At 46.4% G+C, this 132445-nt stretch overlaps 3 protein-coding genes across 5 annotated transcripts in view; 2 read left to right on the forward strand and 1 right to left on the reverse strand.

Annotated features, from left to right (window-relative positions):
- The window catches only part of LOC119446077 (E3 ubiquitin-protein ligase mind-bomb), an 89285-nt gene extending 87002 nt beyond the window's left edge, over positions 1–2283 (forward strand). For all 3 annotated transcript variants that reach the window (XM_037710415.2, XM_037710417.2, XM_049663879.1), the window contains one exon: positions 487–2283. In XM_037710415.2, coding sequence (XP_037566343.1) covers positions 487–695 — 209 coding nt within the window. In that variant the 3' untranslated portion in view covers positions 696–2283. The remainder of the gene's footprint in view (positions 1–486) is intronic.
- Positions 2284–16353: 14070 nt separating this feature from the next.
- On the forward strand, positions 16354–63978 carry LOC119446078 (uncharacterized). The gene is made up of 22 exons (XM_049664845.1): positions 16354–16541; positions 17316–17376; positions 17737–17867; positions 21490–21596; positions 22119–22276; positions 23929–24027; positions 24738–24852; positions 26242–26314; positions 27441–27503; positions 29105–29180; positions 34051–34190; positions 37422–37601; positions 38424–38487; positions 39362–39495; positions 43429–43529; positions 48370–48524; positions 50296–50435; positions 51345–51499; positions 52567–52639; positions 57333–57395; positions 58058–58133; positions 63713–63978. The coding sequence occupies exons 1-22, from the start codon at positions 16354–16356 to the stop codon at positions 63863–63865; spliced, it is 2505 nt and encodes an 834-aa protein (XP_049520802.1). The 3' UTR covers positions 63866–63978.
- A 4349-nt stretch (positions 63979–68327) lies between these two features.
- On the reverse strand, positions 68328–119614 carry LOC119446079 (erythroferrone-like). Its single transcript, XM_049663890.1, has 9 exons — positions 119462–119614; positions 117107–117221; positions 84264–84410; positions 82140–82242; positions 81424–81464; positions 78595–78795; positions 72712–72920; positions 71102–71180; positions 68328–69527 (listed from the first exon to the last, which is right to left on the reverse strand). The coding sequence occupies exons 3-9, from the start codon at positions 84348–84350 to the stop codon at positions 69429–69431; spliced, it is 819 nt and encodes a 272-aa protein (XP_049519847.1). The 5' UTR covers positions 84351–84410; positions 117107–117221; positions 119462–119614; the 3' UTR covers positions 68328–69428.
- Between the last annotated feature and the right edge of the window lie 12831 nt (positions 119615–132445).

Consider the following 132445-nt stretch of genomic DNA (forward strand, 5'->3'; position numbering starts at 1 on the left):
ATGCTAGCTATATGCTGAGGCGACGTGCAGCGGTGCAGAGTGCGAGATAATTGCTGGTAATACATGTGGCGAACCCGGATTCGTATTACGAGATCAGGCCGACGGACAACCGTTGCCTTGGCTTCGAAAGAGCATATATTGCAAATCGTGACTATGCGTTTCACTTGGCTTCATCGTTTGTGCAGCGAAACGCACTGCTCATCTTCGGAGGCCATCTAATCCTATAGTCATGATCCGCGCATGCGCCGTGGATAGCAGGATCTTACTTTAGAGTGGCACTCTTTCAAAATCGTGTTTTCATTAATTTGTCTCAAGATCATTCAATGTTATTTCTGAAGAAAACTACATTACGATGTCACGCTAAACCTAATCACTCACTTTTCAGCTCACTCATCCATTGTTAGCAGCTCTTTTCACTTACCTCGTCATTAACATTTTGGCTTCCTGTAATCAGCACTTATTCGCCCATTCACTCTTTTCCTGCAGCTGAAAGGCCTGCACTCAGTGACGACCAGCGGGAGCTAGAGTCCCGGCTGAAACAACTGGAAGAAGCCCGTAGCTGCGGAATCTGCATGGAACGGCCGCGCAACGTGGCTTTTCTGTGCGGTCACACCGCTTGCGACAGATGCGCTGAGAATCTCAGCATCTGCCACCTCTGCCGCAAACCCATCGCCAAGAAGATTACCCTGTTTTAGAAAAAAAAAGATGAACGCTGCTAAAACAGGAGCGTGAGCTCTTGTTGACTCCAGTCCAACAATGCCAGCTTTTGTAGATACAATTAAGTAACGAAAACTAGCCAGCTCTACTAGAATTATAACGTCGCCTTCTAGGGCGACTGATATCTAAGAGAAACAGGGCTTCCTGTTTTGCTGAAGCTCCCTCCGGTTGATTAGCGGCGACTCTCTAATTGTTTATTAATTGCAGCATTATAGGAAGCTTGCCTACTAAGGAGCCCACTATCCCAAAATTGTAGCCAGAAATATAAAATAAATAACTCGAGATGAAAGAACAACATACATAGAAAAAATAAAAAATCAGAATATTTCAGAATCGCTTAGAGTGCAACAAACACACACTACGTACAGCGTTCAGCGTCCTTTGCGGTGGCGGTGCAAAGGCTAGCAGTTGCTGCGCTGAAAAACGTATGCAGAAAAAAGTCTACAGCAAAGAATTTCTGAATTTAATTGGTTGAAAAAAAAAGTTTTCAATAATAGCTTTCCAGCAATAAATGCTAATACGGTCAGATGGGAACAAGAAAGAACTCTGTTGTTCGTGCCGTTGCTTCCTGCTTAAAGCCTCTTTTTGCAATGTGCATCCAACGAGCTCAGGCAAACACTATTCCAAGGAAAGTTTTTTTCTGGCACTTGTTATGGTCGAAGGAGGAGCGGTGCATAGCTTTGAAACGCAGTTAATGTGGTCGAATTTATGTATATTTTACTGAAGCTTCGGGAGGAATGGAAAAAAAAAGGAATTGTGCCATGTGACAAAAATTATTGGAATGCAGTAATACTATACAGGAACACACTGCTGCTAGTGAGCCACGGTCAGTTTTAATTAAGATAGAACTATGCGGTCGTACATTAGGTGCGAGCTTTCTTTTTTCTTTAAGTATGTGCAAGTCCAGGTGGTTATGACATGTGCCAACCTGTCGAAAACGTTTTGGGCTTCTGTGATGTCGTGATAACCGGGATAAAGCACTTTGCAAGGAGATTTTCAATACGGAGCTGACTGCCACCATCTTTTTTTTCCGGCTATGTAGGCCCGAAGTGTTCCGCTATTGCAGCAAATGATTTTCATCGCTTTCATGTGAACATTCACATCACGTCAGTGTATACGATGGCAGTTATCCCTTGATGCTGTTTGATCTCACGTGATATTGCATTGTTTACATAATATTTTGAGCGCAGACCTTAAGTCAACTGATAACTTCTTGCACAAGATGTGTCCAGCCACAAAAAATGTTACGTTAAGCAAGAAATTATTTTTGTATGTCTCTCTCTCAAACATTCGTTTTGTTGGATATTTAATTACCGCTTTGTTGTTGACACATGTCTCGCTCGTCTATGTTGGCTTAACTGCAGCCTCCTTTCGTGTTCTATATTGCTGTCGCTATTTCTCTGTTTGTTGTTTATTAACGGCAGTGAAATAGGTAGGCTGTGCCTTTGTAAACCTTTTTTTTTTTGTTGTTGTACTTGTTTCACCACATTCCCACTCGGAGAAGCAAATGCATATGTACATGTTCTTGTGGGGCCAAATAAACATTTCTCTTTGTTGACTGCGAGACCCTCGGTCTGTGATCTGACTTTTCATATTACGTTCACTGTGTAGCCGGTTTCATTCTTAATTGGCCAGAAGCCTCCGCAAATAGTACCGTTGCGTCTGGAGAAACAAATGAAAGAGGCAGGCCCACCAGAGGCAAAGGTAAAAAGCCGCTCGAACTAATGGTTGGTTTGTTGGTAAGGTTGGGTTCGGTTTGTTTGGCTTGGGTGGGTCGGGTTTGGTTTTCCTCGATGTCTGGCTCAAATACGCACTATAGGTGGTTGGACAAGAATCGGATTAGTTAGAAAGATAATTAGTCATCTAAAAACACGAATGTGCGATTTTGATGAGACAGTTTATAAAGGAAATCGAATTGAATGAAAGGTTGGGTGGCACCTCGTCCTTCATCCCTGAGACGGCTGGTTCGTTTGGCGTCAGCTGTATCATTACAATGCACTGTCTTTGAATAACGTTCGCGAACAAATGTGAACACTTTGTGTACGTAAAGATGTATTATCAAACATAGCGGCTCTTGCTTCAGACTTCCCGTCACGCACACTGTAACATTAAGCAAAGTGCTTGCGTTTTATGTATGCAAGGCGTCGAACACTGCTTTGGATGTGTCTGCTGTGTTCTCTATTGCTATTGGCGGTCACTTGTTTTTCTGCAATACTTTAGTGCACGAAGTGCCTGGTGAATACGGGCTCCAATTTTTTGTTCTCACCCTAAATGAATTCCCGGTTTCGCTAATTTCGCGCTTTTCGCACCGTTGGTAGACGAGAGAGAACAAACAAGAAATGCTGCCCTGAATTCTTGGCCATGCATGCACTCCAATTTTTTTTTTCTCCTTCGTCGACTTGACGCTTCTAATGCATTTTTCACGCCAAGCTTTCTTATACACTCGTCACACTGTGCACTTTCGATTGCGATCGAGCTTGATCGGGATAGAATTTCACGATGGCGATTGACACCTTCCCGAAGATTGTCCAAATCAGCCAATCCCGAACGAGACATTTGATCCCGTTCGGGTTTGATCGCGATAGAAAGTTACCCGCCGGGGTGACTCAGTCAGCTAAGGCGTCGCGCTGCTGAGCACGAGGTCGCGGGATACAATCCCTACCGCGGCGGCTGCCTTTCGTTGGAGGCGAAATGCAAAAACGCCCGTGTACTTGCGTTGTAGTGCATGTTAAAGAACCCCAGGTGGTCAAAATTAATCCGGAGCCCTCCACAGCGGCGTACCTCATAATCAGAATTGGTTTTGGCACGTAAAACACCAGAAAGAAGCGGTAGAAAGTTCCCATATGACACTGGTATGAGTCGTTAAACTCAGGTACGCGGCTTCTGCAGCGTTTCATTACCTGCAGTGCGCGCAATGACCAGTATAAACAAGATGAATAGATGCGTGACATGAGCATCCTCTTTCAAACAGTGTGGTGGCAGTACACCATGAAACTCATTTTTTTTTGTCTTTCCCCTTCGTCGTCTCTTGATTCTTCTAAATATTCTATAGTCTAAGCTAACTTAATATAAAATGTAATGCTTCCTTCAATGCTTGTTTGCCTGTCCTTCGCACCGCTATATAGTTTTCAGACGCCTCTTATACACTAGTCTCGCCCGCCGACTTACATTTACGTTTCGTTTCCCCAGCGGTCCTTAATCCCTAAGGCCTAAGGCAGGCCAGCTACGTCCGCGTTTACCGGTGGGTGAGTTCTGCTAGCTTATGAAAAAAACATATATATTCGAGTCTGTACCCAATTTCCGTATGCCATGCACGATTCGTCGTGACCGAGAAAGTTCGTCCTTCAATTAACTCCTTTTTATATCAATCGAGAGGAAGGAGTTATAACAGTAGACAAAAAAATGAGTCGATAACAATAAGGTTACCGTAATTGAGGCACCTCATTTTTTATGTCATTGTCCGCTTTTGAAAAAAAAAAGTACTTTCAGCCAGCTTCGTCTTCATGGCGCCTCTCCATTATACGGCTTCTGTATTCCTGACTTCACGTTTAACACTCTTTTCCCTGCTGCTGCTGCTTTAAAGTTTTAGGTAATACTTCCTGTTTCTAGGCCTGCGGCTGCATAACCTGGAGTAACATGTGCGCCCTGGTGTTGCCCCAGGGACAAAAAAATTACTCCATCTCCTGCTAAAGGGAACCATGCTGTGGATGCGAAGCAGCGGGGAGATGGTTAGCTTGAGCGGGAGATCGTTTCGCGGCAGCGGCCCGAGCGCTCATCGCGGCGCTGCACAGAAAAGAGAATGAGGCGCGCGCGCTCCGTCATTTATGCGACCGTGGCGACCGTGGCACCCCCAGCGGTATGCAGCTGTCGCACCACCTGTCGTGCGCGCTGCTCCGGATTCCTAGAGGAGAGAAAGGGGGGAGTGTAGGAGAGGAGAGAGAGGCGGAGGGGACGCGCAGGCACTGTGGGGGTGTGGGACGGGGGCGCCGCTCCGTACAGTAGAGGATTGCTAGAGGAGAGAAAGGGGGGAACGTAGGAGAGGAGAGAGAGAGGGCGAGGGGACGCGCATGCCCTGTGGGGGTGTGGGATGCCGCGGCGCGCATGACGGACAAAGCCCCCGCCATAAGCTGCTTCACATCTAAAAACTGATATAAATCTCGCGACTGTTTCTTGCATTTGGGAAGGATGCGGACTTCCTGAAACTGTGGTAGAGCAGTATGCCACGTGCAGTTGGGGGCACCCAGTTAGAGTGCTAGCCGGCAGTTACTTGCAAGGGCTTACGCTGCCTACAGATTACATTACCATCACCTCCTCCACCTCCTTCTCCTCGTTTTCATAATTATCCTCATTACCATCAGGTCCGGACAATGGCCAATACTGCAGTACGATATATGCAGGAGTAAGTCAAGTGGAGTAACGGCCGGAAAAAGAAAAACTAAAAAATTACGTATTCTGTGTGGTAACACTCATCTGTCCTTGCACCAGTCCGTCCATTCATCCATCCGCCCACCAACCGACGACATTTCCGTGTCACCTAGGTGACAAAGAAGACCATTGTGTGTTTCATTACCAGTTTCGTGCTTCAGCCTGCTGCAATCAATCTTTTTGCTCACGCAGATTTTAGCACTTTCTCTGAAAGAAGAGCACAGTTGATTCAGACGAGCTGCAGATGCATTGCAATAAAGAAAAAAAGTAACCGTAATTCACTGATCAATACGCACCACTTAGCGCGCCAACCGAAAGTACGCGCTTCTCTCGCAACACTTCCAACACAACAACTAGAATGTCGTAGGCATTCTCGCTTCCCTTAACTGAAGCTCGAATGGACGTGAAAGAGAGTACGCGAGATATAAGCACACAGCGTAATGCTGTGTGTGCCGCTTTCTCGCAGAGTGCTATCCTCTGTGTGTTTACGGTCCGAACCGTGCAGCACTTTGAGTGTTTACGTTGCGCGAACCGCCTGGCCAAAGACAGGGAACCTCCATTAGAAGTTCGCGCACCTTCCTCGCCAACACTACGAATCGTGTATCTTTTGTGCGCTCACTGCGAAACGACGTCTACATAGATGCGTTTCCACACAGGCAGGCTAATTCACCAGCGTTCACACTCCCACTCACTCAGGCGTGCACAGACGGACAGGGTATTGATAAGATTCTGTTTACTTTGACTGCCTGAAAGCCTTTTTTCTTGCACCATGCGCTGCTATGTCAACGACATACGTTGCTGAGTCTTAGTTTAGTTCTTTCATTTTTCTTACTACTGCCAGTTGTCGTACTTGTTGCTGTTTATTTTTGGCATTTGCATTGGTTTTTGCGTATGCAAACCAAATAAGCATAATAATGAACTTGCTGGCGTACGTTTGCATGGAGCGAGCTCCATCTTAGTGCAATTTTTGTGCACGCCTCAGTGCAGTTCGCACTGTCTACTGGTGGGGAGGACTGGCTGCAAAAGGTACGGCGATCTTTTTGAACTTCAAAGGATTCCTTTACTTCTCTGCATGCGTATTGTAAAAGCCGACTTTTCTTACCGTGGTATTCTGTATTGTGCTCACGTAATGGCTTACTTGAGGAAATTAGACGGAGATTATTCGAATAAAACACATCAGGCCATCGTTTTATGGTTTTTGTTTTATTTAAATAAAAAAAAATAGTGATGTAGTCAACCTATAATGGTGACGGCTACTCCTTTTTATATAGCAGAAAAAAAGAATATAAAATATACAGTGTGTTCCGGTGAACACTTTCACCAATTTTTAAAGGTTGGCTGTGGCAGATAGCTCAATTCTACTTCATGAGCTGGTGTACTTGAAGAGGTGGACATTACTTGCAGAAGAAATTGAAATGCATAATCGACTAATTAACAAAGATGCACTAATTAAGTCTTAAACTAATTGCCTTATGGCTCGTATTGCAATTTACGAATTCTAGCCATGGAGTTTGCAAAGGCGGATCCATTTGGAACGATATTCGCAGATGACACCAGTTTTGAGATAATAATTCCCGAAATTTGCGGAGAAATGCATTGTCTTTCCAGCTACTTTTGTGCTTCAATGCATAAAACGACGTTTTGTTAAGAAAGCAGATCAGCTGTGCAGGTCACCTGTGCAGTCCGATGTGCAGACCCGATGCAGTCCCGTACGCCTCCGAGCGATTGTGTTCGCATGACTCTTCGTCGCCGAACGGGAAGACTTTTGCGGGTTTAGTGCTGTGTGGCGTTCCGACGAGTGTGTGTGCGGACGATAGAAGCCGACGGTAGAAAAGAGAGTTCCCTCTTGCACACGAACAATGCCTCCTTTTAAAGGAGGCATTGACACGAATTACCCACGCCGTCAGGTGGCGCTATCATGGAAGCACTCACCACCGTCTATCGTGGCAGCTCTACAACACCGACAACCTCTGCCGCGTGAGTGTATACATGGAAGCCGAATGTCAGCAGAGAGTCGAGCTTCCCAACATCTTTTCAAAGCTCTGAAACAGCTCCTGAATGCACCGTGAACGCTGTTGTGTGCGCCTCACTTCCTATGTTTCTTCCCATTCATTAAAAAAAAAAGCGATAGCTGTTATGGACTTGCTCTGATGTCTACCGGGGTCCGCCGGTGTCGCTGCCAGAATCCCAAAATACTTTAATCCTGAACTTACAAAGAAGCAAATTAAAAAAAATATTCTGCCGCGTGGATGCGGACTTACGTCCAACTGAATGCCAGTTCAGGATTCTGCCTCTCAGCCACTCTGCCGATGCTACAGAAGTGGAGAATACTAATCCCATGGAGCGTGATTGCACCAGCAGCTGTCATGATTGGCTAGCGCCTAAATAAAGTTGTTTTCTTCTACATGTAATGTCAATAATTGAGCGCATCTGCTTCGTTTTCATTTGTGCTTTTTTTCAAGCGAAGCTTGCATACGCTAGCCTACGCCGGTGATGTAACGCTAAAACTACTATGGCTCATACCCGCAATGGATATGCGGGTATGAGCCAGGGATATGTGAGTATGAGCCAGGATGGATGGATGGATGAGGAACTTTATGAGGGTCCTTAATTAGGGCGCGCGCTAGTGCGCAGCGGGCAGCTCCCACGTCGGGACAGATAGGCCGAGCCTCTCCGCCGCGTCGCGGGCCCGTTGGACAGCCCATAACTGTTCTTCGAGGTTGGGGCTGCGTAGAACCGCATCCCAGCGTGAATAAGTGTTGCTTTCATCGCCGCGTAACGCGGGACACCACCAGAGCATGTGATCTAAGTTCGCTAAGTCATTGCATAGTGCACATGCATTTGTCGTGTGAATTTCGTGGGTACATCTTGTGAAAAAGTAGGGGATTTGGGTGTGCCCTCCTCTAAGCCTAAGTGTTAAAGCCTGAGGTCTATTGAGTCTATAATGTGGGAGGGGGTAGATCCTCCGAGCCAAGTAAAAGTGCTTAGTAAGTTCGTTGTACGAGCAAGGAGAGTCCCGATTGTCTGTACCCCCAACGTCACGCTGCCCGGTATAGCTACGTGGTTGATGACTCATTGAGGTTGGGCGGGGCACCATCGATCTGTCCCACGTGGACTGAAAACCAGATGACTGTGTGTAGCTTGATCTCCTTGCTTCCTATTGTCCCTAGGGCCAGCTCGGATATGGTTCCTTTGGCAAATGCCCGAACGGCTGATCTCGAGTCACGGTTGATTGTTGTGCTCTTGTCGTCCAATAAGGCCACCCCTATTGCAGCCAGCTCTGCGATCTCAGAGGACGTCGTCCGAATCGAGATTGAGTTCGTGACTTCACTTTCATGGTCTAGGCTAACCGCAGTGAAGGGCCGTCCGTCGGCGTAGCGTGCTGCTTCTGAAGCCCGTTCACGAGCCTTTTCCAGGAGGGCCTTCGCGCACTCCCGACTTCTTCCCGCGTTGTGTTCTATGGACGTTTCGTGGAATCGGGGCGACAGCGATGCGGTCCCGCTGCTCTTGAGGGATGCTGCAGAGCTTTGTCCTGACTTCGGTGGGAGGAACGCCCAGCTCCTGTAGGATGTGTCTTACAGTTTGTGTCGTAGATATCCTGACGAACTGGGCCCTCTCCTGCGCTTCCGTTATTTCCTCTAGCGTGTTATGCATGCCGAGTTGAAGTATGCGTTCCATGTGTGTGTATTGGGGGAGAGGACTTATGGAGTCGCCATCTGTCGGAAGCACCTCGCTTGCCACTAGCATACCCAGGATCTCTGCCAGGGGGGGGGGGGGGGGGGGGTTGACAGTTTGCCAATACCATCTAAAGAGCCCTAATTTCAGTTTCTTCACGGGAAATTATCAAAAAATGCGCTTTTTGTGAGTGTGCAGACGATTGCGCGTCGTACATCTTAGTTGCAGTACTCAAATGCGCAAGGGAAGAAAAGGGGTTAAACAAAAGAGGGGGGTTAAGTCGGCCTCAGGGGGGGGGGGGTGTTACGATCCCCCCCCCGTCGGTGCGCCACTGTCGCTTGCGTAGTATGAGGGATAACGTGGCGCGCTCCTCGTAGGTTTGGCTGTTGGCGCTCAATAAAAACACCACGCGGGAGCCCTCCTGGCCATTTCTGCTAGTACTCTCCAAACGAGCGCAGTTTCTTACTGTCAAATTAATAATCTTCGGTAAACAGAAAGCGCAGAATAGTTTACAGGCGCCGTCTCTTTACCGAATACGTACAGTGAACGCCCATTGCACACGGTCGCCGCGATGGAGTCCCCAGAACTAGCTTCTTGCGTGAGAGGTGGGCAATCACTGAGAGCTGACTATGTGAAATATGTTCTTATGGTGTACTGTCTGTATAACCGAATGGAACATAACAGAATGAAGCCTCAATGCAGCAATCACACGGATTCGCAGCAACCGACTGCGCGTCTGCATGCATGGCCGCGCACGATGTTTCGCTTTTGCTGCGAGCGCGTTTTCGCGCCCTGCCGTGAGCTTTAGGCCTAGGGTTGGTAATATCGATGAACGATTCATCGATTAATCAATTAAAAGTATCCCACAAAACGATTAATCTTCATCGATGTCCACCTTTCATTTAACCGACTTAATCGATTAGGCCTGTTCGTTTAATCGTTCTCGAGAGTTCGACAGGAGTGGCACGAGAATTTTGAAATCTTACTGCAATGGCGGTCCACGAGCAGTGTCTGTGCCGCTGGGGTAAAGCGACTGTCGACTGTCTTTCCGATTCCAGAGTGATGCCGAGCCGAGCGCTTCCCCTCTCTTCCCGACCCCACCGCACACGCCACCACGCCGCGCGAAGCCGGAGGCTTGCAATGCCCTCACAATTCAAGGCGCACTTTAGCAACCCAGTCGTTGATCATAGTACCACTCCCAATCCACTAGGTAAATGTGTTTCACAGCATGCGCGCCGGCTTAGACCATGTATTTGGCATAGCGATAAAGTTCCATATTCTCGCATGCTGGTTGGGTGCCATTCAAAGGAGGTGTCGGTTTCACCCAAACATGCCAGCCAATTGATTTTCCTTCGCTCTGTAGAAAATATTATGTGGTTTAAAATCCTAAACCACTGACTTTCTTTTCCCCTGTGTACATGGCGATTTCTTGCATATCTGGAAGCGATCAAGCTCATCGCGCTCTCCTTACTTTTCTGGACTTAACCAACTTAAGTTCACGTTTTTAACTTATAGACTGGTTCTTCTATTTAACGTTTTTTAGTAGCGTGAGCTGCAGTGACCTGCTGTGACCGGCCCTACTGTGTGTGAACTGTAAAGTGGGTTCTACGTTATTCTTTGAGATTTGTTATCTGAATCTTTCTTTCCTCTTTCTTTCCCTTCTTCCTATCTTCCATTTCTATGTTTCTGTCTCCTACTTTCTGAAGAGTAGGCAGGCGTTGTGCCCCTTCCGGTGGCGGTTGCCAGCCTTGCTCCTCGCTTTCTCTTTCTTGTGTATGTGTTTTCAAATCAAATCAAATAATAATGATGACAATAATAATAATAATAATAATAATAATAATAATAATAATAATAATAATAATAATAATAATAATAATAATAATAATAATAATAATAATAATAATAATAATAATAATAATTCAGTTGGACTTCACCTTTCACTTTTGCCATTTTTCTTCATTCTTCTTTAACTGTGCTGTAATGAGATGCACTAGTGCAATGTCATTTATTAAAGCGAAGCTTTATATGTCTATATTCGGATACAAGTTAAGTCTGCAGTGAAGCCTTGTCCACCAGGTCATAACCGCCAGCCACTGTTCCTCCACGAGGCTGCAAATAGTTCGTACTTCAAAGTGTCCCTGTTACCCGAATAAGGCGGTAACCACAAAAATAAAATTATAAACACGTAATTTTATACGTTTTCACCCAACAATTATGGTGGAAAGTACAAGTGCGACAAGTACAGTCGTATCAAGTATGACACCATTTTGAAAACATCGCATGAGACGATTTTGTTTGCTTCTGATATTGGCTGGCGGAGTAACACAACCCCGCGCGGTCCACCTTCCATTTTTGCCAACTGCTGTTTTTAAAGTTGTATCCTACTATAGGCGAAATCGTATATGGCTAGGCGAAATCGCCTGTGTACACAAAACTATCATCACCAGCATTGGCTCGAGCGTCGTCGTCTTCTTCCGCAGCTGGCTTGTTGGCTCCCCTCGGGTTGTGCTCGTGCTCGTGCTCGACATGCGCTGTGGCCACTGCTCCCGCGTTCGTCGTCGTCGTCTTCTTCCATAGCTAGCTGCGTAGCCGCTAATCATTCCAGCGTAGAATTTCACTTCTCTTTTGTCGCCGTAATGGGGAGGCCGCGTTTACGGCGCTATGAGCCATTGCTTAAGGGGGTATGAGACATTCATTGTCTTACGTGACGGGCAGATTTAATTTTTGGAGCAATTTAATTTCGAAGAATCGCAAGCGGCAGTGGCGGGCGAATGCTGCTAACCACGTCGCCGAGCAAACTTGAGACATCGAACGCAAGCGACAACGGCGAACTGCGGGCATACGGTCAGTGACGTTCTCTCCGTCGCAGCCGAACGTGTGTGTAACCTCAGGGATTGGGAAATACCCTAATGAACCCTCGGGATTAACCCAGTGGTAAACACGGGGGCCGCACGTTCCCGGTTCGCTGGTTAACCATCTTCACGGAGTGGTAGGGCCGACTAATTTTTCATTCTGGACTAAGTGCCATTTTATAACTTATATTGTTTGTCTTGTCAAAAACCACTAGTGCCAAATATAGTTAGTCTTTAACAAGGTAAAGATTACCTTTATCAAAGGTTTATGCACTTGTGTTTCAAACTTGGTTCCACCTCTCAAACGTTAAAACAGGGCCCTACAATAGTAGATAACTGCGTTTCAGCCTTTTTGAAAGTGTGCGGCAAAAATTTCGATTAATCGATTAATCGATGAAAACCCTGCATCGAAAGCGATTAATCGATCGAAGGCTAAAACGACGAACGATTAATCGTTAATCGAATAAAATAATTAATCGACCATCCCTATTTAGGCCGCAGCATATGAACATTATTGGACAGTACACAAGCAACCATTGTTGCGTGGACGCTATCAGAGCTGTTTAAAAATAAATTTGTTATAGCTACTGAGTGTTATAGCCAGGGAGTGTCGGGAGCAGAGAGCAGCACAAGCCGCAGCTCGCCGTCGATGGCAGCAAGAAACCGGCTTGTATTCGGGAGGGGCACCCTAATTGATCGCATATTCTTTTTCACTGCTCGCCACACTATCCATCACCCCCCGCTCCCCTGTTCCTGTTCCCTTTCACTCCCTTGGCTGTGTAGCTGACCCTGGCTACTACCTTATAAGCACAGCAGAACTTGTTGGATTTCATTAGCCCAGCGCTAAAAAAATCACACCAGCAAGACTCTAAACCGAACGTTTCTTCACCTGCACAATTCTGCCGAATAAAGTGTTTATCTCCCTCTTACGGGAAAGCGATGACATCGTGTCGCTTTTTTCAAGGTTAAAGTGGGAGGCCTATGAATGGGAAAGTCCAAATATAATCTTTACAAAAGCTGAACGAATCCAGCAGTCAGAAACAGAAGTATTGTTTTAGTATAGACCAAACGCAAAGTCCAGATAGGAAGGAGGAGCAAGAAAAGCCGAGTCTTTCCAAATCACTACCGGGAGGCCACAAGCGAATACCGCTAACACTCCTTTTACCTACCAAAAGGAGATTGCTGGCTTGCACCTGCGAATACAAACACCGAATACTTACAAATATAAACACCGAAAACACGCTTACAAACACCGAACGAAACAGCGGAAGGCTTACTTAATAAACCGTTTCGCGTTATGGGCGGAAATATTTTTTTCCCGCTTCCCCTTCCCTCAGTGTGAAGGACAGCGAAGCTAGTGTAACATGCTTAACCTTCCTCTAGTTCTATTATTTGCTCTCGTAGTAATTCGCCCACGAGAAACAACACCGATCGCAAATTATCACCGCTTATGTTACGCCTGACCAGAAAAGAGTAAGTTATTTTACTGCACCTCCGACCTTGCGTCCCACTCACACCGCACCTCGTGGAACGTTGGCGACTGCGTCCCCAGTATATCTGACGAGCGAGAGGTAAGGCTACCCTGTCCAAAGTGCAACAGCACAGAAGAAGCAGTCGATTCGGCACATCTTTCGAAGTGAACTGCCACAAACGACATTAGAAGAAGGCACCTTCCTCGTGGACTAATATCGCCTACTGATTCGGGTGGCCTCCGGGCCTGGGTTCATGGCTCCCTATTTTAATTCACTCCTCCCTTACATTATGGATCCAGAGCTGAATTCCCTAATATAGGAGGTGCGGGACCGACCTAGGCATCGAGGCCTGTATTTGATGTTTAAAATAAAGACGCTTTCACCACAACCCCTTTTCTTATGTTTTTCCATGTTGCTTTCCTGGATAAGATCAAGGGTCCCCCCCCCCCTTTTTTTTCCCCCTTTCTCTCTCTCGTGGCCACCTGCTTCCATTAACAAATAGCAATTCTCTTTGATTTGTGCTGCTCTGATCAGTATCAAGAACCGCTCTTACACTTTTGCTTGTGCAGGTCGTGTCCAACTGTCGACTAGAAATGGCGCTGGGCTGGATTCTGGATTTAGGAGCCAAAGGGGATAAGAAAAAGTGAGACGCTTCAAGCCTTGTTCTGCGAACGAAATTAAAAAATAACCGCTATACTTGTGGAATGTTTTTCTTCTTCTTTTTTTTTTGCACGCAAATGCGTTCTATAAAATATAATTACTGGCGTCTGTGGAATCGCTTACCCGGCTGTCCATCCTCTAGAGTTCCACACGGACGACCTCTTGATGTGAATAACTAACAAAACAAGCGACGCAGTTTGTTCCGGCTTTTTGAGTTGAAAGCGTATTAATTCAGTAAACACTTTTTACTTTTGCGCTATCACGTCAAAGTAATATTCGTGGAGGCCTTGAAGGTCGGATAGCCAAGTGCGTCCACGTGCGAATGCGAGTTGCGCTTTGTTCTTCTTATACATTGTTTTACATTTGCGTAGCACATGACAATATGCACCGGTTTTAAGCGGTTACACAGACCATGACGTACAGAGTCGCCATTAAAGTAAAATAGGACAAATCGGTTCTTTAATGACGTGAATGCAGCGCAAAGCACAGAAGGGCGGGGATATATAGGTGTCTGGTTAGCGGAACGATGTACAAACGCAAGCGTTGACTACCAACTGAATTTTATTAGACAAAAACGCGTGCGATCCCAGCCACGGCAGCCGCATTTCGATGGGGGCGAAATGCGAAAACACTCGTGTACTTAGGGGCACATTAAAGAACCCTGGCAGGTCCAAATTTCTAGAGTCCCTCCCCACGGCGTGCCTCATAATCAGATCGTGGTTTTGGCGCGTAAAACATCAGAATTTAATTAATTATTTTCGGAGGGGGGCAAGGGGGGATAACAAGGTTAACGGGTTTGTTATAAAAGCATTAGGGTTGGCTTTTTCGGCAACTAACCTTGAAAAGACCCAACCTATGCAAGCTACTATCACAAACTCCAACCTCCGTTGTCCGCTATCTTTGTTTGCAAACCGCTGAATTCCTTTTGTCGTGTCAATAGCAATGTCGCTATGTGTATGTAACAATGCCAGTCCAGTCAAGCGCCCGTCGCTCATTTGACAACGCATCAAAGTCTTCAAACGGCGAGAGCAGCGAAACACCTTTCGGCACTGGCGACACTCACAGGAGGGTGGCCAGTAGCTGCACTACCTGCCCCGCCTATTAAAACGCCGTTCGTGACGCGCCCATAACGGCGGACGTTCCCAGCATATAGAAAGCTTCGAGCTCGCTCCTTCCCGCCGCCGCCCCTGCTGCGGGGGCCATCGGGGACCTTCTCCGGTCGGCGTCGGCGCCGCTGGGAGGCGGCTCTGAAAAGTTCGGATCTGAAAGACCAGCTCTGGGCCGTCCGGCAAGCCGACGACGCCGCCCGTGTCCAAGGACTTCGAGCCGCCACGCGAGGCCAACAAAACCAAAACTGCCGGCCCAACCTTTTCAATAGTTTATTCAACAGCGAAGCTGTATACGCTCTCGTTGGTCGGGAAATTTCGTGGCGTAAACACAAACCTCCAGCTTAACAATTGAAGGCGAACGGCATACCTAGCTTTGCAATCAGGCATACATCACACACACACACACACACACACACACACACACACACACACACACACACACACACACACACACACACACACACACACACACACACACACACACACACACACACACACACACACACACACACACACACACACACACACACACACACACACACACACACACACACACACACACACACATATATATATATATATATATATATATATATATATATATATATATATATATATACGACATCGTGTTATCGTCACAGTCATTCTCATGCCGTCCTCGTCATACCATTTTTGTCGATCAGTCAACGTCATTCATCGCTATTCCATTGTCGTCATGACGATCTAATAACGAATAATAAAGATAATGAAGATGGAATAACGAAGAATAACAATATTGTCATCGTCGTCACATAGTTGACGTCATGCCGCCATTATCGTGGTCGTTCTTGGCAAGCGAGTGTCATTGCACAGTGGGGCGATACTGGAGCATGTAACATATAGCCGAGGCAACAGAATTCTCAGAATGACCTCTTCAGATATGAAATGAACGTGACTTCAGAAATACGGTGTGGATCGATCAATTGTTCGAATGCTACTCGCATTACCATCGACAGTCATCGTGAGATGAGGTCTGCCGTAACTTTTTTTTTTTTTCAAATAGAAAGTGTTGGAGATTTCACGCGTATCCCAATCGTGATGTCGGCCTAGTATATCTGTTTCTTCAACACTTACAGCCGGCTGCTGATGCAGCGCAAGACAAGATTAGAAGTTCTTCATTTTGTTAACTCTTAAGGGTATCCACTCCCGTGCATAAATAATAAGTAGAAAGTACAATCTTAGCTATTAAATGTGTAAATAACCACGCGATGTCAATGCAAATTGACATCGCCCTGTATTGTGGCAGTAACGGTACTTAATGATTATTTATTCTTTATGTTTGTTCGTTATTGGACATATAGAAGGGAAAGACAGCTGCGTTTTCTTCTTTTTTTTTAGCTAAGTTGTCTCATCCGATATGTAGGCTGTGCTTATATGTAGAGATCGGGTGTCAACATTACGCGAATGCTCAGGTACCAGCAGCGCGTGCGGTTGCTGCGCATCGGCGTCTTCATGATGATGACCATGGGCTTCCTGTACCAGGCATCCAAAGTGGTTGAAGAGTACCTCAGCTTTCCCAGCGCCGTCGACGTTCGCATCGAGGGCACCGAGGTGCTCCTCTTTCCTGGCCTCTCGGTCTGCGTCACCAACTGGTTTGTGGCTCGTCAATACCCTTTTTGAACGCTGCATCCGAACTCATACGCGCTTTCACTGCAGTAATGTCAGATGCCTGTAAAACATTCCTCTCCTCCAACTTTCTTTCACGTGCTCCCACTTTTCAGTCATTCACCAGGGAGTAGCAAGATCGCGGTAGTACGCGAGATTTTCTCTGGTCTTCACCTTTCAGTAGCGCTCCAAAATACAGACGCTATGCAAAACGATAATGTTGTTCTTGTTCCTGACGAGATGACGTATGTCCCATTTAGAAAGAGTTCGGTGGTGCTTACATCTTGCCTGACAACCTGGTAGCTACGTCCAAGCCGCTTAGGTGCAAATTGAAGCGATCGAAAGAAAACGTGCATTCTTTCCAGTTCGCGAATGCACTGCTCGGACCAGGCCGCGTAGTTTCATCATTGCAGACCGCTAGCACGATTTTGTGTTCGATTAGCGCGCCTGCGATCCACAGGCCTGCAGAACACAGCGCTGCTTCAAGGCAGTAACTTTTGTAATGACTATCTCGCTAACTTGCTCTGCGCAAGCACCAGTCCATCTCTGAAAGAGTATAACTCGTATAGCGAAGGCTTGTGAATAGACATCTGAAGACAGTTCGATAGTATGAATTAATAAATAAACAATGGTACTACGTAGGTGAAGCAATTCATTAAAGAATAGCATTATTTTTCCGTGCCCAGTGAATAAACACATGTCTGAAAAATAACAGAGCAAGTTTTTTTTTTACTCGCCTCCACCTTTCTACATCTTTCCAGGGTCAGCAAGACCAAGCTCTGCGAGCACTATCCGGAGTTCTGCGATACTAACACCACTAACGTAGGTATCTCGAAAAGTGGTTGGCCAGTGGGTTTTTCAGTAGTTACTTGTCTATGCTAACTACTGCTGAGTTTACCTGTAGCTGAAGGCCGCGAAAAACACAACTACTACACAAATACAACGGTCTTAATTCTGAAGCTGGAAATCTGTGCTATATTCTGTCTATAAGCTTCTGTTTATGAAAATGGGATGAAAATACTGCTAAAGTCGGCAGGAAATGTGTTATCAATCCCGAGTAAAAGCTTGCGAAATTTTCTGAACTCCTCGAATGACTGGCTAATGTTCTAATGAGAAGGGCGTAAAATGTAAAGTTTTATGCTTATTCGGTTTTTTTCTTATTATTCATTTACGCTTCCACAGATAGCAGAGCTGAAAAGACTGCTGCTAACCGGTGGCAACCTTGGCGACATAGCTCACAGTTCTGAAGATGTTCTGCAAATTGGCTTTGTGAACCCAACGCAGTATTTCTTCGAGTTTTACCTGAGTCCAAAGTAAGTAACACCGTCGACTAGTTTGACCCCTAGCTTAGCATTCATGCATCCCATGACATATGCAAACACTTTCTGCACAACAGCAGAAGTTTGATTCAGGATAGAATCAGCATTCAATTGAGGAAGCTCAGAAAGGTTCCAGAGAAGAGGCATAACTTTAAGATTAGAAGAGAAAGTAGCGTAGAACTAGATGGTGATGTGGGATTAGGAAACCAAGGATAATTTTCTTAATGGAAGATAGGGGACGTTGGTGATCTGCGGGGGAGGCCGTGGGACTGGACGAATTCGCACAAACAAAGGGACAACCTCCTCAAAAGATGCCAAAATAGGCAGCCCAGCGTGTTCAAAAACAGCCTAGGGCAAACGGAATATTTCGTTCCACGAAACAATTAAAAAAAAATTGGGCTGCTTCAAGAAAAAAAAAACGCTTATTAAGTTTACATTGTTTCATACGCTTTTCGGAAACCTGCTGAAATTGATCGAAACATTGACGGACAGTGGCCAGAAACAGATCGTCAACAACTTGTTATGAGGCTACATTCAGCTAGCCAAATATGATATTGAGAAATGAGTGCTCCATTCCAGGGCCACTTGAAATTTTAGACATGCGATATGACCTACGGGGAGGCTATGCATCAGGCTGCCGTTCTGCGAAAGAAGGTATCTCTAACATCAACAAAGCCAAGAAAGGTTCTACGTGTGATTGCAGAAAATGACAAGCGGCTCATCGGAAACGATAAGACCAAATTCGCTAATTGTCAGCAAAAATGGTCACTCTGGGCAGACGCCTCTGTCGTTCAGCGGACATATTTAGGTTAATACTAATAACCCAGACAAAGAACTGACACCGCTTTGTTTCTTAAAGTACAGTTTGGAGAAGATAGCGCACGAATGTGTGCCTCTTTCACAACTGGCCGCAATAATTCAAGAAGCCGGTAGCGAAGTGCAAACTGTTGTATTGTTCTCCCAAAATCAATATTATCATATCATATAACTGAGTGAGCGACTAGACATTCCATTTGTTTCACCTGAGCCGCATAGTATATTCCCTTCCTTACCTGCACCTCTACCCGGCTGAAAGGAAGAAAATCGATTGCCTGACTAGACAATCATACAAATGAGCCCTTCACCTCCCTAGATACACGGCTAATGAGAAGCTCCTTGAATTGGGAATTCACAATACCCTAGAGGAGCTGGTCGAGGCACACAGGCTAGCCCAACTGGAGAGGCTATCCAAAACTCAAGTAGGAAGACACATACTGGAGGCCCTGGGGATCCGATACGGATCCACACACACCCCAATATGTAAACTTCCCCTAATATACCACAGAAATTTAAGGATAGACCCAATACCAAAAAACATGCATCCTGAACATCACAAGGACAGAAGGAGAGCAAGAGCTAAAGCTCTACATAAACACTACTCGGGTCTGCAGGATATAGTCCACGTCCACGTTGCGGAATACCCAAGTCGAGATGCCTTCTCTATAGGCATAGTCAACAATCAAGGTCAGGCCCACTCCGCAGCAACAATTTGTTGCATGCATGCAGAGGAAGCAGAAGAGGCAGCTATAGCTCTGGCTATAAATGGCACCACCGCGGAAATCATTTTTAGCGATTCCAAAACCGCAGTTAGAAACTTTGCAAGTGGCAAAATCCACAAGCCGGCCATGCAAATTCTAAACAAATATCCACCGCCTGATCGCCAGATTCAAATCATCTGGGTCCCGGCACATTCCTCGCACCCAGGAAATTAGGCTGCCCACAATTATGCCCGAGGTTTCGTCAGCCGGGCGGTCGAAGGCCTCGACCTCGGTTCAGTGAGGAATCGCATGGTGACATTCCATGAAATTACTATGCACTACCGCGAATGTAGACAAAAATACCCCCCTCCGCATAAATCACTGAATAAACTGCAACAGGTGACCTGGAGACAGTTGCAGACTGGCTCATTTGCCAACCCTTACAAGTATTAACTAAAATATCCGGGCTGCTTCTCACCTAAATGCAAGAACTGCCACGCCTATAAAGCGGACTTGACACATATAATGAGCGACTGCCCCGGGCTCAAACCTAGGGCGGAACTCGAGCTTAATAACACTTCAGACTGGGAGGTAGCGGTGTCCAGCTCGGATCCCGCGGTCCAGCTGCGGACCGTCAACTGGGCTTTGGAGGTCGCCGAAAGTAAAGGGCTTACGGCCACCTCACGCCGCCTAGCAGAAGAAACCCAGTAATTTAAATAACTCTGCATCTGACGAAAATAAAGTTTTCCCTCCTCCTCCTCACATGGTGCTTCATTTTGGGTAGAGCCCTCTACGCGCGAACTCCGACACAAACATGAGTATTTGCTGTAATCATTGATAAGACGTTCTTCTGATAGTTGAAGCGGTGCGCGGAAATCTGACACTGCACGCGTCCGCTGTATTTGTCGCAAACGCAACGTCTACGCAGGTGTTGCTCTCTGCCGTCGACGTATCGAGGTAGCCGACAAAATTCGTCAACCGTGATCCCCATTGTTCGCCACTTGCTTTCCGGTTAAGAGCTTTTACATCGACGTTTCGCTACAAATGAGGCCTACAGCAGAATGAAACACATGTCATTGCACGCTGACTTTGACGTGTTTATGTCACTACTTGTATAACTTATTGGATAAAATTTGCTTTAGAAATGAGAGATGTATGCGCGCAAAGGGAAAACCCTACCGCCATCGGCAAAACTTAAAGGGCACACTAAAGGTGAACATTACGTCAAGCTGAAATGTTAGTTTAGGCCTACAGAACGTCATTCAGGGTCATTCCACTCTGTGAAGGTGGATGGCCAGCGGAGCTGTATTTGAGGTCTATGCACGAATGATGACGCGTCGTGGGCACACTGATGTTTGTGCAACATTGAATACCGAACCGTTCCAAGAGAAACGCCTCGAACCATTTTCCGTCTGGCCAAGACGCGTCTATGTTGAAATCACCCACAATTAAGATGGGAGTGTAGTCGGTAGGGTTGATCCAAACAAAGGGGCATACGCTTGGCGTTTGCGGAACGATCTTCGTCCGTATTAGGTGCCGCCCACCGTCGACGTGCACATTCCCGCTTCCGTTCACGACAGTGTTCTTCATAGGCGCGTTGTTCTTCCGCATTCCTGACCGCACGCGGCCTACCCATTGAGTTCTTCATAGGCGCGTTGTTCTTCCGCATTCCTGACCGCACGCGGCCTACCCATTGAACGGGTGGAATGGAACTGAGATAAGGTCACGTGGTTTGCCTATAGAGCCCATGAAGTCAAACCGCAACCTATACTACACATTGTCTATTCCAGTTTTACTTTTTTTTATTACGATATTCTTTATCACAATACGTTTTGACACTTCTCTCTTTTTGACACAGCTGGAGCATACCCGAAGATACGCTTTTATCACCAGGATTGGCCGGTTTTGAGCTCTGGGGTGGTCGCCATCTTTTTTACCTACGCATACAAACCGCCAGAACCTAGCGTATAACTGCTCCGCTGTAATAATAGACGAAGCACCATGTCATTACATTACAGCTTGCAGTCGTACTGTGGCAACATGAATTTATGTCAGGCCTTCCCACGTATAACTGCTTCCATGTGTATTCTTTATTACAGCGTTACTCGACAGTCATACTCCCGCCTGCCAAGCCAGATGTGCTACACTATGAATTGGAGGCACGACTCCAAGATCGACACCGTCCACCAAAACGTCTTGGCCTTCGGTTCGTGCGCAGCGCTATTGCATTCGCGGAAGCTTCAAGTGCCATTACAATAGGGAATAAGCGTCGTTAATGCACCATTTCAGAAAGAAACAAAGCATAGAAGTTGAAGTGCAGGCATCTGCTGACCAGAATAAGGCCTTAACTGATACTCGAGCCTTGCACTAGAGAATTTTATTTGTTGGCCTTAAATGAAGGGTATAGGCATCCGTAAAATTATTTGATGCAGCTTTAGGTAGCACCCCTACATACATCTTTCGAATAAGACCGATGTAAAAACATTTCTCTGTACAATATTTGTAATGTATAGCAGTATTCTCGCGTACGAGCGCCTGAATCAGTTTGACATTTTCTTTCGTCTGCTTCTCACTTTGAAACTTGCACTGGTCGACTCAATCACGAGCCTTTAACTCAGCGCATTCCCGATAACTGTCGTGAAATGCTCATAGATAATAAGGTAATCGTTACGGATGAACTAGCGATGAAATTATGCGTGGGCTTCACTCGCCTTGACTGCATTTTCAGAGATGAACGTGCTGTTTGCCTGGCCAGAAGACGACCTCGTAGAACTGGATGAATTCGAAATGAACCTCGGCTTTCACCACGTCGACACAAACACAGCGGGAAAGAAGCACGCCATGGCTTTCAAGCCGTCAGGCGACTTCGTCTTCGGAATCGTGCAGGTCGGTGGGCATGGACGATTAAGAAGGGCGGCACGGAAAAACAGCACTGCGACACACCCTCCGTGTTACGCTCTGTCCAATCGTTGTTGACGTAGGTTCCTTTCGAGCTAACTTTCTGTTCTGGTTTGGAAAGAGTGGTGCTCACCTGCAATAGTGGATGGTCAGAGAAGCAAGAATCTCTAAAAGTGTTTTTAATGAGCATAACCAAATTAAAATTTTAAGAAAGAGAAGGACACGACACACTCTTCCCTGCAAACCACTAGTTTCTTTATATTCTTCATCGCCGTCACCCCATTTAAATTCGTCTGCACCACGCCGACGCCGTATTTTCTGCGACACGGGGCCCTTAACGCTTTCGCGTTAAAATTTTCCATAGATGTATGTAGATCCGATAACTTGTTGCTGTTGTTGTTGTCAATGAAGGCATTCTTTGCACTATTCAAATCGGCACAACTAATAAAATATACGACTGGGAAGAAGTCAACGATACGAGAAAGGTTAAATTAAGTGTTGGTGCCAAATCCATTCGCACGTAGTGCTCTTACTGTTGCACATGATGCCTGCTTCACCATATCAAAACGGGTTTAATATCAAGAAAGTGATTGTGCGATTGGAATCGGAGAACCATGTATTGTACAACAAAGCGACCATGATGACAATGCTCGTTCTATCACTTTAATGGGTTTGCTCCTCTGGTTTCCACCAACCATCGATAAATAAATACTTACAAACTGCTCGCAGTGTTAGTGTAAATTTGGTAACCTAGTTTTTCAGTTAGCGGCAAAAACTAGCAACATTATTTAAACATAACCATCTATAAGCTCTTTCCTTTTTTTATTCTTTCTTGCGTGTATTTGGACTTATGTTTGAAAGTGCCAGTACCGTTAGAAATAACAAAAATTAAGGACACTTACGTGAACTTAAGTAGTGAAGTGCTACCATGATCAAAATAACATTAATTAAGATGTAACTGTTCAGAGGTGCTCGCGCCACCGGGAAAGAAAATACAAACAATCAGTAAATCCAACAATTTCGGCTCTTGAAAGTGGTCCTTTAGTTTTCTTTTTCTGTCGCCGATTCACAATTATATGCAAGGAAACACATTTTAGAAACAGCATTTAGACAAACTGAATTGACTTACATTCTGTCTCTAGGAGCCTCCTCTTTTGGCCAATGTCACATGGATGCTTGCTCAGTCGTTAAGAGTCGATAATGGTCCTAAAGACGTTTTCTAGTCAAATTTAGAACTCTTTATGTTATTTTAAATTTCACTAATTCCACCCCAATTATCTCAGTTGTTATCTTGACATAACTAATTGTCTAATTCCATCCGAATCCAAGGCAATCCCGCATAGTGGTTACGAGCCAATAACAGAAGGCAAACAAGCGGTGGCGGTGGCGGCAGCGGCAGCAACAATAAACGCAACAACATATAAGAGGCATGATATAGTGTCTCCGCTGTTGAAGTTTGAAGTTAACAGGTCTCACATAGTTATTTTATTTTGGATATTTCTGTTTTTATGTAGTCATTATGGCTGTCTTTTACCGTATAGCTATCCGCTGCTAAAAAAATCTGATACCTCAATGGTATCATGTGGTCAAGTAGTTTAGTCAAGTCGTTTAGTCGTATTCTCGGGGCGGCGTTGTCCCAGGAAGGAGTCGTATCTCTGCCAGCTCCCTTCGCCACCAAGTGTGACAACTACACCCGGTACCTGCGCCTACCAAACTACAAGGTCCAGTACTCAAAAGAGGTGAGCGCCACCTTCTTTATGTCACTCTGGGCCCCTGTTGGTCGTAAAGGGCTATAGCAAAACTATAACTAAATAAATGTTGTTGCTCACACCTGCTTCCATAATGTTATTAGGCCTCTTTAGGTGATATTCCGGAATGCAAAACTGCTTTCTTCATGGAATGTCGAAACGTTACGTCAATTTGGTGGTGACCCTTAGCCTTATGGCCACGTTCCAGAGTCGTGGAAACGACATAAAATTGTGCGGATCGTTATGACTTCTGTGGTATAATTGAAAAAAAAATTTCCATTGATTAGTTGCGAAAATAAAATCGAAGTTGTTCACATAGTCGAAGGTTCGACAAAAACTCGTATGGTAAGGTAGCATACTAGAAAAAAAAACACAGTTAGTTGACGTTCCGGATACTATACGAGTTCACAATACAGTGATATCGGTGTGGTCAAATTATGTACGCAGCAGCTGGCGTAATGACTGGGTATGAACAAGGGGCAAGGTGCCATCCATACGTTTTATGACATATCGGGTGTCGACTCTGTCAATGAACAAGGAACTCGTATGGGTTCCGAAATTTCAAGTAATCTTTCAGTTGGTTCGTAACTTGAAGCCCTTGTGGATTCTTTTTATTTTTTCTCGAGTTTAAATGTTTGTACTCGTGGTCTCAGAACTCCAGGTTGCTTAAGTTCATGTCGTTCCTTTTTCTGTCTTTCTAGATATGTTACGAAGAATGCCGGAAGGAGATAACGCGTGAAGTGTGTGGATGTATCCCAAATGATTACGCCTGGCGAAATCACATAAGCGAATACGTCTGCGACTTGCTCGATACCAGTAAGTCGTGTTTTTCAGCGGCACGCAATAAAGGCTGAACAGTGCGCATTCTTATTTTTTTCTCTCTAGATCGTGGCTCATATATACGCAAACGAAATGGTGTTGTGCAATGTATGAGGTGCCTTAAAACACATGAGTGACACATTTGTAGAATTTTTGCAGTTTCAATCATGGTGTATAAATGTGGCTTTTACTAACATTTTTACAAGTACGAGCTTATTACGAAGCTCGCTAACAGCTGCAGCGCTGTAGTGTAACTCTCGTGCAGAGCTGAATCTGCAAAAAAAAAAAAAAAAAAAGAAGAAGAGTGAAAAAGAAGTGTCCCGACTGACCAATATCTTAATTGTTCTTTTTTCAAATATTACGATAGTATCTCTTTTTTCATTGCCAGAGCAATAATATGGAAGGACACTCCAGGCGAATTTCCGCCGCCGTCGCCGTGATGTTCTATATCAAGTCGAAGTGCGATAAAATCGGGGCCGCGCGCCGTATGCTGTGGCTGACGAGTGAAAACTTGTTAGGGTGACCCGAAAATGATGGTGGCTTGATGCTTGATGAGGCTGTGACTTCTCGCGCTCGGAGGAAGGCGGGGAAGGTGCGCGCCGTCTTCTCACTCACGCAGAGGGGGGAGCGGAGAGATGCGTGCGAGCTATAGGAGGGGGGGGGGGGGGGGGGGGGGCAGTTTAGGGCGCATCACCTCTTCTACTTCAGCTGCGGCGGCTCGGCACGTCTTATCTTGGCGGCAACCTTCGGTGGGTTCGAAAATTAGCCGACCTGAGATAGCTGATGGCTTCGTGTACGCCGTGTGCTCGCGCGCCCAGTTCGCGTCGAAACTAGAGGCAGTACGAAGGGGCATTCGCTCGCCACTGCTGCCGTACTTCATCACGCCATGGCTTTCTGACATCGTATGTCCGTGGTCATCGAGTGAGGTGTGTTCATGTTCGCCTGTGTGCGCGAGACAGTTTGCTTGTTTATTTCATTAGTAAGAGAATGTTTACAGTCATTTATGCAGCTGATAAAACGACTAGCCTTACTTCGTATGGCCGCCTAATAATTTGCTGTCACAATCAATGCTTCTCCCTATTGGGCGAAACTGTGACTCTTTTGCCCACGTTCCGTCGCTTTTCCTTTTTTCTTTTCTTTTTCACTGGGCTAAAATTAGAATATACGCAACAAAAATTAAGACGTCCATCTTGGTGGAAACCACAATACCACGTATTGTTCCATAGTGTCAAGAATGCTTATTTCTGCGTACTGAATTGCCAAGCGTTTCTTCACTTCAAGCTAATTCTAACACAATATGGGTAGGATTGAAATCTTCATTATCAATAGCTTGCGAAACCAATTCTGACCCGGCCATTTCCCGCCTTTCTTGTTCTTTGTCCTCAGTGCACTGCGTTCACACCGATGGCCGAGAAATGTACAGCGTTGTCTGCAATGAACGCTGTCACACGGCGTGCAGGTGGGCACAAGGTTCTCAGAGATTACTTCCTTAGAGACCTTGTCAGGAACAAAATGCAGCGTACCCACAAGTAGACCAGAAGCGAGTAGATTAATAGAGAATGTTGCTATTGTTTCGTATATATTGTGCTGCAGGGCCGCGTCCGTAAGCCGTCTTATTCATAACATAGTACCAGGACAGGGCTAAACTAAGCAGTAAAACATGGGATCTGCACTTGTTGACATATATGGAGGAAAAGTCTACTGACAGAAACAAACTTTTTTGTAAGGTTTAGGATACATTTTCGCTACAAGTATAACTTCTTCAGGCTTTATTGCACAACTAATGTGCATGAATAGAATATTACGTACGCCATAATTATGTGTAACTTTCATGGGATATGTGTAACTTTCATGGGATGTGTAACTTTCACGTTCAGTCTACCTTCAACGTCCTTGAGTGAAAACCGTGTCGTCGAAGTGAAATCGTACACGATGACGACTCGGTGTAGTAATTTACTTACTACACCGACCCGGCATCGTGTCTTACCTATATGCAAACGCTCACGCAACAAATTTTGATGACGCGTGGGTCACCGTCATCACCGTGTTGATTAAGATAGAGTTAATTCCGGCACCCTCGAGCTTATGTGGGAGTCGAACCCATCACCTTTTGGAGTTAAGGCGAAGCTAATTAAGGCACAGTTAATTAATGTAGAGTTAATTAGCCACTCGAACATATGACGTTTGGTAGGAGCAGTACCCTCGACCTTTGGTGGGAGTCGAACCCTTGGCCTTTGGTGTTAATTAGGGTGAGTTTAATTAAGGCACAGTTAATTAAGGTTGCGTCAAATAAGGCACTCGAACCCGCGACATTTAGTCGGGAAAACCAAATAATAAGATGTGACAACGTATTCGAATGAGAATGTCAAGTAATCTAATGAATCTCTCTTGAGCGCGTAGGCTTTCGCCTTCACCCTCTTTGGCGTATGCTAAAGTGACTGTTAATTTTAAACCTGAAACAGCCCAGCAAATATGCAAACAATGAAACAAGCAAAGATTATTTTATAATTTTCTACAAAGAAGTAGCGCGACTGCATTTAGACGGAGATCAAAATTTTCAAGTTCGCCTTTGTTCTCTTTCTCAGGGAGACCATCTATAAAGCAACCCAGTCGGCATGGAAACAAGTGACCAGCATGTCTATGGAGGGGTGAGTGCCGCACTAAGTGTGAAAAAAAAAAATCCTTGTCGCTGGTCTCTTCATGGTCTCTTCTGATCACGAAACAACGATGTTGCAAGCAGCAAATGTCACATAGCAGATATAATATGAGTCTTTATGAAATGTTACGTGATCGTACGGTTCTGCATAATGATATAGAATGCAATATGGTGCTCACAAGAGGCCACGTGAAGTACGACGTTGCAAGGTACCATTAGACTCCGGCTAATACGAACCCGATTTAGCCGGATATTTTGATGTGAGGAACAATGTGTGAACATTCGGTCGGTTTCCCATAGACCCAATGGAAATATTAATAACAATAGCAATAATAATAATAATAATAATAATAATAATAATAATAATAATAATAATAATAATAATAATAATAATAATAATAATAATAATAATAATAATAATTTCGGTGCAATCCATCTCACGATGACTGTCGGCGTGTTTAGCGTCGAATTATTATAGCCACACAGCCACCATCGAAACGAGTTATGCAGGAGGTGTGTACTGCAGTGGAATTCCTCTTTCGCGCTTCCCCAAGAACGCTCAGCGCGATCTAGCGCCGCCGCCGCAAAGCCTGCGCGTGGCCTCCGAAATGCATGGCTCGCCGGTGGGTGTTTAAGCACGCGTCATGGCACAGCCTGCTAACGTGTTGGATTGCCGTCCCAGAGGATCCCTTGCGAGGTAGGTTCGATCCGCTGAGCATCAGAGAAATTCGAGGGATCTTTTACATCATTGTTGAGTGTGACATTCCCTAATTCGGCACATACCTAGCTACCCAAGTTGGCATCAAAGAGTCTCATTGAAGACCAGCACAGAGCGCGTGGTACGTACCTATAGTACTTAAAGTCGGCGCCAAGGCTTTCTTTCGAGCAGCGGTATACCTATACCCAGTCCCGCATCTGCAGTGACCCTGGTCGGCGTTAAAGAGGTTCGTTGAAGAGCGGCACGTACTTACACATCACCACATTCTCAGTGACCTGAGTTTGACCGATGATTAGCTTCGAGCCCTGTTCCCTCGGCAGAGCAAACCGATGCATGCGATTACGGAATACCCCGTGACCACAACTTGACGCAGGTGGGGAACAATCCCACTTCTTACGCATTGCGCGTGCGATGCTCTTACCAACTGAGTGGTGGCGCTGGCTAATTAACACTCTCAGGGTTAGTTCTAGTAGAAGAAAAAAAAGACATAAATACCCCAGAAAGTGGATGGCAAAACGGCGCCACGGTAGCTCAATTGGTAAGAGCATCGCACGCGTAATCCGAAGACGTGGGATCGTTCCCCACCTGCGGCAAGCTGTCCTTTCATCCAGTTTCATTTCCATTAAAACTTCCTTTATTTAATTCATTTAGTATGTATAAGTAATCCCATCTATGTTTTTGTTGGTGTCTTGGTTCATTGGCTTCTTATAATCCCGTTATGCTTAGTGGCACGGGAGAGGCGTTTATTTCTTTATAACACTTTCTACCTTCTCCTTCTCTATTCTTTCTTTTGCCCAACTTTAACGTATGTCTGACTGTCTGTCTGTGCCATGCAATCGGCAGCGTCTTTTTTACCTTTATCCTTTTTTTTTCAGGCTCACATACGTCAAAGTACGAGCGCTAATGACATCGCGGAGTGTCGACGCACTGCACTTCATTCCTCTGTTAACGGTTAGTGTAACGACTCCGTCTCTCTTTCTTGCACTCAGTAGTAGTACTGCTGCTTGGCGTCTGTGTGCAGCCAGCAAATATTCTGTGTGTAACGGACAGTAGAAGCTCAGGTAAAGCTCCCTAATAAACTGGAAGCGTATATTGTATGTGCGTCAGTTAACGGCACGCATGCAACATTTGAACGCATTGTTACGGGTGAAGGTCTGAAGGCCAAGACACATTTATCATCATCATGAATAATTCCGCAGCAAGTGAAGCTCTGTGGATGCAAGGAGCCAAAAGGTGGAAGATGGTTACTAGTGCGGATGTAAAAGTGTATAGTGTTTAAGGCGCCGGTTACATTTGGTGGCAGCAGTGGGATCGGAAGCGATGGGGCAACTGAAGGACGTCGAGGTGAGCTCGTTGAGAAAGAGACTATGTGAGAGTACGATCGTAAGTGGCTGGCGTTACTTGAGCGGACGCTTCAACATGTGACGAATAGCATAGACCTTCTGCTGCCGCCGCGAGTTGCGTTCTTGGAGTGCCGAGTGATAAGGATGCAGTATGTAGGTAAGTTTGACCGAGTGCGACGAGCGCAAGACTATCCGCGGAGCAGAAAGGAACGTGTGAAATGCCTGGGCCTTTCCTAGAGCGCTTTGCAGCGGGCGTTTCCTACGCAAACCCAGATCCCCGACACCGGAACGATCAAAACAAACAGAACGGCGCATCAAAAGAAAAAAAAAAAAACAGCTAGCGGACTCACTGCCAGCGGTCACTATGAACACTTGCACCTTGTCACAGAATGCAACACCCCAGACAGTCACCGAGCGGGCGACAGCAGAAACTCACTGGCCTCGACATGGACGCCGGTTGAAAGCAGACCCAGCTCTTGTGTCACGACGTAACATATCTTTAGAAGTGATGTTGAGCGCGGCGACAATAAAGAGTTGCGCGATTACTAGCACCATCAACGTAGCGACATCCATGGTGGAGCTGGCGGACGAGAAGCCGGATCAAACGGCGGTATGGACGAAGCACGTTTTCGCAGAAGGAAAGGACAGTGAACTGCAACTCCTGCCTCAACACCTGCGGATTGCGAGAGCATTTCCGGCAAGTCATCGCCAGCCGCACGCCATAAGGACCAGATTGCCCTGGACCTGCAGACGCACATGCTCGGCCGAGACGTGCCAGATTTGGTGTCAGTCGCAGCGCGTAACATCTCACACGAGGAAGAGCTGAGTAATGACGTGGTATGCTGAGCATGCTGCAGCCACTGGGAGTCCAGAGGAGAGGAGGGGGGGGGGGGCTCAGGGACACCGACTCCCCCCCCCCCCCCTGAGAATGCCAGCATTTCAGCGCTCACATTATAATCATGCAGCGAGACCCTTCCCCCCCTTCTTTCCTGGATGTTTTGATGAGGGGGCCCAATGGAGTCTGCCCTAAGTCCGTCCCTGGCTGCAGCGCACCCAGGCACTGAAGAGTAATTTCTCGCGGGAAAGCACGTTCGAACAGGCGCTCATGCACAAGACGTTGACCGAGGGAAATAAATGTGGCTAAAAAGCAAAGCCAGCGGTAACAAAGTGTAAGCACCTGATGTAACAGCAGGGTGACCAAGAAGAACAATGTCGGAAAAGTCGCAAACGCTGTCCCAGAGAGTAGGCTTACGACTCACCCGGCGACCTACATTTTACGCCACGAGCCTATTTGACATCGGAAGGAACGACCACTGCGTGTTTCCTGAACGTACCTTCTACAATTTTGTGCATTGACCCACACTAATGGCACTGTCAGTCCACCTTCTGAGAGGGGGGCGCATATTTACGGGTGAAGGTGAGAAGACCAAGACATATTCAACATCACTTTCAATAACTCCGCTGCGAGTTAAGCTGTGTGGATGCAAGAGGAGAACAAGGAAGACAAGGAGTCAGAAGCGGGAAGATGGTGACTTGGGCTCATATTTAATTGTGTAGTGATTAAATCGGTGTGGTGTCCGTCGCAACGTACTCTGGGAGTTAGCTGAAAAAGAAAGAATGAAAGAAAGAAAGAAAGAAAGAAAGAAAGAAAGAAAGAAAGAAAGAAACACAAGGAAAGGCAGGGCATGCAACCTGGTTACACTAGGTTTGCTCTACACTGGAGGAGGAGAAAGGGGGCAGAAAGCAAAAAAAGATAGGAACCAGGAGAGGTAGATCAAGTGATGCACAGACTCACGCAACAGCGGTCTTCAGGTAATCAAAGGCGGGCGCAGAGCTCCAATGTCTTCAAAAAAATCACAGCATATCCACGAGGTGAATGATGATGATGGGTCGAAGCTCCGGAGGGATCATCGGTAAACCGTGAATACTCCGAGTAATTCGCCCAGTATATGATCAAGTAAACACGTGAGAAACAGTGTGTGTATTATACAATACGTTTATTTTCTTAGACGCTTCTTCTTAGATGCTTGGTTTGCGGAGTCCCTTCATTACCACGGCTTTGTGGTCCGTGAAATGAAGGGATAACGGTTGGATAACGCCACTGCTTCGCGTTCGCGAACGCCTGAGTCTTCGCGCCGCAGCCGTGCCGCTTCTGCCTCTCGTTCTCGCACTACGGGGTCTTCGCGCCGCCGCCGCGCTGCCTGTCGTGAAGCCGCGGCCCCGCGGGCTCTCACCGCGGGATTCTGCCTGCGAGCGCACGCCGCCGCCGCCTTCCGTGCTCTCCGCTCCGCAGCCTTGTCTTCCATCCGGCGACTCCGAGCGAAAGAAAAAGCGCGCCAAGAGCGAGCACCTTTTATTATAACACCCCTAGCGGTAACCCGTCGCACTACATTGCAGGGTTTCTCATCAACTATACGAAAAACTAGCGCCATCTAGTGAGATTATATACACATATATAGAAAGATCGACACTTACGCCATCTAGTGAACTCTTCATAAAACTAGAGGTGGCTACATACTACATCGGAGGAAGGACAGACCCACGCCCTAAGGAGCTTCGCCCCTAAAAGTTGTCGCAGTTTCACCCGAAAGGTGAAGCAGCAATTGTGATAGCAAAGTAGTAGAGAGCTTACGGAGCAAGGATAGTAGTTTTATCGGCTGCATAAGCTTGGACATATTCGCTTACCACGTGAATTAACAAGCATGGTGTCAGCGCGCACAAGCAAACATGAATAGATCACACTCGACGACCGCTGACAACCGCTGTCAAAACGCTGGCGTGAGCAAGCGCAGCAGCAGCGAACGAAGGTTCGTGCGGTCTATCGCTTCAACGGAAACTTAGCGGCGAAAGCACAGCGCATACAAAGGTAGGAGCCGTGTGCAGATCGCTTTCAAGACACGGCGCGTGCGACTGCCCGCAGCCGCGCAAAATACGCACTTCCTGGCAGAGTAGAAGCCGCACCCACTCCCTCCCACGCTGCCTTCCCGCTTTCCTCCTTTCGCGTGCGAGATTGAGTCGCCAGTTCCTCTTGCGCCCTAGTCGCAAGATATGCAGTTGGTGCCGCAGCTAGAGGGTCTGATTTTTCGCCCGAGCCCGGCTCGGGCCCGTTTTACGAGGCCCTAGGCCAGCCCGGACCCGTAATACAAAGCCCGGCCCGGGCCCGGGCTTTCATAGCTATGGCCCATGTCTGTATGACCAGGCCCGGCCTTTAATAAAAAAGTTCTTTTTTTTCCTTACAGATTGTACCGTATCTGTCAGCCGCACCTTCTCGAGGTTTAATCAGCTGCAGCACCTGAATATAAGCAATAAAAGGCCGAAATCTTATTTTCTCCCATGGAAACATCAGTGATCCGGCCCATTGCCTGTGCTGTTATTTTTCCGCTGGTGCGCATGCATTTACCTTGATTTGTACGATATGGGTCTATGACGTCATTCATTCAGCATGCGAATGACATGATGATGATATGATGTGTATCACATGGATTTGTCTGATCTTCATGCGTGGGGGTTCAGACGCGTTCTTGTGGCTTTGTTTATATATATAGCTGGCGGCGAATTCACGAGCATACAGCATAAAATAAACGCACAAGTACAGACACCCCTTGCCTTAGCGCTAAAATAATACACTCGTATCGAGACTGGTAATCGTGCAATCGCAAAAGCGGTGACATGGAAACGGTTTGAGGAGCGGTTTTCTGCATAATTTATTTTTCCTTATGCGGAAACAATGTTCGTCTTTGTGAAAAATAAAAATGACAACTTTATCTGTTTTCCCATTTTGTTTGATAAGATATACAAAGAGTCATCTTTCTTGCACGTGTCACTTCAGCTTGGCACAGAATGTATAGAAATATGCAATGCATGACATGACGTTCGCGTGTGCTCGAAGGCCTGACTTAGGCCGTTTAATGAACGGGCCCGAGTCCGGCCCGGACCCGTGGCTTCAAGCCCGAGTCAGGCGCGGGCCCGCGGCCTCAAGCCCGAGCGCGGCCGGGCCCGCGGCTTTAAGCCTGGGCCCGGCCCGAGCCCACCGACAAACGCTTCGGACGGCCCGGCTGTGCCCGGGCTTTCGGGTCGGCCCGGGCCCGTGCAGTGCTCTAGCCGCAGCACAACGTCGCCCCCCCCTCCCATCCCCCCCACGGACCTTCACGCGACGGAAGACGTCGCGTTTGCTCTCCGCCATGCGTTCGCTCTCCGTGAAAGCGCGCGTCCCTCACGCGCTTTCACTCGCACATACAGCATATGGCGCGGGGCGACGATTTTATCGCCCTTCGACTTAATACGAAACCTCACGGCGATGGTGACGGCGACGACGACGGCAGAAATCCGCTTGGAGTGTTCATATAATTGCTATCGCAACAAAAGTGCAGCAGTGCTCATGTGAAGGGCTGCACGGATGACCCTGCATGCCAGACCGTATAAGCAAATAATTATTTCAGGTGCAGACTAAACGTTCGAAATGTTTGATTACTTCCCAGGGCACACAAGTGTTGGGCCTTGTCGGAGGCTACTCTGGGTTCTGGATGGGCGTGGCGATAGTGGTGGGTGCCACGGAAAGCGTGCGGGTGGTCTTCGACTTCTGGCGACGACGTGTCCGAGCTCGGCTCCACAAGGCCGAGTGAGTACAAGACGTTGAAGTAATAATAAGCACATGTTTGTCGCCGCTATCATGCCAAAATAAAGACTGTGCAATAGCAATGTTCACGTTTCCTGCACTTCAGGCCTTTGTTACATTCAAAGTCCATACTATTTATTTCAACATAAATTGCTAACTTCATTGTATTAAGCTGAAGTATGCATTAGAAGGTCTAAAACTTCGTTCCCGCCCACGCACTTGAACATTCACCTCCTCCATCAGGCAGTTCACAATGTTTCTTACTTTTTTATTATTCATTACTATTTTTAACGCTTCCTCTTTCTTTCTGTCTTTCTTTCTTTCTTTTCTGTTCAACTCGCTGACATGTTTGCTGATTTTTCTTCACCTTTCTGGCCTGTTCCTTGCTGCCGGACTGCTGCGACGTATAATTTATTTTGGAACCTTATTTCCCACGTATAAGTTTTTGAACAGTGCGTATGTTGCGTGTTCCCCGTATTTCGAATACACTCTATATTTGCCTCGGAAAAGTACACTATTCTTGTCAGCTTCATATTTGCAGCCTTTGCTCCTATAGCCTTCGTCCTTGTTGATGAGAAACAAACAAAAGTTTCATTGGTTAATTGATTGAAGCCTAGATGCACTGTAGTACTGTTGTGTTTTACTAATAATGAACCTGCACATCAATGGCGAGCAAGCTTTTGACGGGAAAGCAAGGAATTATAACAGGCGCACCGTCAAGAGCGGCAGTATAAAGCACAGAAAGGCGGCACTTCGTTGGACTACCATAGCAGGCGCAACAAGTACTAAGGTTTGCGGCGCCCGCTCCCGTCATTATGTTTAGAACCACGTTCAACGAAAGTAGAACGCGGACGTAGGGGTAAATGAATTTTTGGTTTGATAACGAATTGTGATAAGCAACGCCTTTGAACGGATGGATAGTCATCCTACTAGCGTGACATCACCATTCCGTACGCCTCACGCTCGGTTTATGGAGAAGGCAGCAGTTTGCCCGTTGCGATCGGTTAAATACATAATCTCGAGTGAAGCCATAAGTTGTGACAGACAATCCGTCGCGTATATACCGCCGCAAGTAGCGATCAAAATTGGCGCGCAATTCGACACCTTGTGTGCTTTGTCCACACTCCACACGATGTCAGCAGCGTCGCCGTTCCTCCTCGAAAACAATTTTAGGCTTTAGGAAGCCCGGAGAGAGAGTACCTGTGCGCATTACTCGCATTACATGGTTGCGTTGACGGACTTCATTAGAGACACGCAGTGAGCGCACTGATGGAGCAGGTGCGCACATGACACTTGGCTTGTTCTTATATAGTCGCTGTTGAGAGTGACGCATCGAAGATTCTGGACAAACGTCGAACTGGCTTTAGCAAACGTAGAGAGACAGAGGGAGAGAGGGCAACTTTGATTGGAGAAAAGTGGAGAGGTTGGCCCCTGACTGATGTTACTATAGCCCGCTACGCCTCGCGGGGGAAGGGGTGCAGCAGAACGACAGACACAGGGCAGGAAGATGAAGGTTTTATGGCGAAGATGATGTTGATAGCTGCGGTTCCGGTCTACTGTTCCGGTGCAACCGGCATGTGAACGCTTGAGGTCACATCCACCTTGGTGTAGGGTGGTCGAGGGTACTCTAGCATAGTAGCAGGAGATCGTCTATAGCACGCATAATTAGCGCGCCTGCTCTCTTTTAAGCGTATTTGAGCGAGACAGCAGCTGCTGCCAGGCGTCAATTATTTGCCGCAGCGTCGCCTATAGATTACGGAGTCCGAACGGGATGTCTCGTAGCGCTCTCTCTTTAGTCGAGTCTCTTGGGAAACGGGGTGATGTTCTTTTCATTTCTTTTTGATTTTCTTTGCCTGATCCCAGCGGGGAGCATGTAAACACTTTGTCATTTGCTTTACGTCCTTGTTACGGGTATGATGCCTCCCCACGGAAGCTAGCTATGACTGCGGATTTTACCGAATGGATCAACCAAAGGCCCACCTCGCATCTGGCATACTGTGCCTCAGCACTTGGAGGCTTGGTGCCTTCCCATTTGTCCTCCTAAAATAATCCCTGCTCAGTTACTTTACTTCAGAGCAGCGGATGACGGCCGATTCTTCCTTTCCGTGTCTTTTCAGCCTCACTAGAAGTGCTTCCTGACGGTGGTCCTTTATTGTGGTTTAGCGATCACCTGTTTGACAAACGATTGAGCAACACTTTGTGAGCGCAGGCACATTTAGCTGCAGCACAATTTTTTATTAGTTAATACATCTAAGACGTTTGGTCTGGAATACAAAGATGTGAATTTAAAATTTTCGTTTTCACCGCACCTACAGGCGGTACGCGATTTTCCCTGCATGCAATTACACCTGGCAGTAACCACATAAGGCTTCATAGACATTGTAGTCTGTGAATGCTTATGCGATTTCTGTCAGGTGTAATGTGATTGTTCAACGTTCAATGCTATCATTGGAACTTTAATTTCAGGGTTAAAGCTTGTCTTGTGACCTACTCTGATTTCCCTCAATTACTGCGACACGCAAGGTACTTTCATCCCGCAACAGCTGAATCGATTGTGGTGAAACATATTGCTTTTAAACTAAGAGGAGTTCAAGTAAATGTTAAAACATAAATTTTATTTCAGTCTTCACATTTTAGATACCGTAAAAATTGATACAAATAAATAAATAAATAAATAAATAAATAAATAAATAAATAAATAATAATAAATAATCACCAAGTTTTTATGCTAACTGACTACGCACCAAAAGCAACAATCAGAAGGTTATAAATAGTTCTTATTGGAGCGTATCAAGTGAGTAAACCTGATGCTTTATTTCGAGTTTACCTGCAGTCGTTTTGCACCATACCACGCGAGGAATGTCACCGAATATTAAGAATGGGGTTCATTCAAGGACAAATCGATAATTTTTTGTTGACCAAGCTTCACAAAAGTGGCGGATGGGAGAACTTGCTTGATAATCGCCAATGCGACTGTTAATTCACCATACCTTACTATACCTTTTTATTTGACCTCTATAGAGGGGATGTTGTAATTCCAGAATTCAAGTCAGCCACACCTCGAAGCGCAGTTTTTTTTTTTATAGAAAGTTCGTGCCTGGGCCACCAGTACCGAGATAGGCGAGGATAGCTTGTTGATGTCTCCGGAATATCTACGATGATGGTGCGTGGAAACGTATTGCAACATTCAACGTTGACCGAACGCCTGCGCTTGTAATTCCCTCAACGCTGCAGGATCAGCTTCCTGTTCCGCGTGATCAAGATGCTGTTGGTGCAGGGCTGCTTCGTGGCGTGCGCATTCAGCATCTACAGGGACTACGTCAACTACCGGCACTACTACACGGCGGTCACCTACGAGCAGCAGAACATCCGCGGCGTCATCTTCCCCGCTGTGACCATCTGCTCATACGAAGCGTGAGCCCATTTGCCGTCTCTCCGGCAATGCATTTAGAGTGAAGTTTTTTTTTTCTTTGCCTCCGATCCCTTTCACCCTATACAGTGCATCGTTTGCTTTTCCGAGCCGCACAACTCTGAGTAGGAGAGAAAAATAAGGGGATAGGCAGGGACGCAAGCTGGACGCGTATCCAGTTTGCTGCCTTACACTGGGAACAGGGGGTGTAGGTGTAGGTGAGGGAGAGAGAAAGGGAAGCGCTCGCAGTGCCCACACGTTACACTGGTAACGTGACGCTGACATGCCGAGACGAGATCCCGCCTAGACATGAACCAACCAATCCACATTGCAACCCTGGCTAATTAATGCGCACAATAAGTCACTTAGGCCATTGTATGGTGGCAGTGCTACTGAGACGCAGGCAGAAGGGAACATAAAAGAAACATGCGCTGAAATCTTAACTAAACAATTAATGATTAAAAAAAAACAAGCAAAAGGGTTACCATATATAAAAATGGAAAATGGTGAGTGAAAACTATGAAGGTACTACGATCACGACTGCGCAAGAATGTAATATTCCAAGAAAGCACATTTTCTGCATTAAAAAAATTTAATCTCGCTATTTGAATCAAACGTGTACACACCGTTCAAAAGTTAGGCGGAGGCCTCGTGAGAATTTTTATCATAATTTACGTTAGCGTAGTTTCATAATCGCTCTTCAGTTTGTTTTGCTGACGTGCTGTTGTAACATTCGTGGAAACCTTGAAGAGAAGGGCTACACTGAATCCCTGCTTCAGTTGCAAAGGCTCGATTATGAAGTATTTATTCTTGTTTCCTTGTTTCAGGGTGAACTTCACTAGGATGTGTGCAGAGTACGGAAGGTACAACAAATGCGTCACTGCTTCTTTTGTAAGCATATTAGTTTTTTTATTGCAAAATATAAATCTGATAGGAAAGTGAACTTGAAGATGCACTTAACAGGGTCTAAGTAATATTTTGTTACGATTTAGTTAGCACACTAGGCTGTATCGCGGGAAAAGTGCTCGTTCCTGCTTTATTTAACTGCGTCTTCATATATATATATATATATATATATATATATAGGAAGAATTATTACAAAACTATAGAGTAATCGACGGGAACTCAACGTATAAAGACAAACGCTGGTATCCTGTGAGATATTCACTACAATATCCCCGTGCTGTGCGCGGCACAGAAAAGCACATCAACCGGGAGAGCTGCAGGCTTAATTGGGCTGTGTGGTGTTCTCGCTCTTGAAAATTGCATAACGAGCATTAGGCATATGACCACCGGTTTGTGACGTCACGCTTGGTGCTCGTCCTTGGGAGACAGTAATCGCTGATCAAAAGAAGCGGAAGCTTTCCTATTCAAATAGAAATTTTAAGCCGTAGAGGATAATTTCACTTGACACGCTTGATAACAGTAATGTATATTTGTAATTTTGACAAAAGGAGCACGATGGGATGTTCATAATATTAACCGGTAAAGTATAACGTGATCGTTTCAGTACCTATAAGTAGTAGACAAAAATGAGTTGTAAACAGTTGCCGAAGGTTGAACAAACATCGAAGTCATTCTGCGATTGACAAATTTGCTATACGCGTTTGGAAATTTTTAACGCATTAGTAAGCGTCTTAGGCTGCGCGGGCTCAAAGTTGGAAACTTTCTTTTTTTCATCCGCAGGTTATTGCGTAAGGGTCCTGTACAACCCATACGCCGCTAAAACACATGATGTTTTATTTGAATGTCACTTGTTTTCTAGGATACAACTGTAGGTAACGATATCATCGCCATGAAGTACGTCATCAACTACACCTATCCTCCGGCTGACGTCTTTTCGAATTGCTCCATGACCTTCTCCGGAGAGATCTGTGAAAGCTTCAACTGTGACAATCTGTAAGTATATAACTATAGCCTGCAGACTCACGTATACGAGTGCATTCATGTGCTGTTATAACAATTAGAAAATACGGAGTCCAAATTTCGCCTAGATTCCAAAAAAAAAAAGGAGGAAAGACAACCTTAGACGGTGTTTCTTGTCGCTTTGTTGACAGCAGCCTCATTCAAGACTCGTCGACCCCTATGAATCATAATGCGTGCACAAACCATCAACAAAGAAGACGTTGACGTGACGGAGAACGGGTCACGGCGGCCAGGGCAGACGATACCCGTTTAATTAATACTAACTGTACTAATTGCTTTCTATACGCAAAAAAATTATCTACTTTATACATCGATATTAAAATTGCAACTTGTGTCCCAGATTGCCAGCACGAACACACTGTGACACTGATGGCTTGCAAACTTTGCGAAATAACTACAACGGCTACCTTTTCTGCTTGTTGAAATGTGATGTAAGATGAGATTGAATACCCTCACAGCGATTGCGGTGGTTCATTTCCACTCACTGTGTATGAAGTTTTAATAAAAATAATAATGAAAAGTAAGATGAGCAGGTGAAGCACTGCTTTTGCGCCGGTTTTTGACAAAAACGTCAAGCGTCGATACGGCTTCTCGTGAGGTCGCTCGAAGTTGAAACTATACCACAACGGCGTGGACAAAAACCTATTCCTTTTAAAAGGCAGCAGGATGCCCACGCACAGCGCTCGTTGCACATATTGAGTTATAACACGATGCCATATGCCTTCAAGCGAGATTAACCCCACCATATCGTAATGCGTAAGCATTCTTTGCCGAGTAACCCAGCAAAATCTGTCGGTAACGCGAAAAGTGTCATACACTTTATCTGCAACATGAGTGCATAATTGACGAAGTTAAGACATTTAATCATTAATAGTGTAATTTTAAATGAGTGGTAGCTTTAGAATCGATAAGGAAGGAATAGGTGGAAAATGAAAAAAGAATCATGAGAGATTCCACTCTCTGAAGGTGGATGACCAGCAAAGGTGTTTAGCGCACGACACAATTTTGAACAAAGGCACAAACACATTTATTGTCTTGAAGAGCGCGTTACAGGCCCCGGAGCCCACTACCCGGAGTCCACAGATGGATGTGCAATTGCACTTGGACCCTTTCTGCCCTATTTCCGGGATCGGTTCATTTGCTCGCGCACGTGAAAATTTCATGGGACCCTAGCCATAAACGTAACAGTTCACCGAAACAGTTCACTGTAAACAGCTTCACTGTAAAAGAGATAACCGTTCTCGTCATGCCCTCTTGAAAGCTTCCTTTTTTTTATGAAAGCTTACTTTCCCGCATTACTGGAATGCGTGCAAAGAAGCCTGCTTTGGGATTGCCGACTATATAAAAAAATGATAGAATAACTGGATACATATGATAATAGTGTAATAGTAGATGATTGGTAGCATTTAAAAAATGGTGACGTCGCCGTCACCGCGTCTAGGTCGTAAAAAAAAGTAAAATAAAGAAAAGGAAGAAATGAAACCCGTGGTGTAGAAAAAAACAAAAAAAAAGACTGCTTGTGACGACGTTTCGTCTTAGTTGATACGATATCTCTGCAAAACAAATGTATAATTGGTCAAGTAATTCTCTTGAAGGCATATGGCATCGTGTTATAACTCAATATGTGCAACGAGCGCTGTGCGTGGGCATCCTGCTGCCTTTTAAAAGGAATAGGTTTTTGTCCACACAGTTGTGGCATAGTTTCAACTTCGAGTGACCTCACGAGAAACCGTATCGGCGCTTGACGTTTTTCTCAAAAACCGGCGCAAAAGCAGTGCTTCACCTGCTCATCTTACTTTTCATTATTATTTAGACTGGTAGCGATGGGTAGACATGCATAAGCTAGCTAAATAAGTATGCAAAAGCGTAGTAGTAGCCGAGCCAATGAATGCTTACACATTAGTACGCAATTCTCAGTATTTCTGTAGCACTTTTTTACTTCAAAAATATATTGGCCAGTACGCACGTGCGACGCATTCGGAAGGAATCTAATTACGAATGACAATTAACGTGGTCATATTGGCTGCCTCGTTTATCTGGAATAGGTGGTGTCCAAATCCACGCCACAGCGACAGCCCATCTGGGTAACGAATGCAGATCTCGAAGGCCATGCTTTTGCTGGCTGCATGCGGCGGAAGCGATTGCGGGAGCCGGAAACACGTCATGGACGTCACATTTTGGACACCATTTATAGAGAAACACAGAGATCCCATCCCTCATGTTTTACGTAGAATGCTTATCTGTACATTTATGATCTAACTGGTAGAGTTCCGCATCCCAAAATTTGACTTTTGTAGCGTTAGCTACACTGGTCTAGCCAAGGCCGTTTCGCGCGGCACATCAAGAGCCGTGCTGCGCATGCGCAAGGATCAGTGATGTCACACGGCTTGCACACCGGAGCCACCGGAGCCGGCACCTCTCGCGCACTCCGCGGCCGCCGCGCGCGACTCACCGCCGCCGGTCTGCGCATTCCAGAGGAGTGACGTCGTAGCCGTGGTAGACGCACTGGCGCCGGCGCGCGCTCGCTGTGCAGTCGCCGTCTGACACTGCGGTGGAGCCGCTGCGCTTCTGACTGGCGTTTGTGTGTGTCATTGGAGCAGCAGTAAGCATGACAATCAAGCTAATCCTTGACAATCTAGACAATCAGGAAAGCTAAGAATAATCAGCTGAACCTTTGCTAACGCTACGTATATCCTGGCATAGCCGAGCTAAGCCACTGCAACATTGACTTTTTCGTACTACATGAAAGCTGCCGTCATTAGGGGAGTAACAGTTACTCCCTAAATGCAATAAACTATCTAACAATTTTTGTGTAAGATCACGCAAAAATAATACTAAATAGGTTATTTTGGCGAAGTTACAGGAAAACAAGCTAACAGAAAATAGTAGAGATCAAAGAAGATGTTACAAAAATTAACGTAATTTTTCTTTTTTATTTCTTTTTTTTTTCATAAAACAAATGTGTAACAGTGTACGCTTTCGGACTTTAGCTTTCCGTGCACAGGGCGTTTGCCAAGGGGCGCAAACCATGTGTGCAAGTAGCATAAGCGCAGCTCATATAGAGCTTTTAGATAAAGTTAGTGTAGCCTTGACATGTAGCCGATGTATACATCTCTGACGCAGTTGCAACGTGTTAGTTTCACCAATAAAGACAATCAAACTTAGTTTTCTGGATTTATCGTTGTTCTTTTTTATCACATTAACAGCAACTAATGCATATTCTTTATTTATACAGAGCTATCTTAAATTTGCTACTCATTTTGTGGCTCTACAGATCCTTTGTCTCCGCCCCCCACCCTCTTTCTATGTAAAGATTCGTCTAGCACATCATGTATTGCGATAAATAAATGGAACACATATAGTCATATGCAAGACGTATGACACCATAATATTCGTCGGAGCGGTGAGGTTTTAGACGAAACTCAAGTGTCAAGCGTTCATTTTGGCTATGCGGTGCTTTAACTGGCGTTCAAGATATTTCGCCAAAGTCTGATCAACTAATATATGTTTCCTTTCGTCGATGGGAGATTGCCACTACGGTTCTTTCATTCCATACGTGTAGCACGAACTTCGATAGCAGAAGGCTTTCGCGCTCTTAGGTGTGGCATCAAGCCGGGAGGCCACCATCCATACATTTTAAATTCACACGCTATGTTGTCAAAACCATGCTATCGTTTCTCCAAATGATGACATTCATTCGGCTCTTGGCCTTCTCGTACGATGTGACGACTCAAAGTGTGCAGCCCTTCCATAATCGGAGATAAGTGAGTGTAGAGCTGAGGGTGGTAGCACGAAGCACTCAATAGAACAACATGCTTTTCCAGTTATCAGGCTACCTTAGGTGAGAACACTGAGCTCCATTTTTTCGCAGCCGTATTTAGATCCCCAATCTCTGAACGTACGCAGCTGGGACCCAACGTACACCTTTGTGAAGACCGGCGTCTGCTTCATCCTCAACATCGGAAGGTCACCGGAACTTCAGAGATGTCAAGAGCAGTACAAATACCGTAAGATATCAAAACCCTTATTTTTCTCACCGTTAAAGAGTAGCACATAAGATAAGTGTCAGCAGAGCAGGCATAATATGGGGTCAGCTGGCTGACGATAGGTATTTTTGGAGATCGCAGGGAGAAATCCTCGTCCTATACTGGACATAAACAGGATGGCAGAGTAGCCATGAAGGAAGGACGTGGGACAAGAAACTGAATAATTCAGCTTGTATATCTGTTTAATTTACCCGTATGATACCGACTATGTGACATCACCCATACAGACAGTTCTATGTTGTTCATTCTTCACTTCTTTTTCTGTCATCTTTATTACTTCTTCCGCGGGACAGGCTAGCCAACCGGAGATCTCCTTTAGTTAACCTCCCTGCCTTTCCTTTGCTTTTCTCTTTCTCTGTCTCAACCTGTGAAAATTATACCCGTGCGCCATAAGATCTGTGGTCTCCACCACGTCCTGGAGTTAACGCAAATAATTTGTTCGTTCTTCATTCTCTCCTTCGTCTTCTTTCGTGTAAGAGGAGAGGGTACCCATCACGCGCCTTGTTTTGCATGGGTATAATGGAAGCACAGAGCGAAATAAAAGCCACGGAAACACGCAACCATTTACCTGACACCCCGGCGACGTTTGTACTGTATAAAATAAACAGGGCAAATAACATGAGTCTGGGAACATAAATAGCTGTGACCATACACTCAGTTTCACTTAGACGCGATGGTTCCAACGAAGCAGTTCGAACTTCTACTGCAGGGCAAAATGATTAATTTTTTTCGCTGCATCAAAGTGGAAATTCCAAGGACCATGCGCGAACAACTATACGTGCCCCCATTGCCTCGCAACATGCATCCCCAACACCACACGGGGAGACGTAAAGCCAGGGCACAATATATGCACCAAAGTTACTCCAACGACAAGGAGGCAGTCTTCACCGACGCAGCCCGTTATCGAGACAGGAAGAGTTTCGTGGCGGCAGTTACTAGCCGCCGAGGAAACCACCTCACGAGCGTCACCGTGAACACGGCATATGCCGAAGCGGCAGAGGAAGCGGCCATAGCACTGGCTCTCGCACAAACCAAGGCTACATACCTGATCTGCGATTCGCAAACGGCAATTCGCAATTTTGCAAATGGGCGCATATCGCAAGACGCGTATCACATACTCAAGCGTACATCCATACACCAGGGAGAGGCCGACGTCGATAACCGAAGGCACTTGCTATGGATCCCAGCACACACTGGACTCAGCACCCCCAACTAAGCGGCTCACCGCGTTGCTCGAGGCCTCACTCACCGAGCAACATCGGAGGAAGAGCCCCCGCGGGGTACTGCAAACGTCTGGGCGTGAGAGGATCGTTTGACCAGGTTCCACGACATCACGACACACTACCAGTTACAGAGACGCGTATACCCATTCCCTCACGCTAGGTTAGACAGGACGCAAGCAGTACACTACAGACAACTGATTTTTACATAAACCCCAGACTCATGCACGCCATGTATCCAGACATGTACACTACAAACAGATGCACATCCTGTGGCGAGGTTGCCACACTTAATCACATGTTATGGGAATGTCAGGACATAACAAACAATTCTGGCAGTGCCCACACCTCCGGCTCTTCCACCGCAAGCCTCCGCTCGCGTTGGAAGACCGCACTGCTCAGCTCGAACGTGACAGTACAACTCTGGGCCGTCCAGCAAGCCGAGGAAGCCGCTTCGAGACAAGGTCTTGGAACCGCGTCCGCGGCGGGTGCCCAGATCGATTAAAATACGCCGGACTCAAATCTGATTGATTTGATAATAAAGTTTACGTTCTTCTTCTTCTTTCGCTGCATGATGGAGATGGCTGGTGTGTGAAGCACACGCCGCTTTCTTTTTCTTCGTCTTTTGCTACCACCTGATTAAAAACGGCTAAAGTAATTTGTCCTCGAATTAGGCGTGTGGTCATTGATGCAGTTGTTCAATATGTCCCTTCCCGTTACCGAACTTATCGAAAATATTCTTTTTCAAACATTATTTCCTTTAAGCTAGAAAATTAGTAAAGTTTTAGGTGTCTTGTGTTCTACATTTCGCTTTCAAACGCTTTCAAACTAGGCGATTATTTGAGAGAAATAAAGTACGAAGAAACCGAACGCAATATTGTCGCGCATACCCTGCGCACATATTCGCGCACATATTCTAATCTTATGAGTACTGGCGTTTGCCTCACTCGTGCTGCCAAATTAGCGACATGTAATAGTCTTTTCTTTCTTTCTTTTTCTCTCATGCCACGTCCAGAGCATTGCTTCGTTAGAAAATCCCTGAGCTAAAGTATCCAGCAACTACGGGGCTTAAAAACAGCAGTACGCGTCGACGAGTCACTCTCGAGAGAGAACTCGGCAGAGAAATGACTGCTGCTCTTTTGCATGCTCCACAAAAGCACGGGCATATGCTAGAGGGAGCACATCAGACTGATCTTCGCATGGACTTCTTTTCTCCTTTGAAAAGAGTGATAGAAGTGCGATAAAGTAGATAAGAAATCACTGTGTTACTTCTTCCTTTCATTGATTTTCAGCGTCTTCGCGAACCGTAGGCACGTAGCATACAATCAAAGAAAAAAAAAATGAGTAGGGACAAGAGCAACGTGTACCGCGCGGACAGTCTTCCTGGCGTGGTCCAGACCTTTGGACAGGCCATTTATCAACGTCAAGTTGACTTTGCAAAAAACTCTTTCAGAGTAAAGGCACATAATGTGTCAGGAAACTAAATCTCATTACGAGTGAAGGATATGGCTCAAATACGTCTCCGCGTTTTCTTTGTGCCACTACGGGCTTTTACTGAAGATCACCATGCTGCTGCCAAGGCGTCCCACATGGTCTACGCCTGAGCCAAAAAACGCTTCCCTTCCGGGTCATTACTTTTTTTTTTATTGCCACCTTATGTCTCTGAGGGCGTGGTTTCGCGAAATTCTACATCGTTGCAAAGCTAGTGAACCTCCGGGTGTACTTCTTGACTAAGCACGTATTGTCACCTATATATCTGTGTAGTTAAGTTAGATGCCCCACGTTTCTGCAGGGTTTCCATTCATTTTGCATATATATCATCGCCTGAAATTTTAAAGTCTCGCATTGACAGTGGAACGCATGTTTGCAACATTCAAGAGCAATGAACCTTTCCCTAACGTAAACTTTGATCTTATGAGCCATAAAATGCAACAAAAAGCATAAAATTATTTGTAGTTATCTCGAGGTGGTAACAGACCATGTATTTATGTTGCCGTCTCTGTAGTGATGGGGGTGAAGCCAAAGGTTGTGCGTTCAAATCTGAGCTGTCGCGATCAGCGTGCAGCGGGAACTTAGAAATTCCTGAATATACCAGCCATCTTTAAGACTCTTGAAACCACCATCATGGCCCGAAGTTCACGTGTTCCTCACCCTGCTAGCTCCATGAATTGCCTGCCTGCAGCTAAATCATCCACGGAAATTCTTTATGTGGGCCATGGTCTTATGCAGCAAAATTGCCATAGCGCAGTTTCAACAAAAGTCCCGTTAGAATAGTCACAGCAGCTAGTCGACCGGCCCTAACCGGTGCTAAGTCGTCTAGTACTCTGTGGATAATAGAAACACTGTGTAACCGCATTGTGTGGCTTCCCGCTGAGGTACCGCAGTAGCTATGGCGTTCTCCTGCCGGGCGCGGCAGCCGCATGCCGATGGTGGCGAAATTAAAAAAAAAAAAAAAGCTGGTCGATTTATCTGTGTACCAGGTGGACAAAGTTATTCCAGAGCCCCTCACTACGACGTCCTCCATAACCCACAATGCCATTTCTGGACGTTAAGTCCTACTTGTATTGCACGAAGACCCGCCAACTAAGGAAACAAATTTATTCTTTTAGAGACAGAACTAAACCGGGCGATTCACGCCAAGCTTTATCAGCTAAATTTATTACCGTTAAAAAAAAGCAGATTGTTTCATATGGAACGGAAAGACAAAGTGTAAGCATTGGCGAGCAGGTGGAGTGTTCGTTTTTCTGAAGCTTCTGGCCACACGATCCACTATAGTCGGTGACAACTTAAGAATTGCGAACAAACTCCACCCACAAAACCGCAGTGCACCTACCCTTCTTCTCTGAAAGAGAGCCGAGCAGTCTGGAGTTCCCTCTTAGTGTAAAGGCTAGACTGATTACAAAGGAAAAGCTCGTTGGTGCGAGCTAAAGTATTGCCTTTGGATGGGCGCTGAAATCAGGGTCACCCATAAAAAATGCCAAGGCGTTCAATTTTCATCTTAAAACCCGTGCCACAATTCAGACAGATCTCTGAAAAAAAAAAACGATCATTTTAAACGCGCCACACCGCTCGAAGTCACGGAAGTAAGCAAACCTAATTGGCTGGCGCATTCATGCAAATTGTGATTCAGTTGGACCGCGTACGTATGTATAACCTTTTATTCTTAGGTTGTCACCGACTATAGTTACGCACTAAATGCTTACTGTCATCGATATGCTCCGGCAGCCTGAACGGTACTTTTCAATCATCCTAAGTATCTTATCGCAATAAGAACTCTGATACTACCTCTGCCACAGATATTGCGACCTTCAGTTGAGGTTGAAATTAAATATAAATGTCAAGAAGGGGAAGCGGGGTTTTCATGTCCTTCAGACCACCGCGACGATACAGTGTTCTTGCTTCCAAACCTGGAAGACGTTGATTCCAATTATAACAGTATGTCACTCAGTATGTTATATCACTTATATGTCACTTATCACAGGTTTACGAAATGAAATTCCCCCGACATCCTTTGCGTGCGTCTATATATAGTTTAGTGCCATCTAGCTGTTGCTAACTTTGTTTCCCGGAAATTCTGGCAGGGCTCAACTTCCGCGTTCGCGCGGATACCAAAGATCCTAGGAACGAGAACATGGCCTTCTCGGCGTTGGTGCACGGTCCCAGCAGCTACACTTCGGGAATCATCCACACCTTCCGCTTTCAGGCGGGTCGCAAATACACTATCTCCGTCGCTCAGGTGAGAGACCTCACCCTGTCCGCTTATCTGCCAGTTAGTGTCGTGCGTACGTCCGAAAGCATCTCACTAAATATCATAATCACTTTAGCTACGAGCGTGGTGTAGCGACAAGACAGGGAAATTAACTACCACATAAACTGGATAAGTCGAGATATGTTCTTCAATTCAGAAAAAAGAAAAACAAAGGAGGCTGAGGTCACCCCTCCTCTTATATAGCGATCTTTAGCAGAATTTGACTCGCCGTCTAGCAACCAATGGTGTGCACGTTGGTCAACGCATATCCGAATTTGTATCCATATCGAAATGTGATTGTTGTCGTTCTTTTTTTTTATTTTTTTTATTCTTTACTTGTCGCTGTATATTATGTACGCTCTTCCGACGAACCTAGTGTGTGATTCGTTCTTTTTTTTTCTACTTTCTTGCTATTTTGCTTTTTTTCTGGTGAGCAATGAGTAGCGGCGCATGCTGACAGTTTTCATTCAACAGCGTTCCTGATAAAAGCTGCAGACTTCGCCGAAGCGAATAGCAGCGTGGCGGCGCAGCGCCAGTTTGGTGATCATGAAAAAAAAGTGCGCGATAATGGCGGGCACAGAAAAGAAAACTGTCGGCGTACAACCCACGTAAAGCATCAATTTGTGGGCGTCGCCCAGTGCATCCACAGCTTCAGGACGCACTTGCGGGCTTTGTGCGGGAGCTTCGTGTGCGCTCACTACCGGTGACAGAGCAGTGAATTTCCAAAGCTGCGCGCCGTTTGGAAAATGAATGCGTAGAGGCGATATTTCCTTTCTCCTTTTAATTTTCATTTTTTCGCTTTATGGTAAGGGACTCGGCCTGTATTCCGTTCTATACGGTAGATGAGATCATGTTCGCCATACTCTACGTGACGGGAGGTTGGCGCAGCGAACGAAGGATCAAGAAATGTGGAAAAAAGGGGAGAACAAAAAAACAAAAAAAAAAAAAAAACAAGGTATGCCTGCTGTGAAAATGAGTGCGCTGACTGAGAGGTTGCTGCAAATTGAATGAAGCGAACATTATCGTTGGCTAAAATATGACCGAGTGTTCCCCCCCCAGGATTTTGTCTGCACAGAAAGTGTTTTTTTTTTCTTTTTCTTTTCTTTTTTTTAGAATGTCTCGTCACGTCGAACAATGATACAGTTTTGCTTAATTGCAAGTTAATATAGAAAAGCTAAGGTGCACGATGCTAGTTGTTGTATTTAGTATGACGGAGTTAAAATTAGGACTACTAGGTTTCAAAGACAGCTTTTTCAAAGCATACGCCAACAATATTGTGACAATGAATTGAGTTTATTTACAAGATGAAGAATGCAAAGGTAATCGCTCAGCGAAAGCAGTTCACGCTGCCGCACGCCAGCCAGCCCAGCTTTGTTTTCCTCTTCCTCCAAACTCCGCACGCACGCTTCAATATGATCTGAATATGTAAATGATAAGATTTCTGCTTTTACAATTCAACCACAAGAACATTGCGTGTGATGCTTGGCTGTAATAGGGTTTCGATTTTAGAGTGCCCGAGAGAAATGTACCAACCTTTTCTTCGAGACCATTATTCCGTAGCCTCCAAGGTAACACATGCGAATCCTTTATTTTTTGTTCTGAGTAGAGTTTGTAGCTCGACAATGGTTCTCACACGAATCTGACTGCGCTCCGCAATACCATTTAAGAAGCGTCGCTTAAGAAATAAGCTTGAATTTGTAGCGTCATTGCAACGTCCAGAAGCATGTCTCAACGGACATCCTTGCGGTTATTTTCGCAGACAGAGCTGGTCTCGTTGCCACTACCGTACGAGACGCGTTGCATCGACTACGTCGCTACCGCGGATGAATATCTGTATGATGAGAAAGAGATTCAAGAGGAGGCAAGTATACAGCATATACCGCCGTTTCGTGTCAAATAGTAGTACTGCGAAAATGAAGTGCAGCTTAACTGATTGATCTACCTACTCATTATCAATTCAGTTGCCGCGTAAGATTGCATAACAAACAAGTACATTGGTTGGTTTTGCGATGTTCATATAGCAGAAGCGCGTATCAGCAACAGCGCTTCTTTTTTGACAAGCCTTGAGTGACGAAAGAGGCTCCTAGTATTAATATCCGCAGATTTTTTTTTATTTATGTTATCACAGTGTCAACGTATCGTATTCTTAGAACTTCGCGTTGTTGTAGTGAGTCATTAAAAGTTATATGTGCCACTAAATATAGTGGCATGCTTACGTTACATTCAGCCTCTAAAGGCATACTAATTCGAAAAATGATTTGAGCAGTGTTAGTAAATTGCCCTTCCATCATAACAAAAAAAGCCACTTTCACTGCGAGAGTGGCTTTTGACCGCTCTTTGAGTGGAAATAAACTGATCGATCGATCGATCGATCGATTGATTGATTGAGAAGGTGCTTGGTAAGCCGCAAAAGACGCAAGAAGGAAATACAGGTGGCGACGCCGCCTTGAAATTCGCGAAACAGCACGCCGCGACGTCATAGGTTTAGACGCCGTATTTTTAGGTCTTTTATCTGTAAAAATAGACTGTAATGAATTCTAAAAGAGCCATAGACTGAACTTTGAAAGCTTCAATAACTTTTACTAAACCACAGCGGCCGAAATACGAAGAAGAAATACATTACAATCCGTGACGTCACACCGACTTACCAGTCGTTGGTTTTTTGGGCAAATTTTAAAAATACAACATTGACCATGATTTTCTATTCTAACCTATTACCACGAAATCAACGAAAGTAGAGTTTTTCAAGAATAATTTATGAATCTAAACTAATTCGGTGTTTCCGTTTAGTGCCCTTTAACTTGCGAGCCCTGATGTGCTCGTTTGTTGTTTCGACTTCTGCCACCAGGAGTGCAGCGAGTTCTGCGTGGCGCAAAGGTGGATAGCGACGTGTGGTTGCTTCTCTAAAATGTACGCCGTCAAGCATCGCATGAAAGGAACAGTGTGCGAATATGTCCCACATAGTGAGTGAAGATTCTTTTTTTTTCTGTGTTTTTCCTCATAGTTCTGCATTCATTAGTGCACTCTCATCAAGAACGTCGCAGCGATAAAGCTGCACGCCTTACATAACGCTGCTTACATAACGCAGCTAGAATGCCGGATGTTTGTTTGTTATAAGCAGGTGGCTGGGCGGTTGGGGGGAGGGGGGAGGTGCTCTGTCCTATCTTTTTTTACTCCGTTGTATCTTTGCACAGGGCCTTACTTGTTCACTATGAGCCAACTAGTCCGCAACAGAGCACTTCTTGAAGAAATCAGGCGTTGGCCATTATCCTGCAGGTCATGAGAGGGAAAAATTGTCGTCCACCTAACTGTGCCACGAAGGTACGAAGGAAACTCAAACAATAATCTCATAAAGAAAGCTTCGCAGTTGAAAAAAAAATTCTGATTATCACTAGCAACTGCGCTAGCTCGCTTTGATCAGAGACTATCACACAGGTCAGATTGCACAAATCAGCGCAGATCAGAAGCCATCGCAGCAGGGAGCGACGAAAGCATTGTTACAGCTTTCAAGGACAACAGACCTGCACGAATGAATGTACTTTCATTTGGTATTCATTGAGCTGCGCGTGATCCTGTGCTGCGATAATCTGCATTGGCGGTGATCATAGCCAGCGGTGATCACGTGTCAATGGTCCCTGTCTAACTCTCTAGACGGGCACCAGGTGCTCGGCGTGCATGCGTGAACAAACAAATGCATTGTGAAAACAATAGCGTTCGTTTTTTTTTTTATTACAAAGGCATCAGGTTGATTACGCGCGGCCGGCAGAATTGGACTTAAGTGGCCCATCCCTGCGCAAGGCCCGCGAGTCTCGTAATGTGGAAAAAAAAATCCAAAAAAGTGCGGCACTTACACGAATGTATACAACATAATTCTTGAACACCACAAACTCGCGTTTTGTGGCATAGTTGTTTGTTTGGGATGCTGCGATACGATGTTCTGGAACACTAGAGCATGTATGCAACTAGAATGCATTAAAATGTTAACTTCTATAAACTAAACTTTATTCTTTTGTGTGTTCTTTCTGCGCAGTGCGTTGCATCGACGAACTGATCCGTCAGAAGTGGTTCGTGTCCTGTCAAAACATCTGCACCCGAGGATGCAAGTACGATGGAGCGTCAAAGCTTTTTTTCCTCAATAGTTGCTTCGACGCTCCCCTTTCTGTCACAACGGAAGCGGACCGCGACATGTGAAAGCATCGGCTGTTTCTCACAGCTGTTCCAGTCTCGAAATATTGAGCACTAATGCCATATCGTACCATTAGGTATTTCGCTATGGAGGTAAAAAACTAAAGGACGTGTGTTACGAGAAAAGTGCCTTGTCAGAACAATTCACCCCATTACAATTTACGTTATAACCAAATAATTATTTAGGTAAATTGAAGGGAATTGCTCGAGCAACAACAGAAGTTGGTTATGATAGCCATACAGACGAAGTTACAGTTGCACAGTTGCCTAAATACATTCCAGGGCTGATCTCGTCCTTTATACATTGTGCATGTGTGCTGCCCTGTGGTGCAGCATTCGTATTTGATAAATCACATGGTTTTGCTTGTGTTCATTTCACGATCACTGTGCATATGAAGCTTGTGCACTGATGTATTGTAATCTTGTGGAACCAGAGGGCATAGGACCCGCGTCTCCATGGTATATTACAGGGCTGAATTGTTGCTGGTGTTTAGGGGCTGCTGTTCCAAGTGGGACTACTCGTCTACAAAGTAATATTTTATTGCGATAGCAATTATATGGACACTTCAACGGGATTTTTGCCGTCGGCGTCGTCGTCGCCGTCGCCGTCAGGTTCCGTATAGATTCCAAGGGCGATAAAATCGTCGCCGCGCGCCCTACGAGTAAAAGCGCGCGGGGGACGCGCGCTATCACGGAGAGCCAACGCACGGCGGAAAGCAAACGCGATTGTCGCCCAAAAGGCCGTGGCGGTATGGGGGGGAGGGAGGCGGGGCGACGCTGTGCTACGGCACCAAATGCTTATCTTGCAACCCAGCGCAAGGAGAACTGGCAACGCAATCTCCCACGCGAAAGCAAAAAAAAAAAAAAAAAAAAAAACTCTGCCAACAAATACGCTTGCACTGGCTGCGGTGCCGTCGCCCGCACCATCTCTTATCTTTCACAGGGCTCTGACCTTTGTAAATGCCGCTCAGTTTCCGTTGAAGCGATAGACTGCACGATTCTTCGCCCGCTGCAGAGGCCGCGCCAGCGTTTTGACAGTCGTTGTCTGCGGTGATTCAGTGTGATCTATTCATGTTTGCTGACACCACGCTTGTCAATTCAGTTAGAAAGCGAATGTGTCCAAGTTTATGCGGCCGATAAAGCTACTCTACTGTCCCTGCTCCGAATAGCTCTCTACCAATTTGCTATCGCAATCGATGCTTCGCCTTTCGGGCGAAACTGCGACATTTTTTAACACGAAAGTGTTTTATGCCGGGGTCCACCAAGACTTCACTGACGTATTTCCGTCACGGAAATACGTCAGCTTACAATGTACACGAACATAATACAAAGAAAGAAACCAGAAGAAAAAGTTCCACAAACATGCAAAATTTGGAAATCGAACCCACGACCTCTCGGTCCGCGACGATAGATCGCCGAGCGTTTAACCCATTGCGCCACAAACGCATTTGCTACACAGACGCGCCTTATATATCTAACACTCCTCCGTGTACCCGCGCTCTTGCTCGGGGCCCGCCTACGAGCAGAAAAGAGAAGTACTGCATTATGACACTAACGCGCACCGACAGTGAACGCTTCGGTGGTCTCAGCACTACGACGCCTCGATGCCAGCATTCGAAGGGACGCTGGCATCAAGAAGCACTACCAACGCCACCTAGGTGGCGTTCACCGTACTCAGCACAGCGGAGCGTGGCCTCCGCAATTAGCTCTGAAAATGTTTCTGAAGTTGATCGCGGAGGCTGCAATTACGACGCGCTGTACGCGCTGATTTGACTCGGTGACGATTCAGTTACGTGCTTTTGTCTTGCGCGTTGTATTAGTGTGTCAGTTACGTGCTTCGTCTTTCGCGTTGTGCTAGCGTGTGCAGCGTAGTGCAGCTTCCATATGCACGACGGTTGCTCATGGTCATCGACGTTGGTAGTCGTGATGGAGGAGACGTGCCACCAGGCGTCAGCGTGGGTGCATCAACGCCTAAGGGCGCTTTAGCCACAAAACACCAATAGACATTATATATCAATGTGCAATAAACATTACACTACTTCTGTGAAGACACGTTTCACTTTCGTGTTCTATACCGATTCCTATATAAGAGGGATCAACCACATTTTTTTATTCGAAAGCGTCAAATGGCCTATTTAGCGAAAAAGTCGGCGTATGTAGTCTATAGTAGCGAAACGGCAGGTGAAATCCAATTGGCTGCGACACCACGTCACGAGCGCACCTCGACGGAGCAGATCGGGTGAAAGGGAACACGTGCTGCTTCCTTAGCGCGCCAGGTGTTGCGTGAGGGGAAAGGGCATCGCCGCGACGCCACGTCACACTCGGAAGCCGGCACGCGGTCCGTATCTCTCTCTCTCTCTCTCACCCCCACTGGGCTTAGCTGCTGCGCTCACCTGCCTGCCGGCAATGGTGGCCGCTGCCGTTTCTTCGGTCTCTCGTCGCGCAGGACGTCGGCGGCATGCGGCATTGGCACCGCAGGCTGCTGCTGCTGCTTGCTGGCTCGAGCAGCACGTACCACTATGGTATATTACTCGCAGCACAAAACTCGAAGGACGGGCTAGCGGCGTTCAATTGGACATTAATGCCTTCGCATTCACAACTCATAAGAAGCGCTTAGGTAGCCTCGAAATTTTGCACATCAGGTTGATTAACATCAGGTAATAGTATCTAACTTACTACTGCCTCGCAGGCGTTAACGCGGCGAGGGCTGCGCTCCGTTTGTTTACCTTCTGTATTAACACTTGCGCACCACAAAAGAGGCACAGATTGACTTGCCCTGCATGTTATAGTAATAGCCATATTTTTTTCGCCTGCTTCTACGGGTTTGTAGGACCTGTTCTACGTTGTTTCTTGAGGTGAGAGTAGGTAAGATGCGAGGCCAACGAATAGAACTATTAGGCGCATATGTTGCGGTCAGCCTAGGTGAGTGGGGTGGGGGAGTGGTCGGAGTTGGCACTGGCGCTGACGTCGTGCTCAGGCTATAGACCAGGACACGAGTAAGATGGCTGGATGCGAGGAGAACAATGACCACTTATTGTGCCGCTGTCCTCAATTTGAAGCAGAAAGACAATCTATGTTCATCTCATTCAGGAAACTAAATGATCGTCCCTGAGTATACTAGAACGCCGTCCCCACCGATCATCAGTTAAGAAGACAGTGAAGGCACTTTTGTGCTTTCTGAGAGCGTCTAGTTTGTACGAGCGCCTTTGACTCTGTAGCACTGTCCATGCACGTCTCTATACCCCCTCTATCTCTCTCCCTTCTTTTTCTTCTCCTTCTGCCTTCCCCCAGCGTACGGTATGGCCAACTGGACTCTTGACTGGTTAACAGCCCTGCCTTTCTTATATCCCTCTCTCTCTCTCTCGCACACACCCATTCTCCGACGAAATAGACGGGGTGCGCGGGCGCGTGCTGCAAGTGAAAGCGCAGCTAGTGCTTGCATGTATAACGAGCGACACGTCGCGCGTTTGAGAGCGTTTGAGAGCGTGCCTTATAAAAGTGTACCTGTGTTTCAAGCTTACGTCAGTCCAAAATTGGAGGCGTGCTTGAGCTCGAGCTCAAGCCCTCTTTGAAGGTCTCATCGTTCCCGGTGCTACATACAGCATCAGTGAGCTTTTGTGCGGCATGATGCGAGATTTGCTGACCAAATTATCCAAATATCTAAATCATAATATGTCCGAGTATACGAGTACATCTCGTTGTAAAGCGTTTCAAACATTACGCCGAACTCGTGTGTCCTTAGAAATTCCAGATTCAGGGTAGCGCAGGCTTGTTAGATTGAAACGGTACACCAGAACCCACGTGGATGGGACTTAGGTGTACACCCGTAAAATAGCTCTGGTAGCGACATCTTACGATGGTGCGTCCCAAAGTTCGCGCTCACGGGTACGCCTTACTGGTAACTCTGATTATTTTACGTCAGCGTATCTACTCCACTTTAAAACACTATAGTAAACTATATCATCGGACAACTTTCTGTGGCAATTAAGAAATGGCTATAGGGGCCGAGCTTCTTCATTTGCATCAATGCGCGAAGTAGCGTGACAGAGTTTGCAAAGAAGATTTACCTTTCTGTTTCGGCTTCTTGGGGCGTATACAGAAGCAGCCACGGCAAGCAGCGAATCACTTGTTACTTGCGGTGGCTTCGTATTTTCCGAAACGCCGGAAGAGCTCATGTGAAAACTAAAATTCAGACTGAACGTTGAGCGGTGCACATTTCTTACTGCCCACAGAAGAGGACGGACTCTTGGGCTATAAGTGAAAGTGTGTTTTCTCCTGGCGTGAGCATCAGTCCGTGGATTGTTGGCGACGTAGCTGTTGTTGCTCCTCCTCTTCTTTATCGCAATGTGAATGTCGCAGTAAAAATTATGCATATGTTTTCAGTTCCCCAGCTTAAAGAAACGCGAATGAATATTCGGGACTATCTTCAGGAGCACCGTCACGACATCGCTTCCGTTTCTTTTTGTTATTGCTTGAGAAAGTTGCCCTAGCGTCGAGAGTGACAATACTCTTCTTCTGCTAGGTTTCATGCATTCAAACTCGCATTTGTATTAAATTTAACGATATACATCGTTTTTTTTTACTTCTCTCTTTTTCCTTTTTTTTTTGCAGAGACACTCGTTATAGAGGACTGATGTTCCAAACCGGATTCATCACGGATTACATAAGATACGAGTAAGTGTTTCTGAGCATGCGTTTTTTTTTCTTCTTCTTCCTTTGCTCATTGCGCGAAAGCGTCAAATGGCCCGTTGAGCGAAAAAGCCGGCGTCTGTCGTCTGTAGTAGCGAAACGGCAGGTAAATTCCCATTGGCTGCGACGCCACGTCAAAAGCGCTGCGACGCCACGGCACGAGCGCGTCTCGACGGAGCAGAGCGGGTGAAAGGTGACACCTGGGCGATAGCGCGCCAGGTGCTTCGTGAGGGGAGATATGGCATCGGCGCTACTCCACATCACCCTCACTCTCCCAAGCCTGTGATATCTGCGCGTTCCTTGTCCGCGCAAGCTCTCGCCTACGTTCTAACTGCGCCTCGGTAAGGCCAAATCAAAACGCGCCAAGTGTCTCAACGTGCTCGCTTGCCCGCGACGAGTTTATAACTCGAAGGACCGTTCAGCGGCGTTCAATTGGACATCAATGCTTTCGCATTCACAACTCATAAGAAGGGCTTAGGTGTCCTTGAATTCTTTTTATTGTTCATTTCTTGTACTTCTCTGCACTACGCGTGATTTTGGTTCAGCTTTACGTTAGCGCTCAGCGTACAAATGAGCAGCAAAACACAATGAATATCCTCATCGCCGAGTATTTTGCTGCGATTTATTTGCCTCTTCTTCTGATGCAGAAACCTCGAGGCAGACCTCACGGTCGTCCTCGGCTCCACGAAGCGCAAGATTGTGAGCAACCTGCCAAGAATGACGGTCTGTATATAGATGTACCATCCTGTCTATTCATGTTTAAGCACGCACGTCACTGAAGCTCTGTCTCGTTGTTCAGTTGTGTTTCTTTCTTTCTTTCTTTTTTTACAGCAATATCTTATATTTTTCCAGCACGAAATCACTAGGAAAAACTTGGAACGCGACAAAGTAATCTGAGTGTACGCTAAGGATTTCACAACAAGTGATATAACGGTAAACAAAAGGTTTAACGGTGACGGATAGAAATCAATGTAGGGTAAAGAGCAAAAAGAGGCGGAATATGGAGAAGCGGAATAGTACAGGTCATTAAATGCGTAGGGAAGGTAGCTGGTGATCTATCAGAGTAAGATATCAGGTGCTAAATAAAGCAAAACGCAGTTGGGTCCAGTCGACGAGGAGATGGCACTGCAGATAAGGAAACTTTCAGGAATATGATGGTTCCGGCTAACAGATGTAATTGAAAATCTCTGCGAGAAGGGCATTCGTTCTGTAGCATATTTAAGCCGCGGCAAGCGATTATAATAATGATAATGGGTTAATCTACACAAAGCTTGTTCTTGGTCTATTCGGTGTCTAATAACGGACGTGTTCGCGGCTAAAATGACGGAACACACACAAACAGAAAACCGACCACCCGTGTCGTCGGTATTTTTCCTCTTTGTGTTTTGTATTTGTAGCTGTAAAGATGCCCTTTGTCTTTCTTATAGATGTTGGAAACTTAAGAGTCCGAGTACCGTATTTTTACAGTCAACCTACGACGATCTTTATCATCGTTGATACCCATTCTTGTCGTTAGTTACACTGGCCCTGTTTTAGTCCTTGTTGCTTTGTAAGTCATTCTTTCTTTTTTTCTGGGGGGGGGGGGGGGGGGGGGTAGGGGGGGTAGTAAGGGGCATGCCTGGTGGCTGGTCATCCAGAAGTGAGGAAATATTGAGGTACATATATATATATATATATATATATATTGTCACGTAGTAGTGACGCTGAAGTAAACAGTAGTAAAACTGTGTATGACGAAAATGGTTGTTTATTGGGCGAACCTGTGCCCACGAAAGCAAGCTACACTCGAAGCACAACGAAAGCGGCGAACACAGTCGGCGGTCGGCGAAATCTGATCAGCGGCGAGACGCGTCGGCTTTTATACCTGAGTCATCGAAGGTTCCAGATTAATCCCTGATGCCCGCGTGTCTTCCAGAAAGTTCTAGACAATTCGCGTCGGTCACACAATCAGATAACATAAGCGTCAGTGAAAACAGGCAAGGAAAAGAAGCATCGATAACGTTCTAGAAACTTCCGATACAGGCGCGTCCTGCGCCGAGCGATAACGTTTAACTTTGGTTAGCTGGTGGAAAGCGGTCACCGGTGAAAGATAAACATGTATACGTGTCAATATATTAAAAGCTAATCACTTCAATCAAAAAGAAAGGCTTGAAGTTTCGCGCGCCTGTTGTAGGTTCGAACTGTGGCCAAATTATTGGCATAGCTCATATCTGCATTCACAAGCTGCGGGTGGGATCGCGTGATGTGTTTGAGGTGTTGGCTAACACAAGAAACAATTTTTTTTTGTTTTTTTTACGCCCATTAATCGAAAGAGCGCCTGCTTATTATTGATGTCTCGCGCGCCTGCTCGTGCTATTGTGGCTTTAAGGCGTACATAGCAATAAAACAGTTAAATAAGGCATAACTAACGGCTTGTTCAGTCAACTGCGGTCAATACCAGCCTTGAAATGAAATTGCCAGTAGCGAGGAAGAAACACTGTTGGTTTGTGTAAATAAAAGGGAGTTGTAGCGAGTGGTAGTCTCGGCTACAATGTTGGCATTTTGGCCGTACTATAGGTGCCGTATTTAACGCGGGGAATGGTGTTGTTAGATCTAGGGAACATTGTCAAAACGCGCCGGGTAGTTCATAAGAGTCGACAAGGAACTCCACATAGTATAAATTGTGCATAACTCCTGGCCAATCAACGCACTTCCCAAGTGGCGCCATTGTAACAAAACATCCCCCTTGTTTACAGCTCATTTTCATGTGTGCTTGTCAGAACTTGTGTCAATTTATCTGTAGTTTTCGTTCACAAAAAAAAAAAAAACACTGAATGTGCACATGATAAGCATTTTTTAGTTAGCGCTGGTATTGTTCGGTTTCCAAACACGCCTATTATGCAGAGCACAGTGCACAATAGAATATAAATTTCTTGCTTACGCACAAGGCAATTAACTGATCTAATGAATTGAATTATGGGGTTTTACGTGCCAAAACCAGTTCTGATTATGAGGCATGCCGTAGTGGGGGACTCCGGAAATTTGGACCACCTGGGGTTCTTTGAATACAAAATTATTTCAGTTAGGGGGACGCCGACGGCGAAGCACATATCTGTCGCCATGATTCTCAGCGGCTTCTTTAAGGTTCTTGTCAGCAGTTTAAAACTTCTGTCATGCGTTCAAGCAGTAGAAAAAGCGCCAAGTGTAAACCTAACTTGGGCAGGAGGTATTGGTAGGCTAGTTGTTATGTTGTTATTAATTTAAAGCAGCACACTTGTTTTGTTAAGAAATGAACGCACACTATATCAAATAAACACGAGTGCTCGTGTCTGTGCTGTTTAGTGTTCGTCCAAGTCCCAACGTGTTCGCTGCCTTGAGAACGTAAATGCAAAATGTAATTTTTCAATCACTTGGACACTATTTTTCTCAACTGCTTACGGTATATGTGGCACCTGTGAAACGAAGCGAAAGAATTGTAAATTTATTTGGTCTACAATTTACATATTCCGTCCACAATATAGTAGTGCATATAAAGGACCAACACGAGACACATCGTGTGCTTTTTTACTGCCTGCGGGCACCAACTACGCGAGAGTTAAGTTTTCTCATTGAAAGAGCGCCGGGGGCAAACATTTGCGTGTGAAAGTTTAGGTACGTGAGCGTAACCTTTCGATGCGATTAACATATTATTTGCCGACTTCAGGCATTTTGAGCCTGCCTGCCTCCACCCATCCAACCATCCATCCATCTGTCCGTCCATCCATCCGTCCGTCCATCCCCGTACGTCCTTTCACGCCGACTTAGTGGCCCAAGCTGTCTAATAGCTTGGGCCACTTGGCTGTCGTGGTCGTTGAATCGTCTTCACTCCAGCTTCGTCATCCGACTCTCTCCATTCCGCCGTCGCCACGCCGTCGTCTTCAGCCATTGTCACCACACCTGTCGTCATGCCATTGTCCTCGTGCCATCGACGTCATACCACCTACGTCATTCCATCGACGTCATTCTTTCTACGTCATTCTGTCGAAGTCATATAGTCGCCGTTATGCCGTCGTGCTCAAGCCGATCTTGGCAAGCGAGTGCCATAGCAACGTGGAGCGATACTGAAGAGCAGTGCGAGCGCAATACCCGAAACAATGGAAGGCTCAGAATGGCCACCACTGATTCTAAATCAATATTTCTTCAGCAATACGATGCTTCGCTACATTGCTTGAATTGTAATCGCGTCACCGTCATCAGTCATCGGGAGATGGGTTCTACCGGAACCTTTCGATAAAGGCTAATTGGAAAGTCACCGGCAGTACCCTACGTTGCCTGTTGCCTGGTACCATTCGGAAGCACTGCAGTTCTAGCCCTCGATCGGCTTAACTGATGGGTATAAATGTATGTGAATAGCGATGTGGGCGAGCTGGCCGTTCTCTTGGTCCTTCTCTTGCCATTCATTCCTCCTTTTTTTACTTTTCTTTTCGCACATCAGCGCTTCGCACTGCAGAAGTTTACACCATGTATATAAATGAATATATTGTTGAATTCTGTGCAACACTATGTGAGAACCTGCCGGGATTGCCAAAGACGTAAAATGCCACCATTGAAGCCGGCACGGTCTCCTACAACCCATACAGCCTCCGGAAATTCCATTTGCAAAAGTGGGAATGGATTTACTTGGCCCTTTTCCCACATCATCGTCCAGGAAAGCGGTGGATCGTAGTTGCAACTGACTACCTAACTCGATATGCCGAGACAGGGTCTCTTGTTAAGGGTACAGCCATTGAAGTAGCGGAATTTTTTGTCACGCACATTGTACTACGGCATGGCGCTCCTAAAGTTCTGATCACGGACCGAGGAACCATATTTACTGCTCATTTGACACAGTCCATTATGAAACTGACGCACACCAGTCACAGAAAAACCATCGCATATCATCCGCAGACAAATGGACTGACTGAACGACTCAACAGAACGCTGACCGATATGTTATCAATATACGTGGACATGGAGCACCGAACATGGGACAAGATCCTACCATACGCAACGTTCGCGTACAATACCGCAGTGCAAGAGACGACTCGAATGACACTTTTCCAACTCGTTTTTGGCCGGACCGTCACCACACCCTTAGATGCAATGCTACCTGTAGATGAGACCTCGGAAAATAAGCATGATATCAGCGACTTCACAGAAAGAGCTGAAGAGGCACGGCAGCTGGCGCGACACCGCATTCAGCAGCAACAGCAAACCGATGCGAATCGATATAACTTGCGACGAAGAGACGTCCAGTACGCACCTGGAGACAGGGTATGGGTGTGGACTCCTGTACGGATGCGCGGCCTATCTGAAAAGATTCTTCGTCGTTATTTTGGCCCGTACAGGATAATTCGCCGACTTAGCCCCTTGAACTACGCAGTTCTTCCAGAAGGTCAAGTAACCTCTTCACGACGGCGGCATCGCACCGAAGTCGTTAATGTCGTCCGAATGAAACCCTACTACGACAGACAATAACAGACAATTGGCCAACAAGCTTTCCGAATGACAGCCTAGAAACCACCGCCTTCTTTATAAGCATCGGGACGATGCATTCTTGGAAGGGGGACAATGACACAAGGTGCCTTCAAATCTCCCGCGCCCGTCCATGTGTTGCTACGTACGAAAGATAGCAGCAGCGAAGCGGCCAACACGTGCGCACAAGGCACGTGCGATGGGAGCAAGAGATCATCAGGCTGGGCACGAAGAAGAAGAAGACGCGTGGAACGCTTGGCGAAGACTGTGTGCGTTGGAGCGAGACTCTTGCTTAGCTGTTTGTCGGGTACAAGTTCACCCAACGTTAGCTAATTAAAGTACCTTCACTCAGCTGTGCGTTACAATATCATGGAATTCGCATTCATGCTTGCCTTATATACTGGTTTAATTAAGTGTAACGTCGCGTTTGCAGGCTCTCTTTCCGCCGTGGTGGCTTATCGGCTATGACGTGGCGCTGCTAAGCCCCAGGTAACGGGATCAAGTCCCTCCCCCGGCGGCCGCATTTCGATGTAGGCGAACAGCAAAAACGGTCATGTATCGTGCATTCGGTGCACGTTAAAGAGAACCACCTGTGGCCAAAATTAACGCGGAGTCCCCCACTACGGCGTTCTTTATAATCAGATTGTGGTTTTGGCGCGCAAAACCACAGAATTTATTTTTGGTTGACTCTGTGGATTTGCTTCAACTGCACTTTCATTTTTCTCGCACCAATTTCAGGCACTTTGCCTACATTAGAAAACGGCAATCTCAAACTAATAAATTTGATTTCGTCACACCCTCGTTTCTTTCTTTCTATTTGCATCATCCAGATGGCCGACTTCTTGCTCTACCTTTCCGGTCATGTGAGCATGTGGTTGGGCGTGTCGCTCATCGCGGCGGGCCCCCTGGTCGTCGATGGCGTCAAGTATGTGCAGCGGTTGCTCGACGCATTCGCCACCTCCATGGGCTTCGTCGTGGACTAGTGACGACACATGTCTAGCGCGCGGACGTCTTGCACATGCCAGGACTGCTGTGGTTACGGAATCGACCTGCCACACCATTGCAAAGCCCGCCTCCTACTAACAAAACGGACAGATAAAAGACAAATGCAGAAATAAATGTTTTGTTGATTTATTCATTTGTGACGCACCCACAGCGGCTGTCAGAGCCATCCCAACACGTATGAGGAATTTGGGGAATCGGGGAGAAGCAGAGAGAGAAATGTGAAGTGCAAGGCAGAGAGATGGACTAAACGAACTGTCCGCGGCTGGCGACTATGCACTAGATGGAAGGGGAAGATGGTAGAAAAAGATAAGGAGATTAGGGAATTGGGAAGGTAAAGAAACGCATAGCAGCTAGGCGACAGGCTGTAAGAGAGACTGAGAGAAACGCAATTGCCAAGGACACAAAAGGAACTTGCACGTGATAAATTAAGAACAAAGTGAGGGAGGAAGGCGCACACAACGGACGTGCACCATTTCGGCTCATTTGTCTTCTGAAACGTACCTGCGTCTGTACAGAGAACTACTGAAAGAATTGTGAAATTAAATATGTCGATAACCTTTAGGCACGTCAGGAGTAATTTGTGGGCAAACTTAGAAGTATGTGCCGTAATTAAGTACGACGTGGAAAATTACTTAAGTAACGTTAATTGTTCTTTGTTATTCCAGGTGTACAAAAGAGAGCGTCGTGTAAGGACTGTGTTACGTAACGAAATAAAACTTGGTTGAAATAAAATGCGATTTTCTTAGAAGCGCACTGGAGTACCTCCAAAGTTGTAGGTGTTTCGAACATCGTAGGAAGTTATCACATTTGTGTTAAACGCTGACCTAGAGACAGACTAAGACATTTCGCACCTGCGAAATACAGAGGAAAAAATTTAAAATTAACTTCTGCTGTATTACGAGCTAAAACCACGATCTGATTATGAGGCACGCCGTAGTGGGGGACTCCGGTTTAGTTTTGACCACCTGGGGTTCTTTAACGTGCACCCATTGCCCGGTACAGGGGCATTCTTGCATTTCGCCTCCATCGAAATGCGGCCGCCGCGGCCGGGATTCGATCCCGCGACCTCGTGCTTAGCAGCGCAACTCCTAAGCCCATAAGCCACCATGGTGGGTTGAAATACAGGGAGCATCAATATAACACGAAGCAGAAATAAATTTGCGGTTTTTACGAAACACGATAGGTGAATTCAAAGTGGCAATGTGTAAGACAAGCCGTAGACGATGTCCGAATGGCGTTGCAACCCTTAAAATGCTCTTTCTTTGAAATGGTGTAATGCCGAAACGCGCTTTACTTTCATCTCGAATACACAAACGGGAACGTGACCGCCTCGTGCTCTCAATGAACCTGCAACTTTTTATTGAATGCCATAAAGACTGCACCAGTTCTCATCATACTAGTGAAGCTAAGCAGCATTGGGCTTGGTCAGTCTTTTGGAGGAAGACCACCCCGTAACGCTGAGTGCTGATGACTATCCTTCGGTAGAATGGCTGGGGTGTCCACCTTGCTGGTGCAGCTGGTGTACGGCGGCAGATGCACATCTCTTCACCCCACTGCTTGATAGTTACACGGGCACAGTGTAGGCAGAAAGAGCAAATTGCAACGTTCACGCTTCTTAGTCCGCCAGCAAGGCAAACATCTCCTAATTTTAACGAACAGAAAGAGAAAGGAGTTTTAACGAAAGTCAGCATCTCTCTCATTCACTGGCACTTCGTTGGAAAGCAGTTATTGCAGCACAGCTTTCGAGAACTTGACCTTGGCCATCAATCTGGTTTTCCTAGAAAAATGACTCCGCTAGCGTTTGTCATATCAATCTTTTTGCCTGTAAGGACGTGGATTGTAGTGCCGTTGCATCTTCGCGATATCATACGGACACATATCAACCACATGGGCTTGTTTTCCTGCAGCTTTGTTGCTTGTCACTTGGAAACGGTATTCGTAGCAAAAAAAAAAAAAAAAAAAACAAATAAAAACGCGGGTGTGTTTTATTCTATACTCCGTTCGTTCCTCTTTGAGGTGTCTCTAGATATCGAAAGGCTTCGCTTTCAGCTTCCAACTCGATTTCATTGAAGGCCATACATAGTAGCCAATAAAATGCAACAGATGCCGTAGAGCCATCGAGTATCAATTTCATGTTTTTTTTTTATTTCACTGTACACCTATTTCTGTATACGCTCTGCGATCTTTGAGCAGTCTATGCAGATGGTAACTAAGCAGAGGATTGATTCCACCAGCGCCAGCGCGGGCGAGCGGCTATTTAGCGCATATGGCGAGGGAAAAAAAAAAACGGGTTCGAGCTCTGTGCGGCATATGGCACTAATGTAATACGTATTATATACTATATTGCAGTCTTACAAATTATCGAAGGTGACTAATACTATTGTGATACAGCTGCAATATTTAAAAAGCAACAGGTACGTCATGAAGTTTGCTAATAGACTGAAAAAGGAAATAGTTACATTAATATACAACCAAAAAAGTATCTGATCCTTCTGGTTTCATAAATGAATACCTCTGGAGAGACCACTGCCAAGACTTGCGACATACGTTTTATGAAAAGGAAAAGCTACGCACCAACTATGGCGCCCAGCATCTTTATTACGTGATACCACATTTAATAAACAAAAATCCTATTGCACTGCCAATTACCGAGAAAAGCACTTCTCGCTGTGCCTTGAAAAAAAAAAGTATGCCTACCTACCCAATACCAATTCAGTAGTGACGGACTGCGTCAGCAATTGCTAACTTTTGTTGTTCACGATAGTTATTGTCATGTTTTCATCATGGTTCATAATGTCATCTAGTTTGTATGGTGAAACTTTGTTGTTCACAATAGTTAGTGTTTTTATGATAGTTCATAATGTCATCTAGTGTTTGTATAGTGAAATTCTTGATGTTATCATATCTTACATATATTGTGTACCCTTGCAGCTATATGTGGTTTACACCACATTTTAACTCTCTACAATTTCTTTTCTAGTTTGTTGCTTTTGTATCCCGTGATGACTGTTCTCTAATTATTCACACTGAATGTTGTGCTTACAAGTAGCTGGCTCTTAGTCAGGCATTTATATTCCTTTTCGCCAGCGTCCTGGCCAACTTGTTCACGATTGTCTGAATAAACATATCAGTGTCTGTGCGCGCTCGAAGTGCTGCCCCAACCAATGGTCCGCGTCCACGAAGCAAGATAACGAGCGCGCTGCCGAGCGTCGTCCGCTCACGCACAGTTGTGCAATCGAAGCCACGCAGCTAGTTATCTTGTGCCACGTTCGTGACCGCAGCACATTGCGCGTGTTTTTGACGCTATTCGGCGCGTGGCTGACGATACTGACGCGCGAGCGCGATGGCCCCACCACCGAGATCGTATCAGCCCACCAAGTAATCTCGGGGTCCTGACTGGAGTTCACAAACTTTTTAACTGCCTGCGACAGATGGTGCGTCGGACACGCCAGTTCACAGATCGCCGGGCATGGCCTAATCGTGACATTAACTGACCGCAAGGGAGAAGGAAGTTTCCTCTCCCGAGTTATCTTGCTCCGTGCCCTGGACCAATACATTTGAATAAAATTTGTTGCATTTCAAAGACAAAGTAAAATTCTAGTGACTGTACTACACGGAATCTTGATCTAGGGCTTAAAATTGTTTAGGAAAATTGCCGAAATCTTGTAATCTTGAAAAAAAAATAGACGTACGAAGTTCACAAATCCGTAACTCTGCAGCAAAAACAGATATCGCAGTTCTGCAAACTGCACCTGCTAGAACATCTAAAGCGGACAAATTTGGTGTATTAGTTTACAGTTTACGAGAATTTGTTACAATGTTTACGAGGGTTCTGCAAAACTCATTCACGTAATAGTGGTACACTTCGCAACGGTGTATACAACATGAATTTCGTTCGCTTTACATGCATTACTAGGTGCACGTTGTAGCATAATTATATGGTTTTTAATTCGTAACTTACGAAGTTGTAAGCGTTATTGTTCCGTTTTTTTTAAATATATTGATTTACAGCAATCCTTATAAAGATATTCACGGCCCAAATCAAAATTGACGCTTCCTAGGGTCACCAGACTAACATTTTTTCAGTGCAAGAAACCTCAACAAATTTGTCGCAGTAGTAGCTATTTGTTGCAGTAGTAGGGTAGTTGGTAGCGGGTTTGCGTCTGCCCTGCAATGCAGCCAGCACCAGAAAACCGCTGCTTCGCCTTAAAAGTGTGCTCGGCAGAAAGAAAAGCAGAAAAGCGTCGCTTTAATACCAATTCCGGAATCGGCCATCGCCATCTGTATCGTGCAGCTTCCCTTCATTCGTGGCGTACTTGCACCATCTGCCTCTTAATTTACATAAAACAACGCGCATTTATTCTCTATCGGCGTTCGCCAACACGAAAATATATCGAATGTTCACTATCATTGACGTGCTTGTTAGATCAGGGACGCAAAGTCTCAATATTGCTTAAGCAAACATTTATTCACAAATTTATTAAAACACAAAGCTACTTGCATAGACAGACACGTGAATTTAGATCACATGTCAAGTCCATCATCGTCATACAACGCATTGATAACAGAGATACTATAGTACAACAGATTTCAGAGTACTGAGTGCGCAGCAATATTTACAGATCGGAAGCTTTTACTATCGTTCTTCCGATAACTTTGTGAACGTGTATATAAGCCTCCATGGAAGCTTACATTTCCCATGTTGCCTGCAATCAAATATTGAGGCGACAATATGAAATGCTTGTTAAGACGACAGTGATTACCCTGCGTCTCGTCGTACACTTGCATATATAAAGGAACAAACACAACGCGCCTACAAAAAGAAAATACTTATATTAACGTACATAAATATTTGATGAGATGGCCTATTAGAGATGAAAACGAGGTAGAGTCGCACAATAGCTCACAGGAAAACAAATGAGCTGGCTTTAACGTCACTGCTCGAGTTACCGGGTCTCTTCTCGGCAAGTCATTAACATATCTGCAGTGTGTCATTTGTCATAAAGTGAAGATGTTAAGCAAAGCTCTATTTTCAACATGAAGACCAAATTCACTTGTCATATTATGAGGAACCATTGGCACGTAAAAAGCCGAGAGCATAATACTGCAAAGAAATCGGCTGTGTTCTTTCGAAGGCACTTACGCAGCTGAAAACATTGCTCCATATTTTCTCGAGCTGAAACAGAAGTCCGCTGCCTCAACAAGGCAGCCAATCAGCCGAGTTCACCAGAACATTGCCAGATTGTGGTACGTGTCTCTATTAGATGGCAAGTCAGGTTAGTATAGGCGGAAGCATTGGCTAAACGTGTCGAGTAGTAGTTTTTGTGCAGGAGGTAGTAAAAGAATAATTCATACGGTTCACTCAAAGGATGGTGGTCTAATTTGCCGATTACAGGCTGCTCTAAAGATGATGCCGAAAATGACGAAGCGTACCAAACCTAAGCGTTTTCATCACTAATAATAACAAAGGGCCGAGCGACAAGGCGTGAGCACCAATGCTGATAATTTTACTCAGACTGTCACGCGTCGGCGAATGTATCTTCAAAGGCCGACCAGAAACCCGCTGAACTGCGATCCCTCGTGGACGGTAATCTGGTAAGGTGTGCGGTTGTGGAACCACAGCGAGATAACTTGGCCAGCCTGCGACAGTCATGAAAAAAAAAGCACTTATCAGCAAGACTGCTCAGAGCTATGATCTGTACAACTCGTAACTAAGGCTACATGTTCAGTTAATCTCGGCTGACGCAAAATAGCCACAATTAGATGTCAGAGAAAGACCATTCAGCGAGCAGTCGACACCAAAATATTACGATGACCATCACTATCTGCCTTCACTGTCTTCGTTATGCTAACACTGCACGATCAGTTTCCGGAGTCGGTTTCTAGACCAGGACGAATTTTTGTAACCCAAAGTTTGCTTTCTGAGAAACACGTATGGGTTCCCTTTATGGCATTGTGCTGCTTCCGGGTTAATGTCAACTTTAACTTTCACAAACCTTCAACCACTTTGCGTATCACTGCAAAACTGCTTTGCTCATTCAGTGCGCCCGCTCTTTTGAGTTGTCGATCAGCTAGGCCTCACGCTGACATTAGCTAGCCTCCTGGTTAGAGTGTTGACGTGGGCTAACAGGTTCTTATCGAAGTCTAAACAGCGCGAAGGGCAGGATACGTAAAGACAAACGACAAAGCAGCGCTGCTTAGCTCAGATGGAAGGGCGACTGTCTAGGAAAGACGGTGCTCCCGAGTTTGATCTCCTCACCAAACAAATTTTCCTTCAACAGCGAAGCTTTCTTTATAAGAGACCAGTATGCTTTCTGGCATTGTGCTACTTTCGGGTGTAGCACATTGTTTTCTTTCATTTCGCTATTGTTACGAGTGAAAACTCGTCACTGCTTTATTTCAGTGAAGGAAAAGCGATATGCAGCTTGAGAAGAGGAAAAAGTTGTCGGATAAGGTGCTTGAGTATTATGTTCAAGAAACTCCTTTTCTTTGTTTATAACATAGCACAGATTCAGAACGCAATGATCAAGCGACAAGGTAGCGCGCATAATGAAGACTTGACTTTCGGGCTGTGAAGGTCATGACAGTGCGTAGCTTTAAACAAAATTTGAATGCTAGTTTGTTGGCTTCTCGGACTATCATGTCTAATATATATGCCACTTGGTGGCCAGCCTGTTACGATTAATTGCAAGCTCGTGTGACAACAGTCCTGAGTACATATTCTCGTGCATATATTGACACGTTAAATAACGCTGCCATTACCACGTGGAATGCCTCAACAACTTGAGTATGACGATGAGGCTGCATTCAGCAAGATCACGAAACAGCATCATTGTCTTTACTACCTTTGACATGATTGAGAACGAGAGCTTTACAATTCAAGTGACTAGCAGCGTCTCAGCCATCTTTCTATACACAGAATGTCCACTATTGAGTCAGCCGTAAAGTATCAGCGTTTACGACCTGCTTAAAGCAAAGGGACTTTACCTGTCTTTTAGCCTAAAGTCTTTAAAGCGATTTAGGTGACAGGCTGAGTACACTTGAGAGGCACACACGGGTGGCATGTGCCCATGGTGTTATCAGAGTCCTAACATGAAAGATTCGGGTATAGTTAATGCAGGAGCGCGCATAGAGTGAAAACATGGGGAGCACTCGCGGGCAACAAACTTGGGATAACAGAAAATACCTAAATATTGCTGCACTGACGCACTCACCCGAAGCATCAAAGGTCCGCTGGCCGACAGCGACATGGTGTACTCGCCATCACTGAACTCACTCGTCGTGCGGAGCGACCTGAAAAACGCAAAAAACGTAAACAGGGGACACGCGAACGTCGCGACTGATTGAGGTAATCATGCACGTTGTGTAAGATTGCTCCCCGGGACTCGGCAAATGAAAGCTGACGTGATGCTCGGAGTTTCCGCTGATGCGATTGAGAAGCCTCAAAACACAGCCTTATGGCAATCTATAATGAATAGATTTAATGTCAAAGTGGTTGTAGCAGCTACACACAAATGCCACGATTAAAAGTATAATCAGATTAGACGTCCAACGGGAAGGGTGCTCTGTACACATTAACGTGACAAATTTGAATGCACGGGTCACCATGCCCCAATTCCTTTGTGCTCCGTGACCATCCCTCAATGGTTGAGCAGAAAAGAAGGTGATGCTACGCAGGCTTTTCTGTTTAGTGTCGCCTTAACTCACGTCGCAGGAAAGTTGAACTGAAGCAGCAGCACTGACGAACACAACAGAAATAGCAACGAGAGATAAGGCAGGGAGGGCAATAGGTCCCCTAGACGAGCGTTCGGTTTGCTACCCTGCCACGCGGGTAAGGAAAATGTATACAAAGAGCGAAGCAGGAAGAGTGAACACGGGCTGCACGCGGGCAGTTACACAGGAGCGCTATAAATAGTCCCACATGGGCGGTGCACTTCAACTGCACTAGTGCACCAATAGCTTATTGTGCTTCTGACGAATGTGTTCCCGGTCTTGGTATATTTGACTACGTGTACCCAACAAATCGACCATTATCTGCCGCTTCTACCATCAAGATGAGCCCGTGGACACCTCACACTTGCTGTAGACTAGCCCAGCTGCTGCTGCTGCTGCTGCTGCAAGTTTCAAAGACCGTCACGCCACCAAAGCCAAAGTCAGCATGCAAGATGAAAAAAAAAAAAATCACCGCCCAAGCACTCCGTGCAGATGCTTAGCCAGCGAAGCTGAAACGTGCGGCCCCGGTTTTTAGCAGTAGGTTAATCCGATGCTGTGTTGAAGCGTTTCTCAATTGGTTACATGCATGTGTTTCTAGTGGAACGCAAGCGCCAATGGCGGGCGGATGCTGCTAACCACGACGCCGAGCTAACTCGAGAAATAGGACGCATGCGACAACGGCGAGCCGAGGAAGCGGCGTTGCGGGCAGAGCAGCGTGAACGTGGCAATAGCGGGAACGCGTTCGCAGGGACGTTGCGCCTGCTTGGGTACGACGCAGAGAACGGCGTAACTGACGGCGCAGCCAATGGAGACATTGAAACCTGTGGCGAACGGTTTTTCGTTTCGCCTAGCCACATACAGCTTTCGCTGCAAAAACGTCCTACAGACATGGCTGAACGGCAACTCTTATCGCGCCCTCGACTCTTACATACGCGAGGCCTGCTTTGAGCAGTTGAGCCATGTCGAGGTTTTTACCCCACCCCCTCGCAAGCCTTCAAACCATCCCCTCGCTAAATTAATTCACTACTACTACTAACCACTAAAGGAATTCGGCGTTTCTTCGCACATTACTGCTCACGACTATGGCACTCCGCTCGCGATCGATACTCACAGGTTCTTTTGGCACCTGGCGTTCACGCACACGATGAGCGATGCATCGTTGGCGGACGTTTCGAGTTGCTTGCGCAGAGCCCTTGCCGACACAGGCCGGCTCGCGAACGCCGTGGCGAAGAAGAGGTAGAGTCCACTCATGGGTGCCCGGAACATGCCTCGGGTTGCGTTCAGACCAGAGCCACGCTCGAAACTGCCTTCCGCGAACGGCTGCAAGAACAGACGTTGAACATTGAGATAAGTAAGAACGCATTTACCTACTTCCAACTTCACCAAGCTCTTTTAACAGGCAAACTAAGAACAGGAAAAAATAAAACTGTGCACATACGAAAGGAAGTAAAAGGTTGCGCGTTTAGGCTTGCGCGTGTGCGTGCTAGTGTCATCCTTAGGAAATGTGACACTCGAGCCCTAGTGGATATATATATCCTCGTCGCCCACAAGTGGCGCGGTGGCGCCGCGCCGCGGCGAAATGCGACTGCAAAAGGAGAGAGTGGTGCCGTTCTTTCTACTGGCTGCTCCGATCTTTGTACGTTTCCTTCTCTCTGTGCTGATACTGCTCTCGAGCGGGGAACGAAATTATCTGATAAATGTGATAAGGATGCCATGCTGCCTGTCATAGTCGTCGTTTGCTGCTATTGCTTGCGAAGCTGCGATTCATACAGTGCGTCAATATCGAATTCGAACAAAATCGGCTCTCTTTCTCGGGCTTGCCAGAAGAGAGATTAACAATTTTTTTTAAAGATCGATGTGGGAGTGCAAGCAGCAAAATTTAATTTCCACTCCACGGCACCACGCAACATGCGGATGACGAGTAGGGTGCCTCGATGCCAGCGCCTCCAATCTGTTTGACGTCAAGGCACCCTATAACGACGATGCCATGTGCCACGCTCTCGCGTGTTTCGTTTTTATAAAGATGGCGATAGTGTCATCTAGTTGAATACATTGTTGCGCAAATGAAACAGACATAAAGAAGACAAGACATACCACCACGAGCGCTACACATACAACTGATTTCTTACAGAAAACTAGAACAAAATGCACAAGAAAATGCGCATGCGCACATTTTGAATACGACAAAGAAAAAGCAAACCGCATATCGCTTCGAAATTGGCACAGAAATATTGCTGACGCAATCCTATCCGTATTGGTCTTCTTCGTGTCTTTTATTTTCGCTACAATGGCTTCCCCAAGTATGGACCAATTATATCCCCAAAACAAGTTATTTTGACGTGCGATATAGTTTTTCCGCGTGTCTTTCCAAGCAGCGCCAGAACATTTGAACAGCAAAGAAGGGACGAAGAAGCACGAGATCGCGGAATCGAATCCCGGCCGCGGCGGCCGCATTTCGATGGAGGCGAAATGCAAAAAAGCCCGTGTGCTTGCGTTGTAGTGCACGCTAAAGAACCCCAGGTGGTCAAAATTAATCCGGAGTCCTCCACTACGGCGTGCTTCATAATCGGAACTGGTTTTGGCACGTAAGACCCCAGAAAGAAGAAAATCATTGTATATAAAATTAAAATTAACGTCTGCGTTCTTTTTACAGAACCGCGACATGATTCTAAGGCACGCTGTAGTTTGGAACTCCGGATTAATTTAGACCACCTGGGCTTCTTTAACGTGCACCCAATGCATGGTACACGGGTGTTATGCGCTACGCCGCCAACAATATGCGGCTGCAGAGGCTGGGATTTGATCCCGCGCCCTCAAACTCAGCAGCGGCCTAACCTTATTTTGACCACCCGGAGGTGGTAAAAATAATCCGGAGACCCCCACAACGACGTGCCTCGTAATCACATCGTGGTTTTGGCACGAAAAACGCCGGAATTCTTTATATTTTCATCTAGTATGATTTAGGGTTCGGCAAAGCATTACCAGATGGGCCAACCTGTTTTTGTAAGGTGAGTAACTGTGTGTGTGACGTGAGCCTGCTTGCATGTGACAGAGCAGCTAGGCGACGGCGCTGGCATGATCGACGTGTGCTTTTTTATACTCCGGCCGGCAAAGAAACGTGGCATCATTGTTCCGTTACGACCTGGGCCGATACCGAAGGCGATGCGGGTTCCCGTAGTATCTGCGTAGCGATAGCTGTAAGAGGAACAGACTTCGGAATGTGGGCCAATCCCGAAGGAGGCGCAGCCTAACACAGCGTGTCAAAGCTCTAGCTTCCACGGAGGAAGAGTGAGCGAAACTGGCACACTCTCGCTTTTATAAGCAACTTGTTTTACTGTGCCATGTGCCGCACGTGGTTTCGGGAGAGAAAGAAACCGCTGATGTGACGCACATTTATTACATGTTGGCTTTTATAAGTGAATAAACAAATGTTGCATTAAAAATCCTGACCGACTACAACCGTGGAATCGCAAAAACATCAGTCGTACGTTGTGGCTTGGTATTGGGGGCGAGGACTTAGGGAGTCGCCATCTGTCGTAAGCGCCTCGCTTGCGTAGTATGAGGGATAACGCGGCGCGCTCCTCGTAGGTTTGGCTGTCGGTGCTCAATAAAAACACCAAGTGGGAGCCCTCCTGACCATCTCTGCAAGTACTCTCCAAACGAGCGAAGTTTCTTACTGTCAAAATAATAATTTTGGGCAAGCAGAAAGCGCAGAATAGTTTGATGGAGCTATCTCTTTGTATTGAATACCTACAGTGAACGCCCATTGCGTGCCGTCGCCGCGATGGAGTCCCCCGAACCAGCTTCTTACGTGAAAGGTGGGCAGTCGCTGAGGGCAGACTATGTGAAATATATCCGTATAGTGTGCTGTCGGTATAACCAAATGGAGCATAACAGATTGAAGCCTCAATGCAGCGATCGCACGGGTTCGCAGCGATCGACTGCGCGTCTGCATCCATGTCCGCGCACGATGTTTCGCTTTCGCTGCGAGCGCGTTTTCGCACCGTGCCGTGAGCTTTAGGCCGCAGCATATGACCATTTGACAGTAGACAAGCAACCATTGTTGCGTGGAGGCTATCAGAGCTGTTCAAAAGTAATTTCGTTATAACTAGGGACTTCGACGCTATACGGCGACTCGTGATGTGCCATCGCGACGATTCAATATTTTTTTTCTTTTCTTCTAAATTCTCCGACATTTCAATATCGTTATTTCTGAAGTTGCGTCGCACTGTATGTTTATCGGTCTTCTCAGCGAGGAATTTCCCGCTGTTTCTTTTTGTTAATACAGTACATTCATTGTTTGGTGCTAAAACAAACATGAGCATATGCCGTGTATTTTTTGAATGTGCCGTTCCCTTTCCATTCTGGTGAACTTGCCAGTATCTAGAATCAACAAGTTGATAGACCGAATCTTCATGACATTCACCGGGCAGAGCGCGCGGGCGTGCTTCTCAGTGCGCGCTTTCTGCTGCTCACCAAACATCGCAGCTCCAACGCCGTAGCATAAATCTTCCTCGTCGAAGTGCTTGCTACACATCATAGTTGCCGCCGACGGCTGCTTGCTGGTTATAAGTTTCGCAATCCAAGCTACACGCAGCTTCTTGGCCTGCGGTACGTGCGAAGGCTGACACCGGGCTCCGTTACGTACGCGTCCGGCACTGCGGTACCGAGCAATAGCCTACCATGTCGGACGCCTTCAAAGGCAGCCACTACTTGTTATAGCGCTTTCACGCGGACTCCCGAAGCGGAAAAACATCCCCACTTTATCAGAACCGTAGCGCAGGTGGGACTAAACTTTCGTTTTCAGCTCGCTTCGGCGCTTCCGAAGCAGACGACGCGGCCGCTGTGTCCACGTGATCCCTCATTCCAAGGGACGCCGACGGTGGCGCCAGCTTTTCCAATGGCGGGGCTCGCCCCCAGTTGCTGAACGGACTTAGACACATAGGACGGGTGGAGAAGCCGCCTTAAGTTTCCTGTGCTACTAGTTCCCTGTTATGCGATATATTATGACAAAGTCTGGTCGAGCGTACTTAATTAATAATGAGTTAAGTAGCGATCACACTGCAGTCCCGAATAATTGATAACTCACTCTCGCAATTCTTTTAGTACAGAGAAATGGTCTTAATGCACGAAGAATTGCCGAAACACGTGTGGCGTTATCGTGCTTCTGCTTGGAAACAGCATTCAAGCGCAAATTGGCGAGAAATGAAAAATGAGGATTAATGAAAAAACAGTAGCGATTACAGTGACTCGCAAACAAAGTCCACTTAAATATAGATATCGCGTCAACGGTCATGCTTTGTCCTCGGTTAGTAAGTGTAAGTATTAGGGAATCTTCATAACATCAGACTTGGAACGAGCATAATTTTTATATCGGAAAGAAAGCAGTGCGGAAATTGGGGTACTTGAGATGAACACTTCGACATTCGACTCCCGAAATCAGATTATTGGCTTATAAAACCTTCTTAAGGTCCGTCTTAGATATGCATGAGTGATTTGGGGTCCCTTCACCGAAGTTATTATTAAAAAGATTGAAATCGTGCAGAGAAATGGCCGAAAGATTCGCCTACAGCTCTATACAACACTTGCGCATCGCCAAGCCCATTCCTAACTCGAAAGTTTGCGATTATTTATACTTGGCCTATCGTGACCAACTAGGCATACCGAAAAGTAGTTATGTAGAATCGCTTGCTTGACGCACACTAGATCAAGTCACACAAAAAAGCTTAGCGAATATTTTTTTGCAAAACATAGCGATTCAAGAATACGTCTTTCCCTCGCATTATCCGCTAGTGGAACCAGCTGCCTGCTAGTGCACAGCCGAGTGCGCAACAGTACAATAATTCATTTCTGCGATTAAACTAAAGTGAAAAAAACTCAGTACCATGTTTTTTTTTTTTTTTTTTTTTTTTTGGTGCCACCATTTTCGTGAGCATGCGCGCTTTTCTCTACCATCGCTTTGTTCTGTTGAATTATCGCAGCTACGGACACGCGCGTAATTAGTGCAACACCGGCAACTTTCTGTTCCCTTTTTCATCTACCTATCACTTCACCGTTTTATGTTGTGCGCAGTCTTTCTCGCTTATTTTCTTTCTTTCCATGGATGCAGTGCATTGCAAATGTAATCGTTTGGGGCAGCCACTCCGAAAAGATTCTAAATATGTTTGGCTTGTCTTTTTTTTTTTTTTGCTTCCTTTTATGACGTTTCGGTACCAGTGCACTGCATCTCGTTGTTGTGTATGTGCACTTGTTTAACTCAGGTATTTGCACATGTATTTACCCACTCCTGCTTGAGATCTCATCAGAGAATAGCAAATAACCTGGAAACAAATAAATGAACAAATAAATCCTATGATTGATTTATTGATTAATTAATTCCGTCTTGACCTTATCTAATAATATCAAAATTATTTTTGAACAAATGAGCGTAACAGAATTGCAAAAAAAACGGGTACACCCGTGCACACTGGATAAAGCTGTTACCTCAGAGCCTCTTTTAACCCTTAGGTCCTAAATTATTTCTCCAGGGAAAAGCAAACATTTCAAGTGCAGTTAGAAATACTGCTAAACTAAAAAAAAATCTGATACAGGCGTTTATAGCATGAAAGTATACATTCAGATCCGCACGTTTTTTGCAGGACAAACTCCGACTTGGCAAGCGAGCCATCTTGCATCTTACGGCAGCCTGTAAAATTGTTTTTACACCTTAATGAACGCAGCCGCGTGAGCTTCTTCGAGTGTTCACCCTCGTTGGAAACACCATGTACTGAGTATTCCTTTCGTTGTCAGACATGGTGACGTGCCGACACGTATTTAATTGTTGGATGTGCATGCCGTCAAAATTAAGGTTTCTCTCGCTTACACATCCCTTTCGGATTTAGGAGCTCAGATACGATATGTGGAGAACTCGCGACAGTAGGCTAGAAGATAGATGAGCTAAGTGTCCATCCAACCGAATGAGTGGAACTGCAGGTGCGTGCAAGTCGACACCCACCCTGTGGAACGGGTGCAGACGCAGCTCCTTCCCCTTTCGTGCTCGAACGTCTTGCGAGAGCTCCCAGAAGAAGCCCGACTGGGATCGGGGCAGCATGCTGGCGCGGTCGATCTCCACCAGCGGGGGCAGCCACGGCAGCAGAGAGTCGCTCGCATTCGCGCCGCCAGACACGGGCACGGAGCAGTTCGTCGAGTTCTTGCACTATAGACGACAGGAAAAGAGGTCACTTGTTTTATTTGCTGAACTAGCTATACTGACCTGGCAATTTGAGCAAGTAAAGCTGGACCAAGCTGGATTTACACAATCGGGCGGATCGCTCATTTTAGTCTGCAGAAGAGCTTGGCGTGGCTCGATTACAACGAAACGCGCCGGTATAGTAGTTCCTCGACGCCGTACTCGTGGGCGGATTGGGCGGCCAGCAAGCCGCATACGTAATTCTCGTCCGCGGGCTGAATGACCGACCCATTCCGTGGTGTGAACGCAAATTAAGGAATGATGCTGGATTCACGCGATTATCGAAACAATGCGCTGAATCATCGAATTGGATTACCAAACATAGGTTTATCAAAACACTGCAAAAGCATGAAGTAGAGGGTAAGAAAGAAGGTAAAAATGGAAGGAGGCGATAAGAGATGGTAAGCGCATTCTTACGCTTACCTTCACTTCTTCACTTCTCCCTCTTTATATAGTCCTTTTTTATTTTCCCCTCTCCTTCGCGTTCGTAGTGTTTCGATAGCCTCACGTCACGTGGCAAACTACGTGTAGTTACGCACAGTATTTAATCAACGCCCTGTGTGGAGCGCTGATTTTATCTCCGTCCACGCTTGATGATGGTGATAATTATTTCTTTTGGCATCCCATTAATAATGGGCCGGTGACAACGTAGCTTGCTTGAGCTCATCAGGTTTTACAGCATCCATTGCACTCTAGCATTGTGTCCAATGCACCGTGTTAACGTCTCTTGCTATGGCCCGTGGATTCCATATATGAAGAACCGAGCCAAACCTAATCAAAAGTCGATGCCATCAACGTCACACCCTCACCACCGTTTCTCGTCGCCTGTCACCATCAACCCAACACACAATTTTAGCCCTAGACAGGTGGCCGAAATCAAAGAAATGTTTTCTCTCTCTCTCTCTCTCTCTCTCTTAGTTAATACCGAATTCAAGCGTTTCTGGGAAGTCGTTAATGGAAGTGCCCCAACGTCCTCGATCGCGAAACAGTTATCGGGCTGCCCGGACCCACATCACTTTGCTGCAAGGATAGTTAGCTTTCGAAACAGCATCGCCAAGCCGCTTTCCGTACCCAAAAGCTCAAGCCCCTCTACACGTCTATTGCCTTCTTTTGTGCACCTGGCCAATAACGACCCCTAACTTGGCGTCCCCTATGTACAAAAATTCCAACTTTCGACTGCTACTGCCGCGACACTGACAAGCAGTAAATAGGCGCTCCCGGAATGTCTAAATTGGCGCTTGTCTCATTGTGCAGCACCAGTACACGTATTCGCGTGTGCTTTGCAGATAGTTTTTCTGCTGGATTATGTGAGAGACGGACAGGTCCGCCTCATATAATTTGCTGGATAGGTACAGTGCTCACGGATTCAAACGCGACAGGCAAATTTTGGTTAGAACACTCATCCTGTGCAATTACTCGAGAGCACCATGCCATGTTGCTTCGAATCTGGTCACGCAAGGTGACCCGGACTCTTATCTAAGCGTACGTGTAGCGATTGCGCCGATGTCACACAAACTACCGATGGTGGAAACAAAAGCATGAGCATTGGTTAGGCCTAAATTGTCGCGTTTCAATCCGTGAGCACTGTACACGAACGACTCGCGGGGTGCAGGATGAATCAATTCGGTCAAGCTATACTAACTGCTTTCCTCTCTGGAGGCGATGCACGACCTTGGGTTTACCGCACGGAAGTGGCGAGGACTGCCACTGGAACGCGACTGCACATGGTAGGATGCATTCACGCGTGACCCATATCGTTTCTATGAGCATTCGCCACAGACGCTCTTTTTGCGGCCAGTTTCGTTTCAAGGAGCCTGCCAAGGGAAAATAATTGTTCGCGTAGCTCCCACATGAACTCCGCTATTCAAAATTTGATCGTTGGGATAGGTAGCGTAGAGGACGGGCCCCAAGGTACTCATTTGCTGTAGCCACCTATTGTTGATAATTAGAAAAAGCTAATTAGCGTAACTTCGTTAATTACGCATGTAAGTGCCGAAATTGCTCTGTATCTAGAGGCCGCCAATCCGTATACTCGAATGGTAACAATAACGTGACCAAGGTTTACATTTTTCTAATTTAAAAAATTTGGTGCAGCTAAAAATAACAACACCCTGTATATGTTTCTTTGAATTCTTGGGGTTTACGTGCTAAAACCACAATATGGTTATGAGGAATTATATATATATATATATATATATATATATATATATATATATATATATACGGATCGCATGGGCAGACGGATCGCAAGGGCAGGGTTGAAATAATGCTAGCCCCAAAAGTACAATTTCAGAGAATAGATTACGATATATATATATATATATATATATATATATATATATATATATATATATATGCACCTCTACCACGGGACCGGCTTCCCACAATTCACACACATTTTTACGCTTTGACCCTCCCCCTAATGCTAACGCATTAAGAACAAGAAACTTTAAGTGAAGGTATCTGAGCTCGCCATAGAATATTACGACTGGCAACATATATTGAAGTGTTTTAGAGACGCACAAAACAAAACTCCGGATGTTGCTTTCTGTTCGTAATGAAACCGTAAATTTAGAACACCACGGTAGAGCTTACCTGCATGTCAGCCATCACTTGGGCTCTCCTTTCTGCGGCCTCTGCAAAAGAGTGAAAACAGCTTAAATAAACTAAACACTAGGCATACGACACTGTGAATTTGGTAGAAACATGCTTGTCAGCATCGACATTAATAAAGTTTCATAAATTCGAGCGACAAGCTGACCATCTGGGCATGTGGAATATCATGGTGTAAGTTGTTGTGGCAAATACAACTGTTTTAGTCTTTAGTGGGGCTACCTTCGTGTCCTGCTCAGCAGGGACGCTTATGCTAAACGAAGAGCGATTTATTCATCTTGCCTAAGCCTCGGTGGTCCACCTTGCTGCCTAATACAGTGGCGTTAATAAGCACTGAGTGCTGAAGCGCGCAATAGAGATGCGCTCATTAGTAATACCTTAGTTCGTCAGTATCGAAATGTTCTTGAATCCACACCTTCTTTTCAATGCAATTTTTACTTTCCTATAAGCCGCAGAACACCAAAAGGGCATACGGCACAAGGTCTCTTCCACTTAAGCATGAGCTTCGTTAAGGCAAATGCCTGATCTCGTGTACTTGTCCCGGTTATTCGGTCAGCCTGTGCATTTTGGTTCCGCTACAATGTGCATAGTTCCATACCAAATATAGTCAATTGATCTGTACTTCTGCAGTGCTTTTTGTACTTTTTACGTGTGCACTCATGATCACGAATACGCCCAAGTAGCGATCATGCCCCCACCTCGCAGAAGCCCCTTGAATTCCCTGAACATCTCCTCTCGTGTAATGTTGGCACCTGGTGGGCCCCTGGGACCTCTGGGACCAGGGGGGCCTTGCGGTCCTTCCTGTAACATGGAAGCCAAAGTCACTTTATCGACTGATCAGAGCCCAGCAGACAGTAAAATAATAACTAAGTTCTAAGGTTCCTATACTGCGTCTCACCAACTCATGCGCAGTCCGTGTACTAGTGTGGCTCAGTAGCTTCGCTTACGTGAACTCGATTCCAGTGGGTCGAATCAGCCGTCGAGTCAGCCCAGCTCGACCTGACCACGTTTGCTTGCATCTTGTCAAGCGGTTTAAGTAGGGTGCCTACATGCAACGCCGTTTTAAAACGGCGTTGCATATAGGCTCCCTAGGTTTAAGCGAGTCGACCCGCTCCCTACAGGAGGGTTGATCGAACTCGTTTCGACGCTCACTCGAGCTGCCCCGCTCGAGCTGACTCGATATCGGATTTCGGCCCGTCAAGACGAGTCGACCCAATTGCATTGGGTTCATGTAGACGTAGCTATAGTAATGAGAGCTGGCTGCCTGTTACAGACATTCCCTTTGTCGCTACCAATTTTTATCTGACCATTACGATTCAGTAAGCGTCGCGGAGGAGCCCTTCTTCTAGGTGGCTCACGCAACCCATAGGTTTCGCTGAAGGGCACCAAGTTGGTGAAATGATATCTATGCAAGGACGGGGTGCAGTTTCCAAAGCCACTTCCCTGCGCAACGCGTGATCATCATACAACTTGAAACAGCTGCCCTCCAGCAAGGCCTGTGCTCGCCAAATTTATCCTGAGCAAAAGCAGCGCTCGATTATCACACTAGCGATGAGCCCGATGATGCCAGGAACGCCGTGGTTGCGATGGCCAGACATTGACGACACTTACGCAAGGGCCATTTTGTGAGCACGGGTCCAGATACGTTACCTACGTATCTTGGTTCGGGAGAGACTCGCAGATGGTTTGCTACCCTTCACTAATGAAGGAGGGAGAAAGAGAAGAACGAAAAGTTGCAACAACTGATGTGCGCTGGCTCATCTCACAGCGTTCAGCGCCAATTGATAGGTGGTTGCGCAGACCAGAGTTCCTCAGATATCACAGCCGCGGGCTTTAGTAGATCTATGTCAGGGTGACACTCGACACTGTGAGCGCACTTTATTTAGAATCGTAAGTAAGGGTAGTGCGCATGAAATGCCTTCCGTCATGAAAAAAATGACAGCGGCGAATGATTATTATCCGGCACCTTATCGCAAATAGTCATGAGATTTTAAGCGCATTCAGTTCACCTAGGCTTCAAAAACCACCAGGCGTTTTCTTTCTTTGTTTTTCTTTTTTGCGTACCAACGAAGCCCAAAAGCTTTCGCTGAAGGCTTTTCTTATACGCCCGAAATCTGCTCCCGCAAGGCTCATCTGTTATATTTATAACGTCATATAGTTGGTTGTCGGTTGCACTGCTAAGTTTGAGGGCGTGGGATGAAGTCCCGGCCACGGCGGCTGCATTTCGACAGGGGTGAAATGCATAAACGCCCTTCTACAGTACATTGAGTGCACGTCAAAAAAACCCCAGGTGGTCAAATTTAATCCGGAGTCGCCCACTACAATGTGTCTCATAATCATATCGGCGTTTTGGCACGTGAGACCTCAGAATTTAATTTTTAGATGATTGTGGATAAACGAATACCAGTAAAAGGCTAGTTTCACAGCGATTCCAGAAATGCTAATAAGCTGAAAGAGTGGAAAATGCGAGAGAAGATCTCGTAGGGGACAACGAAACATCGAGAGCACTGCGGGACGCCTCTGACGTCACGACGCGCGAATCTCTGCGAAAGCGTCTGAAAAATGTATAGAAATCTTTATCTTTTGTTGTTTATTTCTTCAAGATAGCGTGGCTAAGCTCGGCTTCGTCCCCCACCTCGGTTCACTGAAGCCTCCCTTTCACATAAGGTCATTGTTTGCCGATTTAAAATGGCCCGCCTGTTCATTGCACCAAGACAAACAAGAGAGAGAGAGAAAAGACAAAACAAGAGGCACGTGACCCATTTTTGCTTCGTAAGCATGCAGGTGTGCGCGATAGAACTGAATCATGTGGGCCCACTCACCATTCTGAGAAAAGACGGGTCCACTTTCTTCTTGGGCCTTGCAGTCTGTGTCCTCTCAGAGTGACGGAGAAACGATTCCCAAGTCATCCGAGGGTCGAGCGTCGTCTGTCGGCCGAGCGTCGTCTGTCGGCCGAGCCGCCACTCTGGCTGTAGAAAGAAAGTACACAAAGCTTATTAACCACTGGAGCTTTTTTTTAAGGTAGTATTGACATGAATAAATAATGAGAAGTTGGCCCAAAGGCTTCACTCTTTTACATGCAAAAAACGTCGAAATGTAAGTCGCATGTCATTTATTTCTTTACAATTATCACAAAGCAAGGATTATTTATATTATCACTAAGTTAGCAGAAGCACATCAGAAGATTACATAAACACAATAAGTGCTCGCCCTTCACCCGATGACGTCGCAGGGCAGGGCCGTAAGGCTTTAGCCCACGAGTCGGCATGCCCTACACGCGAGCGATCTTAGGCCAGACGAAAGTTTGAGACCACTGTAATTTGATTTCGCTTCCTCATTTCGTATACTCCTGAAATGGGCGGGGCCTTATGTGTGGGGAGGCTTGAATATGCACTTCTTTTGCTTACAATGGAATATGTTGAAAGTTGGGTAAAAGAGAATAATAATTAGCGAACAGCAATATTGTAACAGCCTAGTTAGAACAAAAGAAATTAACTTACTAAGTAGATTTGAGAATAAGGGTCCCTATTCCAAAAAAGGCTCTTAAGGAAAAACTGTTCGTAAGGGCACAAGACAGACAATCGTGAGGGCAGATATATTATTGTCCTTCGAAGGTGGTCGGCCAATGACAAACACCACTACCGATTGAAAGGCTTCGTAAATTCGGCCCCATAGTACGAGAATCGAAGGGCTTACAACGCACAATAGTGATTATAACATCATCAAAACTGTGTTTATTTACATGAAGCAACATTTTCCTTTATCGAGAGATGGCCTTCGGTGCAACGAAGTCTACATATGGACCACCGTAGCATCATAAATAGGTGTGTTGGGCTGTGCCAGTACAAAGGACACCGACAAGCCTTTCTCCAGAAACATTTAAAAAGCAAAATCATATCGCGCGACTATAGTGAAAATGCAATCGCGGAAAACAATTGAACTCGGCTCTCTACGCACGACTCGCACTCGGTTTGATCGAACCGCCATGCACGGGCCGCGGAAAATAATGAAGATGCTGAGTACATCCGCTCTCCATTTCTCTAGTTTTCTAACAAAAAGCTCTTCGTGGCCTCTTGGCGAACGGCCAGGTTCGTCCGCTTCCGGGACGGTGCGGCCAATCGATGACGAAGCAAAACTTGGCTCCCGTTCAACGTGGGCTACACCACCATTGCATTTTTTTTTCGTTTGTTCATTCGTTTATGACTCGCAGTAGTCAACCTGGCCTTCCTACTTACTTCCTCCAAGTACACGCGCTCAGTGCTGTTGTGATCATTTTTCATTGGCACTGCGCACCACACGTGCATTCCGTTTATTTCCGACCCTTCCTGCTCCTCTCAAGTCGCTCTAACAGCGTCGCAGACGCTGGTTACATTGTTGTTATTGTTGACATCGCCATTTGCACGTATCTTGCGGACAACACAGAGCTAAAGCTCGGCTGGGGACGTGCGGAACTTGGCAAGCACTCCTAATGGGAAACAGTGGAGTCGGAAAGAAGTAGCTGATCAAGAGAGAAAAATGGGTGCGCTCAGGAAGATAATCGCTGCTGTTTTTCCGGGATGCCCGAGAAAGTCAAGGGCATCACGGTACTGAGATGCCCTTTAAGAGCGTTCTATATATATATATATATATATATATATATATATATATATATATATATATATATATATATATATATATATATATATATGTGTGTGTGTGTGTGTGTGTGTGTGTGTGTGTGTGTGTGTTATAATGCTACGGTCTCGTTCGACTACGCTTCTCTCAGCGAAAGAGGTAGATGGTTCTGTGGCCGCGCTCTACATTTCTCGCAAAAAAATTGCTGTCTTGTGTGCAAATGAAAGGACAAAAGGATAATTTGCAGTGATCCGTTCCATTTATTAAATAAGCGGACATGGGCTACAGCTTTCCCTTTAGTTGCTTGTCAGGTTCTCCACTCATTATGACCATTATGATGATGATGATGATGTCCTTAAAACATGGCACGTACTCACTCTGGGGGATTGGCCAAGAATTGCATGGGCACCTGAACTTTTAGATACTGTTTCTAGGAACTACAGTTATTGTGCTATTTATTAATCAAAACAGTCAGATTAATTTCCCCAAGCAGTACAATTTATAGTAATAACGCTATGATTGAACACTCAAATTATTAGTGGAGGCTTCTTCTTCTTCTTTCTGAAGGGATGGTTGGAGGTCTCGCTGGCGTTCCAGAATATAACAACCAGTAAAGGCTAATGTGATGCATTATAGCGCAATCATGAGTTCGTTCGCATAATCAAATTCTCGCATGAAGTGGACTGAAGTACTCGGTCTAATCCATAACTCTCGTCTCTTTCACCACGTACAAACGAAAAGCTCTAGAACCAGAGTAGCAACGTCTGGTTGGGTCACCGCGTTTTCTATAAAACATCACTGTCTCAATATTAGCTACAACGTCACCAGGCGTCCAGGTAACTTTTTTGAGACACAGGCATCAATGCTAGAGAAAGAAACAAAAAAAAATATTAAGTTTCAAAGTGACTGCAGGACAACTTGAGTCACTGATGTGTGCCTGTCTTCCACGAGCGAATGACCTCAATGGCGCATCGATTCCACGCAGTCAATTTTCCACTCGGGTGCCCTGGAACACTTCATTACGACAAGCAGGAAAACGTATATATTTCAGCCAGGCTTTTCTTGCAACATTCGACATAAAATTTTGAGCACCCCATCCTCATTAGCTTTTCTAACGTTAGGCTACAAACAAACTAGCCTGCTATCGATCAAGCTTCCCGTCTAAGCTTGAACCCTATAGTGCAGCCCTGCTGATAGAACCGCAAGAACGATAATTTGCTCTGCATTCTCCTCAGCGGAACTTTTCAAAGTCAGCTACGCCGCCACCCCGGTTATTGACTGGGTATGAAACAGACAAAAAGCGCACCAAACATAGAAGAAAGCTGCTGAGCGACTGCTTGGCAGCGCGTGAGTCGATAAGCAACAAACGAGCCGCGAGTCAGATCAATGTATCCCCTTGGGAAAGCGCAGTTGCACATTTCTTTTGCTCTGGTGCCCAACGCCGTGCTACCCGACCACCAAGCCCTTATTGATTCCGCGCCTGGGACAGGACTCCGCCATTGTGGTGGAAAGAAGTATCGTGTCCGCAAAGAGAACGCCGCATTAGTATCACGTCTGCACAAGGGAATACTCACAAAGCGGGGGGAAAAAATCTCAGAGTGTCAGTGAGAACAAAAGAACTGAGCGAAAGATAGTCGCCTGCTCGCTAAAGCACGTTACGCTGAGGACAATGTAATCTGCCTCACGCGAGCTTTCTGCAGTGTCGCGAAGCGTATTCGCAAGACCCCAGTACCAAGAGGAAAGGGTGACGTATGTTACTTAAACGGGGGTTACTAGTTAAGGCTTTCACTTGAACGCTGTTCTGCTTGCTCCTATGTAAATGCGCCAGAAATGCTCGGTGGCGGGTGAGGGGAGGGGGCGGGATGTAGAGAACGGCAAGTCATGGGTTGGGGGAGTGGTCACTTGCCCTTCACTAAAATACCGGACCGAGTGTATATCTGTAGTGACGGTGGCCTCAAAGTATAGCGTATATAGAATGGCGAAGTGGTTCCGGAGTCGGAGATGACGGCACTTCCCAGCACCCTGCCTGTGGTGCCATATATGCTACTTATGATGCCTTTGGTGGCAAGTGTAACAGCACTGCCTCTGTCTCGGCAAGTAGCCTCTTATTCCAAGTGTATGGAGACAAGAGATTTAGTATACGGATCGATAGAGAGATGCAGAGGGGCACTTTCAAACTATGTTGTCTACTGATTGAACTCCGCACAATCGAACTGTAGAGAATAGTCTAGCAAAAAATGACTAGGCCGTCAACAACCTTCATCTGCTTCACTTGTGCACGTGACTACGATGCCAAGATGAAGTGGGACGAACAGCATTCGGGTCAAAGTTGAAAAAAAAAGAAAACGTGCTAGCGCATGAGTCATTTCAAAATTAGGAGCATGGAAACGCCGCCGTGTAGCTTTCCTTTGTCATTTTCTTTCTTGACTTCGGTGAACCAAGTTTTTGTTACTACGGCTGCCCCATTGTAGTTCATACCGAAAAAAAAAATTACGAATTCTGCACGCACAGCTTCTGGTCACTATTTCTCAAGTACTATACAAGAGAGGTCCACGAACTCCGTGTCTTTGTTTCGTGCCAACGGAAACGACGAGAGCCTACGTCTAGGCTTTTGCCCCTGTCGCATAATTTTTTATCACTTTGAGTGAACTGGGTAGCTGCAAACTTTCCGGTTCTTGCGTTTTACTGGGCTAAATGTAGCAATAACCGGTCATCACACGCCAGCTTTCTCAGGACGCTACTACAGTCACTTAGGAGAGAAGATGTATGGCACGCTGTCGAGACAAGTCCTGGCCATCGTCCAAATGAGCCGCTGAGCGTCATTTAAGAAAGCGCACAGGCTGTTGTTACAGTGGCACTGCTTGAGTTGGACGAAATCTCATTTGAAAGGACTGGTCTGAAACGCTCGCTTTCGACGCTGTTTGTGAGCATTTACAAGGGTGGCCGGTGCTCGGCTATGAAGAAGCAAAGATCGTGTGAAGAAAATTTTGCAAAAGATGGTATTTTCCCTTGCGCGTCTTTTCTAATTTAAGTCTTATTCGCAGTACGACAAACGTAATGACATCGCACAAACTTACTACGCTAATGACAGAAAGCAGCAGGTACTATATTTTCGGCAGAGAACTTCCAAGGCTTACAAGAGAACTAAAGCAGCTAAATCAAAACGTCATCCCTAACAGCGAAATAAGTATTCGGCTTTTTCTTTTGTAAAAGGAAAATACTGAGGAAATCTCGACAGCTAGGAATCTTTTTTTTATTCATTTGTACCGACCAGCTGTTCCACAGGGACTGTACTGGATCGGGACGCGTGTTTTCTTGTGCCGTGTGGCCTGCTTTGAAAGGAAATCCACGAAATATGATGTACCTTATGCTTTTGCATCAATCTCCGAAACGATACACCATTCTCGACTACACTTGCAAGAAAAACACGTTACTGAGAAAAACAGAAACGTTTCTTCGTGTGCTACTGTCTTACATACTTTTTGGGTGGTAGAGTTTTTCTGCACAAGCAAAGGAGAAAAAGAAAAAGGGGGAGGGACGGGGAGAAGCTTTTACTGGCAACGAGCTTCCTCTAGAACGCAAAAAGAACTCAAATATTCATCATACGCCAGAAGCTGCCGACTGCGTTCGAGCGATTGATTTCGTGCTTCCTCCTACATCGCGAAAAAGCGAAATCTCTTTAGTGGAAGGCGGCCGTGCCGATCCCATTTTACTGAGAGTGCATTGTGCGCAAGAGTAGTTTGCGCAGAACTCTGACAACCAGCAGTTTAATTTGACGAACAGAAGCACAAATTAACCAAGCACTGTTTACTCCCACCGCAAAGGGTTAGTTTACGAGTTCGTTAGCAAACTACCACGAGTAAAACCCTGAAGCTGTCGAAGAAACAGACGTATATAGAAAGTCATAGGAGTACACGACTTTCCTTAAGTTCAAATGTTAAAAGATGCAGGTAGTTGCATGCTGAAAACTATATCATATATTAGGACATTTGTAGCACTCCGCTGAATTGCACACGATGCATCATTTCCTTTGAAGTCTCTGCCTTAACCACTTGGTCACAGCACCGGCAGAATTTCTCGCTGCAGGTGTTTGGTGATTAATTCCATGCTGCTGTGACGCGAGAGTACGATCATGCTATGTGGAATTGCACGCTGCTGCACGTCTGCCTAGAGCTTGCTTGGGAAAAAAATTGCTCGCGTATCAGTCTTCTAGTCAAGAAGACAGTGTGCAGAAGAGTACTCAAGCGAAATGACGAGAAAGAAAAAAAAAGAAGGAAAGAAAGATAGACAAGAAAAGAAGAAATGCATGCACACACGCGTGTTTCGAGAACTAATGGGAACACCCGCCTCGCCATTTTACCGAAAATCGTCATCTTAACTCTTCAAACTTATTACGATGTGTTAAGACGCGAACCAAAGTGATATACGACAAGGACAGGAAAGAGCGTCACTGCAACTAAGTTTATTCGAAGCTGATAGGTTGAAGTGAAACTATCTGCTCCGAATAAACATAGTTTCTGATTGATTGATTGATATGATTGATTGATCGATTGATATAGTAAACATTAATGTTGAGGTTGAGGAGATGGCCAACGACAATGCCGGCATCGTAATGGAAACGACGGCCGTACACAGCAGACCTGGTTTCGAGCTTTTGGCTGCTGGCGCAGCAAGAGGCGCGTACCCAGATCTAGTTCACTCCCGTCGTAATGAACCTACAACAGAACCGGTCATCATCCTGATGGCTAATCGGCGAATAACTAGCAAAACGAGTGTGCTACCGATGCGAAAGCATCCCACTTCTGGCTCGTGGGAGCCTGGGATCGCGTGTAAGGGGCCACGCCTCACGCAACGTGGTAAAATGTCACGTTGCTCGGCTCTTTCTTCGAACGCCGAAGAGGAACAGCTCTGTGCGCCGTCGGTAAAAACCAATTTCTTTGAACTTCGAGTTTCGCCTCCCGTGCCAGCACCATCCCACGCAAACAGAGAAGGCAGAGAGGGAGAGAGAGGGTGCTCTTCGCTCAAACACCGTCGAACTCGCTGCAATCAAAGACGAGGCACTCAATGCGCCGACCGTGAAGCTTTGGTGGTCTTGACGCGGATCCAATCTTCGATCGGGTCACGGCGCCGGCAAGACTGCGACCTCGCGCACGCCCGACAACCGCTCAATTGTCGCCGCCGTTAAGAGGATGGAGGGGGCGTCCTAGCCGGTGCTCAAGCTGACGCCTTCCGAGGGCGTCGTTTCTTTTTTTCCCTTTCGCTCCCTGGCAAAGGCAAAGAGCGGTACCGCCAGGCGTTAGAGACACACAGCGTGGACCCACGTTGTTTTCCGAGCAAACAGGACCGCTGCTGTGTCCGAGGTACGAGTAAGGCAAGACTTTGCGTCCCGCTCAGTAGCCGTCGGGACTTGGCCGGGATTGCGTCGGAGAAAACACAAATTCTTCTCTTTCTCGCTTTTTTTTTCTTTTCGTTTTTTGTAATGCCTGCCCGCGCTGTGTAGAGTTAGTTCGAGGAAAAGTCCTGGGTACAGTGCCTGTATCGTGTGACTGGTTCTTGTTTTCTCTTCTCGGCTTTCGTTTGGGATGCGCGGGACAGGGCGGCTGCGATCCGGCTGTGCCGGACTTGACACCAGCGTATTGGGAGTTTCACTCGCGAGGAAAGTGACGAAAGTTTCTGCGTGACGAAGGGCGGCAACCGGGTGCGTAAGACAGTGAATCGGAGAGAGCCAGTCCCGTTTGTTCGAATGTTTTCAACGGCTTCGGACCATTTGCAGTTGTCGTCCCAGACTGCTTATTGTAGTTTGCTTGTCCCTTTCGTTTAGAACCTTTATTTGGTGCGCGCGAAAGTTAGTTCTGAGCTTGAAGTAAATCATGGAGCCCTCTTTGTATGCACAAGCATGTGCTAACCATTACCATGGATGCTACCACAGTATAGTTTGGTTGGATTTTCCTTCACTGATGGCGCATGCTCCTTGCGGGGGAGCCGCAAGATTGGCCAAGATTCGGATGGTATTAGGAAATAAGTTTAAAAATTGGATAGAATAAATTAACAAAAGATATTGTACGAAGTATGTATACTTCTGTCTTCTTCTACATAATGACTATTTGGGCTTCTGCAGCATTTGCGTATCTTTTGAAATTCGCTGTATAAAGTTTAAAATGTCGGCAGTATATTTTATTGCTCACGATTTCAATTCTCCTGTAATTATTTTGAGTGCATTTTAGTTGGCACTGACCACCAAGCCCGGCTTATGGCTTACAATCCTTCGCATGTCCAATGCTACAGCCTAGGCTTTCGCCGAATAACTACATGGTATTGACCAGAGCGTCATATGAACCATTTTCGCACAGATATTTAGTTTGGAATGGTGGTGCAGCAACTTTATAGTCTGCTGTACTTTTAATCTTTCAGATGATCAGTGCGGTCATCTCTCATGATGGCTGTCACTAGTTGGCTCGTCATCGAAAATCTCGCTGAGGGATCATACAAAGCCGCCACTGAACGCTGTTCGAACTCGCAATTTGACATTGCGAGTTCGCAATGAACTCTTAAATTGCTCTAACCACTTCAACATGACACTTCGTTGAAGTGGCGATAGCATGAGCATGTTATGCACCTCTACACACAACCGCCGTGGTTGCTTAGTGGCTATGCTGTTGCGCTGCTAAACACGAGGTCGCGGGATCGAATCCCGGCTACGGCGGCCGTATTTCGATGGGGGTGAAATGCAACAACGCCCGTGTACTTGGATTTAAGTGCACGTTATAAAACCCCCGGTGGTCAAAATTAATCCCGAGTCCCTCACTACGGCATGCCTCATAATAAGATTGTGGTTTGGCACGTAAAACCTCATAATAACAATAATAGCTTGGAAACACGCATGGCCAGGCAATTAGACACGCCACTTTGAGCGTGCGTCGCATAGGAAGTTGCGCTGAAACACTTCACAGAGGAAATTTAACAGTCTGCACATCCTAATAGGGTGTGAACACGTTGTATGCGGCATAAACGTTTTGTGAAGTGCTTCTGTAAAATAATTAATTGGAGTAAACGTAGGTTACTCTCGGCTATCCCGTAACATCTCAAATGTATCGGCTGAAGTGCCTTCAAAGGACCACTAAAGACCAAAGTTGGGCTGTATCAGTAAACTAACCTGTCTTCAATATAAAACTCTGCGCTTGCTTAGTTCAAATCCAGCGCTAATGCAGCTCCACTAACGTGAAACCTGGGGAAGTGCGAACCAGTAATGCGCCAGCGTTGTCACTCGATACGCGCCTCCATCTCGGCGTCCATGGCACAAAGGTAGTTCCGGAGTGCGCCAAATCCTTATAAAGCCCTGTTCCTTCTCTCTTGCCACACGGCGCGCACTGATCGGGTGTTGGAGTAGCGCTGGAGTGAGGAAGAACCGACCGCTTGTGGGGTGGTGGCGCCCTCTCTTGCCCTGCGCTGGTACCAGACTGGCGTTTGGGAAACAATTCTCACGAGTTTCTGCTAATTAATGCGCATAATGCTTGATTATTTCTATCTTTTAAGTTGTTCTGAATCATGTTAGTTTATTTTGAACCGGTTTCGTTCAATTCTGCACTTGTTCTGACCCTGTTTTGAGAACTTGTTTTTGCGCGTGATCCCGACGACATGAGATCACAAGATTTTCACGATGTCCGTCCAAGATCTGTGTAACTTGCGTCACTTGTGTGCAAAAAATTGTGGAATCCGGAGTTCTTTCTACTTTTCTTTTCCTTTTTTTTGCACTATTTCGGTTTCAGCACTATTGCGCAGACCCTCACAGCGATTTATAGATCAAAATTCCAGGGCAAGCGATTAACTACAGATAGACAAAATACAATATAAGAATAGATAAATATATAATAATAAGTAAATCGTAAGTGGTGCGCATAGTAGCAAGAGTGCTCAAACGAACATTAAGACCTACCTTGCCGCGCAACGGAAGTGGGATGACGTGTAGAGAAACTGAATTCATAACCCTAAGAGCTAGTGCTGCTTCTTGAGAGAACCAGTAATTCATAGGGTGCACTAAATGACAAGAACGGCAAGTGAGCCACGCAGACATATACGGGAGCGCGGTATCAACTCTGAGGCAACATGAAACAACACATGCACATGGGAGTGTTCTAGCATTGCCAAAATCAACAAATGGAGCGCTGTCGTATGCATCTTTCCGTGCCTCACTCCAAGTCCCGTGTCTTCTAGCGAGGCTTGTACGTAACATCAATAATCTACTTAAGCTACTGTAACTTAATCACTATAGTGATCACTTCCTAAAGTGCGACTGATGTTTGAGTCAGTAATTAATACTTGATTACTTTTTGATGGCAACTTGTAGTCATAAAATACTGTACTTGAAAGTTACGAATCACAGCACTCTTGCTGGATGAATAGCTCCAAATGAATTAAACATATTCTCCACTGTCTCTGGTGATTCAAAATTCAAACATTTGCTTCGAGGACGGGTCGCGCCGCCATTGCACATAAACTGCCTTGTACGTTTTGTAACTCATCCATCGTATAGCACGTGCGCGTCGGCGTAACGAGGCTCCGCGTGAATACGCCTGTAAGAGAACCAGGCGAGAAGATTGCGCTTACCTGTTTTCTCCAGGACGAACCAGCCGCACCCCTGAGTCCCTCGCGTCTCCTAGAAGGCATCTCTCGCGTCTTGCGGTCAACGTCCCTAGCGATTGACGGCGCTGCCGTCACATTCACCGCCGATGTCGACGTAGTCGGAGTAGCCGGCGTCGTAGCCGTGACCACGACGGCCACAGCCGCCGCCACAGTGGCGACGCAGACCAGCGTCGCCACGCCGCAGGACACCATGAGCAGCCTCTGCCGTCGCCGATGCCCCTTGTTCTCCAGCGGCACGTGTCCCGGCGCCGTCGTAGATCGGGGGTTTAGGCCTAGCTCCGGTACACGAACGGCGCTTAGACCTAACGCTCTAATTCCGGCGGAACCAAGCCGGGACTGATGCAGCACGACTTGCGCGCGGGCTATTCTGGACACGGTCCAGCCACCGTTTGGTATGATGGCAAGGGGTTCCAACCGTCCCAAGCTACGGGGACGTCCGTTAGACGTCGGCTGAGCTTCCGGCTCGTCCGCGTACTTCCTATTACCGCCTGTGCCTGCACCTGCACGACTAGACCTACGAGCGACCAATGCGCCAACCAGGACGACCGCTTCGCGAGTGCGTGAGATGGGAAACCTCGTGCGACTTGCCACGCACAGACCTCTCTGCCGCCTCGAACCCCGCGTCGAGTCCACATAAACGATTGAGGAGGAAAGAGAGGGGTCCGAGGGAGAGGAGGAGGCGAGAACTGTTTTTCCCGCGGATTAGGGAGGTGCGTCGCCGCCGCCTTTCCTGTCATCCCCGCTGGCCCCTTTTTTTTCCCCCTCGCCGTCAAGTAAAGCATGGGAAGGTAGTAGAACCGCGTGTTCCCCCGAGAAGAGACGTCGTACACGGCTATGAAAGAAAGGGGGCGCAACGACACCTGCGTAAAGAACGACCGCCTCGAGAAATTGCGCGTCCCTCAGTCTTCTTTTCCCCTTTTGTTGCAGCCAAGGTTCGCGCTCGCACAGACACACGCACGCGCGTGCGTGTACTACGCATCATTGTTGGCTTCGGTTTTTGCGCCCTATAGAAAAAAATAGAAAGAAGAAGAGGGCCGGAGGGGTGTTCATGTGTCACAACGCCTCGAGTCGGTTCTTCTCCTCCTTTTTGCAAGAAGGACAGCGGCGGCAGCAGCAGCGGGGCTCTTCCGCCACGTGCACGTGCGTCGCCCCGGAGAAGAGGCTACTCCACGGAGAGGCTCACACGCCGGCACCACCGACGCGCGGTGGTGGGGCACGCTCCATTGTCCTTTGGAGCGGGCCCGCACACGCGCTCTTCAATCGGAAGGGAGGCTGCACCTGTGTCACGCCGGTGCGTGTACCGAACGACCACCGTTGACGCTGCGCGGAAGCGCCGGCGGAACGTTTCAAGCGTCGCCGTAAACGGAGGAACAAGGCGGGTAAGGCCCGCTTTGAGCCGTCCCCTTCTCCCATTAGGTGTCCTCCTCCCCGACTTTCGACACTCTTTCGCACGTGTATTGTTTGCTTTTCTCTCCCCTGCAGGTGTTAGCTTCATTCTTTCTTTCCTTCTTTATATCCTTACTTTCTTTTCATTGCTTTCTTCCTTTTTTCCTCATCTGCTTTATTACTACTAGCAGTTCGTTTACGTTCCGCCTGCCTCTGTTTCATTAGGATCAAGGCATTCCTTCTGCGACTGTTTACGCACATGGGCAGAGTTTTTCTTTTTTTCAATGCGGCCGTTAAACTGGTCGGATACGACGCGCCGGGAATGTCTCTTTCGAGCCGAAAGCAACGTTTCTCCGGGCGCACATCTCGAGACGGAAGTGGCCAGAAGGTCATGAAACAATGTTGGCTTTCTTTGAATAACAACGCTAGGCAGAGAGGACAGAAAAAAAAAAGAATTTCGTGTGAGTGAAGCATGGAATTGGGTTTTCATTTAAAGCTATGGTTCCGTCGCTGTCGTCGGTTGCCCGCATTTCATTCGCGACATCCTTCATTCATTCATTCAGAATGGGTTATGGAAACAGAGTAAAATTCTAACTGCATCATGTGGGCATGTCCCCTGATAAGGTACAAAAACCCACTAGCTTATTGCCTCCCCTTCCCATCACTACCCTAGAGCAGTGGGAGACTGCACTGCTCAGCTCAGACCTGGATCTCCAACTCCGGGTCGTCCAGATGGCCGAAGACGCCGCCAAAGCACAAGGCCTGGCCGCCGCCTGAGGAAGAAGAGGAAGGGCCCTCCCACTCCCCTCCTCCCTAAACTCCATCTCGGACAAAATAAAGTTTATACTACTACTGTAGTATGACAGAAGAATATTGTAAAGTGGGATTCATTCATTCATTCATTCAGAATGGGTTTTGGAAACAGAGTAAAATTCTAACTGTAGTATGATAGAAGAATATTGTAAAGTGGGAGCCACTTTACAATATTCTTCTGTCATACTACAGTTAGAATTTTACTCTGTTTCCATAACCCATTCTGAATGAATGAATGGGCAGGTGGGGGATGAATGAATAAGGAGGGCGTGAAGGGGGGGGGGGGGGGGGCTAGCAGATTTGCAGAACCTAAGCTCAGTATCCAGCGAAGCAGTTTCTTTCGAGCACTTGCATCAAAAATTTCAACTGCCTGTAATTAAACCCCATGCGCACTTCAAAACAATGCCCGCATATGACTCAAGACATATGGACACGATTTCGCGCAGATTTAAACTCGGTGTCATATTTCTTTTTGTCATAGCACCAAGAAAGAGAAAGAAATATAGAGAGAGAAGAAGAGAGAGAGAGAGAATATATATATATATATATCTCTCTCTCTCTTCTTTCTCTCTCTCTCTCTCTCTCTATATATATATATATATATATATATATATATATATATGGCCCTCAGTTCCCAGTGGCTGCGGAGCACCTGACCAAGGCGGTGGTCAGACCTGCTACGCGGCAGAGGGTGCTAAGAATCTCTGGGTCAAGACAGGCCGCCAATGGAAACTGAACCTGGCAACGTTCAACACGCGCACCCTCTCGAGTGAGGCTAGCTTAGCAGGACTATTTGAAGAATTATCAGACATTTCGTGGGATATTATTGACCTTAGTGAGGTTAGAAGAACTGGTGAGGCTTACACAGTGCTGACTAACGGCCACGTCCTCTGCTACAGAGGTCTTCCAGATAAGAAAGAATCCGGGGTAGGATTTCTAGTGCATAACAACATAGCGGGCAACATTGATGAATTCTACAGCATTAATGATAGGGTAGCAGTCGTCGTAATAAAGCTGAATAGGAGGTACAAAATGAAGGTAGTACAAGCCTATGCCCCAACCTCTAGTCACGATGATGAAGAAATAGAACAGTTTTATGAAGATGTTGAACTAGCAATGAGAAAGGTGCAAACTCAGTATACTTTAGTCATGGGCGACTTCAATGCAAAAGTGGGGAAAAAGCAGGTTGGTGAGCAAGCAATTGGCAACTACGGCATAGATTCTAGGAATGCAAGAGGAGAGATGTTAATAGAATTCGCGGAAAGGAATAGGCTCCGAATAATGAATACCTTCTTCAGGAAGCGCAGCAACAGGAAGTGGACCTGGAAAAGCCCTAATGGAGAAACAAGGAATGAAATAGATTTCATACTCTCTGCCGATCCAAGCATAGTGCAGGATGTAGAAGTGTTAGGTAAGGTTAAGTGCAGTGACCATATGTTAGTGAGGTCTAGGATTTCTCTCAATTTGAAGAAAGAGAGAGTGAAATTAGTCAACAGGAAACAGGCCAACCTAGAGGTAGTAAGGGTAAAAGCAGACCAATTCAGGCTGATGCTTGCAAACAAATGCGCAGCTTTAGAAAAGGAAGTTAAAGACAACATAGAGGTAATGAATGAAACCATAACTAGGTTGATCTCAGAAGCAGCAATTGAAGTGGGAGGTAGGGCACCAAGGCAACCAGTAGGTAAGCTCTCCCAAGAAACAAAGGACCTAATAAAGAAACGACAGAAGATGAAAATGTCCAACTCAAGAGATCAGATAGAATTCGCTGAACTGTCAAAAATAATCAACAAGAAAAAAGTAAGGGATATTCGAAATTATAACGTGCGAAAGATTGAGGAAGCCGTAAAATATGGACGCAGCATTAAATCAGTAAGAATAAAGCTTGGCATAGGACAAGGCAAGATGTATGCACTGAAAGATAAGCATGGTAATATCATCAGCAATTTCGATGACATAGTATAAGCAGCGGAAGAATTCTATACTGACCTGTACAGTGCCCAAAACAGCCAAGCTACTATCATTCAAAATAGTGATGAACCGGATACAGAGGCTCCTTCTATAACTAGCGCTGAAGTTAGAAGGGCCTTGAAAGACATGACCAGGGGAAAAGCTGCTGGAGAAGATGGAATAACAGTAGATTTAATCAAAGATGGAGGAGATATCATGCTTGAAAAGCTTGCGGCCCTTTATACGCAATGCCTCACAACTTCAAGTGTTCCAGAGAGCTGGAAGAACACCAACATTATACTTATCCATAAGAAGGGAGACGTTAAAGAACTGAAGAATTACAGACCCATTAGCTTGCTTTCAGTATTGTATAAAATATTCACCAAGATAATTTCCGATAGAATCAGGGCAACACTTGACTTCAGCCAACTGGCTGGCTTCAGGAAGGGATATTCTACAATGGATCATATCCATGTCATCAATCAAGTAATCGAGAAATCTGCGGAGTACAATCAACCTCTCTATATGGCTTTCATAGATTATGAAAAGGCATTTGATTCAGTAGAGATACCAGCAGTCATAGAGGTTAGTCATTAATCAAGGGGTACAGGAGGCATACGTGAATATCTTAGCAAACATCTACGAGGATGCCACAGCTACCTTGGTTCTCCACAAGAAAAGTAGAAAGATACCTATCAAGAAAGGGGTGAGGCAAGGAGACACAATCTCTCCAATGCTATTCACTGCAATGCTATTCAAGCTCTTAGACTGGGAAGGCTTAGGAGTGAGGATCAACGGCGAATATCTAAGCAACCTTCGGTTTGCAGATGACATTGTCCTATTCAGCAACAATGGAGACGAATTACAACAAATGATTGAGGACCTTAATCGAGAAAGTGTAAGAATTGGGTTGAAGATGAATATGCAGAAGACAAAGATAATGTTCAATAGCGTGGCAAGGGAACAAGAATTCAGGATCGCCAGTCAGCCCCTAGAGTCTGTAAAGGAGTACGTTTATCTAGGTCAATTACTCACAGGGGACCCTGATCGCGAGAATGAAATTTACAGAAGAATAAAATTGGGTTGGAGTGCATACGGCAGGCATTACCAAATCCTGACTGGGAGCTTACCACTGTCGTTGAAAAGAAAAGTGTACAATCATTGCATTCTACCGGTGCTAACATATGGGGCAGAAACTTGGAGGTTAACAGAGAAGCTCGAGAACAAGTTAAGGACCGCACAAAGAGCGATGGAACGAAAAATCTTAGGACTAACGTTAAGAGACAGGAAGAGAGCGGTGTGGATCAGAGAACAAACGGGGATAGCCGATATTCTAGTTGACATTAAGCGGAAGAAATGGAGCTGGCCAGGCCATGTACTGCGTAGGGTTACAGAATAGATACCAAGAGAAGGGAAGCGCAGTCGAGGTCGGCAGAAAACCAGATGGGATGATGAAGTTAGGAAACTTGCAGGCGCAAGTTGGAATACGCTAGCGCAAGACAGGGGTAATTGGAGATCGCAGGAAGAGGCCTTCGTCCTGCAGTGGACATAAAATATAGGCTGATGATGATGATGTATATATATATCAACTTTATGACGACTTTTTTTGTTCTTTTTACAGGAGCCGTAATTCGACCACTCACAGCTTCTCGTGCACATAAGGCATAATGTTACTACGCCCATATTTTGACAAATGTTACTTCAGTAACTGTTTTGATTTTTCCGTAAAACCAGGTTAAACTATATGCCTCTCCTAAAACACACTTTAGCGCTCTAGAGCGCTCGCTAAATAATCTACAGCAAATACTGCCATTATTTATTATACACCATTCCTGAAACACACCTCAGCCCAGTGGCCAGGACAGTTCTCAAATTTTGTTTCTTCCGATACCCCGGAAAGGAGTTGGTTCCGGGTTTGAATCCGGAACCAGGACAAACTTTTCTTCGACTGCTAAGTTTTCTTTCTGTGAAACCAGTATGGGGGTTTCCTTTGTAGCTTTGTGCTGAAAGTCGGGCGGATGTGAGTTTTCGCTTTCAAGAACTATAACTGCAACCTTGATGAAATTTTGCGAAAAAAAATTTGCGTAACTTGCACTGGAGGCGCAATGCTAACGAGACAGCGGAGCTGATGGGCTCCTAGCTAGTCCTGGCTTTTGGGCTAGGATAAGCACTAGAAGGTCATCCCTAGCATTTCCCGCAATTTATTGATTATTGATCGAGTAGCTATTGATTAGCTATTGATTGGCTATCGCAAGGTATTGGCCACGTATTTAGGCTAGGCTAAGCACTACCAAGTCATCCCCAGCATTTTCGGGAATTTATTGATAATTGATCAATTATCGATTAACTAGTGATTGGCTATCGATTAGCTATCGCAAGGTATTGACCAAAGTAAGTGGTAAGTGGCCAAAGTAAGTAAGTGGCCAAAGGCCAAGCACTACCAAGTCATCCCCAGCATTTTCTAGAATTTATTGATTGTTAATTGATTATCGATTAGGTGTTGATTGGCTATCGATTGGCTATCGATGATTGACTAAGCTTAAGTAGTCCCAACCATGCTTATCTAGACTTAGCCAGGCTCGGCTACGCTAGTTCACAGGGTCATTGCGCTTGGACCCTTTCTGCACCTATCGCCAGGATCCGCCCCAATTTCTGTTCGCAAGTTACGGACTAACACTTGGCTTAAACAGTTCCGCTGTTATAATTTACTTCATCTGGTGACGTTAACACCAACATTTTATAAAAAAATTGGGCGCATATATCTGCTTGCTTCGCTGCAAATGACGTCGAAAGACTCTTCTGCCGCCCCTGATACGTAACACCCTCTCTTCTGCCCCCTCCCACCCCTCGCGCTCTTTCCCTCCCCTCTCACTCCTCCCATGATTCATGCAATGGAGGTTTTGCCGAATTCAAGTCAAGCCCTGCTCTCGCGCCATCTGTTGAGACCTTTTATTACTGTTGGCTTAAAGCTGGCTCCCGAGCCGCGGCTTCATTCGGCTTGTTTTTAACGCGTAGCGTCTCTTCGACACCATTTCTAACGCGTTGATTTTTCATTTACTAACGAAAAAACCAGTCCAATGTGTATTCTTCATTAAATGAACGCGGCGGATCACGTACATATATTTTGCCTCAAATAAGCCTGAGGTTTCCTTTGCGCTGTATAACATTGCCTGTCGCGCCACCCGCTTTCCAATGGGAGCAGTAGGGACGCCTAGTTCGGCCGTTCGTCCGCGTTGTGGCGTGCTACAAACGGACATCCCTAAAGCATCCCGCCTATCGTCGCTGTAGTAAATTGTTTCTTATAATTTCTGCGCAGCGGTGCTGGCTTAGAATCCTATCACATGCAATCATATGGTTCTCATAAATGCAAGTTCTGCAAGCGTGGGTGTATAGCCTAGTGGTTACGACGCTCGTCTTCGGACCCTGGGTACCCGGCTCGAATCCTGCCTCGGCAAGAACGTTCATTTTATTTATTACTCTCGCTCTCTGACTGTCTCTCTTTCCCTCTCCGCGCCTCCTCTCCTCATGCTTGGTTTTGACCGAGACAGACTATCGTCTTTAATAAGGAACTCAAAGTTAGCGTGCGCAAACCACCATCCCTGCAAAACAACCGAAGGCCAGTGGTGGTTGTCAGCAGGTGCATTGTCGCTGACCGCAGTCTTTGAGTACACTAATTAACAGGCTTGAGCCGCGGCATTTATAAACTTATTTGCAATCGGCGGGCGTACAAATCGACGCAAGCGACTTCGCGGTTTTGCTTATGCCTTTTGGGCACGCTTTTCTAAATTCCCCAAAACCGAGTTGCCATAGCTTGCATATTGGAGACGCGACTGTCACCACAGCCAGGGCTGTGGTGACAGTCGGTGACAGCCTTCTACAACACCATAGAATGGGCAGGAGAACCCTTCCTCCCCCCCCCCCCCCCCTAGATCTCTCACAAAGAAGGAAGAAGTAATCTGGCGAAAACTGCAGACAGGTACCTTCCCAAACCCGTATATGCTACACAAATGGCATCCTGAGGTGCACTCTTCGAAATGCAAAAACTGTGAAGGCATAGCGACCCTAAATCACATGCTCTGGGCTTGCCCAGCGCTAAACGGTCTACATGGGAACAAAGAGTCATGGGAATCCTCCCTACGTAGCCAGGAAGAACAAGCCCAAAAACAAGCCATCTGTCAAGCCCAAGCCGCCGCCGGAAGCCAACTGATTCCGGCCGACGTCTAGGGGGGAGGTAGACGGTGAAAGGGGGAGCTGCGTCTCACCCCGATCACCCATACTCTCTGACGGGGGCAAATAAAGTGCTTTCCCTCTCTCTTTCTCGACTGACCTAGTAAAATCCACGGGCGGAGCAGAGATGTAACCCAACGCGATCACATGCGTCAAAATGACACTAAGTGATTGTTTGCGAAAGCGATACGCGCATGAGGTCCTTGTTTTTGGTGTGGCCTCAAGACATGGCTCACACCAACCAGGATCATTGGCAGCACAGAGGGTGACGAAAACTATACGCGTACAGAGCAATTAAAGAATGAACGGAAAGAAAAAAGAAAGAAAGAAAGCGTTATATCACCCAGTGGCAGTGTACTTTGATTCAATATACTACAGGAGAAACAAAAAAAGATTGCACCCCGATCGGCACCACTAGCCACACCAATTTAAGGGGGTGAATGAATAAATAAACCAATAAACGATGAGAATGATCACACAGGGTGTTTCACTTAACTTGGGCCAAACTTTAAAATATGCAACTGCTACGTAGCTGGACAGAAGCAAGGTATAATGTTGTTTGCCGTGGCTTGGAGATACTCAGAATATTTTTGTATTCCGCCTAATTACATAATTAGTACTAAATAATCAACCTCTCAAATATTTAATTAGATGAAAAGTGTGAATGAGAAAATTGTAAAGCCACATGAAAAACTCCCGATACAGTTTGCTCAATACGTGCTACATAAAAGTGTTCTTTTTTTCCGAGCATGAAAGATGCCCGCGAATACACGCAAAGTGCCTGAGCGGCCAGTCACACGGCGATTTTGAATGTATTCGCTGGCTTCTTTCAGCCTCGGAAAAACACTTTAATGTAGCACGAATTGAGCAACAGAAAGCTGAACCGGGAGTTTTAACAGCGGAGCTGTTGTAGGTCGAAGCTGTATGCGCCGTCCACCCGTCCGCCGGTGTCACACAAGTCGCGTGACCAGGAGAGGATGAGAGCCGCACCAGGGGTGGGGGGGATGCGACCAACGACAGGACGCGCTGTGCACGAGGAGGAGAGGCGATGGGTATAGGTGTTTCTGTGCGGTGCCCAGTTTCGGATAACGCGCAACGCGCAGAGCTGCTGCAGATGCCGTCCGCGTTTCCCCGTGTTCGCGGCGAACGAGGGGTGCAGCCCGCGTTCCGTGACTGCAGCCGATGCCTCTGGTGGTGGCTCAGCAGATTTCGAACAGAGAACTGGACACTCGATCGTCGAGTAGCGTCACAAGTCGCGGCCTCTTCTCGCCTCGCAACGTTTCAATATAACATAAGTTCCTGTTGTAGATCTGTGCTTACTTGTGTTTACGCAATTGCATCACGTGCAACACATGCACATGTAACACTCCTAACACTCAGTGTAACTAACACAACTTCTCTGTTCGACCATCTTCACGGAGTGGAAGGGAGGCATATATATTTTTTTCATATTGCTCTACCAGTTTCGAGATACGAGTATTATTTCCCAAAGTGTGGGACGAAATACATGGGCGTTCCAGTTAGTTTTGTGCTTCAATGTATAAAAAAGCATTTTGGCAAAAAAGTAATTGGAACAACAGTGCCTTTTTACGGCGAGTTTGAAGGCGCAAATCTCCAAACTGGTGTCATTCTGGAAATTCATTCTAAGTTGATACGCCTGACAAGCTCACCGGCTACAGTTCGTAAATTACAATGTGTCGTAACGTAATTAACTAAAGTTATTAGTGATTGTTTGTTAATTAGTTGAATATGTGTTTTGATTTCTCGTGCTACTAATGTCCGCTATTCCAAACTTTTCTATTTCAATTCTGCAATCAGCATATCACGATTGGTCAAAACATTTTCGGGCCACTCCCAACTTCGCCTGTCTGTCACGCGACGTCACGAAAACCGCCATAGCTCCCCATCTGATATAACGTGGACACACTGATTATGCATGAATTAAACCGCACAAAAGAAAAATAATAATTCCTGCTTTGACGCCTTTTCACCATTAGCCCTCTGCTATTGGTCCACTGTTTTCGGGCTGCGCCCACTTCGCCTGTCTGTCACGGGAACTCACAAAACCGCGAAAACTCATCGCGTCAAAGTGACGTGTACGCAAAAACAAAAATGCATTAATATGCCGAACAAAGCTGAAAATCTTTCTGAATAGCCAGAGACTGCCCCGTTCCGGAAGGAATAGAAGATGGCTGCCCGCCGATCGCTCAGGCCCTCGCTACTCGCACCTGCGCACCTGCCGGTGAGCATGTATTTATTTGTGCATGACTAAACCTTTTTGCGTGGCAGTAAAACGTTTCGAGCTGTTTCAGCACGTATAGGACATCGCTCTGCGAACTCTTCCTTGCTGAGGATCCGTTTTAGCGGCATTCTTATCCTTCCGTTGCACGCCGCCGCGATTTTCGACCAGCCACCACAAGCTAAGTAAGGCGAAGCGGACCAATCGGGGAAGCCGGCACCACCCTCTTCTTGCGGTTATCTATTTTCACTGCGCTGGCTCGGCCCCATCGAAACCCTCTCCACTAGAGCGTGCTCCTCGGCTCTTGTCAGCCAATTAGATAAGAACAGCTGAGTGTAGGCAGTGTTATTGGTTTTGAAAGCGAACAAAGGTGATCTCCTATAAACGAGGAGAGTGTTTGATCGGGTTGTTCAGACAACGCTGCGGGTCACCGCCCGATACTTGCGTCGGTGGTTACGTAAATTGGACGTCAGGAGATTGGAATAAACCAGTTTGGAATAGCTTTACGTTATAGCGCCCCTGCCATATGCGATTTCTCAAAATTTCATAAAACTTGAAAAAGAACATTCTGTATATATATATATATATATATATATATATATATATATATATATATATATATATTCTTTTTGGTGTCCATGTCTGCTTTGAAAGTGTAAAATTTATTTTTCGAAAGAAAAGAATGCTAGTTCACTTGGGAATGGCATTCTCGTTGAGGCGCTTGTCAAATCATAATCAGCTTAAGGGCTCCTTCCACTCAACAAAAATAAACAAATAATTGGGAAAAAAGAAACAAACAAAAGAACATAAAGGAAAGAATGAAACTTCCGCCTACGGCGCGGATGCGAAATCAAATGAAGCTGTCGTTGGTTCGGCTGCTGTTGTATTCTTTTTTTTTTTCCTTTTTCTTTCGCAGCAACCAGAACTCGCCACAACGGCAGAAAAGCGCGTTTACTATACGTAAGCAGAATTCTACGCTGGCAAGTTTTGCGTTGGCAGAGGCTAACCGTGGTTTGTGGCACTCTTCTTGACATTCAATATTCGCTCCTCGGTGTGTCCCGAAAGTGAAACGGCCACACACAGATCTCTAAGCTATAGGATGCTCAGTGGCAGTATACCTCCTGCGTCCAGCGACAGGCAGCGGATTTCTCCCCGTTTTCGAACCAACATTTCAAGCCAAGCGTGCGATTCTTATTTGTTTTGGGAAAGCTCGGCACGACAGAGTTGTCACCTGTCAAGTGTTATTGCATTTTTGTTAGACGCTGTTTTTTTTTCTTCTGTTATTGTTTTTTCTTCTGTTATTTTTTTTTCAAAAAAAATTTTTTTCGCGACCGATATTTGAGAGAGCGTATATATTTGGCCTGGATTTAGTATTCTTCAGGTGCGGCTGATTTTGCGCCGCTTATATTTGAAGGCAGCGTTATCGAGTTTCGCCAGCAAGTGTGCGAATCCGAGGTCTCTTCTTTTGCACCCAGAACCTAACCTGGGCAACTCGAACGAAATGCCTTTCCTTTGGTGGCTGCAGCTGAAACTCAACATTGAAGGCTTTCTTGTGCTCCTGTTTTCTTTCTTCGTTGTTCTTTTATTTATTTTTTTGTCTGTATGTGACTTTCCACAGTAAGCGGAGTTTCGACCCGCGTTTCGGCCGAAAGTCAGAGACGTGAGTGTACCAGAAATGGGGCTAACGTGTTAGTGGCGATCATACATGCCTTGCAATGAGAGAAAGAAATACAGAAAAAAAATAAACACGTTTTGGTGCATGTTTGTTATGTATGAAGTTGGTTTACTCTAAAGGAACCAAGTGTTTTTAAGAATTACGCAATCAACATTACGCAGACAAGTATGCGACTGTAGCAATGTTCAGAAGAGGCACTATTCATTTCAGAAATCTAGTGATCACTGCTTTTATTAGTTGATACGTTTTAGTTATAGGAAGAACTGCAGTATAAGCCTATGTGAATAGTAGCACAGGGTCTGCGCAAGCTGACGTGTTCTAACTTCCATGTATGTTTTCAGTTTCCATGTTAGTCATATACCATCTTGTTATTCGTTGGCCCAATGCTTAGGGCGTTGCGCTATGGAGCCCGAGGTCTCCGATTTTGATGGGGGCGAAATGCGGAACGCTCGTGTATATACTTGTAGATATAGGTGCACAAACCTGAGGTGCTCAAAATGAATCCGGGGTCCCGTGCTACGGTGCGCCTCGTGGTCATATTGTAAATTTTGGCACGTGAAACCCCAGAATTTAATTCATTTCTCCTTGTTTTATATCCTTCGGCAGCGTATACAATGACGTTCCCATCGTGCCCACCTACAGCTTATGAGTAGTACCGGATGCCGGGAAAGCAGAATATCACTCTTACGGTTGCACGAAAGAAGGGAACCTCTAGGCACAATGCAGGACAGCGAGTATGATGTCTACGGAGAATCTATACACTTATCAAAGCGTGTATCTTGGACGATTTGGTTAATATCAAGGAAGTCAAAAACCGCAGCGCAAAAAGACAACGACAAAGCGCCAAGCACAAGCGCTAATTTTAACCTACTGTCAAGTGCCCTGCGTCATTTGCTCTATGATTTTTCAATTTTATACACTTTCTAAATATATATTTAGGATGGTCCATCTGTGACCATGTCCGTGTCTAAATCGTTGCGCTCTCCCCCAACGACCCAAGCAAAGTATAGGCGCTTCTTGGAAAGGAACAATAAAATGCCTGACCACGCCTCGGCTACAACCTCGGCCGTAGAAGACTGTGCTATATTAGCCGTCTACGGTGACTGCGCCGGTGACAGTAGGCGGCGTGTGCACCTGCGCAAAGCCCACAACGGAAGAGGAAGCCCAGAAAGAAACCTCCTTCTGACCCTTTCTTTCCTTCGCCGAACGAGCTCTGCGCGAGTAGAGGACCGAGCGCAAAGAAGCCGTTCCGCCCGCACGCTGCGCGCCTGGGGACCTTACGCCGCAAGCGGATGCAGGTGTGGGCAGTTTCCGCTGGAATGTGTGGAACCCACCTGAATGCGCTGGTAGAGCACTCTAGGAATGTAAGCCGAAGGCATAACAATGCGAAATTTTTTCGCCCCGGTTCGCACGACGTCCTTGATAAAGAACAAACTTTTGGGGTACGTGACACGTGGGAAGTCACGCGGACACAGGCGCTCGAATGTCGCTCACATCCCTCGAAGTCGGAGCTTTTCGCGTCTCGTTGCTTACCTGGCATATTTTCTTTCGTGCTCTCTCTCTCTCTAGATCTCGACACCCTATCCTACTTTCGTTTACGTTCACGTCATTCCGAATTCAGTAGGGTGCTTCTCTACAGCGCACAATAGGTGATAGGTGATAGCGGTACAGCGGTATCAGACTACGAGCTTCAGATATAGCGAAAATTGACTTAGAGGCCACTATCGACCTGGAATTACAAAAAGGTTAAGCAGAGTTAAGGTTGTGCTCCTGCGCTGTGCTATAAATACTGCCCTCTGTGCGTGTGCGTGCGTGCGTGCGTGCGTGTGTGTGTGTGTGTGTGTGTGTGTGTGTGTGTGTGTGTGTGTGCGTGCGTGCGTGCGTGCGTGCGTGCGTGCGTGCGTGCGTGCGTGCGTGCGTGTGTGTGTGTGTGTGTGTGTGTGTGTGTGTGTGTGTGTGTGTGCGTGCGTGCGTGTGTGTGTGTGTGTGTGTGTGTGTGTGTGTGTGTGTGTGTGTGTGTGTGTGTGTGTTCTGTCGTTGGGTCTGGTAATACTGTGTACTACCGTCTCATTAATGCATTTAGTCATTATACAGAGTCAAGAGATACGTTACTACGCAGCCGATAGAATGTCTGTAGACAGTATGGTGGAAACCTACGCCTTTAAACTTTAAATTTCTACCATCCATCATGAAGCGCGTGAATAACAACATATGGCTCGTTAACGACGCTTTAGAACGGAAGGCCTGTATGCTTTCTGTTGTCGGAAGAAGTCTGTAAGAAGGCAAAGCAACTTGCTTAAAGGGTCCCTGAAACGGTTTGCACAATTTTTGTAGACGCGTAGGGCACAGCTGTACAGTAAAACCTTCGCGTCACAAGTGAACTTTTCATAATAAGGAAGTTGCGTCCGATTGGAAGTTACCGTCCTCCCTAGCTAAGCCCTTTTTTTTTCTCAACTCATTCGCCGAGAAATCGGGGCTAAGCTCCGCCTTCACTGGCTCTGCGTCCTGATGTGACATCGTGTCGTCTACTACCGGTGTCATGGAGCCAGCGCACGAAGCCTCTCCAACCTTTCTGCTAGCCGCCAGGCTGTCAATCCCCAGCGAGAGCTTTTTTTTTTTTTATTTCGAAAGCTTGCCCTTAGGCACAATACAAAGTATATCAAAAATACACGAACAGACTTGATTCATGCAAAAAATCTAGAAGTGAACGATGATACGGTCCATGAATTCAACGTTCAAGGTCGGGTGGGCGGCCAGGCCGAAGGCCTGTTGCCCGTAGGCGGCGGAGACTGCTTAGGTGAAGTCCTGGGCACGTCCATAATAGGTGTGTTACTGTCACATTTTGAATCGTAGTGTCACAAAATGGGCACGATGTATCATAGGGACCGTGGTACTGTTGTGCCCTGAGAGCGGTCACAGACGGGGTGAGTGCGACCCCGACACGCAGCCTCCGTAACGTAACCTCCTCTCGGCGGGTTAACCCACCAGGGAGGTCTGACCCACACGGAGGTATAAGAGCTCGTGTGGTACGCCGGAGGTTTTCTTTTTCCCGGAGCAGTTGTCCGCAAGCATCTTCGGGAAAATGCGGAAGTGGGTACTTTATGTTCTCAGGGTGGGTTGCCAAATCTGCTTCAAGTAGACCTGGCAGGGCTGCTCGAGGCACCCACTGAACGTTTATCACTAAATTCGTAGTGGCAGCAATACGGTGAATGCTATCCGAGAGAAGAGAGGACCGAGATACCCTACGTATGTCGTGGATGGCTTGAGTCGAGTCCGTGCCAACGATGAGCTGAGAATATCGAGCAGCTTGAACAAAAGGGAGCAACGCGGCCAAGCCGTCCGTCCCGTATGGCGGCAAGCTCGGCAAGATAAGCCGGCGGTGCAGGATCGGCAACATACGAGCACGTCTGGCCTGCCTCTGGTATCAATGGGCACACGAGAGCTGTGTGAATCGTGGTACCAGTAACACTGGCGTCAGTGTATGCTACGAGAGTGGAATCGTCTTGATTATCATCGGTGCGAGGGCTATTCGACCAGCGTGCGTTGCGAGCGTTCAGTCGCAGCCCCGAGCGTGTCGGGTATTCCGTTAAATGCAGGCAATCTGGGCGTTTTGACGGATGGGCGGAGGCGTACGTAAACTAAGCCCCCTTCATACTAATACCGCTGTGATGAAGGGGTTTTAGCGTAAATGTGAGTGGCCTGGACGCTGCAGCCATCAGGTGGCGCAGAGCTTAACCAGCCAAACACAGGGCAAATGTTGCTGTAACCAAGTGTAAAACCTTATAAACATTTGAAAAAATCGACGTGTTCAAGATTACGCTGCCGCCGAAAACTTACACCAGTAGCGAAGTGGCAAATTTGGTTGCTGGTATATTAGCTCTGTTTTTTGTCTAGTTGAGCTCTCTCCCACCAGGTGGCTGCACCTTGTAGGCCGCTCACGTTCGTGCCTCCGCCCATCTCGCAAACCGCCCAGTCCGCCTGCGTTTAGCGCATTACTGGGCACGGTAAAACTCCCTATTGTGGTAGTGATCCTCCGGCGTGAAGTGACGGCCGCAAACGCGTAGATCCTGGCGCCGATCGTATACCTGTTGCCTTTCAGAGGGACACGATGTCGCAGCTTAACATGTCGCCAAGCTCTAGGTTTGCAGCCCACAACGCAGCAAGGGCCATTCATGGTCCTCGCGAAAAGAAGCCTCGAGGCTGACACTGACCGCGCAGCTCGCGTCAACACGGTGCACGTTGTCACACAAGCACACGGCATTTGCTGTGTGCCGGAAGTGCTTGAGTATATAGTGATAAATTGTCGTTGTGTATTATCTTTGTGTTACATTTTTATGGAAACAAATTAACCAAGATTCCGACTATTGCGAACAAGATTTGTTCATCATAAATATGGACAAATTGTGGATGACGCAACCTGGGCAGCCAATCGGATAGCTCGCCTAACTGACGTCACGCGCACCAGCTACGTATAGATTCTAACAGCGCGGCTGGAAACTCAGGCGATTGGCGCCGCTGCGATTGTTCGCGATGACCATGCTAATAAGCACTGATAATAAATTGCACCCGAAGCGCTTAAATGTGTCATTAAATTATCATAAGGACCTTCCCTAACCACTCGGTACGTTTGTACAAAATCGTCAAGATTGTTTCAGGGTGCCTTTAAACCTAGAGACAGTTTATAGACAGTTTAAAGCAAATTTTACCAGGACAAGCCCCATCAACGCACGCAGGCCGCTTCCGACCGCTAAACCTGGCGATGTTTACAATTGAAGAAACGCTTTTGCGCGTCCAGTTATGTTGCTACTTGAACCGTGCCGGTCGGAGTACGAACAAAAAAATGTCACAGTTTCGCCCTAAGGGCGAAGCAATGAATGCGATAGCAACACAGCAATGTCATACGAAGTAAGGTGAGCGGCTTTAGTAGCAATATGAATTGTAGTAAACATGAGCTGATTAAGTAAGCAGGTGTGCTGCGGCGTAAGTAGACCGACATGAAGAGAGACTCGATGACCACGAGAAGGCACGTGTGAAACGGTGGTGTTGATGAGAAGCGCTTACCGTGGGCAGCGCGTGTGAAGGGACACACCTGTAGCGCTGCACTGCCGATCCGGGCAGCGTTGCATGTGTAGCGTGCGTTGGAAAATGTGGCCCGACTATTACTAACTGAATGAACAAGCGTGGTGTGAGCGCGCACAAACAAACATGAATAGATCACACTGAATGACTGCAGACAACGACCGTCAAAACTCTGGCAGCAAGCGGATACGCCGCAGCGGCGAAGGTACGTGCGGTCTATCGCTTCAACGGAAACTGAGCGGCGAATGCACGGCGCATAAAGGTCAGAGCCGTGTGGAGATAAGAGACGGTGCGAGCGAGCGACGAGCACGGTTGTTGGCAGAGTGGAAGTGCGCCCCCCCCCCCCCCCCCCCCCGCTCCCTCCGGCGCTGGCTTCCCGCTTCCTTGCTTGCGCGTGGGAGATTGAGTGTGTTCGCTCTCCGTGATAGCGCGCGTCCCCGCACGCTTCCGCTCGGGCATACGGCACGCGGCGAAGATTTTATCTATAGGGAACCTCACGGCGACGGCGACGCCGACGGCAGAAATCCGGTTGAAGTGTCCATATAATTGCTATCGCAATAAAAAAAAATCACAGACAGCGCAACCCCAAGAGAATGTCAGCGCTAAACAGCTCCATTACCATGCACCTCTACTCATGCCCCACATGACCGAACGAACTTTTACAGAAGCAATGCCTAAAACTGGTCTTCGCGTGAACGCCATTGTGCAGCAACTATTGTCACTATATGTGTCTGTGAAAGCGAGTAAGTTTATCCGCCATCTAGCATTTAGGGTTGTTGGTGAAAAACTAGGCGTTTTAGTTCTCTTGGGAACTATGGTACTAAAACATATGTGATGCCCTAATACAACCGTGGGAAGGCGCTCACCTCTTTCGTTAGCACACCTATTATTCAAATCGATCATTGGCGATTGATGATTTCAGTCACCGCATTCAGGATGTTGCAATCGTTGCTCAGATACACAATGCTTTCCAGTTGGTAGTCCAAAAAAAAAGGGGGGGGGGGGCTTTCCGAAGGTTTCAATTTTTCTTGCGTGGCATAATAAAAATGTTTAACGCAATCTTTGCTAAACAGAGACGCGCGTGTTGTGGCCAAAATATGAGCACCCTTCGCCCTTCCCTGTTTTCAGAAAAAAAGATGAAAGCATACAGCATGTACTTACGGTGCATCAACATAAGATTTTTTCGTGGTTAGAGCCCCAGTAGTAAGTTAGAGCACGAGGTTACACCATCGTATTTAAGCATCCCGCAGCGGTGAAGAGTGATAATCTGAATCTACAAGGCACACAGACCTGTTGTGAAATAGCGCATGATATTCAGCCTTGCCTTTGCTTTCTGATATTTGAGCTGCACCATTCGGGTGTGTGTTTCGGCTCAACCATAGCACGGAACTTTGACGAACGAAGTGAGCGTCTCTGTTGGGCAATAAAAAATCAAACCAAGCGGCGCATTCTGCTTGATCCGGGGGAGGTGGGCAACACCTCCACAGAAATACCGGTCAGAGTTAGCCGGTAAATACAGGATCTCGCTGTAAGCTACAATGACATTAGTCGAATGTCAAGCTTAAGGTTCATGATATTATTACGGCGCAACCAAGGGTGGCACCAGTCAGAAGAAGACGATTTGACGTGTAGAGGTGGAATCGGTCTCGACAGCCAACTTGTTTATGTATCGTTGTCTCTCTTGTAAATATTGTAAATACAACTTTATCTGTGACTTCCGCATCGTGAAAAATTGGTTAGAGGTGCGGCGTACCTAAGAGAGGCAACGATACATAAACAAGATGCCTGGGGAGACCGACTGCACATCTGCACGTCAAATCGTCTTCCCCTGACTGGCGCCACACTTGGTTGCGCCGTAACAATATTTCCCAAACACACAAACACGCATTAAACCCACATGCACGTAATGAAATAACTGAGAAACAGACTCAGAACGGTAGTTAAATGGCCTTTATTGCCGGAACAAATGTCATGAAAAAAAATAATAATTTGAGCTGCCACCCTTTATCGCTATTCCATCTCCGTGTCAATATACGAGTATATTAGGAACCATTCGGCTGGAATTTATCTTTACATCAGCTATTACGACCTGCCTCTTGGTTTGCAGAGGCAATCGTATACAGTGAGACCTGCATCTTGGTCACAAAAATTAATTATCGACAAGGGTTCTCGCGGAGTACGAGTGACGAAGACAAACTCTGTTGCTCAGCCACCCGCGAATGTTCGCCTTCACGGCGGTCAGCATCACAGGGTATCGTAGGAGTTCCACCAGCCCAAAGCACACATAGTGCGTCAGGGAGCCGCTAGTCGCTGTCAAACTCGTCACTGTCATACATCTTTTTTTCCAGCTGGACGTTGGGAAAGATAACGCTGGACTGGCTGGACTGACTGGACTGCCTTTGAGCCACTTCCTTGCGGTGGGCCCACTCCTGAACGGAAAGCACCTGCAGATGTTGTTTGCGATGCCGCGTTCAAACAACAAACGCAATGATATGGAAAACGATAGGCATGCAAAGCTGTTTTGCGACATTTTGTGCTCGGAGCCTTTGTTGTGTTTATGTCAGCTTATGGTGCGTTTCATTTGCCTTTTTCTTGTGATACATAATTCTGTTTCTCATGCGAAAAGAAATAACTGGCCCCTTCTCTAGGTACTAACATCATCTTATTTAGTCACGTCAAATAAATAAAAAAAGAATATCATCATTGGTGCTATGATGATATTTATAGCACCAAGTGACAAGTGGCTTTGTACACAGAAAAGTACAGAGGTGAACTAATGCGTTGTGAGAGCAGCGTTTTTTGGAACAAATTCGCAGTAGGTCTCTAGGTGACGAGCGCCGACACGGGCTCTCTAAACAAATACTAGACATAGAGTATGGTGAAATAATTGTTAACTAGCCGACTGTAATAACTAAAGTGTTTTGCGAACATCATCAAAAACTTTTTCGAGGTCATAAGCCATCGGATATAGATGCGTCTGCCAGCAAATTTGCATCGCTGGTGCCCTAGTTAAATCAGGATGATTATGATTATACAAATGAAAACATTCATGTCGACGAAGTAACTGCACGCGCTGATTGGATTAGCGAAACCCAGGACGCCCGGCTCTGAAGGCCTTACTGCCGAATTTTATCACTGTTTTCATTCTCTCTTATCACCATTATTAATTTGGATGTACCATGAAGTCTTCGAAGTAGGGTCCCTACCAGCCACAATGTGCCAAGGACCGACACACTGTCCTCATTGCCGAAAGCACCTATTTCCTATGCACTGTGGATTATATACTTTTTCCGAAGATATTAGCTAAGCGTTTGCAAGTCGTGATAGGATTTGTGGTAGGTGATCATCAAACATGTGGCATCAGAGGCCCGTCTATTCAAACGAACATTCATCTTGCGAGATAGGTGCTGGAGTGTGTAGCTGAGGGCGGGTAGCAATGGTACAGTTAGATTTCGCTAAGGCGTTCCACAGGGTGAATCCCTAATGCTAATGGCTGAAGTCTGCAATGTGTTCTTAGTTGTGCCGAAGTCTTGCTGAAGTGTACAATGTGTTCTTAGTTTCCCGTCTCATGCATGTGCTGCGAGTATTGCACTGCTCACGATTTCGCATTCAGGCAATGCATCACTGCGCCACGAAAACGAACAGAGAGAGGGGTTATTTTGAAGTATTTATATGCGGTCGCCTTGTGCCGCGCAGTTATGGACAACCGGGCAAAAGCGTGTTCGCGTCCGTATTACCAAAGCGCAGTGCCCACATTTTTCGGTCGCAACTCACGCATGCACACGCGCTTCAGGGAAACGCGGCATATCTCCCTCATGTCTGCGCCGTTGACAAAACGGAAATGCGTTTGCGCGCGGCGTAGATCGTTCCTTCCTCTCGTCTTTCCTTTCTTGCTCTTTCTTTTCCTTAGTCACCTATTCCCTTCCTATATCGGAGAGTAGCCAACCAGGTAATTATGTGGCTAACATCCCTGCCTTCCCTATTTTTTTTCTTTTAGAGCGCAGCTATTTAGGCGTACGTTGCTGCGTTGAAGCGTCGGCGTCCGTCGTTCTACCTCGGCGTAATCGAGCGAACCAGCCCAGCGAAGGATAAAAGAGCGAATGCGGAGCGGGAGATGAAAGACGGCGAGAGCGAAGGGAGTGCGAGGGGAAAAGCGGAGGAGGAGGATGCAGCGGAAGCATGAGGAGAAGAGCGGAGAAGAAGAGTATGGCGAAAGGATGAGGAGGAAAACGGAGAAGGACAGTATGGCGAAAGGTTGAGGAGGAAAACGGAGCGCCGCGCAAGACGTGCTCTCCGGCGACGATCGCTCCGAGATAGTGCCAGAGTAGCGCGCGTCGTCTGTTCACCGAAGGCGCCATTGATAAGGCATGGGGCGAGCGCCTCAAAACAAAGCGCTGCATGAGCGGAGGTCTGTCTGCGGCAGCTCCTGTGAATCGCACCCACGCGTCACCCACGCGCTGCCTCTCGCGATCTCCCGATCAGCGAGGCAGTTGGGACACACTTGGCTCCATTTTCAACGTGCGGCACGAGCCATTTTCCGCGCCAGCCAATATATCGCGAAATGAAAACACGTAGAGAGCTTCGCTCAAATTTCGCATTACGGAGTATTGTAATCATCGGTGAACTTTTCCCCTTCCTGTGTTGTGCGTAACCCTCGCGCTCCAGTCACGTAGAGGCGTTGTCCAAGTCCAAGTGATTCGCTGAGCAACATTGGAGACAACGCGGGCTCTTCTAATCGGGCGAGCTTTCATTTCAAAACGTTATTAGGAAGCACTCGTTCTCGACGCTGTTGTGCAGTATTATAGAGCTCGTCAAATCGTCCGCTCGATTCTTGCTGTGTTTTGTGGCTTATATAAAAACTTGATTACCTGGCAACTTCAGTCTTTTCTATACGGGTATAAACCTAAGATAGGAAACATGGTGGAGAGTATATAGCAATTATTAATTTTTTTTAGAAAGTTAGCGTTGCCTGCAGCCGTCATTTAAAAGCTATCCTTCTGCTTTCTGTATTTGGCACTTCTTTATATTGAGGGCTATTTACTTACAGATTTCAGCGCAGATTCTTGGACGTAAGACTGGCATTGTGCGCCACCTTCTGGAGCGGCAGGGCATCGAACAAAATTAGTTGTCGAGTTCACAGCAGCCGTGTGCACGCAGTCTCTGTGCATAGTGAGAGGTAAAAGGAAGAATATTAGAATATTATGCAAAGAGGCTGCCTGTCCGAACTGCTGAAGGCGTACGCCACAACGTCAATTTTTCGCGGCAGTATCACAGACACCATATAAGCATATATATCGCGTTAGTAATATGCATGTACATTATATTGATGTGCATCAAGGATATTGATGAATGAGCAGAAAAGGACATAAAACTGCAACAGAACTTGTAAGTTAGATAAAGGAAACCCCAGAGAGCTGTCCCGTGCAGGGACAACGGCATCATGTTACACGATGGTGCTGATAGGGGCAGAAAACATCCTAATGACAAAGACAAGTAAATACGAGTAAGGCATTGTTCCATCAATGTAGTCAATAGCAAAGAGATAGACGCGAGTGATGGCAGCGCTGTGCAATTGAGGTGGCTGATGAATCAACGATTCGCTAAACGTCAGCTTCTGAAGAAATCATTTGAGCAATGGAAGCTCGCGTGATTTCACAGCACTGAATACGTTTTCTACGCTAAATACTACTTACGGCACCAGTACTTCAGCAAAGTACAAAGTTTCTGCAGGCCAAATTCGGACGCAGGAAAGTTGCTTCAACTTAATTCAGCATATCCGCACATTTCTCTAATTTATATATCCAATTATATTGCCATATCAAGCAAAGACGCGATAGTGTAATACTTTGGCTTACTCGCTTTCGAGCACGACTTATTCTATGCCTTGCAGACTGAGTACTGCCGCACCGATGTTTCAACCATGCTTTACTACAGCCCTTAGATACTGGCGGACCGAATCCAACAGCGTGTCAGGGTCGGTTGAAGCTAATACACAGTAATACAGCTAATACACAGTAATACACAGTAATGTTCAACAGTGAGGCGTTGAAACTGCCGGCCTTCTTTAGTAGTGAAAGACTGCGTTTAAGTAGGCTATCCTAATCAGGTTATCCTAGTATCCTAATCAAGGATTAAGTAAGCAAAACAGAAATGGCTTAGGGCGTAGTTGACGTTTGGGCATTTGCGTTGGGGGGAAAACGGAAAAACATGATACGACGTGGCGCACAGAATTGCGTGCGGCTTATCTGGAGAGAAAGTATACCTGGCGACAACTTTCTGTGGCTGCGAGGCCAAGGCTACGGGCATCGGCATCATAGCATTGGCCGTGCTGCCACAGAAAGTTGTCGCCAGGTGTAGCTACTTCAATTCATTCTACCTGTGGCCGCCTATTGCAACCATTTATAAGCTGGTTGGATGCTCTTGGTGACCTGTTTAAAGTGTGAAGCACGTGCATGTCAAAACCATTCGATCTGATGGACGATGACCCTTGAAAGATGGCTGCACGTACTTATGGATCACGGAACCACTTGGAAAAATTTAAGAACACACATACCGTATAGACTCGTGTAAGGGCCGCATTTTCCCCAAAAACGTTTGACGATGTGCGGCCCTTACACGGACCTAAACAGTTAGTTCACTACCATCTAAGAGCTGCTACTAAATACTATATTCTAGATAATATATGCCGCTACTAGATGACACTCGCCACCTAGTAGTGGCACGCGGAAGTATGCAGGGGGCGAAAATTCGCCGGAGCGCGCATGCGACATCGAGGCAACGAACGCGATTGCTGCTCTGCTGGAATGTTTTTTCCCAAATTTCGGACTGCCAAGTTGAGGTTGTGGTCCTTACACGGGTGCGGCCCTTACACGAGTCTATATAGAGAACTAAAGATGGGTGGCGACGTCGACTTGAAATTCTCGCACCAGCTCGCCCATGACGTCACGAATTTTGACGGCGTCTGCTCGGGTCCAGTTTACCTTTTTTTTTGCTAAAGATCGACTGTACTGGATTTTAAAAAAGCCGAAGACTAAGCATGGCATGTTTCAAAGACTTCTACGTAGTTACAACCGCTTAAATGCGCGAAAAAAGAAACAATCTGAAATTCGTGACGTCACACTGGCGAACCAGCGCAGGGATTTCGGAGCGAAAACCAGAAACATAACTTTTTAATTCATTTCATCGTCTAGTAATCAACCTTTTACGAGGAAATAACTAAGATAGGGTATAGAAGGCATACCTCGTCAGTCTAAACTGACTCAGTGTCTTTCTTTAGTGTCCCTTTAAATGTGGAAACATATTTGCTGTGTGTCGGATGGTTTTCACCAAGGAGGTTGGATTTTGCGCACATGAGTGTCTCGCTTAACGAGGATATAATAGCAAAACCGAGCATGGCGTACCTGCACAGCAGGTGTCCGCACCACAATAGATCGACGATATCGCCGAACGGAGTCTCGGCTAGACACTGGCAGCACTCCACCGTGAAGGACGCCGGTAGACGTCTCCAAGGCAGCACCCTTTACAGCCTCGCTCGGATGTCTGAAAGGAAACGAATCCACATAAGTTGTTGTTGTTGTCGTTGTTGTTGTTGTTTTGTTGTTGTTGTCACAAAACATGACTCGTACCCACGAGGGGGATTGGCCCCACTGGATAAAATAAAACATAAGCCCAACAACGTACAAAAGGGATAAAGGCGAACAATCAAAATGAAGATTTTAGCAACTCGTAACACAGATTTTCAGAGGGCCTATTCATAAACGAACTAAATAAAAAAATATCAGAAAACTAACTACAAGAATAAAAATAAAATAACATGTCCCACGGTCGGTACCATAGACAGACAAAGAACTTTATTAACTAGATCCTGAGAAGCCCTGCCCTAGGGCAGAGCTGCGGGCCGCTCCCACGTGGGGACAGGTAGGCCGAGCCTAACCGCCGCATCGTGGGCTCTCTGGACAGCCCAAGTTTGTCGTGAAAGTTCTATTCTTCTTCCGCGATGCGATTGGGTCTCTGTAACGAGGGGCATCGCCAGAGCATAAGTCTCTTTAAATGAGTACAGAGAACAGTTACAACTTCTTTTTTCCTTTTTTTTTTGCGCCAAATGAAAGTCTTCGACTTTGAAATGCTAAAAGAATACTTGCGAGCGTTATATTATTTGCTATGATAACTTTTTTACGAACCAGCTTCAATTTGATTTCTCAGGAAGCGCATGTGTTTTGACGCCTTAATGCAGAAGTGGTCACGTGGTAGCGGAACATTGTGACATTTTGGGGCTCGCTCCGCCTCGCTCGGTCGTCTTCTATGCTGCAACTCGTTGAGCGGCCAAATGTTGATACACATTACACGGTGATACACACAATGTCAATGATGCACAATCGACATTCAACAAAACAATATACTCATAACATAACTAGAAATATTAAATCCTCAAAGTATATGCCCAATGCCCGTTCAAGATCGCCAGCATATTGTTTGGTTACAACAGCATCAGGCAAACTATTCCACATTTCTAATGTGTCAAACATAGAGAAATGGAAGGCGTCAGGGCGCGGTGAGTAAGCTGAATATGCCAGCTCTTGTTTATTCCGGGCGCACCTAATTCCTGTTAGTTGTAAATTTGATAGTTGTTAAATATGCTTTGTTGACGCAGAATCAGCTTAGGCTCTACTGCACCAGCTTCAAGGCGTTAGAAAATGAATAATAAAAGCAGCAAAAGCTTGGTTGCTATAAAGCTTATTTTTAAAAATCGATACCATCTGAAAGGTTCAGAACATTCATGACGGGCGCGAGTAGATCGTTCTTTTTTTTTTAATTAAAGAGGAGTGCAAATGTATGTGTAATACGTATATTTCGTGAAAATCTTTTCACTTCCGTGTTGCGACATGAGGACACGCAAATAAAATGTGTTTATATATAGCGGTTATTCGCATTTGTCGCATATAGGATTCTCTTCCTTTGTCACTAAAAAAATGTCACAGTTTCGCCCTAAGGGCGAAGCGATGAATGCGATAGCAACACAGCAATGCCATACGAAGTAAGGTGAGCGGCTTTGGTAGCAATATGAATTGTAGTAAACATGAGCTTATTAAGTAAGCAGGTGTGCTGCGGCGTAAGTAGACCGACATGAAGAGAGACTCGATGACCACGAGAAGGTGCGTGTGAAACGGTGGTGCTGATGAGAAGCGGTTCCCGTGGGCAGCGCGCGCGAAGGGACACACCTGTAGCGCTGCACTGCCGACCCGGGCAGCATTGCATGTGTAGCGTGCGTTGGAAAATGTGGCCCGACTATTACTAACTGATTGAACAAGCGTGGTGTGAGCGCGCACAAACAAACATGAATAGATCACACTGAATGACTGCAGACAACGACTGTCAAAACGCTGGCAGCAAGCGCATATATACGCCGCCGCAGCGGGCGAAGGTACGTGCGGTCTATCGCTTCAACGGAAACTGAGCGGTGAATGGACGGCGCATAAAGGTCAGAGCCGTGTGGAGATAAGAGACGGTGCGGTCGAACGAACGACGAGCGCGGTTGTTGGCAGCGTAGAAGTGCGCCCCCCCCCCCTCCCCGCTCCTTCCGGCGCTGGCTTCCCGCTTCCTTGCTTGCGCGTGGGAGAGATAAGAGACTGTGCGGACGAGCGACGAGCGTGGTTGTTGGCAGAGAAGTGCCCCCCCCCCCCCCCCCTGCTCCCTCCGGCGCTGGCTTTCCGCTTCCTTGCTTGCGCGTGGGAGATTGAGTGCGTTCGGTCTCCGTGATAGCGCGCGTCCCCGCACGCTGCCTCTGGGGCATACGGCGCGCGGCGAAGATTTTATCTATACGGAACCTCACGGCGACGACGACGGCGACGATGACGCCGACGGCAGAAATCCGGTTGAAGTGTCCATATAATTGCTATCGCAATAAAATATGAGCGAGGTTTGTGCTCCCTATTCGCAGTCGACATCGTATGGCTTCGATAAACCGCTCTTGGTGATGGGATGCCTTGTGTGCGCCAAAAACAGGTTTAGTCATGATGGAGCTGTGCAAGAGTCTCATTCGTGTTGCCATTTTCACACCAGAGACTTTCGAATTGTTCCAATGCTCTGTTTATTTACTAGGGCGCAGCTCTTATTCACCCGTTCCTGCGTTTAGCGTCGGCGGTGTCCCTGGGCGTAACCGAGCGAACGAGCACAGCGAAGAATAAATAAAAGAGCGAACGCGGAGCACAGCGGACGATGAAACACGGCGATAGCAAAGAAAGCGCGAGGAGGCAAGCGGAGGAGGTGGGTATAGCGAAAGCGTGATAAGAAAAGCGTAGTGCCGCGCAAGAGGGGCGATGACCGATACCAGATGGCGCCAGAGTAGCGCGCCGTCTGTTCACCGATGGGACGCGGCGAGCGCTTCCAACGATACCATACATGGAAACAAAGCGCTGCATGAGCGGAGGTCCGTCTGTGGCGGCTACTGTGAATCGCGTACCCGCGTCAGCCACGCGCTGCCTGTCACGATCTCCCGATTAGCGAGGCAGTCGCATCACATTTCGCTCCGTTTGCAACGTGCCGCATGAGATATTTTGCCCGCGCCAGCCAATATATCATGACATGAAAACACGTGTAGAGTTGCGCTCAAATTTCGTATTAGGTAGTATCGTAATGGTCTGTGAATGTTTTCTATTTCTGTATTTTTATGCTTCAGTGTGTAAACATAAATGCGCATTCATCGGCCTTTCCATTGCCTGGTATCCCAAGATGGCTTGGGACCCAGCAAAAACGAACTGATCTGCGTTGTAAGACAACTTGTATGACATATCACGCAGTATGTGTCAGGCTTCAGCTCCATATTTCAAGGGGAAAAGCCTTTAATGCAATTGAGTCAGCATATACAGGGTGCCCCTGCTGAAAGGTGGTGTGTGTTAAAATACATACCAAAACAAGTACTACATGTTGTTTAGTGTTGTTCAGAAACCGCCGGTAAATTCTTAGTCCTTGACATCGTTATTTAAGCAAACGTAATTATATACTTTTTAAATTGTTGTTCTAATTGTCCAGATTTCAATATATATATTATATATATATATCAGTGAAGCGTTGAATCACGGGATCCGGCAATGAAGCGATTACCTCAACAATAGAAAAATTGGAGTGTTAGAATTGGCCCGCACAAGGCAATACTGGTAATAAAATCGCCTACAGCGCTTGTTGAATGCGCCCCGCAGTGTTACAGCTCTACCGAGTAAAACGTCAAACCAACCCTGGTTTGACGCTTCACTGACGAATGTTGCGTACAGGTAGCATGCCAGAAACAAAATTCCTTGCCGAGTTTTGGTAATGAGCACAAAATTTCTGGCTTGATATCTTCGGCCAACACTGAATGACAGGCAGCAAGTAGCAGTTGTTGGTTTAGTGCAGGAACACGGGACGAGGTAGACGAAGCTCGACAGGCGACTGGCTTTTTTTTTTTTTTTTTTGAAAGTGCGTTCAGAGGAGACATGCAGATGCAAAACCTTCAGCTGCAGTGGTGTCACACACATGATGTAAGGAGTGAGTGACTGAGTGAAAAAAACTTTATTGGAGGTCCGGCGAGGACTCGAACTCGTCGCGTCCCACGTCGGGACCGGGAGGTCTACCCCACTGGCCCGGTCGCGGGCACGCCGGACAACCATGATTTGCTTGTCTAGAGCGGGACTACGAAGACGCGAGTCCCACTCCCCCTTGCTGAACATGCACTCCCAGAGCATATGTGTTAGAATGCAGGTCTGCACGCTGGACGAGCAGACGTCGTCGCGATATACGTCGGAGTATAAACTTCGTGTAGAACGGCCAGACACGCACATCCAGCGGTCTGTAAAAGTCTAACACAAACGGCTATCCTGTCTCCTACTTGGTTTCCTTCTTCGTTTCCTTGCGCCACAATTCATTCCTTAAGTTATGCACCAACTCGCCCAATGCACTACCTTGCCTGCGCCCTATTGAACTTGGGGTGAGGGAGTGGAAAGACCCTTCTAGACATGTAGAAGAATTCTGTAACCTCGTTGTGAGTAGCGGGAGCGTCCCTGAGGCCGTAAGGGTGAGGGCGTTGGGCTGAACATCGATAGCATTGGTGCCAATCTGGTTGGTGGTAGCGTTTCTCATTTTCACTGAAGAACGTCTGGCGGCGATGAGCTGCCACCCGGAGTCTTTAGTAAAGTCCTCGGGGGTTAAACTCTCCCCTTCCACCTCGCACTCCATCACAAAGTCCGTGGAAAAAGCCTCCGACGAGAAGAGGTGGCGAGCGTTACCTCGCTGCGCTAAGCCTAACTCGGTTAGGGTCAACCCACAGTCACGGCAATAAAACCGCAATAAAGGTCACAAAAGTCCACCCACCCATACGAGTCGGGTATCGCCGTGCTCCTCGCGACTTCACGGATCCGAAAATGTAGAAAGTTCAGGGTACACGCTCGAAAAACATCCTAAAAGTTGGCAAAAAGCAGGAGCAGAACGAACCACGTCACATGTGGCTCATACCCACAGACGCGGCTATGTACACCTATGGTTCGCATATGACGAGAGCTGTCGTTTGCAGTTGGCTTGGGGTGAAGTCCAAATTCAGGTTTCTGGCTGGGGTTTCCGCCGATTGCTGAAAAAGCTTCAGCAAAATTTATTTTTAGAGCGAAAGCTTTACTACGCCATGTCTGGCAAGGTCATTCATCGCGTTGCAGTGACCTTGAGCCGCCACAGCGCGAGCCGCCGGAATGCAATTGTGGCAGGTGTGACATCACGCCACGTGATCCGCTCCGGTGAGGCGGCGCAGCTGCGCTCGCTCGGAGCCTCGCCGCTGCGGTACCACGTGACTAGGCGAGGGCTTGACGGCTGCTTCGCCGGCGCTTGGTCGCTCAGTCTTGCCATGGATGACGCGCCAGTTGGGCCGTCTGCGCGTGCGCTTCAGCGCAAGGGACAGGCTGAATACAGTCATCCACAAGATATAGCTAGACGGCAGGCTGCGAAATCTCAAGCAAAGGCAAAGTTGGCTGCTGAAACACCGGAGCAAAGGGAGGTCATATTAGCACGTTATAGAGAAGCTTACCAAGCGCGGAAGCGTGCATTAATGAAACGCTGTGTGCATAGTCTTTGCAAAACCAAGCCAAACAGACCTTTCGCTCGTGATAACTAGGTTTACAAGAGTTCAACCTCAACCGTGTTTTCTTTCCGTTAATTATGCTTATTCTCGACTTGTTTTCTACGTTTCGATATAAGATAAACTTTTTGGGAGGTATTTATATGTGGCGTCGTTAAAAGTTTCAGTAACTTCTAGCCTATAAATCGCTCGTGAGACCTAAGCTCGATTACTCACCCACTATTTGTAGCCCACACCAGTCTTACCTCATCACTGCACTGGAAGCAGTTCAAAACCGCGCTGCTAGATTCATCCATTCCACTTATCAATACCCCGTTAGCGTATTATAGTTAAAAACAGAATACAGCTTATCAAATCTCTATTTTCGCCTTCGGACTGCCACGCTGTCCTTGTTCTACAATTTTCTTTTAGAGTTATCTCGGCTATCCACCTTACATCGCAGCCCGTGCCCGCATATCCCATCGCGTCGCCCACGATTGAACTTCCAAGTACCACGGCCATGTGCCCGCACCGTTAGATTTTCCTGTTCATTTCTTCCGCGCGCAACATCAGAATGAAACGGCATTTCCACAGAATTGCAGCAATCACTTGTCCATCAACTTTCTTGAATGATGTAACCGGTTTTCTTTGAGTGACCTTATATAACATGAAGGGACCCTAAGGAAATAAAGTTATCCGATGTGAGCGCGATGTGAACTGACCAGTGGCTTATTGCGACAGCCTTGAATTGTAAACGCGCACCATCTTACTCGAGACATCAGTCTATATCGCAGTTTCTTCCTTGACAAATTAACGTCGAAATAATCTTTGACACCGATCGCGATGTCGACCTCTGGCGAAAGTGAGTACGTTTGCAGCCAACATCGAGCTTTTATTATGATTTAATGTAACTTATTTCGGCAAGGCTAACTTTGCCTTCATTTGCGCATAAAATTAGCTTTTTTTTTACAGCTTCAGGATGCAATAATTTCCTCACGGGCTTACAGACCATTTACAGACCGGGCTCCGGCCTTTTTTTTTTTATTGCGATAGCAATGATATGGACTCTCGAGGTGCATACGTGTTCTCATTTCGCGATGTATTGAGGCCAAGAATTTGAGACCAAAATCACCACACCGACTGGCAGTGGGCCAGTGCCGTCAGCGCCTTCGCAGAGATTGTGGCAGTATGGGAACGCAGGCATGATGAGCGGCATCGGAGCCAGCTGTGGAGGAAGACGACGAGCGAACGCTCGAGCAGTGGCACGAGTGCGTTCGCGCGGTTACGCCGAGGGACGCCGACGCTCAACCCAGGAACGGGCACCTAAGAGCTGCGCTCGAAAACGAGGAAGCCAACGGGACGCATCCTCATGCTCCACTTAATAGACTCTGCGCGGAGCTATGTCAGTGTTCTGCCTGCCACTGTTGGAATGAGCGTTGAGATTTTGTGACGATGAAGAGAACGCTACATGGGGCGTAGCCTCTTCACATGTGCTACTGCATCAGGTATCCCACGAGAGCTTCTTTCCCGCATTTTCCCAACCCAAAAAGTCCACAGAGAGAAATGCGGGGACTTTTTTTGCTGGAAAACCTTGCCTCCCTTGAGCCTGAAAGTGTGTACTTCCCTAGGTACTCAGGAAGATGACGCGCTTTGCTTCGTTGGCAGCCAAAACATCCGTCCAAACGGAATCATAGTGGCCGATAGAGAGTCAGCGAAGAGTCAGCTTTTATTTTTTATTTTTTGTCGTCAGTGTTTGGCCCGTGTCACTGGGGTGCAAGTAACATAAGGTTTGCCGCTTCGCAGTGCGTCTTCGGCGTTCAGCCAATGATACGGTCGTCGGAACTGGAGGAGGACGGGCCACATCGACACTATCTGGATATGCACCGCCCAGCCATGAACAAAAAGTTCAGTATAGCATTCGATTGCATGTTTACCAGTGAACGAATTCGCAGTACCAACATATCATTATTAATTTGTCTGCGGCCGCTAAAGTGACATCTACCTAACTGTCTGAGGCGTCTCGTAGGTGCTCTGGCAGCCTTTGACAGCCGTGGTGGAGTTAGGCGGAAGCATTACGTCTGCGCAGCTATAGCTTCGGCAAACCAACCACCTCTGACGCCGATCCTCCCTCTCATATATTCACATAGGACCGTACTCCGATGGTGGAACGGTTGGCGCGCATTGTATGTTGTTAAAACATGCAATGCGCGTTGTGTGCGTTCCGATAGCCTAGGACCACTCATTTGGCAGCGACAACTTCCTAAGCTTTCACAGCAGTTATAGAAATGCTCAGGAGGATACCCACGCAGTACCCCAATTGAGCGCCGGCAGTCTAACTGTGAGGATCACGCTATGTAAACTATATAACCCTTATATTATATACGTCAGCAAGGCGCTACGGAAGATGGCGCCACCATATGTTCTGACGCCCAATATTTTTCACGCGTAGCCTCGGTATGATCTGCTCAAGGAGGTTTTTAAAAAAAGTTCTGGAGTGGCAGCCACTGGTGATTCTTATCAGCAGAGGTGACGCCAGCGCTTGCCCCCACTTTACCCTGCAAATCATGCTGAACTTGACGAAGAAGAGTTGCAGTTATAGAGCGCTTTCTGTGGTAATATAAATTGTAGCATAATTGAAAAATAAACGCTTGTTGAGTCGGGCTAAAAGGTTGCCATTGGGCTAAGTAGTGATATCATGTTCTCTCAAACAAGTTGACAAGACATTCAAGTTTCACCTAAAGCTAGTGACACAACCGACACATCGAGAAGCATCTGTGCTGCAAAATAGGCCATGTGGAAGCCAAGGGATCGAAGTGAGAACAAAACATTTCCTGTGCACCGCCATATACTAATGTTAATCGATTCCACGAGTAAGATGGCGGCAGCTGCCTTCAACTTGGACATCATGGCATGACATCTACACTCCAGAATTTTTTGAAACGTACTTGAGTCTGCTTCATGTTGTGTATTCCCATTTTTTCAACGCTAAAAATATGTCAGTGTATACTGAGCCTTCTGAGATTTCAGTCGAAAGATGAGCGCTTGTTTCGAGCCCCCTTTTCTTGTCCGGGCGACCGCTCACTCTAGTAATACAGCTCCAATTAAAGCTGTTTTCCGTGACATTGCAGCACCATACCAGGGCGCCCTAATGTAAGTCGAATGTGCCGCAATATTGTTTTTTGTCTGACGATCTGTTTAGCATTACGAGGCAGTCCTAGCCACGGCCCCTTAGCGCTATACAAAAGTACACTCAACACATCAGTAGTTCCCTCTCCTGCCATACTCGGCGACACGAAGCGGTTACGCTACTGTACTAAGTGTCTCTGTGTATCATCATCATCACCATCATCATCCTATATTTTATGTCCACTGCAGGACAAAGGCCTTTCCCTGCGATCTCCAATTGTCCCTGCCTTGCGCTAGCTGATTCCAACTTGGGCCTGCAAATTTGCTAACTTCATCACCCCACCTAGTTTTCTGCCATCCCCGACTGCGCTTCCCTTCTCTTGGTATCCATTCTGTAACTCTAATGGTCCACCGGTTAATCCATCCTACGCATTAGATGGCCTGCCCAGCTCCATTTCGTTCTCTTAATGTCAGCTAGAATATCGGCTATCCCCGTTTTCTCTCTGATCTACACCACTCTCTTCCTGTCTCTTAACGTTAGGCCCAACATTTTTCGTTCCATCGCTCTTTGTGCGGTCCCTGTGTATAGTGTGCACAAGATCGCACAAGGCAAGCACTGGAACGCTCCCAACGCGGAAAAAGTATAACGCGTTACTGCCACTGATTACCACTGTATGACTGAAGACTGCCATTCAAGTGTGCTCGAATTCACAGGCGATATACTAACTTTACAGACTACATCATAATAACATATTTAGATGAAGGCTTATTTTGGGAAGAAAGGGGAAGGGAGATCCTTAGTGAGTAAAGTGTCTCTTTGGCGTTAAGTCATGGCCAGTGACATCTTCGAAAGATGTCATCATCTTGGGCTGGAGTTTGTCCCCGAATATCCTTACTCCTGCGTATACTCCCATACTATAGTGATGCCTGCTCGCATGGAGTTGCCGCACGTATCAAAGGATGGGTTAGTTGCTAAAGGTCCACTTCTATGCTGTTCACAACGCATACAGAGTAAAGAAATAGGCGAAATACGTATATTAGTACATATGAAATAAGTATTATATATGAAATAAATATTAGAAATATGTGTATATGTGTGCGCTGTGCACACCATCGAAATGAGTTACCGCACTTTCCTACGCATAACTTTTCGCTTGCGGCGGTCGCAAATATTTCGCTGTTTGTTGCGTCTAACTGTTTTCGTATAATCAGTGATACCACAACTGCGTCTTCACTTGGTTCACTGCGGCTTTAGTAAAGAAGCAAATGGTACAAAAATTTTCGGCGTACAGTTTCCGTCTAAACCGACATTTCTCTTTACCACGGATGCCAGTGGTCGCCGCACGGTGAAAATATAGTCTCGTAGTGCTGAATGCGCTAAAGACAAGTCCAATTTTTTGCCACTCTTTAGAGCATCGCGATATTGCAGGTTAAAGTGCCCCTCGCGTGTATTGATCGGCAAAAATACCCACCGCGACTTTCCTCCTCTAGTAATTGACAGCGCTGTACGTTCAATGCGTTCCTGCAATTCTGGTGCACCGTTACACCTGTGCAGCTTTTGCTGCGTCATTCAATCAATGCGTCGTCTTATTTTCCTCAAGAAATATCATGTACTTCTTCACAGCTCTCTGTACAAGCTGCCCACAAGCTGCACTGGTGATGCCCTCTATATAGGCCTCCCTCTCCTGTTATGCCTCCTTTATCGTAATGGCGAATTGGAGCGCCGATATACATACACAAGAATAGAAGAAACGAGATGACAGACGAGCGCTAACTTCCAACAAAAAAGCGTTATTTTCGGCGACCTGTGTTTATATCCGTCGCTCATTACATTGCACATGCATGCGCAGCTCACTCTCTTAGGAAGGCTAACTCATTTTCTGACAAGTGCACTGATGGCATGCTGACACACCTAGAGCGAAGTCGCGAAATCATGTCAGCCTGAATTATTTAACGTGTTAGTTGATCACCCCTTCTGCTGGCAACAGTGCATTGAGCAAACAATGGCTCACAGCCACACAAACTGCTGTGACATGCAAGCCAACAATCGCGCACGCTTTTCTTGACATTGTTTGAATGTTCTTTTAGCCTGTCCCTTATACTGCGTCCCGTTTGACTTGCATACTGTTTCCCACTAGAAAGAGGGATACAATACTTAACCACGTTGCAAGAACAGGTGACGAACAATTTTTTGTGATTTTTGTTACACATGTGCGGTGCATGGAGACATTTTCTTTCATTTCACAGCTTTATTAGCTTCTGAGGTGCGGAGAACACAGCGGTATGACGTCCACTTTTTTTATGTCTGTCAGAAGAAGCGACCACGTGACAATTGCTCAGCGCACGCACCTGCGCTAACAACTCTGATATGAATTCCCGAACTTTACGGAGAAATGCACTAGCGTTCTGAGTTATTTTTGAGCTTAAATGCATAAAACCACGTCTTGTTAAGGAAGTAAGTGGAACGACAGTGCACTTTACGGCAAGTTTGACGGCGCATATCTCGTAAATGGTGTCATTCACACAATTATTTTCAAGTAAGTAAGCCTAGGTTGCCGTCTCACCCGCTAGAATTTGCTAAATTGCAATATGTGCCATAAGGTAATTAGTTCAAAACTTAATTAGTTATTTATAAATTGGTCGATTATGCATTTCAATTTCTGTGCAGGTAATGCCCGCTTCTTTCAAGTAGGCCAGCTCATGGACTATAATTGTGCTATCTGCCACGGGCAATTAAAAAAATATTTTAAAGTGTTCGCTGAGAGTGAGAGCTAGAGAGAAGAGGCAGGGAGGTTAACACGACGCGAGTTTCCGGTTTGCTATCCTGCACTGGGGTGGGTAACAAAATCGGCGTCCCGATCACAGACGTTCACACATGCCGGTCGATTTCAAGAAGTGCAATAGAGCTTGCACGGCCTTCAGAGGCGATGTGAAGTCGCGTCGATGTTGCAGAATTCATTCTTCCGATAATGGTTGCTCGTCCAACTGGTTCAGCACGACGGAAAGCGATTGTCTCTTCACACTGTATTGTGGGCACTGACAAAGAACATGACGAATAGTTTCCGCGACCCCACAATTGTCACATGCTGCGCTGTCGGCCATCCCTATGCGGAACGCGTAGGCATTGGTGAACGCGACGCCCAACCATAACCTATACAGAAGGGTCGCGTCTCTTAGGGAAAGTCTTGGTGGAAGTAGAAGACTTAAAGTTGAATCCAAGGTGTATAATCGGACGTGCATAAAATGTGGTTTATTCCACTCTGACGAAGTGCATTGGCGTGCAAGTAGGCGGAGCATCCTTGCAGCATCTGTCCTAGACAGCGGAATCGATAGGTGGTTGTCTTCTTCACGAGCTGAACGAGCAGCTTGATCAGCACGTTCATTGCTAATGATTACACAGTGTATATGGTACTGCACCTTAACACCGCGGGTGTGACCTATAACGGCTTTCTTTAGTTAAAAAAAAACGTTCCTGCTGTATTCTAATTCAACTTTACGCGTAGTGGCCCCAGCTGATACGTGCGTCATTTATTGTGTAATTGACTGCACCACGAACGATAAAATGGGGGTCGATTAAAATTTATGACCTCCGTCACTGACTACTCGCCCTCGGCGGTGCCGTTGACACTGACCTCTCTAGCGTGCGACTGCTTTTATTTGTACTGACCGTGGTTATTTCCATGTCGGCAGCTTTTGAAGCCACGTGGAACAGTCAGCAAATTCACCAGGCAATCTGCATTTCTTTTTTCACCTTATACGTGGCAAAGCCAAAACCCGCGTGGAGCGGGCTCGTATAGCCATTCTCCTAGCTTCGTGGGAAAAGTAACCGTAAATTATGCTTTGTAACCAAATTGACAGTATATCAAAACTTTTTCTCATATAATAAGTAATACACCAGTGGCAGACGGGTCGTCATCTACTAAGGCTAAAATGCAACGTTCTTTTTTTCTTTTTGGCATCCTGAGAGCCTATTAAAACGAGCGCGAACGCCAATCATATTTCATTCTTTATTTTATGAACACTTTATAAATGCATCGGTTGTTCTATAACACTCTGTGATGTAAGAACTCGCGACAGCACTACCAGTTTCATGTGTGTCACGGCTAATTTCAAGAAATCCAAGCCCCGTGCCATCTGCAGGGTTATAACGGAAGCTTCACGTGTATTAGAACGCACAACCTCCCCT

The sequence above is a fragment of the Dermacentor silvarum genome, chromosome 3, assembly GCF_013339745.2.
Source record: "Dermacentor silvarum isolate Dsil-2018 chromosome 3, BIME_Dsil_1.4, whole genome shotgun sequence".
Taxonomy (NCBI): domain Eukaryota; kingdom Metazoa; phylum Arthropoda; class Arachnida; order Ixodida; family Ixodidae; genus Dermacentor; species Dermacentor silvarum.

Excerpts from the sequence above, each read along its gene's own strand:
- LOC119446078 (XM_049664845.1), top strand. The coding sequence starts at position 16,354 with ATGCTCAGGTACCAGCAGCGCGTGCGGTTGCTGCGCATCGGCGTCTTC. Across the intron at positions 29,181-34,050 it reads ACTTCATTCCTCTGTTAACG|GGCACACAAGTGTTGGGCCT; the intron begins GTTAGTGTAACG and ends ATTACTTCCCAG. Across the intron at positions 39,496-43,428 it reads AGCTTCAACTGTGACAATCT|CTGGGACCCAACGTACACCT; the intron begins GTAAGTATATAA and ends GAACGTACGCAG.
- LOC119446079 (XM_049663890.1), bottom strand. The coding sequence starts at position 84,350 with ATGACTTGGGAATCGTTTCTCCGTCACTCTGAGAGGACACAGACTGCA. Across the intron at positions 72,921-78,594 it reads GTCTGCACCCGTTCCACAGG|CCGTTCGCGGAAGGCAGTTT; the intron begins GTGGGTGTCGAC and ends CTGTTCTTGCAG. Across the intron at positions 69,528-71,101 it reads GCGGACCTTTGATGCTTCGG|GCTGGCCAAGTTATCTCGCT; the intron begins GTGAGTGCGTCA and ends TGACTGTCGCAG.